Source organism: Bufo gargarizans, chromosome 1, assembly GCF_014858855.1.
Source record: "Bufo gargarizans isolate SCDJY-AF-19 chromosome 1, ASM1485885v1, whole genome shotgun sequence".
Taxonomy (NCBI): domain Eukaryota; kingdom Metazoa; phylum Chordata; class Amphibia; order Anura; family Bufonidae; genus Bufo; species Bufo gargarizans.
Window position 1 is genome coordinate 357217408 of NC_058080.1, and position 144179 is coordinate 357361586.

Sequence of the window (144179 nt, forward strand, 5' to 3'; positions counted from 1 at the left end):
GCCACGCCGCATTGAAGCAGTCATTTCTGCAAAAGGATTCCCAACCAAGTATTGAGTGCATAACTGAACATAATTATTTGAAGGTTGACTTTTTTTGTATTAAAAACACTTTTCTTTTATTGGTCGGATGAAATATGCTAATTTTTTTAGATAGGAAATTTGGGTTTTCATGAGCTGTATGCCAAAATCATCAATATTAAAACAATAAAAGGCTTGAACTACTTCAGTTGGTGTGTAATGAATCTAAAATATATGAAAGTCTAATGTTTATCAGTACATTACAGAAAATAATGAATTTTATCACAATATGCTAATTATTTGAGAAGGACCTGTATATGTGCAACATGGCGGGGCTCCCTATGGATGATGCACACGTGAGCATACTAGTGTTAAGGTGCCGAGGATAGTAGTACTCACGGTTTAGTTGTCCCTTGGGGCCGGCAGTGCAGTGGATGGGAAGACAGCACAAAATCCTCCGGAGCACTCTCGGTTGCATGGAACACCATCCAGGTGTTGGTTGATGTGCCCTTGATGGTAATTGGTATAAGGTGCTTTTGCGGCGGGGCCCCTGGTTCCTGATGCCAGCACCATAAGGTTAAAATGTTGAGAGTAGCAGTAATAAGAATGAGGAGTTGTTTGTTGTAAACCAGTTGAACATTTACTAAAGAATCAATAGTCTCTGGACAGTTGGTACAGTTCATCAATTGAAAGCGTTTTGCATAGCACAAATAATAATAAGTTCACTCGTAATCCCATTATCAGGCAGTTGCAGTTGTCAATGGAGAGATTCTTCTAATGCTGATAGGTGGCTATCCTAAGTTCACTTTTTACAGCATTCTGGCACTAAAGATGCTATTAACGATTTATTTAGGAGTTATCCTTTAAGGGCGTTCCCCTCACAGCAGGCAAACACATCTGCTTCACTATTTGACAGGAAACTCATCTAGAAAGGTTTTTCCACTATGACCCAGAAGGATTGTGTAGTGGATAGGGTTGGGCAATATACTGGTGTTAACGATATATCGTGGTATTAAACTGCAATATGGCGATATCACAGTTTCTTAATTACCGCCGTATATTAGTGACGTCATAGGAGCGATCGCACTTGCACTGACCGCTTCTAAAATGTTTGCGTCCGGCCGCCTGTGCACATTGCCTGATAGTTCTCACTGCAACCGCCCCCTCCTCGTTCCTACTTTACCTGGACTCCACCCACCGACCCGAGAACTGGGACTCATAGGCCACGCTACGGCCACCCTGAAGACCCAAACTTTTGCAGCCAATGAGAGAGGAGGAAAGACAACGGCATCCTCACAGGCCAGCTACGAGTCAGGCCTGTACCATTGTCCACAGCGGGGGAAAACACATGCGGACTAGGGTAATGAATAAACATGTCTCCTAGGTAATACCATCTCCTATCCTATCTTACCATCTATTGGCAGGCTCATTGGTTTTTGCAGCAGCCCCTGCATATAGCAGTGCCAGCTCTAGTGTTGAGAAATAGCACCCAAAACAAAAATATACCACTATACCATTTACTGCCCCCCATATACACATGAACGCACGACCCCTCCCCATATACAGTGTACAGCACCTGGCCTCCCTGTATACAGTGTACTTTGTACAGTGCACATAGATGGGAATGTACTAGACCCAAGGGGAATATACAGGTCATGAGTCCCACCAGTATAAGCTCCATACAGTATAACGCCTCCTTGTGGCCCCCATACAATATAACATCTACTTGTGGCCCCCATACAGTATAACTTCTCCTTGTGGCTGCCCCCATACAGTATAACGTCTCCTTGTGGCTGCCCCATACAGTATAACGTCTACTTGTGGCTGCCCCATACAGTATATCGTCTCCTCGAGGCCCCCATACAGTATAACGTCTCCTTGTGGCCCCCATACAGTATAACGTCTCCTTGAGGCTGCCCCCATACAGTATAACGTCTCCTTCTGGCGGCCCCCATACAGTATAATGTCTCCTTGCGGCGGCCCGCATACCGTATAAAGTCTCCTTGTAGCCCCCATACCGTATAACGTCTCCTTGTAGCCTCCATACCGTATAACGTCTTCTTGTGGCTGCCCTTATACAGTATAATGTCTCCTTGTGGCCCCCATACAATATAATGTCTCCTTGTGTTTTTTTCTTTTAAACGGGTATTTATCGCGATATATATCGTTATCGCTATAACTTTCCTAATATCGTTATTGTCTGAATATTTTGGATATCGCCCAACCCTGGTAGTGAATATGGACAATTATGGCCTTAATCATCCAGTTGTATTCAGGCACTCGGAAAGCTACTCCTGTTCACTTGTGCTAATGAGGTCCATAAACTAAGTTTAGCTGTTACCCTCGCTAGGCTCTCTGAATCTTGGTGTATGGACTTAATGTCTGGTGCTTGGTTTCTGTAGTTATCTTCTCCAGGCTTGATCAGAGCCCAGAGGAAAGGAACACAGCTACTGTACATGGTGATTTTAGCCAGCGCTCACTTTTAACTTGTCTCTTTAGTGACTGGCCCTTAATGACCAAAGCCTTTGATACTGTATGTCATTCTGACATATCAAAAGCTTATGTAAGGTGCAGTTACTCGTTAATGATTGTTTGTGTCGCAGTAAACACCAAAGGGTATTATAAATACCTTTGCAAGGCACTGTTCCACTGGACACATACACAACCCATATATATATATGTTAATGCATTAAAAGGGCTGGCCACTTTCTGGTTACTTTGGACCAATGTGTATGTAGGATGATCACATGGCACTTAATAATATAGCCTTTGTTGAAATTCTGTGCCGTTTTCTATATTTCATATGCCTCCTTGTTTGCCTAGTCTTTTGTGCTGTCCACACAGATGTCTTGTCCATAAAATGGCTGCCAATGGAGGGTTATGTGACCAGACAAATAATCTCCATGTAAAGCCTCGTCCATTCAGATACACTGGACATGTCATATACACTTGCACTCTTGAGAGTTTATTGCAGGTGTAGTGTGCTAGAATGGAGGAGGCTGAATGATGTGTCTGGTCACATGACCTTCCACCAGTGACTATCATATGGACAGGACCTCTATATGTAGACATCACCAAAGATTAGTCCAATACTGTGGTAGGTTATACTGTTTATTGTATTATGGTACTATCTTTTAGTATATAGCATACTGGTAGTGTGTAGAGTAATAGTATAAAAGGTAACACTGTACTACTTTTCTTCCTTGGTCACATCATGCAATGGCCCTCTGTTTGATTTGGATCCCATTTCATGAATAAGAATTCAAATCTTTTGATCTGAAATGCATAGACGCTGTCTGTCTAACGGTGTGTATCTGTATGGGCTTTTACTATGCTAAAAAACTGTCCTATTTTATGGGACAGACTTATCTCCTGTTTTGGATTTTGACGGTATCCTCTGAGCAGCTCTGTGTCTCCCTATATCAATTTCAAACAGGGGAGTGCTACACTCGATCGTTTTGGCATCCAGGTCATAGCACATTAGTAATGTCAAAGAAAGAAGATGTTTTGATAGTCATTGGACTGGGTTTATAAATTAAAATGACTTGGACAAGAAATTTACAGCATCAAATAAGTCATGGAGGTAAGATGTTGGTTGCTTTTGCATGACTGAAGCTATTAGGCGTGATTCTACTGCCTCGAGAAATGAACAGCATTGTAAGTGGCAGACGATAGATGTCGCACCCCTTCACATCTATTCAAGCTTTGATTTTCCAGTGTATCATAAAAAGCTTCTTTCTCACATCTTTTGAACCATCTGTTTGATGTGTATGCCAGCCTAATCTGAGATATACCTGATGGAAGGCTGTAGGCATACAGTTGGATGTCGCCCATAGTATCCCATTGTCAAAAAAATAGCATGAGGTATAGTATATATATTTTACTGCATGACTTTTTATGAAAAGGGCTTTATTGTCAAGCCAATTTAAGTTATGCTACATGTAATGAATGTGGCACAAATTGAGTTACGTTTACATGCATTATAATTAGACTCTATCAACTCACTATGTCTTAACAACATAGTAGCAAAAGAAGAGTGTAGAATAAAGAATAATTCACTTTCCATCAGGGGTTGGGTATTTTGATGAGAAGAATAGCATGTTCACAGCATTCTTCTAAGGCTACATGCACACAAACGTGCCGTTTTTTGCGGCCTGCAAACAGCGGATCCGCAAAAAACGAAAGCCGTCCGTGTGCTTTCCGCAATTGGCAGAACGGAACAGACGGCCCATTGTAGAAATGCCTATTCTTGTCTGCAAAACGGACAAGAATAGGACATACTATATTTTTTTTGCGGGGCCACTGAAAGGTGCAACGGATGCGAACAGCACACAGAGTGCTGTCCGTATCTTTTGAGGCCCCGCAAAAATGGCGTCTCGGATGCAGATCCGAAAAACGGTTGTGTGCATGAGGCCTAAGCAGGATCTTTCAACATTTGTTAGGTTCTGTTTAAAAACATCTATAATAGCTGTTGTGATGTCAGGCATCATTAGCTTATGTTTGTTATAACAGACCATGAGAGTAATGTGGACAGAGCCTAAAGGCTAATTAATTAAGGTAACTGAGTTACCCGAGGTAGCAGTTTTGTACACATGGGGTCCCTCTGCCACATGAACTACTCTTGTATGGTGTGATCATTCTTTATAACTACCTATCCTTTTTTGCTCATTATTTGATGCATACACTACCTGAAAATAAAAAAAATAAATGGAGATCTAAATGCAATTTAGCTGAGATTGACAAAGTATAAACAGTTAATGGTGCTTGGTCAATGATCAAATAACCAAGGTGTTGCACCCTTTATTTTGTGTTCTGGAGGAGGGTATGTATTGAGGCAGGGTCACAATAATACTGGGTATCATCTCCCCTTGCCGCGATACAGGCTGCCACTCTGGCATGGTAACAGTAAGGGCTGTTTCACACGAGCGGATGCCGTGCGTGGCATCCGCTCCGTGAATGACAGCCAAGACCCGATGCAGACTGCAGAGGCACGGAGCATTAACATGATTGATAATGCACTGTGCCTCTCTGTGACCTCTTTACTACGAAATCACAGTGACAACTTTATCTCACTGTGATTTCGTAGTGAAGAGATCACAGAGAGGCACGGAGCATTATCAATCATGTTACTGCTCCGTGTCTCTGCTGTCCGCATCGGGTCTTGGCTGTCAGTCACGGAGCGGTTGCCCTAATAAAGATACTTAATATTCTCATGTGGTATGTCATTCCAAGCTCTTTCAACTTGGACCCTTAGCTCAGCCAAGGTGGTTGTTGGCTCCTGTGCATGGAAGATCTGTTGCCCCATCCAGTCCCAGATATTCTGGCTGGCCAATGTTCCTTCTACGAATACCAGACGGGAATGGCCATAGTAGCTAATGACGCCCTACAACATGACACTTGTTGTCGATCCTGTGTGTTTATGCAGTCTGCATGCTAGCCGTAGGCTCTCTCCAACCCCCCCCTCTACAAAAACTAAAATGGCCATCAATGGCAATTAGGCTCAGCCACCCTGACAGTGACCCCTGTCATTGGGTAGTCCTGTTCGCAATTGCTTTTTGGTAACATACAAACCGGATTCCAAAAAAGTTGGGACATTAAACAAATTGTGAATAAAAACTGAATGCAATGATGTGGAGATGGCAAATGTCAATATTTTATTTGTAATAGAACGTAGATGACAGATCAAACGTTTAATAATAGACAATTCAGAGGAGCTCACCAGCAACCTACTGGAGCCCAGTCTTTCAGATACCAGCTGAAAACCAAAAAATACTGAAACACAATTAGACTGGCTCACAGTATTTTTGCATTTATTACACTTAATAAAAATCACAATTATTTACTGTTGTAATTGTAAAATAATAAAATTAATTGCCCACTAAATATAAAACATATCCTAGTAGTATATCAAAATAGCATAAATATATGGGTATCTTGGATGCGGAGCTCACGCATATACCCAACTAACAGGAGTACTCCAAAGGGATAATAGGACCACTTGATTATGCTGTGTGGTGTCGGTCAATAGCGCATTGAATCCATACTTTGACAATGTTCAGATAGTTATAAAATGACTTGCCAAATGTTCAAACGATATCTTCTTACCGATTGGTATGTTGAACATTTGGCAAGTCATTTTATAACTATCTGAACATTGTCAAAGTATGGATTCAATGCGCTATTGACCGACACCACACAGCATAATCAAGTGGTCCTATTATCCCTTTGGAGTACTCCTGTTAGTTGGGTATATGCGTGAGCTCCGCATCCAAGATACCCATATATTTATGCTATTTTGATATACTACTAGGATATGTTTTATATTTAGTGGGCAATTAATTTTATTAATTTTATTATTTTACAATTACAACAGTAAATAATTGTGATTTTTATTAAGTGTAATAAATGCAAAAATACTGTGAGCCAGTCTAATTGTGTTTCAGATCAAACGTTTAATCCGAGTAAATGTATCATTTTAAAGAAAAAATACGTTGATTCAAATTTTCACGGTGTCAACAAATCCCCCAAAAGTTGGGACAAGTAGCAATAAGAGGCTGGAGAAAGTAAATTTGAGCATAACGAAGAGCTGGAAGACCAATTAACACTAATTAGGTCAATTGGCAACATGATTGGGTATAAAAAGATCTTCTCAGAGTGGCAGTGTCTCTCAGAAGCCAAGATGGGTAGAGGATCACCAATTCCCACAATGTTGCGCAGAAAGATAGTGGAGCAATATCAGAAAGGTGTTACCCAGCGAAAAGTTGCAAAGACTTTGCATCTATCATCATCAACTGTGCATAACATCATCCGAAGATTCTGAGAATCTGGAACAATCTCTGTGCGTAAGGGTCAAGGCTGTAAAACCATACTGGATACCCGTGATCTCCGGGCCCTTAAACGACACTGCACCACAAACAGGAATGCTACTGTAAAGGAAATCACAGAATGGGCTCAGGAATACTTCCAGAAACCATTGTCAGTGAACACAATCCACCGTGCTATCCGCGGTTGCCAGCTGAAACTCTACAGTGCAAAGAAGAAGCCATTTCTAAGCAAGATCCACAAGCTCAGGCGTTTTCACTGGGCCAGGGATCATTTAAAATGAAGTGTGGCAAAATGGAAGACTGTTCTGTGGTCAGACAAGTCACGATTCGAAGTTCTTTTTGGAAATCTGGGACGCCATGTATCACGACTGGTGTACTGATCACATACGTGACGCAAAGAGAGGGAAAAGGGAAGGCCCTGTCCAAGGGAGAGGGAAAGGTGGTGACCCCTAACTCACCTTGATGCTGGCACCTGACTGCCCTGACGTCCCTAGACGGGTTTCTCACCCGTACACCGATCACGTGCCTAAACCCTAGCTTTCCCTAAGATTAGCCCTAGGTAGTGAATAGGGCGGTGGGAACACTAGTCCGCACCACTAACACTAAAGGAGAACACCAAGGAGAGGACAGACAATACAGACAAAACATATAATCCCAGGTGGGCAAAAACAGTGAACAACAAAAGCCCAACAGGGATCCGGAGTGTAACGCTCTGGAACAACAACCAGGAATCACAGCTACACAGCTCCAGTGGGTCAGAATAGAAGTCCAGGCAGGAAGCTCTATATCTGGCAACCAGAGAAGTGGGAGAGGAGAATATAAGGAGGTTGGGAGTGACGGACAAGAAACAGCTGAGGAGAAGAAGCTACGGATCCCTGAGTGAGACAAAATGGATTGTAAGGCAAACACAGAAAGCTATCCTTAAGAAGCAGCATGATCTTCAGACATGGAGCGCGCAGCCACCCACTGCGACTTCCTGACCCCGGGTATAACTGAGTCAGACGTGGCTCTTGACACCCTCGTGACACCATGTCATCCGGACCAAAGAGGACAAGGACAACCCAAGTTGTTATCAACACTCAGTTCAGAAGCCTGCATCTCTGATGGTATGGGGTTGCATGAGTGCGTGTGGCATGGGCAGCTTGCATGTCTGGAAAGGCACCATCAATGCAGAAAAATATATTCAGGTTCTAGAACAACATATGCTCCAATCCAGACGTCATCTCTTTCAGGGAAGACCCTGCATTTTTAAACAAGATAATGCCAGACCACATTCTGCATCAATCACAACATCATGGCTGCGTAGGAGAAGGATCCGGGTACTGAAATGGCCAGTCTGCAGTCCAGATCTTTCACCTAAAAAGAACATTTGGCGCATCATAAAGAGGAAGGTGCAACAAAGAAGGCCCAAGACGATTGAACAGTTAGAGGCCTGTATTAGACAAGAATGGGAGAGCATTCCTATTTCTAAACTTGAGAAACTGGTCTCTTCGGTCCCCAGACGTCTGTTGAGAGTTGTAAGAAGAAGGGGAGATGCCTCACAGTGGTGAAAATGGCCTTGTCCCAACTTTTTGGGGATTTGTTGACACCATGAAATTCTGATTCAACATATTTTTCCCTTTAAAATGGTAAATTTTCTCAGATTAAACTTTTGTTCCGTGATTTATGTTCTATTCTGAATAAAATATTAGAAGTTGGCACCTCCACATCATTGCATTCAGTTTTTATTCATGATTTGTATAGTGTCCCAACTTTTTTGGAATCCGGTTTGTACATAAAAAAATAAATGTTATTTGTCATGAAAAAAGACACAACAGCACTTTAATAAAAAATTCATAGACCTTTGACCAATACATGCAAGTACAATGAAAAAATATGTTTTGGTCATTAATGCCAAAAGTAACACGGGTAATAAGGAGTTAATAATACTTTACATGCTTATCCTTTATCTCCATGTATTAATAAAATGCAGCAGAATCTTCTAGATTGATAAGAGTTCTCATTCGTCATGATCAGAACTAACTAGTGGCAAAGATCGGAACACAATTACTAATATTATGATGCCTTTCAACGGTGTGCACAAAGTTACGTAAAACTGAGATAACTGTTAGGGCATTTAGCCCAGATAATGAAAGAAATCTGTATGTAGATAAGTTTGTATACATATATTACAACATGCGTGCAGTAGTAAATGCTTGCCTTATCATGGAAAACTATAAAAGAGCTTCTAGGCCTTTCTGAGGAGTCCATTTATGGAATATAGGCTGTTGATATTAATATCTTTAACCTCCCCGCACCCTGACTTTTAATAGTGAGTTGCGGTGAGCAGGTCACAGTACTGTTATGGAACTGTGCCTGTACCATTACAGGTAGGTCCTGGCTACATTATACATCTGACCCCCCCACAGTAATAGCTGTTATCTGAAGTAACTTTGATCCTAGACATTTAATCCCTCTGATGACACGGCAATAGCAGTTAGGCATATATGTAGTGTTATAGAGGGAGGGCGCTCCTTCTATAAGCCCATCAGGGCCCTGCGATGCGAGCGTGTGGTGCTGATGTGTTGCCTTACAATGGTTTCCAGTTATACCATAAACGCTGGTTAGAGTTAGGACCTAATAGGCTATCAGTATAACACTGAATGGCATAGTACACTGCAATAAAGACATATGGTGATGTATTAATGAAGCAATTGGAGGATCATAGGGTCATGTCCCTGAGTAGGACTAAAAAAGTAGTAAAAAATCTAAGAAAAAAAGTCTTCCCTTTTATTATACTGAAAAAAAGGGGGGGGGGGGAACCCTACAAATAATTGGTATAGCTGCAACACTAATGACCCATTCATGTTACTTATTCTGCACAGTGCAGAAAACAAAAACTTGCCAGTTAATCCCCCATGACACAAAAACTTTTTTTTTTTTAAACAAGCATTTTTATTATGAAAAAAAGTAAAATATTAAAGAGTTCAGCCAGTTTGTTACTAGGTGCACATGTGTAGATATTAATAAGTAATATTAGACTATTGGCACTGATGTCTGACAGTATAATATGAATAATTCATGTTTACACATAGGTCCGCTGACCTGCATGCTAAAGCTGTGCTCGGAACATGGCCACTGATAGAGAATTCTGTCCTTCTGTGAATTCCGTTCATTTTAAACTGGGACCTGACACGGAAACTATAGCATGCATAGTTCATCCCCGGTGTAGATGAATAGAGGGCGCTGATGGAATCTTCCATGGGTGGGCAGATTCCCAGCACAGTACTGTCATGCAGGTCAGTATAATATTCATATTAAATTATCAGAAATTAGTGACAATAGTTTAATAATAGTTTTTACTAACTGTTTGTATGTGCTGTACCCAGCACATGTGCAGCTAGTAATATAAACTGGCCAACCCCTTTACTTGAATAATGTGGATGCCCATGTTTTTTTGTCTACAGTTGTTGCATTTGTACGTTCTGGTTCAGATTTACTATTGTGACTCTGCGACAAAAAACTGTCTCAAAAGTTGCTCAAATTGGCGCAATTTGGAGGAGGCAGGATTTAGTGGAAGGGCGTGGAGCTTTGATGAAAGGGAAGGAGGGTAAGCCACTTTGCCACAATTCTGGCATAAAACTCTGTCTCAAAGTAAGCCAACCAATATTTGGTATAGAGTCAGAGAAAAGTGTCAAAGCTTTGCCATCTTTAAGAATAGTAAACCTGGGCCTCTGTCTCCTCTTTTTTTTCATGGTATTAGACCCCCCACCTAATTGTCACAGAAATTTTTAATTAGTAGGAAACTGCATATGGAGTAATACCTACTTGATTACCACATGGAAAGGTTAGCCTTTGTGATCTCTTCACATGGCGCAGTACTTCATAGCTGCTGTTGCCTTTGGTGTGGTGTGGCCCAGAGCCAAATGGGCATAGCCTGGGCTTGCAGGGATGCACCTAACCTTTCTGCTGCCTGAGGCGAAAATTTTAACTGCACCACCTGCTGCCAAATTCTCAACCCAACCTGTACCTAAGCCAGGTGGGGAGAAGTAAAAGTAAAACTGAGCTCCACCCAGAACTGTGGCTCATAAGGCATAATATTATAACCATGTGCAGCCAGTAACTCAACACGCTAATCTGTGTGGAACTTGTCTCCTTTGGGGCTTCCAAAGGAAATTATTTTCGAGGCTCAATATAATCGAATAGGTTTTGAATCAAATAAATAACCCTAGTGGCAAGTCACTGGCTACAAAAGCAGCCAAATGCTTCTGGATCTTTGGGGCCCATTATGGTATCAGCGCCTGGGCCCACTAGAGACTACGGACAACAGCCCCTGGTCAGGTTTTCTGGGGTAGAATTTCCAGTCCCGTGGTCTAATACTAGGGAAACAGTTGCCACAGTAAAGATTGCTGACAACCTTTCGTCTAAACATAGGAGGCCAGGGAGTTCATCAGCAGAAACACGGATGTGTTTTCGGACCTCCCTGGACGCACTTCTATCATCCGACATGACATTGTGACTGAGCCCCAGGCCAGAATGCGGTTGAAACCATGCCGAGTACCTGAGTCGCGGCGACAAGCCATCTCGGAAGAAGTGTAGCTCATGTTAAAGCTAGGTGTCATCGAAGAGTCAAAAAGTAATTAGGCCAGTCTGATAGTCTTAATACCAAAGTCAGACGGGACATAACATTCTATAACGACTTCCACAAAGTTAATGAGGTTTCCAAGTTTGACGCATATCCCATGCCCCGTGTGGATGAGCTTATTGAGAAGTTAGGCCAAGCCTGGTATTTTTCTGTGTTGACCTCCCCAAAGGGTACTGGCAGGTACCCTTCATGGAGGCTGCCAAGGAAAAAACAGCTTTCATCACACCGGAGGGGTTGTATCAGCACAAAGTATTACCCTTTGGTCTACATGGCGCTCCCACCACGTTTCAAAGGCTAATGGATATTGTACTCCGTCCACATCGTCGGTACGCTTAGGCGTACCGGGACGATCTCGTTATCCACAGCACCAACTGGGAAAGTCACCTACCTAAAGTACAGGCTGTAGTGGACTCCCTTAGGAAGGCTGGCTTGACCGCAAACCCCAAAAAGTGTGCAATAGAGTTATAGACCAAGTACCTGGGGTATGTAATTGGACACAGAGTTATCAAACCTCAGGTGAACAAAATTAAGGCAATTCGAAATTGGCCCGACCTATAACTACTCGGCAAGTAAAGTCGTTTCTGGGAATGGTGGGATACTATGAGGTTTGTCCCCCACTTTGCTACAATGGCTGCACCATTAACAGGCCTTTTGAAGGGACGCAAGTCAGTAACGGTCCACTGGAATGAGCAGGCAGAAAAGGCGTTCTCCGCTTTGAAGTCGGCCCTGTGTGGGTCTCCAGTTTTGGTGAAGCCTGACTTTAAAAGGGAGTTTATAGTACAGACCGATGCCTCCGAAGTAGGTCTCGGTGCTGTACGGTCTCAGGAAGTCAGCAGGGAGGAGGAGCCTCCCGTTTTCTTCCACAGCTGGAAGCTTACCCCAGCCGAGACCAGGTATAGTATAGTGGAGAGAGAGTGCCTGGCTATGAAGTGGGCACTCGAGTCTCTTCACTATTTGTTGGGGAGAACGTTTCGTCTGGTGACCGACCACTCCCCTCTCAAATGGATGAGCCAGGCCAAGGACAGAAATGCCCAGTTCACCTGGTGGTTTCTGTCTTTACAAAATTTAAAGTTTTCGGTGGAACACAGGGCAGGCCTGTTACTAGGAAACGCGGATGCCCTGTCCCGGGTACACTGTTTAATGTGTGTCCACTCACTCAGGGTTGAACAAAGGGGGAGGTATGTAGGAAGAAACAAGGGGCCATCATTGATGGTACGGTACGGTCGATACGTGTCACCGAGGTTCCTGACCTCGGTGAGGTAAGAGCCGTTTTTTTTTTCCTGAAGTGTCAGTATTGCAGATTACTGTCTGACACTTCAGCTGGTTAGTATGGCTGTAAAGCTGATCCGGGATGGCTCTTACTGGGAGTAGCCAAAGTGCTGGGTGGGTGGCTACTCGCCACGTTCTAGGCCGGGTCTTGGGAGGCTTATACAAAGCAGTCAGCACTGTCAGGTGTGGTAGATTATCCTCCATCTCACAGTGAAGCTGTGGATTCTCTGTGGTTTGGGATCTTAAGGTGTGTGCCGTGCAAAAGGGCTGAGAGCCGCATGCTGGAAATCAGGCCCCTAAGGCCTTCTGGGGACCGCTGATCAAAAACTGCTAACAAGGTGAATGTTTGTGTTCTGTGGACTTTCCATGGTGTGAACAAACACAAAGACTGCCATATGTTATTTTGTTTTGCCTTCTGTGTGAATAAACACTGAACTATTTAAGTTAAAGACTTTTGTCATTGCCTGTATACTGTGTCTGCTAACCTGTCTACTAGAGTTAATCCCCACAATATATATATATATATATATATATATATATATATATACAGGTGAAACTCGAAAAATTAGAATATTGTGCAAAGTTAATTTATTTCAGTAATGCAATTTAAAAGGTGAAACTAACATATGAGAGACTCATTACATCCAAAGCGAGTATGGCTTACAGCTTATGAAACCCCAAAGTCACAATTTTGAGGTACCTTTTGCTCAGTGGGTATAAATTAATTAGCTGACTAGAGTGTAACACTTTGAGCCTCGAATATTGAACCTTTTCACAAAATTTGAATTTTAAGCTGCAATAATGCAATTCCTTTTAATTTGCTTTACTGAAATAAATGGACTTTTGCACGATATTCAAATTTTCAGAGTTTCACCTGTGTGTGTGTGTGTGTGTGTGTGTGTGTATATATATATATATATATATACACTTGTTTTTTTTAATGAAGAAATGCAGTAAACCTTGTAATTTATTCATTTTAAATCGTTTTTTCTGAACTTATGACCATCCCTGTGTATGTACAGCTATCAGTGACTGACAGCTATGTATGCACACTTACACAGTGAATGCTGTCAATCACTGATAATACTTCCCTTGTGAACAATTCAAGTTAGAAAAAACAGAGGTTTCAAATGTATAAATTAAATGTTTTACTAAATCTTTACCCACAAACATATATATCAGTCTGCTTAGCTCATTTTGCTTTCTAATCTGCTGCCTGCGGATTGCATTGCATTTTGTTGTAATAGGTCATCTTTAAAACCTAAAAGAATGTTTGCCTTTGCTGCTAAATTTTACTTTGATTAAAAGATAGATCACCTCCAATAGATTTTATTTATCAACAATCCTTATTGTAGTAAGTGGTATTTCTGTTTCTGCTGTGTTGTCATGACTCAATGTGCATTGACATCAGTGTTTTAAATATCACAGTTGAAAGAGTTTCTATTGATTATTCTGAGGATATGACACTGTATCAACAAAGGACAGACACATGGGAAGTTACTTGTTACTAAGTTACCCTTATGTGGTATGATATAAGGTTATCTCAGAAATAGGTCTGCACACAAAAAGAATGGTATTTATTAGTAATCACCGAGCACCAAAGTATTCGGGTGTTCGGCCCGAACACATTGCTATATTCGTGTGCTCGGCCGAGCACCCGAGTATAATGGAAGTCAATGGGAGACAACCGGGCACCCCCTGCTCTGAAGAGGGGATGGTGCCTGGTCCATTGGAAAAGGTCAGAAAGTGACATGAACTTACCACCGAAATGGACCAGGAACACCATGGGGACAATGTCTGGATGCATCTTGGACTTCCAGGTCACTGCTGGGAACCATGTTGTCCGAGTTGTACGCCACTTTTACAGACTGACAAAAATAAGCACAAACCCCCCCCAAAAATCAATTTTACAGGAAAAATTGTTCAGAAACATTCTTTCCAGTATATTCAATTGTATATAAAGTGCAAGTGCTGCAAAAAATTACAAGCAAGCGGCACTCCGAAACAGCCTGTATATCACATGAAGGAGGGCCTCATTCGCATTGTGGTACAATTGTTCGGGTAGTGGGACACTCATAAAGCCTATGCACTAAGGGAAAGGGCTGCCAAAAGTTACAAGGAACCGGCACTTCAAAACACCCTTTGTTCCACATAAAGGAGGGCATCATACACACCCTTGAAAATTATGATTGATGGCCTGCTGGTGACTGTTAAAAACATTTGGAGCAAGGGCCTGCTGATCTGACCATCTAAAACCTTAGGGGTGAGGGCCTGCTGCCGCATTGGTGACTCTAGATAACCTCTGGGTGATTGCACGTCTCCGTGATGGCGACAATCCATTTGGATGTCTGCCCTATCAATTTTAGATGTTCTTTTCTGCGCCTACCATGGTGATCATGTGTAACGGGGAATCAAAGTTTGATGCCGGAGAGGGAGCCTGAGAAACGGCTAACACATCCAAGGAAGGCAAGCGGGTGTCGCTTAAATCACACACTCCCGACTTGTGGAGGTAGTGACGATAAATAAGAATACAGGACTCTTAAGATGCCCTGTTATTGGAATGAGTAATAAAAAATTACAGGGAGTGTCACTGCGGTATTTTGGATGAGGAAACATTATACAGGAGAGGTCCTGCTGACGCTTTGTTGACTCAAACTTCTGCCTGATCACACGTTACCGTGACGTCCACAATCCATTTGGATATCTTCCCTATCAACTTTCAATGTTCTTTTATGCGCTTAACATGGTGACCACCGGTAACGGGGAATCATTGTTTGATTTCAGAGAAGGAGCCTGTTAAATGGCTACGGCTACTACTTCAAAGCAAGGCAGCATGAGTTGCGGGCCTGCAAGTGAGCTGAGGTGGAACCGACAAACCCAACTTGATTTTGATGGCTGCATTAATCTGCAGATGACCGTCATACAGCTCTACAGATTTGTTTCCATCTGTATCTTTCTCAGCAATCTGTGGACTTAGTCTTTTATCCACACTCATTGTCATTGTGCCACTATGTGGCCTCCTCATGCAGCCATCTCCACCCCATGTCACCTTGCCACTCATTTTTATCACCATGCTGCTGCTGATGCAGCTTAAAAGGGCTTAAAATAATCACCAGGCCCACAATTTAATTAAGTTTTTACGCACAAAACCAAAGCAAAAAATCGATTTTATAGGAAAAATGTATTGAAAACATTCTTTCCTGTATATTTACTTGTATTTAAAGTGCAAGGTGCTGCCAAAAATTGCAAGGAAGAGGGACTCCGATACAACCTGTATATCACATAAAGGAGGGCCTCATTCACATTGAGTTGCGGGCCTGCTGTTGAGCGGACCCTCTAAAAAATTAGATGTGAGGGCCTGCTGATGAGCGGACCCTCTAAAAATTTTGTTTTGAAGGCCATATATGCGAGGGAATTATATGTGACGAATAAGCAATGCATGTTGATATGATGGATGAGGATGAGAAAAGGAAGGTTCAACCATATACTCTTGTTTGTAGTGGAAGGGGTGCATGGGAATACAGTCTATTAACTACATTAAAAACAACACATTTAAAGTGCCTTTATGTTCATCAGCATTCCTCTGGTGGAGTCGAGAAGTCATGGTCAATCCAGACCTTGTTCATTTTTATGAGTCAACCTGTCAGCATTTTCAGTTGACAGGCGGATACGCTTATGTTATAATGCCACCAGCAGCACTAAATACACACTCAGACAAATGCTGACGGCAGGGCAGGCCAGCACCTCCAAAGCGTAGAGCGCAAGTTCGTACCACGTGTCCAGCTTGGACACCCAGTAGTTGTAAGGCACTGAGGGATCATTGAGGCTGCTGACACGGTCTGCCATGTACTCCTTCTCCATCTTCCCAAAAATTTCTCTCCTTGTGGCAGTAGGCCGCACATCATGTGCTGGCAGAGTGTCATAAAACTGTCCCAGGCTTTGTAGAGTGTTGCCCTGCCTCTGTTGGAACTGCTGTGTGTTCCCCTTGTCTCCTCGGTTGACCAAGGAAGTACGGACTCTGCCGCCAGCATTGTCAGATGGAAAATTTTTGAGCAATTTTCCAACAAGGATCTTCTGGTATTGCACCATTTTGCTCGTCCTTTCCACCAGAGGAATGAAAGATGAGAAGTTCACCCTTCTCGACCCCCGCTACAAAGAGAACACCCAGTAATCCATGTTATCTAAAATGCGTATAACGCAAGGGTCACTGGAAAGGCAGCCTAACATGAAGTCAGCCATGTGTGCCAGAGTACCAACAGGCAATACGTCGATGTTGACATCAGGATGGCTCTCCATCTCCTCATCCTCCTCCTCTTCTGCCCATCTACACTGAACAGATGGAATAAAAGTTCCATGGGTATTACCCTTTGTAGCAGAGGCAACTGTCTCCAGCTCCTCCTCCTCTTCATGGTCCAATTCAAACTGAGAAGACTAACTGAGGGTGGGATGGCTATCACCCTGTGTAATGTCCTCCCCCATTTCCTCATCTACCACATTCAGACCGTCGTCCTTAATTGTGAGCAGCGATCGTTTGAGTAGACACAGCAGTGGGATGGTTACGCTGATAATAGCGTTATTGCCACTAACCATCTGTGTGGATTCATCAAAGGTTATTAAAACCTCACAGAGGTCTGACATCAATGCCCACTCCTTGCTTGTAAATAGTGGCAGTTGACTCGAAAGGTGACGACCATGTTGCAGCTGGTATTCCACAACTGCCCTCTGCTGCTCACGAAGCCTGGCCAACATGTGGAACGTAGAGTTCAAGCGCATGCTCACGTGGCACAACAGTCGGTGAGCTGGAAGCCGCAAGCACTGCTGCAGCGTTGACAGACCGGCTGAAGCTGTGGATGACCTGCGGAAATGAGCACACACGTGGCGCGCCTTCACTAGGTGGTCTGGCAAATTGGGGTAGGTTTTTATTAAACGCTGAACCACTAAGTTTAAGATGTGGGCTAGGCATGGCATATGTGTAAGGTTGCCGAGCTCCAAAGCCGCCACCAAGTTACAGCCATTGGCAGACACAACCATGCCTGGTTGTTGGTTGAGTGGCGAGAGTTGTCGGTCTGGTCCCTTATACCCTGCCACAGCTCTGCAGCGGTGTGCTGTTTGTCCTCTAAGCATATCAGCTTCAGTACGGCCTGTTGACGCTTACCCACAGCAGTGCCACACTGCTTCCAGCTAGCGACTGATGGCTTGCACCTTCGACAGGGGATTGGCCAGCAGTGCGTAACACAGGGGAAAAGAAGGCAGTGGTGTGACCCGCAGACCCAGATTGTGGACCTAGATGTTCGGCCCACTTCTTAGGGTGCTTAGATGCCATGTGGCGGATCATGCTAGTGGTGGTGAGGTTGCTAGTATTCACGCCCCAGCTCATTTTGGTATGGCACAGGTTGCAAACTACCACTCTTTTGTCGTCTGCACGTTTATCAAAAAAGCGCCATACTGCGGAACACCTACCCCTTGGCAAGGTAGAGTAGATTTACGCATCGGGGTACTCGGTGTAACAGTTGCGGATCTGTTTGGTGTGGGCTCCCTTTTGCAATCCCACTGCCTCATCCAGCCTTTTGCGGTGCTGCGGATCCCTCCCCCTCTGTACTGCTGTCCTCGCTCAGTTTTTCACCCTCCCATGTTGGGTCAGTGACCTCATCGTCAACCACCTCCTCTTCCACTTCCTCACTCTGCTCATCCTTCTGACTTGACCTAACCACTACCTCAGAGATTGACAACTGTGTCTCATCATCATCCACCTCGTGAACGAATGATTCACCATCACCTTCTGAGACCGTGAAGGCTCAAGAGGTTGGGAATCAGGTCACAATATCTCAGGTCCCTCTTCAAGCGTGCTGGGCGCGAGGGCCTAATGTAATAGTGGCGCTGGAAAGACCTCCTCAGAATATCCGAGTGTGGGATCACTCGTTTGGCAAGCCTCTCCATGGTGGGAGGAAGGATGATCAGAGTGAGAATTCGGTTGACCAGACTCTTGGCTACAGAGACTGGTGAAAGAGAGGGTGGTGCTTAAAGGGATTCTGTCACCTGATTTTAGCATTTTAAGCTATGTTGACTAAAGTACCTTATTTCCAGGACTCTTCTTTTTACTTATTTTCGTTTGGTAGTTTTGATATAAAAGCGATTTTAATGTTATGCTAATTAGGGTCCAAGGTGCCCTCCTGATCATCAAAACACCTCCCACAGCCCGGCAAACGCTTCCGCCCCCTCCCCACGTCATAATCTACCTTATAAATATGCCCCGTCCTCCTTCCTGTCTGCGGCCAGAAAACTCACGCAGGCGCAGTACCGCCTGCGGCCTGCACGATCATCAACCTCCTGAGGGCATCAGCCTCAAAAGTCTCGCCGAGCACAGTGATGTGACCTGAGCGCTGTTGCCCTCAGGACGTTGATGATCGCGCAGGCTGCAGGCGGTACTGCGCCTGCGCGAGTTTTCTGTCCGCAGACAGGAAGGAGGATGGGGCATATCTATAAGGTAGATTATGACGTGGGGAGGGGGCGGAAGCGTTTGCCGGGCTGTGGGAGGTGTTTTGATGATCAGGAGGGCACCTTGGACCCTAATTAGCATAACATTAAAATCGCTTTCATATCAAAACTACCAAACGAAAATAAGTAAAAAGAAGAGTCCTGGAAATAAGGTACTTTAGTCAACATAGCGATGGTGCCAGCTTAAAATGCTAAAAGCAGGTGACAGAATCCCTTTAACTGGCTGGAAGCATTTTCTTCAGCAATCCAACTGACCAACTGTTCGCACTGGTCCGACTTGGACAGTGTTGTCCTGTGCCGCCCAGCTAAGTTGGACATGAAGCTGGGTACAGTGAATTATATATTTTTTTCTGGTGCAATGGCAGCAGGCACAGTTTCATTGCGCCCAGGGCCACGGCCTCTGCGTGCACCATCTTCCCTTTCTCTTAGTGCCTGCCTTCTTTATATTAATGGTTTTGTCACTAGATTTTTTTTTACTGTATGCTAAAGACACAGTTTTCTGATGCAGAACAGCATATGTCATAGAACATCACAGAATATGGACACTATTTTAGGCCCAGATTATTGGAATCTGCAGTACAGACACTGTTTTCTGATGTAGTTTATATTTATATGTTTCACTATATCTGGGCCTGACAACCACACAAGGTGTTGAAGCACAGATCACGCAATTCACGGATTACTCCATTGACAGCAAAAATGTGGGCAGATTATGGGAGAAAAATTGTTTTCCCCATGTCACGACAGCACCACCAGAGAGATTAACTCCTCCCCTAGGGACAGGAAACCTAGAGTACAAAGGGAAGTACTTCCCTCATATACATCAGTGGTTTCCTGTGCGTAGGAAGCCTGGAGTGATCCATAGCCTGGTGGCTGTGTTTAGTATATGGCTGGGGGACCTGGGGGCAGGAAATCCCTGCAGCAGGTCCTAGTACTTGCCGCCCGCCTCCCGCCCCCTCCGCCGCTCCTTTCCACCGCCGTGGCCCGCTCGTGGTTCTGAGGGAGACCACGGCAGTTAAGGTAAGCTCAACTGTTTTCAGATGGGGCTCCAGTAAGAGACTGGAGGCTGGTCGAGTTAGGAGAGGGTCCGGAGCTCCGGCGGCCGTGGCCATCTGGAGGCAGGGTTGGAGTCACATAATGATGGCTGGGAGGAGAGGGGATGACGCCGGCATAGAATTATGACATCAGACTCCCGGAGCTCTCAGCGGCAGATATAAAAGTCCTTTTGCTGCAGTCGGCCTCCGTGTGTGAAGTGAACAGCCATTAGGTTTGATCTACTTCCAGGAGGGGGTGCTGTGTCTAAAATAAGTGCTTCCAGTGAGGATACGAGCTCCAAGAAGGTTCGCCGGAATCTTCTTCCAAGGTCCCATCATGAGACGAGGTTTCCGGAAAATCTAAAAGGTCTAGAAGTAAGGAGTGTGCCATGTGCGGAGTCAGTGTTGCTGCTGACTATAGCAAGCCTAGCTGTATCAGTTGTACTAATAAGGTTATGGCACAAGAAACTCCTTTACTGCTGCTGCAGTTGCAGGAGATGGTCAAAAATCAGGCGGAGGCCTCCTTAAGAGTTTACAGTCAGCGCCTGTAACATCTACACCTCAGCCGACGGTTCCTCCCCCTGTCGCAGTACCATCTGACGTTGAAGAAGACAGTTTAATTATGGTTCATTCAGACTCAGAAGAGGGGTCTGATGGGTCTAAGGATGATTTATCAGGAAGACCGTTATTTCAGTGTGAAGATACGGATCAGGTGGTCAAGGCAGTAAGATCAGCTATAGGGCTAGAAGAAGCTAGGGAACAGAGGTCTATTCAGGACATCATAATTGAAGGACTCGAGATAAAGAAAAGGAAAGTTTTTCCTATTTACCAGACTGTGTCCCAGCTTATTAAATCAGAATGGGAGAACCCAGACAGGAAGTTGTTTATCCCCAGGGTCATCAAAAGGAAATATCCCTTTGATGAGATAGAGACCAAAACTTGGGATCTTACGCCTAAAATTGATGTGGCTATAGCCAAAATTTCTAGAAAGGTTCCCTTGCCTTTTGAAGACTTGGGGACTCTTAAAGAGTCCATGGATAAGAAGGCGGAAGGGTTCCTTAAGAAAGCTTGGGAGACCGCTGGGGCAGCTCTTAAACCAAGCATAGCGGGTACCTCAGTGGCTAGGTCCATGATGTTGTGGATTGATCAGCTTTCAACAGACATCCAAAATAATGTGCCTGGGGATCAGCTGCTGGCCTCCCTCCCTGCAATTATCCCTCGTCTGGCAGATGCCTCATCTGATATCTTGATACTGTCAGCTAGGGCTGCGACCTTAATGAACTCTGCTAGGCGAGATCTCTGGGTTAAGAGCTGGTCAGGGGATCTCAGCTCCAAGAATATATTAAGCTCTATCCCATGTGAGGGTGAGTTCCTTTTTGGTTCCTACTTACTGATTTATTGGAGAAAGCAGGAGATAAAAAGAAAGCATTCCCTGTCCCGCAGTCCTCTAGACAGCATCGGTCCTTTTGTGCTAAGGGAAGAGGGGGGGCTCAGGCTAGAGGCAGAGGCCAAGTAGGAACCTTCAAGAAGCCCAGTTCCCAATGACGGGGTCTTGCGGGTGGGTGGCAGACTGAAAAAACTCTTTGCAGAGTGGCAGTTGATAGCAGGAAGTTTGTGGGTTCTAGAGACCATAAAAGAGGGTCTCCGCCTCGAGTACATCAGGTCAGTCTTCTCTGGAGTCTGAGGTTTTGTCCTTGATAAAAAAGGCGGTACTGGTTCCGGTTCCAGTAGAGGAAATAGGTCAAGGGTTTTATTCCACTCTTTTCCTTGTAAAAAAACCAAAATAGAACGTTCAGAGTCATTATAAACCTGAAATCTTTGAATCAGTTTCTTGTTTACCATCCGTTCAAAATGGAGTCCCTAAGGTCAGCAATAAATCTATTGACAAAGGACTGTTATATGGCGTCTCTAGACTTGAAACGCTTATTTCCATGTACCCATCCACAAAGACTTCCAAAAGTTCCTGAGGTTAGAAGTTCATATAAATTCCCATCTGATGCACCTACAATATTGTGCCCTGCCATTTGGCATTGCTGTCGCTCCAAGAGTCTTCACAAAGATCATAACTGAGATGGCGGCTCACATCAGGGAAGGAGACGGCATCTCTATCCTGTACAATTTTTTGCAGGTGGCAGAATCCAAGGAAAAGGTACAAAATTTCCTAGTTCATGCCCAGGGAATTGTAGAAAAGCTGGGTTGGGTAATCAACTGGGAAAAATCTTCTCCTCTCCCTACAAAACCAATTTTTTTGGGGAGAAATCTTAATAGATTCTGCGGCTCAGAAGTCCTTTCTTCCCAGGCAGAAAATTTTAAAGATTTTTTCTTTAATTCAGGAAGTTTCCTCTGCCCCCTTTATTACTATTAGAAAAGGGATGTCTCTGTTGGGTCTTTTTACCGCCGCTTTCCCTGCAGTTCCATGGGGTCAGTTGCATTCTAGGAGATTGCAATTAGAATTGTTAAATACCTGGGTTGGTACTCAGCTAGACCTGGATAGGGAAATGAGGTTGTCTAATAATGTAATCTCGTCCTTAGATTGGTGGTTACAGGAAGATAATGTATCCAGGGGTCTTGATTGGAGGCCCCAGTGTTCAATGGCAATAACTACAGATGCTAGCCCCTATGGTTGGGGAGCGCACATGGGCAGTTTAGATTGCCAGGGGTCCTGGGAACCAGAGGTTCGAGCTAGATCCTCAATTTACAAAGAAACCCTTGCAGTTTTTAGGGCCCTTCAGTCCTTAGTCCCTTCTATCCAGGGAAATAATATAAGGATTTTGTCCGATAATACCACTACAGTATCCCTGATCAACAGACAAGGAACTACCAGGTGTCCAAGTCTAATGTCGTTGTCTTTTCAGTTTTTCTTTACGGCAGAATCCCAGCTAAACTCAATATCAGCGACCCACTTGAAAGGAGATCTGAACTTCAGGGTGGACTATCTCAAAAGACATCTGATCCATCAAGGAGAGTGGCAGTTAAATCCAGAAGTATTCCGGAAGATCTCGGCCTTATGGGGCAGGCCTCAAGTGGATCTTTTCGCAACAAGGATAAACAGACATGTCAGCAATTTCTATTCCCTACCGCCAGCAGTGGACTCAAAGTTGGGATTGGGACCTAGCGTACGCCTTCCCCCACCGCTGGCATTTATTCCCAGGGTAATCAAGAAGATAAAGGCAGAGAGAGCAAGAGTCATCCTGGTGGCTTCCTTCTGGCCGTGGAGGGCTTGGTTCTCCTGTCTGAGGGTCATGTCTCTGGGGGATCCCTGGGTCCTTCCGAAGCTTCCCAATCTACTCATGCAGGGCCCAATATGTCATCCAGAGATAAGAAATCTCCATTTGACTGCTTGGCTTTTGAGAGGTTGACTTTAAGGGCTAAAGGGTTGTCTGATGCTGTTATCTCCACTAGGGTTGAGCGAACCCGAACTGTAAAGTTCGGGTTCGTACCGAACTTTAGGATTTTTGGACCCTGGACCCAAACCCGAACTTTTAAGTAAAAGTTCGGTTTCAGGTTCGGTGTTCGGCTATTTTGTGGCGCTTTTTGAAAGGCCGCAGAGCAGCCAATCAACAAGCGTTTGACTCTGTGCCCTTAGAAGCCATCACAGCCATGCCTGCTAATGGCATGGCTGTGATTGGCCAATGCAGCATATGACCCAGCCTCTATATAAGCTGGAGTCATGTAGCTCTGCATGTCACTCTGCTGTTACTAGTGTAGAGAGAGGATGCTGCTGCTGTGAGGGAGAGAATAGGAAAGAATATTTAATCAGAAATTCTTGTTAACTCAGCGATCTACCTAAATTTAGTTTTGTGGGTGCTGTGCACAATCTTTTTACTCTGCCCTGAGCCCAGTGACACAGAAAAATAACTTTTATCCATCTGTTAGGTGGGCGGCGGTGGCCATTTTATGCAAGCTCGGTGCACCAGAACAGCATATATGCTTTTGTGACATTCAAGTCCAAGCTTGAAATACTGCAATAATAATCTGGGTTTAAAAAAACACCCATTTTTTGCAAGACCCTACATCTGGAGCCTTTGCAGCATTTGTCAGTGTGAAATCCGATCTTGAAATACTGCAATAATTTTCTGGATTTAAAAAACACCCATTTTTGCCAATACCCTACATCTGGGGCCTATGCAGCATTTGTCAGCATGAAAAACAAGCTTGAAATACTCCATAACAGCACACTGGGTAAATGCAGTGGCAGCTGGGCCTGAGGCGGATAGCAGTTTAGCGCATGTCCTTCCACCACCGAGGCTTGCAGGGCGCTTCAGTTTGCACCTGGACATCCAGGTGTCCGCTCAACTGAACATTCAGGTGTCCGCTCAACTCTAATCTCTACCTTACAAGCCAGTAAGAAAGATGTTAAGTCTAAAATTTACTTTTGAATTTTGAAAAAAAAAAATTCTATGATAAATCTTGTATCCCTTGACCTAGACAGACCTAACATGGCGGACATCTTGGACTTTCTGCAGAATGGTCTGGAGAAGGGGTTGAAATGGGCCACATTCAAAGTTCATGTGTCAGATTGCTGATCTTCCCTGGATCATCAGATTCCTTAAGTCTGCCAAGAGACTGCATTTATTCGTACCAATGCGTTCTCCATCTTGGGACCTTTCAGTTGTTCTCCAGTCCTTATGTATAGTTCCCTTTGAGCCCTTATCTGATATACCCCTCAAAGTGTTGGCTCAGAAAACTGCCCTGTTAGTTGCAATAACATCAGCACGTAGGGTAGGGGAGTTAGCAGCCTTATCCGTTAGGGAGCGCTATTTCCAGTTTTTAGAGGATAGAATTATCCTTAAAGGGGTTGTCCGGGTTCAGAGCTAAACCCGAACATACCTCCATTTTCATCCCGGCAGACCCCCTGACTTGAGAATCGGAGCAGTTCATCCTTCGATGCTCTCCTTTGCTCTGCGCTAAATCGCACAGGGCAAAGGCCTTTTGTGGAGTTCCGGTGATGTACCAGGGCTCTCCATGGGGCTGCCAGGAACCCCGGTGACGTCACTGGCACTGATGGGCGGGATTTAGTGCTGCCCTAGCCAGTAAAATGGCTAGGGCAGCGTTAAAGCCTGCCCATTAGAGCTGGTGACGTCACTGAACACACTGCCGGGCGGAAGTTTCCGCCCGGCCGTGTGTTATTGAAAACAAAAGAGCCCTTGGTCTGTGCCCGCTGCTGCCTCTCTCTGCCACCATGTTCCATGCTCCCACCACTGAAGCAGTAAAGCTCTGTCCACTTCACACATGTTGAGGCCTCCTGCTTGTTTGGTCTGCCTTTTTCCACCTATAATGCTTGCACATGCCTCTTCTGGCTCTTAAAGGGCCAATGTACATGTGTCTCAGTCTGCCTTAGGGTATTTAAGGCACCTTCTCCTTTTTAGAAGGTGCCTGAGCAATAGGTTTTAGTTGTCTAGTGTTCTGCAAAGATGATCCATTGCCTAGTTTGCCTTCCCACGTTCTGAACTCTGCCTGTTTCCTGATTTGACCCTGAGCTGCCTGCCATCACCCTTGGACTTATAACTGGATTACATGAACTCTACCTGCCCTAACCTCAGCTTGTCACTGACTATGGTTTTGCCGGATCCCTTGACACTCAGCAACTGGTATTTATTGTTCTCCATGAGTCAGCAGTTACTGCAGCAGAGTCCAGATCCCTGTATAGGGGTTAAAGAATGAAGACCAGAGGGCTGCCAGAAAGTATCTCTATTTGTGGGGACTGGCAGAGGATGAATTGCATAGTTACAAAGATGAGTATACCGAGACATGGTGGGCATACACATTAGATAAAGTAGCTTCATAGTTGGACTGCTGTTAAACAAACAATCGTCTCATGAACAATTGTGCAGCCATACAAATTTTAGCTGCAACAATCAGTCAAGTGAAAGTCAAGTTAAAAGTCAAGATGAATCCTCTTTCAGTGGACATTCTTTCAAGAAATAATGTTCATGTATGAAAGATCTTTCTTTGAAAGAACTTTATCCTGACTACTTGTTGAAAACCTTAAACACTGACAACTTCTTTCCAGATTATGGTGGTGTGTCATCTGTTAAATTCCACCAAACAAAAAATCATTTTGGTTGAATTCATCCATTTTCATCAACTTTAGACTAATATGCATGGACACCATTACTTGTAGAAAATTTCAGATACGGTATTAGGAACTGAGTTTACTGGCCTTGATTGCTCTAGCCAACATTAATCACTACACATAATTTTCCGAATCTGCAGAAGAAGCACATTTATCAAAGAAGATATAGTGAGTTCCTACATACTCTCATTTAAGCAACACATACTGTTTTGATTTTTCCCAAGAGAGGGAAACAATATTTGTCAATGTCATAAAATGTTATCATGTTATCCCCATAGCCAAACATATTGAACCTATTTTCATGAAAGCTAATCAAATTAAAAGGTTATGATTAAATTGGTCTTCACTTTGAGCATTATGTCAATGTCTATTTTTTAACAAAAACCATAAAATCCTGCAGTTTTTGTATTGGGCACTAAGCCTAATAATAGGTCCCACCTCTTGGTCTATACAGATTACATTACTGCAGTTTCCTACTTACAGTACAGACCAAAAGTTTGGACACACCTTCTCATTTTCCTGACTATGAAAATTGTAGATTCACACTGAACGCATCAAAACTATGAATTAACACAAGTGGAATTATATACATAACAAAAAAGTTTGAAACAACTGAAAATATGTCATATTCTAGGTTCTTCAAAGTAGCCACCCTTTGCTTTGTTTACTGCTTTGCACACTCTTGGCATTCTCTTGATGAGCTTCAAGAGGTAGTCACCTGAAATGGTCTTCCAACAGTCTTGAAGGAGTTCCCAGAGATGCTTAGCACTTGTTGGCCCTTTTGCCTTCACTCTGCAGTCTAGCTCACCCCAAACCATCTCGATTGGTTTCAGGTCCGGTGACTGTGGAGGCCAGGTCATCTGGCGCAGCACCCCATCAGTCTCCTTTATGGTCAAATAGCCCTTACACAGCCTGGAGGTGTGTTTGGGGTCATTGTCCTGTTGAAAAATAAATGATGGCCCAACTAAACGCAAACCGGATGGAATAGCATGCCGCTGCAAGATACTGTGGTAGCCATGCTGGTTCAGTATGCCTTCCATTTTGAATAAATCCCCAACAGTGTCACTAGCAAAGCACCCCCACACTATCACTCCTCCTCCTCCATGCTTCACGGTGGGAACCAGGCATGTAAAGTCCATCCATTCACCTTTTTTGCATCGCACAAAGACACGGTGGTTGGAACCAAAGATCTCAAATTTGGACTCGTCAGACCAAAGCACAGATTTACACTGGTCTAATGCCCATTCCTTATGTTCTTTAGCCCAAACAAGTCTCTTCTGCTTGTTGCCTGTCCTTAGAAGTGGTTTCCTAGCAGATATTCTACCATGAAGGCCTGATTCACACAGTCTCCTCTTAACAGTTGTTCTAGAGATGTGTCTGCTGCTAGAACTCTGTGTGGCATTGACCTGGTCTCTAATCTGAGCTGCTGTTAACCTGCGATTTCTGAGGCTGGTGACTCGGATGAACTTATCCCCTGCAGCAGAGGTGACTCTTGGTCTTCCTTTCCTGGGGCGGTCCGCATGTGAGCAAGTTTCTTTGTAGCGCTTGATGGTTTTTGTGACTGCACTTGGGGACACTTTCAAAGTTTTCCCAATTTTTCGGACTGACTGACCTTCATTACTTAAAGTCAGCTTGTCCACATTGGCTGTAGACAGGTGGCTGCGTTTGTCTGTAATGACGCCCCCTGCCGTGCTGAATACACGTTCAGACAAAACGCTGGCCGCCGGGCAGGCCAGCACCTCCAAGGCATAAAAGGCTAGCTCTGGCCACGTGGACAATTTAGAGACCCAGAAGTTGAATGGGGCCGAACCATCAGTCAGTACGTGGAGGGGTGTGCACACGTACTGTTCCACCATGTTAGTGAAATATTGCCTCCTGCTAACACATTGTGTATCAGGTGGTGGTGCAGTTAGCTGTGGCCTGTTGACAAAACTTTTCCACATCTCTGCCATGCTAACCCTGCCCTCAGAGGAGCTGGCCGTGACACAGCTGCCTTGGCGACCTCTTGCTCCTCCTCTACCTTGGCCTTGGGCTTCCACTTGTTCCCCTGTGACATTTGGGAATGCTCTCAGTAGCGCGTCTACCAACGTGCGCTTGTACTCGCGCATCTTCCTTTCACGCTCCAGTGCAGGAAGTAAGGTGGGCACATTGTCTTTGTACCGTGGATCCAGCAGGGTGGCAACCCAGTAGTCCGCACACGTTAAAATGTGGGCAACTCTGCTGTCATTGCGCAGGCACTGCAGCATGTAGTGCTCATGTGTGCCAGGCTGCCCAGAGGTAAGGAAAAGCTGTCCTCTGTTGGAGGCGTATCGTCATCGTCCTGCGTTTTCCCCCCAGCCACGCACCAGTGATGGGCCCGAGCTGCGTTGGGTGCCACCCCGCTGTGACCATGCTTCATCCTCATCCTCCTCCACCTCCTCCTCATCCTCGTCCTCCTCATCCTCCAGTAGTGGGCCCTGGCTGGCCACATTTGTACCTGGCCTCTGCTGTTGCAAAAAACCTCCCTCTGAGTCACTTCGAAGAGACTGGCCTGAAAGTGCTAAAAATGACCCCTCTTCCTCCTCCTCCTCCTCCTCCTGGGCCACCTCCTCTATCATCATCGCCCTAAGTGTTTTCTCAAGGAGACATAGAAGTGGTATTGTAACGCTGATAACGGCGTCATCGCCACTGGCCATGTTGGTGGAGTACTCGAAACAGCGCAACAGGGCACACAGGTCTCGCATGGAGGCCCAGTCATTGGTGGTGAAGTGGTGCTGTTCCGCAGTGCGACTGACCCGTGTGTGCTGCAGCTAAAACTCCACTATGGCCTGCACAGTCTGTCCAGCATGTGCAAGGTGGAGTTCCACCTGGTGGGCACGTCGCATATGAGGCGGTGAGCGGGAAGGCCGAAGTTACGCTGTAGTGCAGACAGGCGAGCAGCGGCAGGATGTGAACGCCGGAAGCGCGAACAGACGGCCCGCACTTTATGCAGCAGCTCTGACATGTTGGAGTAGTTGTGAATGAACTTGCGCCAAGCAAGGGATGTGCGTCAAACCGGCTTGTCCCAGAGCTGCAACGAGATTTCGCCCATTATCGCACACCACCAGGCTGGGCTTGAGGCTCACCGGCAGCAACCACTCGTCGGTCTGTTGTTCTATACCCCGCCACAACTCCTGTGCAGTGTGGGGACTGTCCCGCAAACATATGAGTTTCAGAATGGCCTGCTGACCTTTACCCCGGGCTGTGCTGAAGTTGGTGGTGAAGGTGTGTGGCTGACTGGATGAGCAGGTGGAAAAAGAGGAGGAGGAAGCCGAGTAGGAGGAGGAGGCAACAGGAGGCAAAGAATGTTGCCCTGCGATCCTTGGCGGCGGAAGGACGTGCGCCAAACAGCTCTCCGCCTGGGGCCCAGCCGCCACTACATTTACCCAGTGTGCAGTTAGGGAGATATAGCGTCCCTGGCCGTGCTTACTGGTCCACGTATCTGTGGTTAGGTGGACCTTGACACAGATGGCATTGCGCAGTGCACACTTGATTTTATCGGATACTTGGTTGTGCAGGGAAGGCACGGCTCTCTTGGAGAAGTAGTGCCGGCTGGGAACAACATACTGTGGGACAGCAAGCGACATGAGCTGTTTGAAGCTGTCTGTGTCCACCAGCCTAAATGACAGCATTTCATAGGCCAGTAGTTTAGAAATGCTGGCATTCAGGGCCAGGGATTGAGGGTGGCTAGGTGGGAATTTACGCTTTCTCTCAAATGTTTGTGAGATGGAGAGCTGAACGCTGCCGTGTGACATGGTTGAGATGCTTGGTGACGGAGGTGGTGGTGTTGGTGGTACATCCCCTGTTTTCTGGGCGGCAGGTGCCAATGTTCCTCCAGAGGCGGAGGAAGAGGCCGAGGCGGCAGCAGCAGAAGAGGCCGAGGCGGCAGCAGCAGAAGAGGCCGAGGCGGCAGCGGCAGTAGAGGCCGAGGCGGCAGCAGCAGAAAAGGTAGCAGGGGGAACCTGAGTGACTTCCTTGTTTTTAAGGTGTTTACTCCACTGCAGTTCATGCTTTGCATGCAGGTGCCTGGTCATGCAGGTTGTGCTAAGGTTCAGAACGTTAATGCCTTGCTTCAGGCTCTGATGGCACAGCGTGCAAACCACTCGGGTCTTGTTGTCAGCACATTGTTTGAAGAAGTGCCATGCCAGGGAACTCCTTGAAGCTGCCTTTGGGGTGCTCGGTCCCAGATGGCGGCGGTCAGTAGCAGGCGGAGTCTCTTGGCGGCGGGTGTTCTGCTTTTGCCCACTGCTCCCTCTTTTGCTACGCTGTTGGCTCGGTCTCACCACTGCCTCTTCCTCCGAACTGTGAAAGTCAGTGGCACAACCTTCATTCCATGTGGGGTCTAGGACCTCATCGTCCCCTGCATAGTCTTCCACCCAGTCTTGATCCCTGACCTCCTGTTCAGTCTGCACACTGCAGAAAGACGCAGCAGTTGGCACCTGTGTTTCGTCATCATCAGAGACGTGCTGAGGTGGTATTCCCATGTCCTCATCATCAGGAAACATAAGTGGTTGTGCGTCAGTGCATTCTATGTCTTCCACCGCTGGGGAAGGGCTAGATGGATGCCCTTGGGAAACCCTGCCAGCGGAGTCTTCAAACAGCATAAGAGACTGCTGCATAACTTGAGGCTCAGACAGTTTCCCTGATATGCATGGGGGTGATGTGACAGACTGATGGGGTTGGTTTTCAGGCGCCATCTGTGCGCTTTCTGCAGAAGACTGGGTGGGAGATAATGTGAACGTGCTGGATCCACTGTCGGCCACCCAATTGACTAATGCCTGTACCTGCTCAGGCCTTACCATCCTTAGAACGGCATTGGGCCCCACCAAATATGGCTGTAAATTCTGGCGGCTACTGGGACCTGATGTAGTTGGTACACTAGGACGTGTGGATGTGGCAGAACGGCCACGTCCTCTCCCAGCACCAGAGGGTCCACTAACACCACCACGACCATGTCCGCGTCCTTTACTAGATGTTTTCCTCATTGTTATCGTTCACCACAACAACAAAAATATTATTTGGCCCAATGTAATTAATCCAAATTCAGGCCTTTTTTTACAGACACCTAACACTATCTGGCTATCTATTTAGGTACCGTATTACACTAATACAGGCACAGCAGTAACCACAGATTTAGCGGACTATGAATTTGAGGCCTAGTATTTAGGCGCTGGGTGACAGGTATACGTTTACGGAGAGAATTAGACTGGGATATGCACAGTAGTGTGTTTGTGTCAAGTAATTGAGAATGACCCTATCAGCACCTTGAATCTAATATTCCCTTTTAGGGATACATTTAAAGTAGGCCTGATACAGCAGAAACCACTAATTTAGAGAATTGCTAAATTGGGAATTGTATTTCAACCCAGAACAAAAACTGTGCTTTGATGGACACTAAATAACTTGCCCAGCCACAGCAATAACCACAGATTTAGCTGACTACAAATTTGAGGCCTATTATTTAGGCGCTGGGTGACAGGTATACGTTTACGGAGAGAATTAGTCTGGGATATGCACAGTAGCGTGTGTGTCAAGTAATTGAGAATGACCCTATCAGCACCTTGAATCTAATATTCCCTTTTAGGGATACATTTAAAGTAGGCCTGATACAGCAGAAACCACTAATTTAGAGAATTGCTAAATTGGGAATTGTATTTCAACCCAGAACAAAAACTGTGCTTTGATGGACACTAAATAACTTGCCCAGCCACAGCAATAACCACAGATTTAGCTGACTATAAATTTGAGGCCTATTATTTAGGCGCTGGGTGACAGGTATACGTTTACAGTCAGAATTAGAATGGGATATGGCCAAAAAATAACCACACTATTGATGGTTAAATGCACTTGGTGTGACAGCTTGACCCTGATGTAGGATATAGCCAAAAAACAACCACACTATTGAGGGTTAAATGCACTTGGTGACAGGCTGAGCTTGCCCCTGATGTAGTATATGGCCGAAAAATAACCACACTATTGATGGTTAAATGCACTTGGTGTGACAGCTTGACCGATGTAGGATATAGCCAATAAACAACCACACTATTGAGGGTTAAATGCACTTGGTGACAGCTTGACCCTGATGTAGGATATAGCCAAAAAATAACCACACTATTGATGATTAAATGCACTTGGTTTGACAGCTTGACCGATGTAAGATATAGCCAAAAAATAACCACACTATTGAGGGTTAAATGCACTTGGTGACAGGCTCAGCTTGCCCCTGATGTAGTATATGGCCAAAAAATAACCACACTATTGATGGTTAAATGCACTTGGTGTGACAGCTTGACCGATGTAAGATATAGCCAAAAAATAACCACACTATTGAGGGTTAAATGTACTTGGTGGCAGCTTGTGCTGGCGCACCACAAGACACAAAATGGCCGCCGATCACCCCAGAAAAAAGTGAATGAAAATCGCTCTGGGCAGCCTAAAAACAGTGAGCAATTGAATATCAGCAGTTCAATGATCCACAGCTGCAGATCGATCAATGAATGAAGTCTTTTGGAGGAGTTAATCATTGCCTAATCTCGCCCTAACGTCGCAGCTGCAACCTCTCCCTATACTGATCAGAGCAGAGTGACGGGCGGCGCTACGTGACTCCAGCTTAAATAGAGGCTGGGTCACATGCTGCACTGGCCAATCACAGCCATGCCAATAGTAGGCATGGCTGTGATGGCCTCTTGGGGCAAGTAGTATGACGCTTGTTGATTGGCTGCTTTGCAGCCTTTCAAAAAGCGCCAAGAAAGCGACGAACACCGAACCCGAACCCAGACTTTTACGAAAATGTTCGGGTTCGGGTCCGTGTCACGGACACTCCCAAAATTCGGTACGAACCCGAACTATAGAGTTCGTGTTCGCTCATCCCTAGTAGTCACCTGAAATGGTTTTCACTTCACAGGTGTGCCCTGTCAGGTTTTAATAAGTGCGATTTCTTGCCTTATAAATGGGGTTGGGACCATCAGTTGCGTTGTGGAGAAGTCAGGTGGATACACAGCTGATAGTCCTACTGAATGGACTGTTAGAATTTGTATTATGGCAAGAAAAAAGCAGCTAAGTAAAGAAAAACGACTGACCATCATTACTTTAAGAAATGAAGGTCAGTCAGTCCGAAAAATTGGGAAAACTTTGAAAGTGTCCCCAAGTGCAGTCACAAAAACCATCAAGCGCTGCAAAGAAACTGGCTCACATGGGGACCGCCCCAGGAAAGGAAGACTAAGAGTCACCTCTGCTGCGGAGGATAAGTTCATCCGAGTCACCAGCCTCAGAAATCACAGGTTAACAGCAGCTCAGATCAGAGACCAGGTCAATGCCACACAGAGGTCTAGCAGCAGACACATCTCTAGAACAACTGTTAAGCGGAGTCTGTGTGAATCAGGCCTTCATGGTAGAATATCTGCTAGGAAACCATAGCTAAGGACAGGGAACAAGCAGAAGAAACTTGTTTGGGCTAAAGAACACAAGGAATGGATGGACATTAGACCAGTGAAAATCTGTGCTTTGGTCTGATGAGTCCAAATTTTAGATCTTTGGTTCCAAGCACCGTGTCTTTGTGCGACACAGAAAAGGTGAACGGATGGACTCATACATGCCTGGTTCCCACCGTGAAGCATGGAGGAGGAGGTGTGATGGTGTTGGGGTGCTTTGCTGGTGACACTGTTGGGAATTTATTCAAAATTGAAGGCAAACTGAACCAGCATGGCTACCACAGCATCTTGCAGCGGCATGCTATTCCATCCGGTTTGTGTTTAGTTGGACCATCATTTATTTTTCAACAGGACAATGACCCCAAACACACCTCCAGGCTGTGTAAGGGTTATTTGACCATAAAGTAGATTGATGGGGTGCTGCGCCAGATGACCTGGCCTCCACAGTCACCGGACCTGAACCCAATCTAGATGGTTTGGGGTGAGCTGGACTGCAGAGTGAAGGCAAAAGGGCCAACAAGTGCTAAGCATCTCTGGGAACTCCTTCAAGACTGTTGGAAGACTATTTCAGGTGACTACCTCTTGAAGCTCATCAAGAGAATGCCAAGAGTGTGCAAAGCAGTAATCAAAGCAAAAGGTGGCTACTTTAAAGAACCTAGAATATGATATATTTTCAGTTGTTTCACACTTTTTTGTTATGTATATAATTCTACATGTGCTAATTCATTGTTTTGATGCCTTCAGTGTAAATTTACATGACTCTTTGAATGAGAAGGTGTGTCCAAACTTTTGGTCTGTACTGTAGATCTTCTGGTCTTTTGCGCCATACTTTGAAAAGGTTGTCTGAACTGCAGTCCATAATTGTTTCAATTGCTTAAAATTGCATGGATGTGTGATACAAGTCACGTGCTACGGAATTGCTGTATCAAAAGTGGAAAAATCGCATGTTTGTGTTACTTACCACTGTTTTCTGTCAGTGAATGAACTTTCGCATTGAACCTAAAATGGCTGCAGGAGGCCTTCTTGATTAATTTACTGTGCCATTGCTTTGAGTTATGCCCTGCTAGCGTCAGGAAAATCTATTGTGCCACCCACTTTATGCAAAGTGATTGATAATGTGCCTACCTCCAATGTTGTATTGCCCAAGAGCTGGCGTCTCCTCTATGCAAAGTGAACCTAGGGGGAGGGTCGCGTTCCAGAAGAGCGTGACGTATGTGCGCAAGCTGAACACTCCTAGAGACGCTGAACTGAGAGAAAAAGACAGCATGGCGGAATGGAGCCCTGAAACAGTGCCGGAGGAGAGCGTGAACCTCACGTCTGAGGCAGCGCTACGGAGCACGGAAGGAATGCCACTTGCTGCACCCCTCCTAGTTGTCAGGCTGGTCTCAACTGTGCCCCATGATGAAAAGGAGCTGCAGGCCTGCATCCAGGAGGTGTGGGAGCGCTACTGGAGGGAACGCAGAGTGGATCTGCCACCTAGGCCACCCATCTATTGCACAGGTCAGTCGCCTGTAACGGCGCCTAGAGATGGCCTTGCGGTTCACCCGACGGTCGTTTTGCGGCGAACTTTGCTCATTTGCAGTTCGCCGAATGGGCATACATATGGCAATGTCCGCCGGCGCCATATTATTTTGCATTGTGAAGAACTTTGACCCATGACACATCCATCAGGTGGTACAGGACAGTCAACTGAGACGTATCAGCACATGGACATACCCCCTACCCTATAAATAAACCCGATAGGGCCCCCTTTATATTCAGTCTTTTGCTAGTATAGGGAGAGGTTGCTATGTGGAGCAGGGACAGACTATTAGGGACACCAAACGCTAGCTAATAGGACCACAAAAGTACTTTTAAGGACTAGTGTATAGGTGTGCTATCGATAGGTGTGACTTGCTTAGTGGTGTGATATACTTATACTTTCTAATATAGAAAGTATATTATGGTGCATTTGTATTTTGCAGCACTTGTGTGCGTTTCTGCTGTGATACTGCAGCTATACAAAGTGACAAATGATATTGGAACTAATAATTTCAACTGGTGTTATATGCCAAAAAAACTGATTATGGCAGGGGTGTGATATACCAATAATATACCTTTCTATATAGTGCATTTAGATAGTGCAGCATTTGTTTGCGTTTTGCTGCGTTACCGCAGCGACACAGAGTGACAAACTCTATTGGAACAGATAATTTCTACTGGTGTGATATACCAGTTTCCCCCCAAAAATACTGATTGAGGCAGGAGTGTGATATACCTTCTTACGCAAAAACTACTCTTCTATAGGGACTTTTGTCGCAGGGTCATTTTGAAAATGACACTCAGAGGAGGAGGCAGGCCATTCCGCAGGGGTGGTAGGGGTCGGGCAGATGCACCAGGCCAGAGCCTAAGTGGGAAGTTGCAGAAGGTGTGTACGATTACGTCAAAGGACGCACCAGAGTTGGTTGAGTGGCTCACTCAGCCTTCCGCTTCTGCACCGTCCATATCCTCTTTATCTACACCCTCTTCGCTCTCTGCTGTGTGCACCCCCAAAGACACCACCACCATCACCACCATATCCCCTCCGCTCGAGTCATAGGAATTATTTTCCCATCTATTCTAAGACCTTACTGATGCGCAGCCATTCTTGGCATCGGATCAGGAAAAGGAGGTATCAACGGTCGCCACCCAGCAGTCTGACAACTCGGATCAGCCCAAGGAGGGTGGTCCCCGCTGTTCCTGCCTACTCCGAGATCTCTAATGTCAGTGGTGGTAAAGGTGACAATAATGACGTGTCGATGGACGTCGCGTGGGTCCCCACGAGTTCAGAGGGAGAGACGGAGCAGCAGATAGGGAGGAGAAGGAGGAGAAGCAGACAGAACTTAGTGAACAGGAGGCAAAAAGCAGACTGCTAATGTATCTGGAATGAGCCATCCACCATGCACGGTCACATCTGGCGCTCCCAGGACAACAATAGCTAACAATAGTGTTGCCATCTGCAGCCTGTGCTGTCGAAGCATAAGTCGCGGTAAGCCCGACACTCACCTAGGGACGAACGGCTTAAGAAGGCACCTGGCCTCCCATCACTGAGCCCAATGGAAGCAACACCATCAGAACCCACAAAGCCACACTACCGGTGCGCTACATCCTGCCTCTTCTCCTTCTCCTCTTTTCTCCCATTTGTCCTCCACTCCACCTTCCACCATGCCGTCGTCGCATTCATCTGGCAAATGGCCGGTTTCCGTGGCCCAAATGTTAGAGCGTAAAAACATGATGACGCCGGATAACCCTCTTGCCCAACGGCTGAACGCTGGCTTGTCGGATCTGCTAGACCGCCAACTACTGATATATAAACCGGTGGACTCGGAGGACTTTAGAAAATTTGTGGCCATTGGCACACCGCAATGGAAGGTCCCCGGAAGGAAATATTTCTCCCAGAAGGGCATCCCGGAGCTATATGGCCACATTCAGCGGCAAGTGAATGTATCTCTGGCACACAGTGTCGGTGCCAAGATACATATGACCAGACACATGGTCTAGCAAACATGGGAAGGGAAGGTACATAACTTTTACTGCCCACTGGGTGAACCTTCTGACTGCCGTCAAGCATGCAACCTGTGTACCTGTGTGGATTTGGTGTTACTGCCACGGATTGCATGCAGGCCTGCCTCTTCTCCTCCTCCTACTCCATCCTCTGTCTCCTCCTCGGCTGACTCCTCCTTTTCCACTGCTACCACTTCTTCCGCTGCGCCCCCCAACTCCCCAGAACCTATTTGATGTGCCAGGTGAGATGTTGCCATGCTGTGCTGCAGCTGTTGTGCCTGGAAGCCAAGAGCCACACCGGTTCTGCACTCCTTTCAGCTTTTTGGTCACAGGCCGATCAGTGGCTAACCCCGCTCAATTTGACAGTTGGTAAAGTGGTGTGCCAATCTGCTGAGCGCGCTGAAACAGGGCAAAATGACACAAGTGCCGCCTGAACTTAGTCGTGCAGCGATTTATTGTCAAAAACCCCGGGGTTCAGGACGTCTTGTGGCAGAACAGGAAAATCTGTGTCCATTTTAGAAGATCTTACAAGGCCATGGGTCGCCTTGCCCGTCAGACGTCTGATTTGTGACAGCCCGACGCACGTTGGAAGCCACCTTGCATATGCTTGGTAGGTTGCTCCAGCAGAAACGTGCCGTTAATGACTACCTATATGAACTTTGCGGCAGGACAGTTTCTGGGGAGCTTGTTTTTTTTTTCACTGCTCCAGTGGCTGCTCATGCGCGACACATGCAGACTTCTGCGGCCATTTGATGAGATCACCAGACTGGTCAGTCGCAGCCAGGGTGCCATCAGTGAAATCTTACCTTACGCCTTTTTTATGGAGCGTACATTGCGTTGTGTCAATGATCAAGCCTTCGAAGAGCAGGAGCAGGAAGATGAGGAAGTCGCAATGCTGGATGACTTCCCAGGGGAACTACTCCATCTGAGACAAGTCAACAGAAGTCTGAAGAGGAGTCAGAGGATGATGGTGCTGGGGCGGAGGAGGATCAAGAAGAGCATGCTTTAAACTTTTCGGGGATCCCTTGTCCGTGGCTGGAGGGAGAAGACCGAGGACGACATTATCCTGGACGATGAGCAGGAGCCAGGCAACTCCACCACTTCTAGTTTAGTGCAAATGGGGGCCATCATGCTCCAGTGTTTTAAAGAGGGACCCCCGTATAAAATGCATAAAGGGCAAGGACCAGTACTGGGTGGCAACGTGCTTAGACCCCCGGTACAAACACAAAATGGTGGACATGTTACCAGCATCACAGAGGGCTGTCAGAATGCAGCACTTTCAGGCCTTGCTTCGAGAAATGCTGCATTCTGCTTTTGCGGGTGCTGGCAGAGGAATTTCCACTCACAGAGAAACAGTTGCGGGTACCAATCCAACAGTGCCTGCAAGAAGAGGGCGGTTTGAAGATTTGTTGGTCACTTTGGATATGAGATCATTCTTGCAGCCAACCCATCAACAGCGACCTCCAGATCCAGCCTCAGGGAACGCCCAAACCGACAGGTGTCAGACTACATCGGGGTAACGGCCGATGTGGACGCTCTGAGAAGCGAGGAACCCCTGGACTACTGGGTGTGCAGGCTTGACCTGTGGCCAGAGCTGGCACAAATTGCCATGGAACTCTTGGTATGCCCTTTATCCAATGTCCTGTCCGAAACGAAGTTCAGAGCAGCAGGGGGGATTGTGACCAATAAGCGCACTCGCCTAGCTCAAGACAGTGTGGTCTACCTCACATTTCAAAAAATTAACGAGGCATGGATTAATTTACTGTGCCATTGCTTTGAGTTATGCCCTGCTAGCGTCAGGAAAATCTATTGTGCCACCCACTTTATGCAAAGTGATTGATAATGTGCCTACCTCCAATGTTGTATTGCCCAAGAGCTGGCGTCTCCTCTATGCAAAGTGAACCTAGGGGGAGGGTCGCGTTCCAGAAGAGCGTGACGTATGTGCGCAAGCTGAACACTCCTAGAGACGCTGAACTGAGAGAAAAAGACAGCATGGCGGAATGGAGCCCTGAAACAGTGCCGGAGGAGAGCGTGAACCTCACGTCTGAGGCAGCGCTACGGAGCACGGAAGGAATGCCACTTGCTGCACCCCTCCTAGTTGTCAGGCTGGTCTCAACTGTGCCCCATGATGAAAAGGAGCTGCAGGCCTGCATCCAGGAGGTGTGGGAGCGCTACTGGAGGGAACGCAGAGTGGATCTGCCACCTAGGCCACCCATCTATTGCACAGGTCAGTCGCCTGTAACGGCGCCTAGAGATGGCCTTGCGGTTCACCCGACGGTCGTTTTGCGGCGAACTTTGCTCATTTGCAGTTCGCCGAATGGGCATACATATGGCAATGTCCGCCGGCGCCATATTATTTTGCATTGTGAAGAACTTTGACCCATGACACATCCATCAGGTGGTACAGGACAGTCAACTGAGACGTATCAGCACATGGACATACCCCCTACCCTATAAATAAACCCGATAGGGCCCCCTTTATATTCAGTCTTTTGCTAGTATAGGGAGAGGTTGCTATGTGGAGCAGGGACAGACTATTAGGGACACCAAACGCTAGCTAATAGGACCACAAAAGTACTTTTAAGGACTAGTGTATAGGTGTGCTATCGATAGGTGTGACTTGCTTAGTGGTGTGATATACTTATACTTTCTAATATAGAAAGTATATTATGGTGCATTTGTATTTTGCAGCACTTGTGTGCGTTTCTGCTGTGATACTGCAGCTATACAAAGTGACAAATGATATTGGAACTAATAATTTCAACTGGTGTTATATGCCAAAAAAACTGATTATGGCAGGGGTGTGATATACCAATAATATACCTTTCTATATAGTGCATTTAGATAGTGCAGCATTTGTTTGCGTTTTGCTGCGTTACCGCAGCGACACAGAGTGACAAACTCTATTGGAACAGATAATTTCTACTGGTGTGATATACCAGTTTCCCCCCAAAAAATACTGATTGAGGCAGGAGTGTGATATACCTTCTTACGCAAAAACTACTCTTCTATAGGGACTTTTGTCGCAGGGTCATTTTGAAAATGACACTCAGAGGAGGAGGCAGGCCATTCCGCAGGGGTGGTAGGGGTCGGGCAGATGCACCAGGCCAGAGCCTAAGTGGGAAGTTGCAGAAGGTGTGTACGATTACGTCAAAGGACGCACCAGAGTTGGTTGAGTGGCTCACTCAGCCTTCCGCTTCTGCACCGTCCATATCCTCTTTATCTACACCCTCTTCGCTCTCTGCTGTGTGCACCCCCAAAGACACCACCACCATCACCACCATATCCCCTCCGCTCGAGTCATAGGAATTATTTTCCCATCTATTCTAAGACCTTACTGATGCGCAGCCATTCTTGGCATCGGATCAGGAAAAGGAGGTATCAACGGTCGCCACCCAGCAGTCTGACAACTCGGATCAGCCCAAAGAGGGTGGTCCCCGCTGTTCCTGCCTACTCCGAGATCTCTAATGTCAGTGGTGGTAAAGGTGACAATAATGACGTGTCGATGGACGTCGCGTGGGTCCCCACGAGTTCAGAGGGAGAGACGGAGCAGCAGATAGGGAGGAGAAGGAGGAGAAGCAGACAGAACTTAGTGAACAGGAGGCAAAAAGCAGACTGCTAATGTATCTGGAATGAGCCATCCACCATGCACGGTCACATCTGGCGCTCCCAGGACAACAATAGCTAACAATAGTGTTGCCATCTGCAGCCTGTGCTGTCGAAGCATAAGTCGCGGTAAGCCCGACACTCACCTAGGGACGAACGGCTTAAGAAGGCACCTGGCCTCCCATCACTGAGCCCAATGGAAGCAACACCATCAGAACCCACAAAGCCACACTACCGGTGCGCTACATCCTGCCTCTTCTCCTTCTCCTCTTTTCTCCCATTTGTCCTCCACTCCACCTTCCACCATGCCGTCGTCGCATTCATCTGGCAAATGGCCGGTTTCCGTGGCCCAAATGTTAGAGCGTAAAAACATGATGACGCCGGATAACCCTCTTGCCCAACGGCTGAACGCTGGCTTGTCGGATCTGCTAGACCGCCAACTACTGATATATAAACCGGTGGACTCGGAGGACTTTAGAAAATTTGTGGCCATTGGCACACCGCAATGGAAGGTCCCCGGAAGGAAATATTTCTCCCAGAAGGGCATCCCGGAGCTATATGGCCACATTCAGCGGCAAGTGAATGTATCTCTGGCACACAGTGTCGGTGCCAAGATACATATGACCAGACACATGGTCTAGCAAACATGGGAAGGGAAGGTACATAACTTTTACTGCCCACTGGGTGAACCTTCTGACTGCCGTCAAGCATGCAACCTGTGTACCTGTGTGGATTTGGTGTTACTGCCACGGATTGCATGCAGGCCTGCCTCTTCTCCTCCTCCTACTCCATCCTCTGTCTCCTCCTCGGCTGACTCCTCCTTTTCCACTGCTACCACTTCTTCCGCTGTGCCCCCCAACTCCCCAGAACCTATTTGATGTGCCAGGTGAGATGTTGCCATGCTGTGCTGCAGCTGTTGTGCCTGGAAGCCAAGAGCCACACCGGTTCTGCACTCCTTTCAGCTTTTTGGTCACAGGCCGATCAGTGGCTAACCCCGCTCAATTTGACAGTTGGTAAAGTGGTGTGCCAATCTGCTGAGCGCGCTGAAACAGGGCAAAATGACACAAGTGCCGCCTGAACTTAGTCGTGCAGCGATTTATTGTCAAAAACCCCGGGGTTCAGGACGTCTTGTGGCAGAACAGGAAAATCTGTGTCCATTTTAGAAGATCTTACAAGGCCATGGGTCGCCTTGCCCGTCAGACGTCTGATTTGTGACAGCCCGACGCACGTTGGAAGCCACCTTGCATATGCTTGGTAGGTTGCTCCAGCAGAAACGTGCCGTTAATGACTACCTATATGAACTTTGCGGCAGGACAGTTTCTGGGGAGCTTGTTTTTTTTTTCACTGCTCCAGTGGCTGCTCATGCGCGACACATGCAGACTTCTGCGGCCATTTGATGAGATCACCAGACTGGTCAGTCGCAGCCAGGGTGCCATCAGTGAAATCTTACCTTACGCCTTTTTTATGGAGCGTACATTGCGTTGTGTCAATGATCAAGCCTTCGAAGAGCAGGAGCAGGAAGATGAGGAAGTCGCAATGCTGGATGACTTCCCAGGGGAACTACTCCATCTGAGACAAGTCAACAGAAGTCTGAAGAGGAGTCAGAGGATGATGGTGCTGGGGCGGAGGAGGATCAAGAAGAGCATGCTTTAAACTTTTCGGGGATCCCTTGTCCGTGGCTGGAGGGAGAAGACCGAGGACGACATTATCCTGGACGATGAGCAGGAGCCAGGCAACTCCACCACTTCTAGTTTAGTGCAAATGGGGGCCTTCATGCTCCAGTGTTTTAAAGAGGGACCCCCGTATAAAATGCATAAAGGGCAAGGACCAGTACTGGGTGGCAACGTGCTTAGACCCCCGGTACAAACACAAAATGGTGGACATGTTACCAGCATCACAGAGGGCTGTCAGAATGCAGCACTTTCAGGCCTTGCTTCGAGAAATGCTGCATTCTGCTTTTGCGGGTGCTGGCAGAGGAATTTCCACTCACAGAGAAACAGTTGCGGGTACCAATCCAACAGTGCCTGCAAGAAGAGGGCGGTTTGAAGATTTGTTGGTCACTTTGGATATGAGATCATTCTTGCAGCCAACCCATCAACAGCGACCTCCAGATCCAGCCTCAGGGAACGCCCAAACCGACAGGTGTCAGACTACATCGGGGTAACGGCCGATGTGGACGCTCTGAGAAGCGAGGAACCCCTGGACTACTGGGTGTGCAGGCTTGACCTGTGGCCAGAGCTGGCACAAATTGCCATGGAACTCTTGGTATGCCCTTTATCCAATGTCCTGTCCGAAACGAAGTTCAGAGCAGCAGGGGGGATTGTGACCAATAAGCGCACTCGCCTAGCTCAAGACAGTGTGGTCTACCTCACATTTCAAAAAATTAACGAGGCATGGATCTCGGAGGAATTCATCTCATGTGACCACCACGTTTAAATTAATTTCCTCATGACAGCCCACAAATATCCGCCCTGTTTTAGGTTAATACAGCGGCATAAAACACCCTTTCTGTCCAGTGAATGCCTAATGTTTTGGACCTCGGAGGAATTTAACACCAGTGACGACCACGTGTTATCGAATTTCAACTATTATCATTAGTTTTTTTTTCAAGAGGGGGGATTTCGTTAGCCATGTTTTTAATCCAATTTAATATTCTCATTTATTTTACACATATGTATTTGACCTGTATTTGTACTGGCCTTTAGTAAAATTGATATCCATTGACCGTCTAATAGACCTCCAGCCACATAATCACTTGATCTTTTCTGTAAGCTGAATGCATCATTTTTGGGGCCTGTAATACACTGGCCTTCTGGAAAATTGATATCCAATAAAGTGTAATCTACCTCCAGCCACTGGTGGATCCAGGGAGGGGGGGGGGGGAACAGGGCAATTGCCCCACCCCCAAGCTGCTCAGAAGTGGGGGGCAGCAGCGGCAGGGCACAGGGAGATGAGCGCTTCCATTGTGGAAGCGCTCATCTCCATATTCATCTGTATCGCCGTCCTCAGGACAGCGATACAGATGCCTGTGCTGTGGGACAGGGGAGGGAAAGGCGTGTCCCTTCCTCTGATAGGCTGCCAGCCTAGTGCCTGCAGCCTATCAGAGGCCGGCGCAGGCGGCGAAATGACATCGCACCGCCTGAGCCGTACACATCGCATCGCTGCATCGCATCGCTGGCCTACATCGCATCGCTGACATGGAGGTAAGTATACGTGTTTTTTTTTTTTATATGTGTACAATAGTTTTACTGGCACATGGGGGGGGGCTCTTGTTACTGGCACATTGGGGGGGGCTCTTATTACTGGCATATAATTAGGGGGCATCTATGGGGGCACATTTTACTGGCACATGATTGGGGTCACTTATTACTGGCACGTTATTGGTGGTCACTATAGGGGCATCTACTGAGGCCACAAATAAGGGGTATTTTATATGGGGGCCTCTGTACAGTAGCATTTTATACTGGGACACATTATGGTGGGTATATGGGGAAGCAGAAAGAGGAGTACTATGTGGTCATCTACAGGGGGCACTAAGAAGGGGTATCTTATACTTTCAAATTATGGGGTCACTGAGGGCATCTACTGGGGCACTATATATGGGGCATTTTATACTGGTACATTATGGGGGGCACTAGGAGGAAGGGGGGAGAGGAGCACAATGGGGGCATTTACTGGGGGCACTGTATAGGGTTATTTTATACTGGCACATTATGGGGGCACTATGGGGACATTAGCTCACCTGGGGGCATTACAAGGGGGTATATTTTTCACTGTCACATTATAAGGATAATTATTGCTACTGGGGGGGCATTATGGTGGGCTTTATTACTCCCTCATGGTATGAACCCCCTAATAGCAGCACCAGCCTGTCCCTGCTCTGCTATCCCTCTGCCCCTTCTCCAACTCCTTATTATGAAATCTTTCTCATTAGGATAAAACTCAACATCAGCTCCGGCGAGCCCCCCAGCCAATGTGTTGAAGTGGAGTCCGAGATCCCCAAGGGCCAAGCCAAATAATTGTAAGTTTTCATGTCAAATATGTTTGTTATACACATATAGCATACACTGTGCCACACAATATACAGTATACCTCTACACTGTGTAGTCTGTTCTATAAGCACTATTGTTTCATGGCGGCGGACAGAAAATAATCTGGAAGTGCCCCTCCCGAGACCATGCTCTGGATCCTCCACTGCCTCCAGCCACACACTTACTTGTTCTTTTCTGTCCGCTGAATACATAATTTTTGGGGCCTGTAGTCCATGGCCTGCTGGAAAAATTGATATCCAATGACCGTGTAATCTACCTCAAGCCACATACTTACTTGTTCTTTTCTGTACGCTGAATGTATAATTTTTGGGGCCTGTAGTCCACTGGCCTGCCGTAAAATTGATATCCAATGACAGTGTAATCTACCTCCAGCCACATACTTACTTGTTCTTTTCTGTATGGTGAATGAATAATTGTTGGGGCCTAAGAGGAATTCAACACCAGTGACAACCAAGTGTTATCGAATTTCAACTATTATCATTAGGTTTTTTTTCAAGAGGGGGGATTTTGTTAGCCATGTTTATAATCCAATTTTATATTTTTAGTTCTTTTAAACATATTTTTTTTACCTGTATTTGTACTGGCCTGCAGTAAAATTGATACCCATTGACCGTGTAATATACCTCCGGCCACATAAACACTTGATCTTTTCTGTCCGGTGAATGCCTAATGTTTGTGGCCTGTAGTCCAGTGGCCTACAGTAAAAATTGTATACATTGACCGCATTTTGTACCTCAAGCCACATAATCAGAATTTCTTTTTTGTCAGGTGAATTCCTAATTTTTAATGCCCGCACTCCCGTGGCCTAAAATGAAAATTTTCTAGGCTCTGGCACATTTCAGAGAATTTCCCTTTTAAGACGCATAAAAATGTCCCCTGATTAAGATACATATTTTTTGTTTGCATTTTTGTCATTGATCCCCCTCTAGTATGTCACTGTCTATGTTGTGGGACTATTTGTGCACTTCTACTAAGTATTAGGTGGCTGCAAATATGAGCTGAAGGTTTTTCAGGTTTGCCTGCCATTAAAGTGAATGGGGCCCGCAAACTGTCCCGGCCAATGTTCATCCATCACTAACGGCGCCCGCTACTAGCAACCAAGCTGAAAGGTCCAGTCTGGACCAAACTACAGTGGAATGGCCAGCGACTTCCCATGCCGAGTTGTGGACTAAGCTGTTGGCTGAAATAAAAACTGTGCGTCTACCACACCATGGACTCACGCCTTCAAAAAGTACAAGGACATTGTAAACTCCTGGAGGAGCCAGTGGACAATTTCCCGGTGTCGGTAAGAAGGCTGGGCCAGGTCCTTTCATTTTGCAAGATACGTGGTTTCGGCTTTATTCGTGATGTAGAGACCATGGTCCATATGCAACCACCATAACACAGCCAAGGCCGCAAACAGAGTCCTGGGAACCTGCGGAGGACACTGAGTCTAATGAAGGATTAAAACCCTTTGTTGCCCCAAAGAGGCCAGACGCTAAATACATCCCCTGTTTATTATCAAGCCAGAACCAATATGCCATTGGCCTGGCAGGGACCAACATTCTGTGGCAACCTGAAATATCTACTAGAGATACTGAACCTTGCCCTATGAAGCAACCACAGCGTTCTAAGATCGTGCCAGAGCCAATATCCACAAGAGTTCCTACCTGGAACTGTGTACAGCTTCTGCGGCAGCTTAATGTACAGCAATGTCAGGAGACTCGTGTTCCTTTGTGACCTGGAAAGTCAAGTGAGCAATCCCATAGGGAAGTTACCCCTTCAACTGCACCAGGATCTGCAATTATGATTGTTCCAGCTACCAAGTCAATTGCTGAGACAACCGAAATTGGGACTCCGAAAGCCCTACACCAACAGATGTACCCAGCTCTCCAGACCCCTATGACTAAGTAGGCTGGTTGGCCAACTCCAACAACAATATTAAAATGGAGCAAGAGACATTGTTGTCAAAGGGACTCTAATATTTGTTATTGCGGTGGCAGTTTCTCCAAGCCACTATGGAGCCTTTTGCCCTTCCAGGGACTCTACTAAGGACTCTGCCTTTGTCAGAAAATCCCTGTTGCGCCTTTGTTTGCGCCCTTTTAATACCTTTTTATCCCCCTTCTCAGGTTGTCTGAGACTTAAACTTGCAACGTTCAAGAAATGTACCCAGAATGACTTTTCTGTGCCTTATCGTATGTAACGCACAGCCTCTTAAATCAGAGACTTTTGCACTTTAACCGTATTAGAGTACAAAATTATGTATATCCCAAATCAGGGATGGACTTTTTTTCATGTCATAGTCTGTGTTGCCCCAAATGTGAGATCACCGCCAATTTTGTTCCCGTCAAGTAAAGAAGAACACCTATTATCCCTTTTTGCTATCTTGTGCAATAATATGCAATATGTGTATGTGATAAATTGCCTAATTTGTGTTGTTGTGCATAACTCTTTATTATAGGAGGTTATCGAAGTGTCATAATAGTACTTTGCAATGAACATATGTATATTTGTGTATGGAGCGTATTTGGTGTATTTCAGGAGACGACGTAGAAATCCACAGCTTCAATCACTGCAAACATCGAGGATTACTTATCTTTTAGCAGTGGGGTATGCAGCGTCCCACATAAGTGTGTAAATAGGACACTTTAAACATCTGCCTAAGTATTTGCATTGTATGGTATTTCCTATTATCAGGCTGGCAATGTTATTTCACCCATTTGCCCCTAGGTGTCACAACCAGACAGCTGAGAAGCTCTGACAGAGGCCTTTCAGAACCTCCTCCTTGAGTTTCTGTGTTGTGGTATTCAGTTCCTCCTCTCGTTAGCCTCTCTCAGCTGTCATGTGTTGGACTAATTGCTTCCCTTTAAATTCCTCCCCAGAATGCTTTTCTGGGCGGCTTATACTTCTTCCTGGAGTGTGTGTGCATGCTGACCTTGTTCTCCTGTCTGCTACAAAGCTAAGTGTTGTACCTTTATCGTTTATTTTCTGTTTGCTGGATCCCAGGTGACCCTGACTCCCTCCGTATCTTGTGTAGGGAGCCGGTGGTCGTGTCCCCTCACTATTGTAGGGTGCTCAGGGCTTTATAGTCAAGGTTCGTGGATATGCAAACCTCCACCATTAGGATCTTTGCATAGGCTGAGCAGCCAGGGAAAGTGCCAGGTCTCCTGCAGGGGTCTCCCTTGGTTCCTTAGCTTTTGGATCCAGCGAGTCATTTATACATGTTGCTTTGCCTTGTTTCCTGTACACCGTCCGTGACAAGGTGGTGCTGGCACTGCACTATATATAGTTGGGTGTGTCTAGCTTAGAGCAGAATGTAGGAGAGAGACAGGCATCGTCCACCATGTAGTCTGCTATTTCTATCCCTTGGCCATGGCCAGGCTAAAGGGAGTAAGTACAGCTAACATTTATCTACAGCAGCCAAGCACAAGACAGTAAGTCTATGTCTAAATATGAAGCAAGCCTAGTGAGGGTTACAGCTGAATCTAGCTTATGGACCTCATCAGCACAAGTGCCTGAGAGCAACTTTCTAAGTGCCGGGACACGAATGGATAATTGATGCGCAGAATTGTCCTTATTCACTAGAAGCCTTCTGGGATATAGTGAAAACCTAAAAACCTGAATCCTTCAGGAGAGCATCCTACAAATAATGTAGCAGAAGACTGATGCCTGCCACGAGGGGAGCGCCTTTATTGGATAGCTCAAGATAAGTAGAAAACAGCATATTTAGCACCAGTGTGCTCTAGTTTGGACTTAGAATAAGTACAGAAGTCTTGCCTGTAAAGAGTCAACCCCAAAGAGAAAACTCCTCAACTGAAAATTGCCTAAACCTGATAAAAGGAATAATACTGAACCTATTTCTGAGTCATCACTCATACCATACAAATGAACTGTATCTGTACTGACTACCTGAAGACAATTGATTCAGTAAATGTTCAACTGTTTGATTGACACTGACTCCTCATCATTTCTACTACTGCTCTCAACATTTGCACCTTACAATGCAGGCGTCACAAACACAGGGGCCCAGCCACCAAAGCACCCTAAACACCACCACCATCATGGGCACATCAACTTCCATCTGGCTGGTGTTCCCTGCAACAGAGAGTGCCCCGGAGGATTTAGTCCTGTATTCCCATCCACTGCATTGCCAGCCCAGGGAGGCTCTACTAACCGTGAGTACAAATGAACTACTACCCCCATTGGCCCACCGTCACCTCAAATGTTTCCCCTGTGGTCTGGCACATTGCACCTGTACTTGCTGACAGTTACATATTTATCCTGTGACCGCCTAATGTACCTTCAGCCGCAGAATCCAAAGTTCTTTGCTGTCAAGTGAATGCCTATTGCCTAATTTGTGGGGCCTGTACTGGCCGACAGTTACATTTTTTTTCCTCTCTAGCCACATAATCACACCCTTGTCTCACTTCTCTGCTTCTCATTATGGTGGCGTATGAACCGCATTCACCATAAGGACAGGGCCATGTGACTGTGCCCCTCACCCGTACTGTGCCCCCTTATACCCTGCATTGTGCCCTCTTACCATACCCTTTGCAGTGCCCCTAGTCATTCCCTGTACTGTGCCCTCTTATACCCTTTTATCAGGTCACGGTATGGCAGTTTTATCCGGTCACTGTATGGCGGTGTTATCTGGTCACTGTACAGAGGCGTTATCTGGTCAATGTATGACGGTGGCATCCAATAACTGGATGGCCATAACTGTATCCCTTTCCCTGCCCACGCCTTCCTTATTTAGACCTTGCATGAGCGTGAAAAATATGCAGATTGCGGTGCTAAGGACCTTTGCACCACAATCTGTGTCAGAAATAAGCCTAACATAAACGTAGTTCTATATAATAAATGATCACCTAATTGTATTATTATTCATGGGTAGGGCTAATATCTTTATATTATATAGATTCTAGTGTATTATACTGTGCCCTGTATTTCCCAGTAGAAAATGGTCCTTGGGAAACACAGTCATCATCCCTGACCACCAGGACCAGGTAGCGCTCAGTCAGTACATGGCGGCTTCCCCTCTCCTCCACGCTGCTCCGCTTAGTCTGACACTAGGGCTGGGTTCACATCCTACTTTTTGCATCCATTTAATGCACCAAAAATGTATGCGTTAACAGATGCCTCAGACTGATGCTTTACAGTGGCGTCCGTTCACCATACAGTTCCATGCTAGAAAAAAGATTTACGTTAACGTGTGCATTTTTTTAATGGACTCTGCAGGATACTAAAACGTGGAGTGCTGCACATTTGTATACATCAAACCGATAGGAAATAAAAAATTTCTAGGCTCCAGCAGGGCACATTTTTGAGAGTTTCCCTTTAAGACGCATACAAATGGCCCCTGATTAAAATGCATATTTTTTGTGGGAATTTTTGCTAATGATTCCCCTCTGGTATATATCTGTCCATGTTGTGGGACTATTTGTGGACTTCTAGTAAGTGTTTGCTGGCTGCAAATATGACCTTAAGGTTTTTTAGATTCGCCTGCGATTAAAGTGAATGGGGCCTGCCGCGAACCTAGGGTTTGCAAGCACGCATTCGTGAATCATCTTGGACAATGTTTGTCCATCACTAAACATGAGTATTGCATAAAATAAGCACATAAAATGTCCTTCTGGGTACATTGCTTAGAACTTTTGTATTTAAAGTCCCAGACAACGTGAGAAGGGGTAAAAAGGTAAATGGCGCAAAAAAAAAGCAACAGGGATATATTAGTAACATAGTAACATATCCATATTATCCAGTTAATGTCCAGCAGGGTAGTCCTGGATAATGCTGTGGAGGGCCCAGTAGTCTCTGTAGTGACCTGAGTAACTGCCACTAGGGGGTGCAACAAGCACAAGTTCTACGTGGGCAGAAAACACATATACTTTTCTTAGAAGTGGCCATCCGGCCTACTTACAGATAAGTATCCTCCTCAGTATTGTCTTCCTCAAGTTGGATGGCGATAGGTATCATCCCCCACGGGAGATCATCAGATGGAGGCGATGGCTTGTAGGAACGCCGCCAATTCACCTAACTGAACACGAGTCACAGAGCTCCGGACATAGGACAGTCTCTCCGGTCTCCACTTGCGCTCAGGTTCGGTTCAGTTGCATCGGCTGTAGCGGAATTTGGCTCTTGCTTCGGCTAAGGAGGTTCAGGCACCAGCCCTTGGGGATCGTTGTCATGTTCTGGGCGGCCACGCCCAGCACCCATTTGCTGCTGCACAGCTAACTGGCGTTGCCCTTCCTGGTAATCCTGATAGTTCCGTTGGGCCTCTGTGACTTCCATATCTCCGGAGCATCGGCACAGATCTGACTGCCAGAGGAGACTTCTCTCGGCCTCGTTCTTGCCTCTGTCGGGCTGGGGAGTAGGGCAGTCAGCCATATTTTTGGGCACTGGTCCTTCAAAAATCTCTTAACAGTAGCGCACATCCTCCCTCTCAATTGGGCCCCCGCACACTCCTCCTTCCGGTCCGCCTCCAAGGTTCACTGGCAGAGAGTGGGCGAGACCAAGACCGAGAGGCATGATGCAAGTCTATGGTGGCGCAGCAGTAATTCTTCTCCCGCACTTTCAAAAGGGGTAGCACCCAATTTTTCCACCGAACAGGGCCTTCTGCACAGTGACGGCGCAGTACAATTAATAAAGAAGCTTCAGGCGGCCATTTTAGGTACATAAGAAAAGTCCATTCAGTGACAGCAATCCGAGCTATCGACACAAAAATCTTCAGTTTTCTCACTTTTGGCCATGCAAATTAATAATAAAGGTCTTGTATAATGTCCACATGTACTTTTTAATGCAAACAGGGTATTCAGTGGATTAAAGGCACTTAAAGTTTCTCTCATCGATATTTTCAATACACAGTGTCATCAATTTTTCTTTTGCTATGTAAGATGCAGGTTTATGCTAACACAGTTCTTTTAAAGGCAAAGAGGTGTTTTGAAAACCTGTTCATATACTGTTCGCACAAGGCGCAAGAGATTTTGAATCCTGATCATATCCTGTTCATATAAGGAGCAAGGGATTTTGCATCCTTTTCATGATGCCAATTTTTGCAGCAGACCAGACACCCTAGGGGTATAGTGTGAGTGTACTAGTGATGAGGTGCCGAGGATAGTAATACCCACAGTTTAGTTGTCCACTGGGCTGGCGTGCAGTGGATAGGAAGACAGCACTAAATACTCTGGGGAACTCTCTGTTGCAGGGAACACCAGCCAGTTGTTGGTTGAGGTGTCTTTGATGGTAATTAGGTAACGCTTAGGGTGCTTTGGCGGTTGGACCCCTGTGTTCGTGACGCCAGCACCATGAAGTTCAATGAGGAGATGAAATGGAATGAGGCAGTAGTTGAACCAAACAGGAACTTTACTTGTCAATTGTAGTCTTGCAGTAAATAGCAATTTATAGCAGTACTTTGTGTTACATGAAATTGTCAAAGATGATAAAGCTGCAAATCCCAATTAGCAGGCTTTGTGAGGTGTAGTATGTAGGTTTCAGCTGAACTTATGCAGGAGTGGTAATAATACTCTACTTGGTTCCTGAACTTGCTCAGGCTTTCTAGTCTTGCAATAATATAGATCCTCTGGTACTAATAGTATACAACCCAAGGGCGGTCTTCCTCATGGCAGGCATCAGTATTCTGCTCCATTCTTTGAAAAGGTTGTCTAAACTAAAGTCCATAAAGGAAGAATGATAACTCACAACTTTGTACTTAGTTGTCAGGCTGTATCTAGGTGCTTTTAGGCTTCTCCCAGTCACTTGGTGCTGTGGAGTCCATAAGCTGGGACTGCTCTAATCTCCACAAGTTCTGTTGCCGACCTATATAAATGATGTTATAGTGACTTCTAGTGTTGGAAGTGTGGAATGCATGGTAACAGCCTGTGATTAGTGATGGCCTTGTGGTTCCTCCGGCAGTCGGTTCGAGGTGAACTTTGCTCGTTCGCAATTCGCCGAACATATGGCAATATTCGCGTCTGCCATATTCTTTTACATTGTGAAGAACTTTGACCCATGACACATCCATTAGGTGGTACAGGACAGCCAATTAAAAAGTTTCAGCACATGGACATACCCCCTACCTTATAAATAGACCCGAACTGGCCGCCATTTTACATTCAGTCTTTTGTCAGTGTAGGGAAAGGTTGCTGTGTGGAGCGGGGACAGACTGTTAAGGACAAAAATGTTATCAAATAGGTCCACAAAAGTCCTTTTAAGGACTGCTATAGGTGTACTATTGATAGGTGTGCAGTACAGAGGGGTGTAATGCACTTATAATATACTTTCTAACATAGAAAGCATATTATAGCGGATTTGTATTGTGCAGCAGTGGTGAGCAGTTCTGCAGCGATACTGCAGCTACAGAGTGACAAAAAAAATTATTATAACTGGTGTGATATACCCCCCAAAAAACTGATAGAAGCGGGGTGTATACCAATATTATACTTTCTATATAGTGCATTTGGGTAGTGCAGCATTTGTTTGCTGTTTTGCTGTGTTACCTCTGCTACACACAGGGACAAACGGTATTAGAAAAAATAATTATAACTGGTGTGCGCATGCGCGTATGCAAAAATTATATTGCTGATATTTCTCATTTAAAAAAATAATTAATGGAGATGGCAAATTCGAATAATACATCTAGTATGTCATTGTCCATGTTATGGGACTATTTGTGCACTTCTAGTAATTATTTCTTGGCTGCAAATATGAGCTGAAGGTTTTTCTGGGTTGCCTGCCATTAAAATAAATGGGACCCGCCGTGAACTTGCGGTTCACGAACATTTGATCGCGATCGCGTTTGCGACCCGTCCCGGCAGATGTTCGTCCATCACTACCTGTGATAGGAATTTTGCAGCATTTAAAAAGGAAATTACAGTGATTTATGCAATATGGCAAGAAAGGGCATATAGCAATTTGGAGTGGCCCTTACACACATCCTTCTTCCAGCGGTATCTACTCATCCACATCCTCATCCCCCTTGGGACTTTGTTCGTGTGGGTCACCAGCAGCTACAGGGCAGCCAGCAAGATGCAGAAGCTATTTTTATTTCACCATCTCTTTTTATTTCAGCATGAGCATTTTCTCTAAGATAAATATCAGGGGGTGACTTCTTTGATGCTGCAGTTGTTCCTACTGACAAATCTGGTGGCCTATTCGAAGAGCCTGAGTACGTGACAGGAGTCTCTAATGAGCTCCCTTGGCCTGACCCAAAAAAAAAAAAAAAAAACCTGCTCCCTGTTTTAGTGGTCTGGTGCATGATGAAATCATTCACTGCTTTACACTGCTCTACCTTTTCTGCTGACTGAGGTGAAAACTGAAATAACCCCCCCCCACCAATGCCAAATTCTCAACCTAACCTCTTTCCTCCAGCCTTACTGTTAAAGGCATACTTGGAAAACATTACATAAAGTGCTACAAAACATACTGGTCAATATAGCGATACAGTTAAATATGCAGGGATTAACGCTTCCACAATAAAAACACTCATTGCCCAAGGCCTTTCTGCTGCCCTCCACTTGTCCCTATCTTGTGCTGCCTGAGGAAATTGCCTCACCTCGCCTCATTGGCGGTGCACCCTTGATCACAGATATTGCAAATGTAAATTCAATGATTTATAGGTGACATCTCCATGGATTTCAGTCGTTCACCTTCCTTTTCTTATTCAGAAGAATAAGAAGACACCAGTATTAATAAATGGCACTTGGTAGATAGGGGCTGTTACAGATTTTCATTAGGACCCAGGAGATTAGGTTACACCTCTGACTTGTTTCATTGGTTCTGCAGTCCATCTCAACACTCTATAGCAAAGAACCCCCCACTGCCACCCTGCAGCTTCCACCAATACTGTGTCTGCTGCTGCCCTGTGTGCCCACATTACTGTACCAACATTGAGACCCCCCACCGATCCTTTTCAAGTATCCAATGCCTTTGGCTGTGAAACAACCCCATATCATCAGGCTTCCTCCACAGAACTTAACAGTTCCTTCAATTTCTCAATCTGTTAGAACCCTTTTCCCTTGTTTCTTTCAGATCCATTTGCACCCAACAGAGCCCGGTCTATTGACTTTTGTCTCATCGCTCCTAATCATGCATTTCCAATCTTCTACTGTCCAGTGTTCGTACGTTTTTGCAAACTCGAGCCGTCACACCTTATGATGATATTTACGTTGAGGCTTCTTCACCATTCCAGACTTGTGTAATGCATGCCGCAAGATGCTTGCATGGACATCTGTGATCTCCCTATTACAAAAAATACGGGCAACCTCCACTGCCGTGTTTGTCGTGCTAGAACTGATAGACCTTGTGATGAGCTGAATTGTTGATACCGATATTTTGCCTGGATGTCCACCTCTTGGATTTAGAATGGATGTGTGGACTTCATTTCATATTCTTCAAACTGTCATGGCACTCTCACAATGCTGTTTGGCAATTTTCTTGGACCAGATACTTCTATCGATTCTCCAGACCTGAATCCCATTGAAAACTTATGGGATCAACTAAGTCTCCGTGTAGAGGTCTGCAACTCTGTAGCCCAGAACCTCAATGACCTGAGGGCTGCCCTTCAAGAAAGGTGTGATGTCATGCCTCAGCAGACAATAAGTCAACTTGTGAAAAGCATGACACGTTGTTGTCAAGCTGCAATTGATGCTCAAGGCCTCATGACAAGTTATTGAGACATTGACATTTTTTGTGGGGGTACACCCACCGCTGTTGGCTTTTGTTTCAATAAATTGTTTGAGATGAGGAAGTCACCATTGCATGCTTATACTTAAAGGGGTTGTCCGGGTTCAGAGCTGAACCCGGACATACTAATATTTTCACCTAGGCAGCCCCCCTGATGTTAGCATCGGAGCATCTCATGCTCCAATGCGCTCCATTGTCCTGCGCTACATTGCGCGTTTGTTTACAATAACACACTGCCCGGTGGAAGCTTCAGATGGGCGCGCTTTAGTGCTGCCCTAGCTGTTTTACTGGCTAGGGCAGCACTAAAGCCCGCCCATCAGTGATGGTGACATCACCGGGTTTCCTGGCAGCCCCATGGAGAGCCCGGTTCAGTTCGTCACCGGAACTCTTGAAAATGCCTTTGCCCTGCGCAATTTAGCGCAGGACAAAGGAGAGCATCGGAGCATGAACTGCTCCGATGCTCAAGTCAGGGGGACTTCCTGGGTTCAAAATGGAGGACAACCCCTTTAAATGCCCTACTTTCATGATATAATATTACTGTAGAGTGAACTTTTTAAGTTTTCCATAAATTTCACCCAAAAGCCAAATATCCCTAACTTTTTGTGAGTAGTGTAGCTAGTTATTCAATGCAGAGTAACAACGTGTTTCGGGAGTGACTCCCCTTCTTCAGGTATAGACTGCTTGTATTGTTGTACCTTTTCATAGGTAAATGCATTGATATCCAATTATTTTAGTCAAGATGAATGTTCATTGCCTTTAAGAGCCATGCTCGACTATAGTTACAATTTTGTATGTCTTGAGTAGGCCAAGGTAAGGTCACACAAAGGTTTCTACTTTTTAATGTTATTCTTCTAATGAATGTACCAGTCTGAGAAGAGGCCTCCTTGTCTACTTTTAAATTTATGACGGGAGATAAAGATAAGCTCTATGCAGCTGGTGATAATTACCTATACAATTAGGCATTTATGAATGAAGAAAAATATATAATGTATGTATTCATTTAATGAGCCTTAGTCCTTAGCATAAGACAATCAGTAGAACATATAATATATATTATATTATACTGTTATATGTTATGAAGACAACATGTATCCAGTATATTATATATATTTCTCATTAGGAGAATCTTTGTCTCTAAAAGAGTGTCTGTGAAGATGTGTGTTTTGTAACCATGAATCACATCTTTTAGTGTGACAAGAGGAGGTACTGATATCTCTGTGAGAAAACAAGGCCATTGAAGTTTTTTACGATACATAAATAAATAAACAGTGTGAGAAACATTCAGAGAGACGCCTAGAGGTCTGTCTCTAATTGCTACAAGTGTCAGAATTAATCCCTATAGCTTTTAATTAAAGCTTTTAAGGTCAAAATGTATAGAATACATTTTATTCAGACTTACATACGTTAACCCTTTATACTATGATGCAAATAGCTTACACAGCAGTGCCACCTAGGTATGAGTAGTTGACATTACAACAGTAGCAAAAGTGCATTCTGGGTAAGGTTATGATGTCATATTTCTTATCAATAGTCACACCCATCCGACAATGATTGGAAAGTTCCAAACTAGGAAGGTGTGTCTAACTGATAAGTTTGTGATCATAAACCATACACAGGGGGGAGAAAGGACACACAAACACACACAAGAAAGAGGAGAGGAGAAAGAGAGGAAAGAGAAGTTAAGCTCTTTAAAGGGGTCTATCAAGATGAAAGCCATGGTGAGATGCACTATGATGGACCACCCAGCTTTCCTAGGAGAAGAAGTGAGATTTCTACTAGGACTTGGTAAGAGACACAGAAAATGATATTTAATTTTATTAAGACTAATTTGATAGTGTGGGTGAAATTATACCATCTAGATTGGCGAATAAATAAATAAATTAATTGATCATCTCCATATTGAGATGTAGTCTTAGGATATTGTGAGACTTCATTCTACCTGCAGAAGAATCAAGACTCATAATCTAACAAAGCATTAAATGATTTGCATATATATATATGTGTTGATAGAATATTCTTCACCAAGCTAAATGATGGATTCCCACAGGAAAGACTTGTTTCAAGTCCTTCCCATTTAAGATATGGTCTAGGAAAGATCCTAGATCCCTGTTATTTGTCTTAATAGTCTTACCAAAGTTATATGTGTGAAAATAGTCCAGGATGGGGCGGAAGGATACAGTTATCTCTTCTAAGTTATATCCTTGAATGGATTTGCCCATTCTTGAAGTCATGTAATGTGTAGTTGGTTAGAAGGGGGCGGAATGTATTTAGCATTCCATATTGATGTCTAGGATTAGACATGCCCATCCTGATATCATGAGGTTTTCTCTGAACAGAAGTGATGTATATAACTTATGTATATATTTTGATATCCTAACCTAATAATAGCTTTGTTATAATGTGACAAGTTATTTCCACTCACATGTATTGTTAAGCTTGTAATGCTTTATATTAACGCCATATATATTCATTTGCATTTATCATTGTGTTTTATTTACTTATATATGTTTATAACCTTGTAACCAATAAATCTGCATATTTTTATAATACCTGTGTATTATTGTATAATGCAGAACTACATGTTTTATCATTAACGTCATCTCACGTCAAAAAGAACTTATTTATCTGAGGAAATTGTCGGCCTCAGATGTGAATTGTATCAATTAGGTTGTCTACAATTCACCAGGTCATGATTTTAAGAATTTATGACAAATTAAAAAAAATAAATAAATTTTATGGTTAATTTTTTTTATGACCATAATTAATAATTCTTAATTGAATTATTACAACCCGACAGTATACAACATAACATACCATATACAGACCTATATACACAAAAAAAAAGCCAAAACAAAGGTCAGGGGGTAAGGGGACTGACTTTTGTTTTGGCAAAAAAATAATTGTGTATTCAGAGAAAAAAAAGCAGACTGGTTTAAGAGCTCCATTTATACAAGCAGGCACATAACGCGAGTTTGTTTGGTCGTGTGTTTTATTTCAAGTGTGTTTATATTAAGTGTGTGACTTTAGATTACGTAAGGGAGTATCTGTGAGAGCTAAATTATTTGTGTGCATTGCTTTTGCTGCCAGGTTTATTGCAAAGCAGCTGAGAGTATACTGTGTTTTAAATATTTTTTAATTTTTTTCCTTCCTTGTCCAGGGTCTTTCAAAGGTGAGTAATTAGGGTGTGGGTATCTAATTAGGAGAAGTTAAAAATCCAAACTTGAGGGCAGCTCAGTCCTTTGAATCCAGAGAAAAAAGCAGACTGGTTAAAGAGCTCCTTTTATACAAGCATGCAAATAACGCGAGTTTGTGAGCGTTCGTGTGTTTGATTTCCAGTGTGTGTCTGTCATAGCCAGTCCTTTATTTCTGATATTTAAGGACTCTATACTGACAGGGAGTGTTCCACAGGATTGGTGTATAACAAATGTTGTGCCAATGTTCAAAGGGTCCAAAAACAGAGCACAGAAACTATAGGCCGTTAAGTTTAACATCTGTCATGGGTAAACTGTTTGAAGGTTTTCTAAGAGATGCTATATTGGAGCACCTCAATGAAAATAAGCAAATAACACCATATCAGCATGGCTTCGTGAGGGATCGGTCATGTCAGACTAATTTAATCAGTTTCTACGAGGAACTAAGTTCTAGACTTGACAGCGGCGATTCAATGGATGTCGTATATCTGGGCATCTCCAAAGCATTTGACACAGTACCGCATAAAAGGACAGACTGGGAGAAAATGTCTGTATGTGGGTGAGTAACTGGCTCAGTGATAGAAAACAGAGGGTGGTTATTAATGGTACACACTCAGATTGGGTCACTGTCACTAGCGGAGTACCTCAGGGCCCTATCCTCTTAAATATATTTATTAATGATCTTATAGAAGGCTTGCACAGTAAAATATATATTTTTGCAGATGACACTAAACTGTGTAAAGTAATTAACACAGAAGAGGACAGTATACTACTACAGAGGGATCTGGATAGATTGAAGGCTTGGACAGAGAAGTGGCAGATGAGGTTTAACACTGACAAATGTAAGGCACATGGGTAGGAATAATACAAGTCACCCGTTCATACTAAATGGTAAAACACTGGGTAACACTGACATAGAAAAGGACCTAGGAATTTTAGTGAACAGCAAGCTAAGCTGTAAAAACCAGTGTCAGGCAGCTGCTGCCAAGTCCAATAAGATAAGAACATAGTCCTACCACTTTACAAATCACTGGTCAAACCACACATGGAGTACTGTGTACAGTTCTGGGCTCCTGTGAACAAGGCAGACATAAGCAGAGCTGGAGAGGGTTCAGAGGAGGGCAACTAAAGTAATTAGGGCAATGAGGGAATAACAGTACCCTGAAAGATTATCAAAAATAGGGTTATTTACTTTAGAAAAAAAAACGACTGAGGGTAGATTCATTACCATGTAAAAAATATACACTACGTGCAGAATTATTAGGCAAATGAGTATTTTGACCACATCATCCTCTTTATGCATGTTGTCTTACTCCAAGCTGTATAGGCTCGAAAGCCTACTACCAATTAAGCATTTTAGGTGATGCGCATCTCTGTAATGAGAAGGGGTGTGGTCTAATGACATCAACACCCTATATCAGGTGTGCATAATTATTAGGCAACTTCCTTTCCTTTGGCAAAATGGGTCAAAAGAAGGACTTGACAGGCTCAGAAAAGTCAAAAATAGTGAGATATCTTGCAGAGGGATGCAGCACTCTTAAAATTGCAAAGCTTCTGAAGCGTGATCATCGAACAATCAAGCGTTTCATTCAAAATAGTCAACAGGGTCGCAAGAAGCGTGTGGAAAAACCAAGGCGCAAAATAACTGCCCATGAACTGAGAAAAGTCAAGCGTGCAGCTGCCAAGATGCCACTTGCCACCAGTTTGGCCATATTTCAGAGCTGCAACATCACTGGAGTGCCCAAAAGCACAAGGTGTGCAATACTCAGAGACATGGCCAAGGTAAGAAAGGCTGAAAGACGACCACCACTGAACAAGACACACAAGCTGAAACGTCAAGACTGGGCCAAGAAATATCTCAAGACTGATTTTTCTAAGGTTTTATGGACTGATGAAATGAGAGTGAGTCTTGATGGGCCAGATGGCTGGATTGGTAAAGGGCAGAGAGCTCCAGTCCGACTCAGACGCCAGCAAGGTGGAGGTGGAGTACGGGTTTGGGCTGGTATCATCAAAGATGAGCTTGTGGGGCCTTTTTGGGTTGAGGATGGAGTCAAGCTCAACTCCCAGTCCTACTGCCAGTTTCTGGAAGACACCTTCTTCAAGCAGTGGTACAGGAAGAAGTCTGCAAGGTAAGAAAAACATGATTTTCATGCAGGACAATGCTCCATCACACGCGTCCAAGTACTCCACAACGTGGCTGGCAAGAAAGGGTATAAAAGAAGAAAATCTAATGACATGGCCTCCTTGTTCACCTGATCTGAACCCCATTGAGAACCTGTGGTCCATCATCAAATGTGAGATTTACAAGGAGGGAAAACAGTACACCTCTCTGAACAGTGTCTGGGAGGCTGTGGTTGCTGCTGCACGCAATTTTGATGGTGAACAGATCAAAACACTGACAGAATCCATGGATGGCAGGCTTTTGAGTGTCCTTGCAAAGAAAGGTGGCTATATTGGTCACTGATTTGTTTTTGTTTTGTTTTTGAATGTCAGAAATGTATATTTGTGAATGTTGAGATGTTATATTGGTTTCACTGGTAAAAATAAATAATTGAAATGGGTATATATTTGTTTTTTGTTAAGTTGCCTAATAATTATGTACAGTAATAGTCACCTGCACACACAGATATCCCCCTAAAATAGCTAAAACTAAAAACAAACTAAAAACTACTTCCAAAAATATTCAGCTTTGATATTAATGAGTTTTTTGGGTTCATTGAGAACATGGTTGTTGTTCAATAATAAAATTAATCCTCAAAAATACAACTTGCCTAATAATTCTGCACTCCCTGTATATGGGGTCAGTACTGAGATCTCTCCCATCATCTATTTATGCCCAGGGCTGTGACTGTGACAAGGGGACATCCTCTGCACCTCGAGGAAAGAAGGTTTGTACACAAACATAGAAAATGATTCTTTACGGTAAGAATCTATGGAACTCTCTGCCTGAGGAGGTGGTGATAGTAAGTTCACTAAAAGAGTTTAAGCTGGGCCTGAATGTATTTCTGAAGTGTAATAATATTAGGCTATAGCTAGTAAACATGGGTCATTGATCCAGGGAGTTATTCTGATTGCCTGAATGGAGTCGAGAAAATTGGCTTCTACCTCACCCTTTTTTTTTCTTCCTTCCTCTGGATCAACTGGCAGGATAACAGGCCGTAGTGGATGGACAAATGTCTTTTTTCGGCCTTATATACTATGTTACTATATATGTCTGTATATGGTATGTTATGTTGTGTACAAGCAGTCCCCGAAACGCGTTTTATTACCTGCTAATAAATACTGAAGTCTTTTCAACAATACTTACAGAACAATCGGCTTGTTTTTGCACCGTGGGATGAAATTCTACTGATCTACTTACTTTCTTGGGGACCCCAGGCATCCCGTGCAAGAAGTACCTGTATCCGTGGCTGCATACCAAGCCTGGGGGTCTAAGATTACACCCTGATGAATCTACAATAGTGTTGTGTCTATGTTTAGCACAACCTAACAAGGTGAGCCTCCATTTGGCTACATTTTATTTTTATCCATACGTTTTTACCCTATGGTGTGCCTATTTTGTGTTTTTAAATAAACACCGCCTGCGGTTTTTTCTGGACATTACGGGAGCACATAAGGACAGGTGATCACCCAGCAATATGGAATACGTCCATAATCGCCTCGAACAGAGTGTGACTCGTCACACAATGTGTACAAGTTCAAGCTCAAACTACCACCAACACCGCATTAGAAGCGAATCCTACTTATGTAGTTATTGACGAAACATTACTCTCCTCGCTGTTTTTTTAACTTGAAAGGAATATGATCAGCGAGAGCCAACATCAGCTCGATGCCAAATTCCTTGAAATATATCTTGCAGAAAACCTCGTCCATAGTGGTCTATGGTATAAACATACGTTTGAAAATGACATAGACTTTTGTAAGGATTGGGACAACTATCTTCTTGATTGTGCTAAAGTTCTTATGTCTAGACTACTTACTAAAAGAAAAGCTATAGCTTTGAACTAAGGGACTAAAATCACAGATTGTTACAATAACATCCTTTCTCACAAGGAGCATCATTAATTTCTCAAACTTGACCGTATGATCACCACACGGGTTATATAACATGAGAAAGACATTTTGAATAAGAAGGCAGGCAAACTATCCAGAGACAGGACAGATTTTAATACCAATAATAAGTTCTGGCTCAAAGAATGTACCACTGCCGATTCTCCACCCATGGAGACATCAGCGAGACATCACACTCACACACCCAAACATCAATCCAACTCCAAGCTATTCTATTCTATACTCACCACACCTGCTACTAGCCATCCACCTATGACACCTGAAGTACAATTCTATAAAGCGCATGTGCCAAAATCAAGGTGGCTGGCACATTGCAGGAGCTTTAATAAGTGAGCCGGCCACCTAGAAGGAAGAAGTGTGGGGCAGGCAGCGGGTATGAAGCACTCAGGAGTGGGCGGCAGCAGTGAAACATTCAGCTGAATGCCGCCAGGCCGCACGTCTAACTGCATGTCCGTTCCACAGGAGGAGGAGAGACAAGAGCCATTTTCCTTCTCCTCTGCACTGCCGTCCTGCATGTTGCGCTGTTTGGTGGTAAGCGTGGCGGGAACTGCCGCCTCCACCAATAAGCTTACCCCCTCCCTCCTGTGCGGCCATGAGTGCCAGTGCCACAGACCACCAATAGAACTGCTGTGAGACCATCGCCCTGTTATATCCCCTGTCCCTGATAAGTGACAGCTCAGGGGCTGACCTAAAAAATGTACTGTGTGTAAAACAGGACTATAACCCCCCTCATCCTTAAGAATACACCCATGTACTTCAGTAAATAGATGCACTCTTATGTATGAGGAGGGTTATAGTTATTTTTATATCAACACAGGCCAATTACATTACTGTCTCTGGACAGTACTAATATTAAATGTGACTATAACCCCCCTTATCTTTAAGAATACACTAATGTACTGCAGTCACAACAGTGCATCATCCAAAGATCTCCCAAATATCCTCATAACAGTGTGTTATCCGTAGATCCCCCATAACAGTGTGAATTGTTATTGTTATTTTATTAAATATTTTAGCATACCTTTTGGTTCAAAATATTTTTTCCCCTATCTTCCTCCTCTAAAACCTAGGTGCAACTTATCATCAGGTGCGTCTTATAAAGTGAAGACAGGACAACACCACTTGTTAGTCGATTTCAATAAAAAAATGGCGGCGGTGCTTGCAGTGTCAGGCCCCGACCTAAGGGTCCCCTTGGTAACCAAAGAAGATATGAAAAACCGCAGCACTCCCAGTCTTGAATCCAATCTCGTGTTTATTAACACCGAAAAAGATAGCAACGTTTCGACACCAGTCTTTTTCAAGCTATAGATAATGTTACAGGTGAACACTAATACATACATATCCACCCTATTCAAACAGGATCGAGCACATGATCGCTGGAGATGCCGGCCTGCTGTGGAAACCAGGAAATGAGAGTCACGCATGCGCAGTAGCATGATGGCCACGCTGTTCACCTCACTCGTTTAGTCTGTTTGTTCCTTGGGCTCAGCTGCGATGTAAGTGCTAATTTATACTTGGATTCTTGTCACATATGTAGGTTTTTGGTGATCAGGTCACTGTGGATATCACTGGTGGAATTGTCTAAGGGGAGGGGTTACTTTTGGGCCCTTGGGACAGCCCCCCAACCAATCCTGTTTGAATAGGGTGTAAATATATGTATTAGTGTTCACTTGTAACATTATCTATAGCTTGAAAAAGACTTTGGTGTCGAAACGTTGCTATCTTTTTCGGTGTTAATAAACACAAGATTGGATTGGATAGAAGGATACTTATCATTTGTTGACTCTGGGGGTGACTGCTTTATATTTAAACATTCAGCATGACCTGGAAATAGAGTTCACTAAATGGACACTTTGATTCCAGAAAAACAGAAAAGGTTCATTTTGGAATGTATTAGATTCATTCTGACTCACAACATGTTCAGGTGTGAGGATTCCCTATATTTGCAGACCAAGAGTACCCCAATGGGCACGGGATTCATGCCAAGTTTTGCTAACTTATTTATGGGGGTGTTTGAGGAGACTTTCATCTATGGTTCTGGGTACTGGAAAAATAATATTATATTTTACCGTCTGTATATCGATGATTTGATTTTCATATGTAACGGTGATATCACCTCTATAGATTTGCATAAATTTGGACATATAGGAAAGACATGCAAATAGTGTTTTAGCTGAAAAACAAGGCAGATTCTGCTAATTTGCATCTTTCCCATATACCCAAGTTTATGCAAATGAGTTTACCTGACAAAACAGTATAGAAAGGTTATTGAGTAGGGATGAGCGAACTCGAACTGTATAGTTCGGGTTCGTACCGAATTTTGGGGTGTCCGTGACACGGACCCGAACCCGGACATTTTCGTAAAAGTCCGGGTTCGGGTTCGGTGTTCGTCGCTTTCTTCGCGCTTTTGTGACGCTTTCTTGGCGCTTTTTGAAAGGCTGCAAAGCAGCCAATCAACAAGCGTCATACTACTTGCCCCAAGAGGCCATCACAGCCATGCCTACTATTGGCATGGCTGTGATTGGCCAGAGCACCATGTGACCCAGCCTCTATTTAAGCTGGAGTCACATAGCGCCGCCCGTCACTCTGCTCTGATTAGCGTAGGGAGAGGTTGCGGCTGCGACAGTAGGGCGAGATTAGGCAGATTAACTCCTCCAAAGGACTTGATTAACTGATCGATCTGCAGCTGTGGATCATTGAGCTGCTGATCCTCAATTGCTCACTGTTTTTAGGCTGCACAGACCGTTTGTCAGTCTCATTTTTCTGGGGTGATCGGCGGCCATTTTGTGTCTTGTGGTGCGCCAGCACAAGCTGCGACCAAGTGCATTTAACCCTCAATGGTGTGGTTGTTTTTTGGCTAAAGCCTACATCAGGGTGAAGCTGTCACACCAAGTGCATTTAACCAGCAATAGTCTGTTCATTTTTTGGCCATATACAAAATCAGGGGCAAGCTGCGCCTGTCACCAAGTGCATTTAACCCTCAATGGTGTGGTTGTTTTTTGGCTAAAGCCTACATCAGGGTGAAGCTGTCACACCAAGTGCATTTAACCAGCAATAGTCTGTTCATTTTTTGGCCATATACAAAATCAGGGGCAAGCTGCGCCTGTCACCAAGTGCATTTAACCCTCAATGGTGTGGTTGTTTTTTGGCTAAAGCCTACATCAGGGTGAAGCTGTCACACCAAGTGCATTTAACCAGCAATAGTCTGTTCATTTTTTGGCCATATACAAAATCAGGGGCAAGCTGCGCCTGTCACCAAGTGCATTTAACCCTCAATGGTGTGGTTGTTTTTTGGCTAAAGCCTACATCAGGGTGAAGCTGTCACACCAAGTGCATTTAACCAGCAATAGTCTGTTCATTTTTTGGCCATATCCCAGTCTAATTCTGTCACTAAATCCATACCGGTCACCCAGCGCCTAAATACTAGGCCTCAAATTTATATCCAGCTAAATCTGTCCCTAGTGCTGTAGCTGGGCGAGTTATTTAGTGTCCGTTCAAGCACATTTCTTGTTCTGGGTTGAAATACAATTCCCAATTTAGCAATTTCATAATTTAGTGGTTCCTGCTATATCAGAGCTCTTTGAAATCTATCCCAAAAAGGGTATATAATATTGAAGGTGCACATAGGGTCATTCAGAGTAACTTCACACACACCCGCTACTGTGTATTTCCAAGTCTAATTCTGTCACTAAATCCATACCGGTGACCCAGCGCCTAAATACTAGGCCTCAAATTTAATTCCCTCTAAATCTCTCGTTACCCACCGCTGTACTGTTGTTGCTGGGCAAGATATTTAGTGTCCGTCAAAGCACATTTTTTGTTCTGGGTTGAAGTACAATTCCCAATTTAGCAATTTCATAATTTAGTGGTTTCTGCTATATCAGAGCTATTTGAAATCTATCCCAAAAAGGGTATATAATATTGAAGGTGCACATAGGGTCATTCAGAATAACTTCACACACACCCGCTACTGTGTATTTCCAAGTCTAATTCTGTCACTAAACCCATACCTGTCACCCAGCGCCTAAATACTAGGCCTCAAATTTAAATCCCTCTAAATCTCTCGTTACCGTTGTCCTGTTGTAGCTGGGAAAGTTATTTAGTGCCCGTCAAAGCACATTTTTTGTTCTGGGTTGAAGTACAATTCCCAATTTAGCAATTTCATAATTTAGTGGTTCCTGCTATATCAGAGCTATTTGAAATCTATCCCAAAAAGGGTATATAATATTGAAGGTGCACATAGGGTCATTCAGAATAACTTCACACACACCCGCTACTGTGTATTTCCAAGTCTAATTCTGTCACTAAATCCATACCGGTGACCCAGCGCCTAAATACTAGGCCTCAAATTTAATTCCCTCTAAATCTCTCGTTACCCACCGCTGTACTGTTGTTGCTGGGCAAGATATTTAGTGTCCGTCAAAGCACATTTTTTGTTCTGGGTTGAAGTACAATTCCCAATTTAGCAATTTCATAATTTAGTGGTTTCTGCTATATCAGAGCTATTTGAAATCTATCCCTAAAAGGGTATATAATATTGAAGGTGCACATAGGGTCATTCAGAATAACTTCACACACACCCGCTACTGTGTATTTCCAAGTCTAATTCTGTCACTAAACCCATACCTGTCACCCAGCGCCTAAATACTAGGCCTCAAATTTAAATCCCTCTAAATCTCTCGTTACCCACCGCTGTACTGTTGTTGCTGGGCAAGATATTTAGTGTCCGTCAAAGCACATTTTTTGTTCTGGGTTGAGGTACAATTCCCAATTTAGCAATTTCATAATTTAGTGGTTTCTGCTATATCAGAGCTATTTGAAATCTATCCCTAAAAGGGTATATAATATTCAAGGTGCACATTGGGTCATTCAGAATAACTTCACACACACGCTTCTGTGCATTTCCAAGTCTAATTCTGTCACTAAATCCATACCGGTGACCCAGCGCCTAAATACTAGGCCTCAAATTTAAATCCCTCTAAATCTCTCGTTACCCACCGCTGTACTGTTGTTGCTGGGCAAGATATTTAGTGTCCGTCAAAGCACATTTTTTGTTCTGGGTTGAAGTACAATTCCCAATTTAGCAATTTCATAATTTAGTGGTTTCTGCTATATCAGAGCTATTTGAAATCTATCCCAAAAAGGGTATATAATATTGAAGGTGCACATAGGGTCATTCAGAATAACTTCACACACACCCGCTACTGTGTATTTCCAAGTCTAATTCTGTCACTAAACCCATACCTGTCACCCAGCGCCTAAATACTAGGCCTCAAATTTAAATCCCTCTAAATCTCTCGTTACCCACCGCTGTACTGTTGTTGCTGGGCAAGATATTTAGTGTCCGTCAAAGCACATTTTTTGTTCTGGGTTGAAGTACAATTCCCAATTTAGCAATTTCATAATTTAGTGGTTTCTGCTATATCAGAGCTATTTGAAATCTATCCCTAAAAGGGTATATAATATTCAAGGTGCACATTGGGTCATTCAGAATAACTTCACACACACGCTTCTGTGCATTTCCAAGTCTAATTCTGTCACTAAATCCATACCGGTGACCCAGCGCCTAAATACTAGGCCTCAAATTTAAATCCCTCTAAATCTCTCGTTACCCACCGCTGTACTGTTGTTGCTGGGCAAGATATTTAGTGTCCGTCAAAGCACATTTTTTGTTCTGGGTTGAAGTACAATTCCCAATTTAGCAATTTCATAATTTAGTGGTTTCTGCTATATCAGAGCTATTTGAAATCTATCCCTAAAAGGGTATATAATATTCAAGGTGCACATTGGGTCATTCAGAATAACTTCACACACACCCGCTACTGTGTATTTCCAAGTCTAATTCTGTCACTAAACCCATACCTGTCACCCAGCGCCTAAATACTAGGCCTCAAATTTATATCCTGCTAAATCTCTCGTTAACGCTGTCCTGTTGTGGCTGGGAAAGTTATTTAGTGTCCGTCAAAGCACATTTTTTGTTCTGGGTTGAAATACAATTCCCAATTTAGCAATTTAAAAATTTAGTGGTTTCTGCTGTATCAGAGCTATTTGAAATCTATCCCTAAAAGGGTATATAATATTCAAGGTGCACATAGGGTCATTCAGAATAACTTCACACACCCGCTACTGTGCATTTCCAAGTCTAATTCTGTCACTAAACCCATACCTGTCACCCAGCGCCTAAATACTAGGCCTCAAATTCATATCCAGCTAAATCTGTCGTTAGTGCTGTAGCTGGGCGAGTTATTTAGTGTCCGTTCAAGCACATTTCTTGTTCTGGGTTGAAATACAATTCCCAATTTAGCAATTTCATAATTTAGTGGTTTCTGCTATATCAGAGCTATTTGAAATCTATCCCTAAAAGGGTATATAATATTGAAGGTGCACATAGGGTCATTCAGAATAACTTCACACACACGCTACTGTGCATTTCCAAGTCTAATTCTGTCACTAAATCCATACCGGTCACCCAGCGCCTAAATACTAGGCCTCAAACGCAGCCGCCTGTCTACAGCCAATGTGGACAAGCTGACGTTCATAAAAATGAACCAGGCATGGATCCCACAGGATCTGTCCGTCCCTTGTCCAGATTAGACATTAACTACCTCCCCTTAACCATATATTATTGGACTCCAGGGCACTTCCTCATTCAATCCTATTTTTATTTTCATTTTAACATTATATTGCGAGGCTACCCAAAGTTGAATGAACCTCTCCTCTGTCTGGGTGCCGGGGCCTAAATATATGCCAATGGACTGTTCCAATGTTGGGTGACGTGAAGCCTGATTCTCTGCTATAACATGCAGACTGATTCTCTGCTGACATGAAGCCAGATCCTCTGTTACGGGACCTCTCTCCTCTGCCTGTGTGCTGGGCCTAAATTTATGAAAATGGACTCTTACAGTGGTGGGTGACGTGAAGCCTGATTCTCTGCTATGATATGAAGACTGATTCTCTGCTGACATGAAGCCAGATTGTCTGTTACGGGACCTCTCTCCTCTGCCTGGGTGCTGGGCCTAAATATATGCCAATGGACTGTTGCAGTGGTGGCTGACGTGAAGCCTCATTCTCTGCTATGACATGCAGACTGATTCTCTGCTGACATGAAGCCAGATTGTCTGTTACGGGACCTCTCTCCTCTGCCTGGGTGCTGGGTAGTGTTGAGCGCGAATATTCGAAAAGCAAATTTTTTTCGCGAATATCGCAACTTCGCGATTTCGCGAATATTTTGAATATAGTGCTATATATTCGTAAAAACGAATATTTGTTTTTTGTTTTTTCCCCCCCCCACAAAATTACAGTACACATATAATTGATTGTTTCCCAAAGGTCCAACAGCTCAGATCTTACTCACATTGCCTAGAAAGTGATTGAGGCGCGAATCTTCGTAAGGCGATGTTATTAGCGCACATGCGAATATCGGCACGTCCCAGAACAGAGGCAAAGGGCTTTGCATTCATACATTAGTGAATTGAGTTGCGAATCTTCGTAAGGCGATTTTATTAGCGCACATGCGAATATCGGCACGTCCCAGAACAGAGGCAAAGGGCTTTGCATTCATACATTAGTGAATTGAGTTGCGAATCTTCGTAAGGCGATTTTATTAGCGCACATGCGAATATCGGCACGTCCCAGAACAGAGGCAAAGGGCTTTGCATTCATACATTAGTGAATTGAGTTGCGAATCTTCGTAAGGCGAGTTTATTAGCGCACATGCGAATATCGGCACGTCCCAGAACAGAGGCAAAGGGCTTTGCATTCATACATTAGTGAATTGAGTTGCGAATCTTCGTAAGGCGATTTTATTAGCGCACATGCGAATATCGGCACGTCCCAGAACAGAGGCAAAGGGCTTTGCATTCATACATTAGTGAATTGAGTTGCGAATCTTCGTAAGGCGAGTTTATTAGCGCACATGCGAATATCGGCACGTCCCAGAACAGAGGCAAAGGGCTTTGCATTCATACATTAGTGAATTGAGTTGCGAATCTTCGTAAGGCGATTTTATTAGCGCACATGCGAATATCTACACTTGTCCCAGAACAGAGGCAAAGGGCTTTGCATTCATACATTAGTGATTGAATTGAGCTGCGAATCTTCGTAAGGCGATTTTATTAACGCAAATGCAAATATCTACACTTGTCCCCAGAACAGAGAGGCAAAGGCCTGTGCATTCATATAGTATAGCACCATATTCGCGAATACGTAGAACTTCGTAAAATTCGATTTACGAATATTCGTATTTTTTATTTTACTTTCCACCTTACAGATTACATTGATCTGTACTCTGTCAACTACTGTCATCACCCCCCACTGTATCTCGATTGATTCCCAAAAGTCTCACATTCCCTAGAAAGTGATTGAGGTGCGAATCTTCGTAAGGCGATTTTATTAGCGCACATGCGAATATCTACACTTGTCCCAGAACAGAGGCAAAGGGCATTGCATTCATACATTAGTGATTGAATTGAGTTGCGAATCTTCGTAAGGCGATTTCATTAGCGCACATGTGAATTTTGCATAGCATATGTATTATGCGATAATTCGAATTATCGCATATGCGAAATAATAACGAATTTGAATAATCGCGAATATTTTAAGAATATTCTTTTGAATATTCACAAAATTTCGCGAATTCGAATATGGGACATGCCGCTCAACACTAGTGCTGGGCCTAAATTTATGACAATGGACTGTTGCAGTGGTGGCTGACGTGAAGCCTCATTCTCTGCTATGACATGCAGACTGATTCTCTCTCTGCTGACATGAAGCCAGATTCTCTGTTACGGGACCTCTCTCCTCTGCCTGTGTGTGTGCTGGGCCTAAATATATGCCAATGGACTGTTGCAGTGGTGGCTGACGTGAAGCCTCATTCTCTGCTATGACATGCAGACTAATTCTCTGCTGACATGAAGACAGATTCTCTGTTACGGGACCTCTCTCCTCTGCCTGGGTGCCGGGGCCTAAATATCTGAGAATGGACTGTTCCAGTGGTGGGTGACGGGAAGCCAGATTCTCTGCTATGGAACCTCTCTCCAATTGATTTTGGTTAATTTTTATTTATTTAATTTTTATTTTAATTCATTTCCCTATCCACATTTGTTTGCAGGGGATTTACCTACATGTTGCTGCCTTTTGCAGCCCTCTAGCTCTTTCCTGGGCTGTTTTACAGCCTTTTTAGTGCCGAAAAGTTCGGGTCCCCATTGACTTCAATGGGGTTCGGGTTCGGGACGAAGTTCGGATCGGGTTCGGATCCCGAACCCGAACATTTCCGGGATGTTCGGCCGAACTTCTCGAACCCGAACATCCAGGTGTTCGCTCAACTCTATTATTGAGTATAATGTTAGGACAATTAGAAAACGGAAAATTTTTATGCAGCCTTCCTAAGCAGTGAGAGAAGAGTTAGCTGGAATCCAAAAAATGTTTGTTTTACACCCTAATGATAATGATCTAGGTGCGCAGGTCACCGAAGCAATCCAACGCGAATCAAGCAACTTTGAGGCGTGCTGACTTTCTCCTTTTGGATTGAGAGCTGGTCTTGTATGTCTCATAATGCACAAGACTGCCATTGTAAGGTATGCTGACTGTACCTGTCTCATGGATAGGGTGTTTGCTTATACATAGCTGGCTTTTTGCATACAGCAGTTGTGTGATTGTTTGTTATAGGTTATGAAATTGCGCGTGCAATATGCATATATTACATTACCATTTTTTTTTCAATCACGAATTCTTGAATTTGCTAATTTATGGCGAATATTCAGCTAAAAATGTGCAAAATATTGCGAATTCAAATATTGCCTATGCCGCTCATCACTATATGTCTGTATATAGTATGTTATGTTGTGTACAAGCAGTCTATACCTAAAGAAGGGGAGTCACTCCCTGCAATGCATTGTATTACCTGCTAATAAATACTGAAATCTTTTCAACAATACTCATGGAACAATTGGCTGGTTTTTGCGCCGTGGGATGAAATTCTACTGCTCTACAGAAAGACTGTGGCATCTGAGGGGTTGCATGGATGAGATCGGAGATAGCAGTCAGCAGATGACGGCAGTGTAGTACTCCTGGGCCCCCTATATATATTACTTGGTAACCAATGATGTACATACTCATTCATTGGTTGTTAAGTGCCAATTACAAAGGCAATTAGCTTTAGTATAAAAAATAACTATTTTTTATCCCCCAAATATCAGAGAAACTCACAGGTAAAGACTGGTTCACCAATGACGCTCACTTTATCCTGCCCATATGGATGGTGCTCCAAAGGGAACTTGCTGTGTCAGCTCTACCATAATAGAGTTTTAATTCAAGATAATTCATCTGAACTCGTCAGAAAAACAATCATTTATAAAAATACTTTAAAAAAAACATCCAATCAGCAAAACATACGCTTATTATGCATTTCAGATGCAACTAGTCATCCTTAATCATGAGTAAGCGTCTTGACCAAGCCAACCAATATATGTGTGTGGGAGGATTAGACTAAATAACGGTCATCCAAATGAGCATTTGGCCAACAACTATCTAAGGTGTATAATCAACCTTAGCAACAGCCTCTAAAATCATCAGAAAAGAGTGATGATTTTTTTTATTACAGTATTTATATCTGGCATTGTAAGCTTACCTTTTGATCTTATCTATCCTAAAAAGTCTATCACCTCTAAAAAGCACCCAACATCACAAATGCCAAAGTAGATGTATACCAAAAGAAAGTATACCTAATTCTACATATCCACTTTATCATAATTTATTCTGACTAGAAAGGGCTCCGTATAGAGAAAGCCTTACTCAGGTTGCCATTAAAAGGTTTTCTAAGACCTTACAACTGATGACCTATCGCGGCTCTTCTGTGAACTGCTGCCTTCTCTGTGCTTACCAAGCATAGCGTCGTACATTGTATAGAAGCTGTGCTTGGTATCGCAGCTCAGCTCCAATCACTTCTATGGGGCTGCGCTGGCCACATGACCAATGAACGTTTCGTGACTGGCCTAGGAAAAGCCTTCTCAAACAACTGATCGGCAGGGGTCCCGGCTTTTGGACCCCTAACGATCAGATACTGATGACCTATCCTGAGGATAGATAATCAGAAGTAAAATCTCATAAAACCCTTTTAACTTGCCAAATTAGTATTAGCATTAATTCCTTCAATTTCTAACAGATTTTTCTTGAAATATAAGGTCAAAAACATATATCTTTTAAAAATACATGTGTTTATGTATACAGGGCATAATATGTAGAGAGCTTGTTTTTAGAAAACAAATAGCACTTTCAAGTCATCCCCTACGATAGAATATAGGCCACTTAGCCAGGCTTGATACCATTACAACCTACACAGAAAGGAACAGAGAATTAGTATTGGGAAGACAGAATTGTACAGAAACTCATTGCTTCCCTTTTTCAATTATTTTTAAATTGTATTCTGGAAACATCCAATGCATGAATACTACATCTCAGAACATTTGAATAATAAGAAAACAAAGTCCCACTGTGCTCGCTCTGGATTTCTTATTACTGGAACTGTTGATTAATTTATGCTGTTGTAATGCTGCCAGGAGCTCTCAATACCTCCCCACAGACTATTTTTATTTTCTTCTGTCACTTGAAGTCTTACATTGTACATCAACCTCGTGTCTGCTCATTAATCATAGCATTACCATTCTGTGCTCTTAAAGTACCTAGGAGAGGGGCTATAATAGAAATGTTCTTTCTCTCAATTGTTACATAATTTGAAGGACATGGGTGTGACTATTTTTCTTATTCAGTTATTATTAGGTGCTTCACAGCACGATTAATAAAGAAGACATCTTAAAGCAAGATTAGTCAATATCTGAAGAGCGATGCATTTGCTGTAAATATTGGACTGTTCTTAATTATTCCTAAATGTAATAAACAATTTTGGCAACACACTGTAAGGCCTCAAACAATGGCTGTGTGCTGCCATATGTTCCCCCTGTGCAGCATCATGTATTGACTAGAAGCTATTTTTCATGGAGGCAAATGGCACCCTTTAAACTTACCATAACTTAAAACCAATGCGGTATGCCAAACCTTGCAGGGGTATTATGTGTAAAGTTCTGGCTACTCATGGTTATGTCGTCCCTGGGCAGGTTCGCATGAAAGTGAAAAGGAGAATGACACAAGGATTCTCTGGGGCACACTCTGGTGTAAGGGACACTGGCCAGATGTTGGTTTGAGGTGCCCTCGGTGGTCTGCATTAATGTGCCAGCGACAAGGTTCCTTGTAGTCGTAACGCCAGTACCTTTTGTATGGAGGTACAACCATTTACTATAGTGTTAATAGAGGAACTGAGTCTGAGGCAAGCAGGATGGAACTTTACTGAAGATGACTTTTGATAATAACACATCCAATGCATTAACACAGTCTCAGTACAGAGATATCACTGCAGCAAGTCCTCTGCTGACCGGTGTAAGATGTCCCTCTCTAGATGTTAAGTAATAGGAAATTGTAGCCTTACTGATAGATCATTTCAAGAATGGTCCTGGTGATCCTGGTTCAGGCTTGTGAAGTCGCCAAAGACTAGTAAATCCTTCAAGGTGGAGTCCAAAGGTACTAAGGCACCAAGAAGATGTGTCCAATAACCCTTTGGGGGTCTCGTTTCTGTAATATTCTCTGAATAGATAAAGTACTTCAGCTCTGGGCTGAGATATGGCTGAGGGATGCGGCTAACAGGCTGCATACACTGCTAGGCTGTGCTCAACTGTAACTCTAGTCTCAACAGGAAGTTGTCTGGAAACTAGACTGAACTAGAATCTACTGGCTAGGCCTGAGCTGGACTATACAGGTCCTTCTCAAATAATTAGCATATTGTGATAAAGTTCATTATTTTCTGTAATGTACTGATAAACATTAGACTTTCATATATTTTAGATTCATTACACACCAACTGAAGTAGTTCAAGCCTTTTATTGTTTTAATATTGATGATTTTGGCATACAGCTCATGAAAACCCAAATTTCCTATCTAAAAAAATTAGCATATTTCATCTGACCAATAAAAGAAAAGTGTTTTTAATACAAAAAAAGTCAACCTTCAAATAATTATGTTCAGTTATGCACTCAATACTTGGTCGGGAATCCTTTTGCAGAAATGACTGCTTCAATGCCGCGTGGCATGGAGGCAATCAGCCTGTGGCACTGCTGAGGTGTTATGGAGGCCCAGGATGCTTCGATAGCGGCCTTAAGCTCATCCAGAGTGTTGGGTCTTGCGTCTCTCAACTTTCTCTTCCCAATATCCCACAGATTCTCTATGGGGTTCAGGTCAGGAGAGTTGGCAGGCCAATAGAGCACAGTGATACCATGGTCAGTAAACCATTTACCAGTGGTTTTGGCACTGTGAGCAGGTGCCAGGTCGTGCTGAAAAATGAAATCTTCATCTCCATAAAGCTTTTCAGCAGATGGAAGCATGAAGTGCTCCAAAATTTCCTGATAGCTAGCTGCATTGACCCTGCCCTTGATAAAACACAGTGGACCAACACCAGCAGCTGACATGGCACCCCAGACCATCACTGTCTGTGGGTACTTGACACTGGACTTCAGGCATTTTGGCATTTCCCTCTCCCCAGTCTTCCTCCAGACTCTGGCACCTTGATTTCCGAATGACATGCAAAATTTGCTTTCATCCGAAAAAAGTACTTTGGACCACTGAGCAACAGTCCAGTGCTGCTTCTCTGTAGCCCAGGTCAGGCGCTTCTGCCGCTGTTTCTGGTTCAAAAGTGGCTTGACCTGGGGAATGCGGCACCTGTAGCCCATTTCCTGCACACGCCTGTACACGGTGGCTCTGGATGTTTCTACTCCAGACTCAGTCCACTGCTTCCGCAGGTCCCCCAAGGTCTGGAATCGGTCCTTCTCCACAATCTTCCTCAGGGTCCGGTCACCTCTTCTCGTTGTGCAGCGTTTTCTGCCACACTATTTCCTTCCCACAGACTTCCCACTGAGGGGCCTTGATACAGCACTCTGGGAACAGCCTATTCGTTCAGAAATTTCTTTCTGTGTCTTACCCTCTTGCTTGAGGGTGTCAATGATGGCCTTCTGGACAGCAGTCAGGTCGGCAGTCTTACCCATGATTGTGGTTTTGAGTAATGAACCAGGCTGGGAGTTTTTAAAAGCCTCAGGAATCTTTTGCAGGTGTTTAGAGTTAATTAGTTGATTCAGATGATAAGGTTAATAGCTCGTTTAGAGAACCTTTTCATGATATGCTAATTTTTTTTGATAGGAATTTTGGGTTTTCATGAGCTGTATGCCAAAATCATCAATATTAAAACAATAAAAGGCTTGAACTACTTCAGTTGGTGTGTAATGAATCTAAAATATATGAAAGTCTAATGTTTATCAGTACATTACAGAAAATAATGAACTTTATCACAATATGCTAATTTTTTGAGAAGGACCTGTATATATGGGAGGTATTATCTCCCCCTGGTGGTAAGCTCAGTGTAAATGCATGTTAATACACCTGTTAGCAGGGATGATGCATAAGAAAATATTGCAGCTTAGCAACAGGCTATATAAAAGGCATATAAAGTACAATACGACAACTTTGCAGTACCCACGAGGGTAGTGGGACGCTGCACTAATAATAAACACACAACAACTTCTCCATTGGAATAAAATAGCTGCAATGCATTAGTAAGGTTAATTCCATACTAAATACATTAATAAATAATTAAAATCATCAAGCATCATAAATTAAAGAACCATCAGAAATCGTCACTTAATTACTGAAATACTCTCAGAAACACTGAGTGATACAGTCTCACTAATAAAGCAAAGCAACAGATAGAATGAAAATAAATGGGGAGGGAGTGCAGGGCGACGATCTGGTCTTCCCAAACTGGCCCACAAGCGCCGCCAAACCCCACAATTTAAAGGGCAAATGTTTTCCCGCCATATGCAGGACAACAAATCAGGGACAGGAATTCTCCCACAGCAACGGCGTCCTCCAATCAGAAATGGAGCTAAAAATGCTTGAGAAGAGCCTGGATAAACCAGCTGGAACCAGTCCATAACTTCTTCTTTGAGGTAAATCTGAAATAAAGAGTGGGAAAGGGGGAAAACAACAGAAATGTGTGTGTGTGTGTGGGGGGGGGAGAACCCTACCTATCTAAATTAATAGTGCCATTGCCCCCATGTGCCCCTCAAGCAAAACTCTCTGGGTGGCCTATACATTCTACACAACTAAACTGCCTTGATTTAAAAAAAAAATTATGTTGAGCCGGATTTACACAGATAAGATGTCTGACTGAATATCTGGAATAAATGTTAATATGAACGCTCGTGTAAAGATGACCCAGATAACCCAGCGAAAAGGCTCTTTCTTCATGTGAATTTATGTAAATAAAAGTGTTTACTGATAATTGTCTGCTCGGTTGGCACATTTTACTTTTTGATGATGCCTTTTGAGGTACATTTTCCAACACTGTAGATCTAAAGAATCAGAGCAGCACCCCATGAGGGACAACTAAAGTAGTTGAGACTGAGGGAGTGTTTCAGACTACCAGGGACTTTTTTTGATAATACAATGGTTATAATAATTACAGTGAACTAAATAGCCACATGATTTCAACTGAAAAACTATGCAAATATGTCCTTGCAAATATTTAATTGTGAATTACAAAGCCCTGCATATTACAGTTCAAGTATGTTGAGTGGCATCGTCAACATCTATTAAGGTCTTCTTACTAGGAGGTATGGTCACTTCATAAACTGTTACTTTAATTTTTCATTGTAAAACTTTGCTGTGTGTACTATAGATAGACTCTGGAGGCCAGTGCAACCTTAAGGGTATTTTCATGTGTCAGATCTGTTGCAGAAATTTGTGCAACTAAAAATATGTTACATCTGAATGGGGTTGGTTTTGTACATGTGCTGCAACACTTGTTGACCTGTATAATAAAGGACCACTCTGGTCAAAAAACTCTGGTCAAAAATGAAAAATCAGCCATCACTTGGTATTTTATTTCTTATTAATACATATTTTCCACATTGCAGCATCAATCAGCTGATATCTCAATGGCTCCAAGGCCAGAAATTGAGTCATTTGTATAGCAATTAAACCTCGGTATATAGATGTCAACTAAACCCCTCCCATGAAGGTTAAAATGTGAACTGGAGTTGGAAATGCACCGTGGAGCCCAAGAGTTATAAATCTGAGGTAATTTTCCATCTTTATTTAATTTTATCCAAACCTCATGATCACTGGTATACTGTTAATATACTGGTAGTCATCATTGCTGTCTGCATATATTTCTTATACTGACTGTGAAGCACTCAGGTGTTATGGCAGCAAAGGCTTCAGTGGAGACTATGTAAATCAAGATGAGTCAGAGAAAAATAGCACAGAGCACAATGTACCGTACCAATATCTAGACTGTACTGCAGCCGTTACACAGGGAGATCATATAGAACATCTAGACGTTTGATTGGCTGGTAGACAGACATCCTGATTGACTCAGTGTATGAGCTCTGTGATTAGCTGAGAGGCCATGCATTCTGCACGCGCACTGCCCAACCATGGTATCGGCTAGTATTGAGCAAAGCATTCGAAGTGGAATTCGGTCCAAAGTTTATGAAAACTTCGATCTCAATAAATCCGAATTTCCTCATGCTTCATGGTAATGAATTAGTTTTTCCTAAAATGGATTTCCCTAGCTGCATGTGTTACAAAGTAAAATTAGGAAGCCTAGGAACACAGGATCACCCATAATGCCATGCAGCCAGCTAATCCGCAGATAACCATCCCCTGTGATGTCACAACTCTATAAAACCCTCATCCCATGCGCCATTGTCTTTTGAGCTGAGCATAGGGAGAGACATGGCAAGCGCTTATGCGCTAAGGACAGTGTTGCTGATTAATACGATTTAATAGAAGAATATTGGAGAGGGAGAGTGCAAGGAGACTTATGCTGCGGCAGTTTTATTTATTTATTTATTCCAACATTTACTTATTCCTACATCAGCAGTAAACTAAGATATGTTTTTCAATACCAATAAGATGGAAGCTTTTATTATTCCAGTGCCAGCGTGTCAACCAATACTATCCAGTCTGTACCTCTTAGGGGGGCAGGCCCTCATCTTTTGCTGGCTTTATCTCTTCCAAATCATCCTTCAAAGTCTCCATGTCCTAGAAAAGTCAGCAACATGCAGAGAGGAGGAGCTGGATGTCCCTGATGACATATTCACATCAATATTAGATGATGCGGAAAAGGAGGAAAAGCAGATGGCAGAAGGGCTCCCACCTGTAGGGCAGGAGAGCGCTGGGGTTGGAGAAGTGGGTATGCCAAAGCTGATTAATATTTTGTGTTTACTGTCAAATAACCTGCAGGAGACTGCAAGCCAGAACAGCAATAATATACATATTCTCCCCCACCTAACCAGCCAAACCCCATACCATCAACAGCCCCTGTTTAAAGGTGCATTAAAGGTGCCGCGCAGCCATTAACAATGAACATTAACAATGAAGACCAACTATACAGTGCGGTCTTCATTATTGCATGACCAGGCCTCCACAGTCACCGGACCTGAACCCAATCAAGATGGTTTGGGGTGAGCTGGACCGCAGAGTGAATGCAAAAGGGCCAACAAGTGCTAAGCATCTCTGGGAACTCCTTCAAGACTGTTGGAAGACCATTTCAGGTGACTACCTCTTGAAGCTCATCAAGAGAATTCCAAGAGTGTGCAAAGCAGTAATCAAAGCAAAAGGTGGCTACTTTGAAGAACCTAGAATATGACATATTTTAAGTTGTTTCACACTTTTTTGTTATGTATATAATTCCACATGTGTTAATTCATAGTTTTGATGCCTTCAGTGTGAATCTACAATTTTCATAGTCATGAAAATATAGAAAACTCTTTGAATCAGAAGGTGTGTCCAAACTTTTTGTCTGTACTGTATATACCAACTCACCTAAAGAATTATTAGGAACACCATACTAATACGGTGTTGGACCCCCTTTTGCCTTCAGAACTGCCTTAATTCTACGTGGCATTGATTCAACAAGGTGCTGATAGCATTCTTTAGAAATGTTGGCCCATATTGATAGGATAGCATCTTGCAGTTGATGGAGATTTGAGGGATGCACATCCAGGGCACGAAGCTCCCGTTCCACCACATCCCAAAGATGCTCTATTGGGTTGAGATCTGGTGACTGTGGGGGCCATTTTAGTACAGTGAACTCATTGTCATGTTCAAGAAACCAATTTGAAATTATTCGAGCTTTGTGACATGGTGCATTATCCTGCTGGAAGTAGCCATCAGAGGATGGGTACATGGTGGTCATGAAGGGAAGGACATGGTCAGAAACAATGCTCAGGTAGCCCGTGGCATTTAAACGATGGCCAATTGGCACTAAGAGGCCTAAAGTGTGCCCAGAAAACATCCCCCACACCATTACACCACCACCACCAGCCTGCACAGTGGTAACAAGGCATGATGGATACATGTTCTCATTCTGTTTACGCCAAATTCAGACTCTACCATTTGAATGTCTCAACAGAAATCGAGACTCATCAGACCAGGCAACATTTTTCTAGTCTTCAACAGTCCAATTTTGGTGAGCTCGTGCAAATTGTAGCCTCTTTTTCCTATTTGTAGTGGAGATGAGTGGTACCCGGTGGGGTCTTTTGCTGTTGTAGCCCACCTTTCTTTCCCATTCTGACATTCAGTTTTGAGTTCAGGAGATTGTCTTGACTAGGACCACAACCCTACATGCATTGAAGCAACTGCCATGTGATTGGTTGACTAGATAATCGCATTAATGAGAAAATGAACAGGTGTTCCTAATAATTCTTTAGGTGAGTGTGTGTGTATATATATATATATATATTACAGATAGTTAGTGTAGGTTAGATAGTGATATAGTTTAGCTGTTAGATTCCAGTGCAGGGTGTTAGGTAGTGTTATAGGAATTACTGTACTGTGCATTTTCTCCAGTCTCAGGAAACTTTTAGCAGCTTGAAAAATTTAGCAAAATCAGCCACGCCTGTATTGTGTGTGCAATACATGCATATTACATTTACGATTTTCGCAATCAAGAAAATGAGTGGATATCACGAATTCTAGAATTTGCAAATATTAGGCAAAAAATTTGCGAAACGGCATGAAAAATGAATATTGCCTATGCTGCTTATCACTACTCCCCACCCCCACTCTCCAGCTTCTTCCAAATTACTACACCAGATTGATGCAACTTATTCATTATAGACTCACAATGTTTAACATCACAATGATAAGGTGCTGTCATGTCAGTATCCTGGAAAACCATTTACCGGTAGGATAAAATCCTAGTTTCCAGGATGTCCCTGCATGACAGCACCACTGGAAAACTACCAAATTAGACAGAACTTAGGGAGAGACCACTGCCTGTCGGATTTTTCATCCAAATGCCAGGTCTTTGCCTAAAACATCTAGCCTATAATGCCTGAAGAATGTGTGAAAACTTGACTATATAGCTGCCTTGCAGATCTGATCTAATGAGACCTCCGCTCTCTCTGCCAAGAAGTGGCCATGGCTCTGGTCGAATGGGCTCTCACAGTCAAAGGGAATACTACATCCTGAAGTCTGTATGCTTCCTTGATCGCCTTTTATCCACCTAGCCAAAGTCTGTTTCGAGGCCTTGTTGCCTCTGTTCCTTCCCCTGAACTGCAGAAAAAGTTTAGAAGAATTTCTCCAGGACTCTGTTCTCTGAAGATAAACCAGGATTATTCTTCTGACATCTAAACAATGGAACCACTCCTCCAGAACCTTTTTGGCGGAGGCACAACAAGAGGGAAGAATTATTTTCTGTTCTCTATGAAAAGGGGAAACCACTTTTTGTAAAAAATGGATCGTATAAGTACTATACGGTCATATTTCTGGTTCAGAAATGGAAAGGGCCTGGATCACTCCTATTCTACAGGCTGTGGTTATAGCAACCAGGAACGAGGCTTTGAAGGACAGAAATATTTCTGATATTTGCTCTACTGGTTCAAATGGTGAGTTACACAGAGCTTTTAGGACTAGGTTTAAATCCCAGACTGGAACAGATTGCCTCAGAGTAGGTCTCATCCGAGATACTGCTTTAACAAATCTTTTTATCCACTTATGCTCGGCCAATGGAGTATCTAAGAAACAGGATAAAGCCGAAATTTTAATTTTTAGGGTACTAGGTCTTAACCCCAAGTCAAAACCTTTCTGAAGAAAATCCAGAATCTGGCCAATTGAGGGGGAAGAGATTTCTGGATGATAGAGAGATAGCCAAGACATAAACTTCTTCCATATGTTTTTGTGAATGGTTGAAGTTACTGGTTTACAACTGTACTGTAAAGTAGATATTACCTTGTCTGAGAAACACTGTCTCTTTAACATCTGCCTCTCAGGATCCAGAATGTCAGCTTCAGTCTGTTGAGGTCTGGATGACTCAGTGGACCCTAAAGAAGGAGATCCTGTCTTATCGGCACCGATGTCCTTCAGCACTGGGAACTAACACCTCTTAGGCCATGCTGGGGCTATTAAGATTAGGGTTGTAGGACTAGATCTTAACTTCCTTAACACTGTCGGAATTAGTGGAAAGAGGGGAATGGATACCCCAGGTCCATATTCCATTTGGGAGAGCGGGTCTACCCCCAATGGTTTTGTCTCTAGAGAGAATAAATATTTAGTCTGCACATTCTTTCTTGACGCAAATAGGTCCACTTGTGGGATGCCCCACCTGAGACAAATCAGATGGAATATCTCCTTGTTGAGCATCCACTCCCCTCGATTGAACTTGTGTCAGTTTAAAAATTCCGCTGTCACGTTGCACGTCCCTTTTAAATGGATGGCGGATATGAACAGTACATTCTTCTCCGCCCATGTAAAGATCTGGTCTGCCAGACCCTGAAGAAGAGGACTCATTGTCCCCCCTTGACGCTTGAGATAACAGACAGCCATCATATTGTCTAAAATAATTCTTATGTGTTGGTTTTCCAGTAAATTCCCTGTTGCCTTCAGGGTTTCCAGGACCGCCTGTAGTTCTCTGAAATTTAAAGATCTTTGACTGTCTTGGATCGACCACATTCCCTGAAGAAAGGAGCCTTTTAAATGGGCCCCCCAACCTTCCTGACTGGCATACGTGGTTATCACAGAAGCTGGAGTCAAATTCCAGGGAACCCATTTCTGAAGGTTCCTTGGAACCAACCACTAAGATAGGGAGTTCTTTACTTTCTCTGGAAGACTGAATTAGAAATTTAGGGAATGGTGATCTCTGTCCCATGATGATAGAATTATCTCCTGTAACGGCCTTGAATGGAACTGTGCCCATGGAACTACTGGAATGCAGGACGTCATTAATCTGAGAATCTGCACGGAGTCTCTTAAGATGCATCTTCTTTTTGTCCTGAAGGAGGCTATCCTTTGTATTATCTTGTCCTGTTTTACTGAAGGTAGGTAGGATCGTTGCTCTTCTGAGTTTAGCAGTGTCCCCCGAAATATTTTCTTGGTATCTGGGTTAAGGTCTGATTTCTTGTAATTTAACATCCACCCCAACTCTTTTAGTAGAGAGAGGGTTTGTTGAAGATAAATCTTCAGAAGCTCTTCTTATCCTCCTATAAGAAGAAAATCATCCAAGTAGGGGACTATTAATATATGACTCAATGTCATCATTTATGCAATCACCTTTGTAAATATCCGAGGAGCAATGGATATTCCAAATGGAAGGCACTAAAATTGTTAATGGAAAACTCTTCCTTCTGCTCTTATTGAAAACCTTAAGTATTATTGGAATTGCTGATGGATGGGGATCTGATAGTATTGCATCGTTCAGATCTATGCTGCAGATGAGGAGTTGTAGATCTTATCGACTCCATCTTGAACCGGTGGTATACAATCCATCTGTTCAGGGCCTTCAAGTTTATTATCGTCCTGAATGAACCATCTGGCTTTTTTTTTTTAAACAGGAACAGCCTTGAATAATGCTCCTTGAACTCCTGGGGATAAGGGACCGGAATTATTGCTCCTAGATTACTCAGCTTCTGTACATCTGTTATCGGCTGATTCTGTAGAGTAATCCGCATCCACTTCTGCCAGAAGAACTGAAGTATTCCTCCTCTTGGGCTGGCATTACTCTTCCACCTTTTGGATAGCTCCATATCCCTGTCTTGCCTTTACCTCTGGGCGTTGTATTCTGAAATGGTCTGGAGGAACTCCAAAATGGCTGCAGCTTCTTTGTTTTTTCTTCTGGAAAACCCTTCTTCTTGTTCTCTGCCTTCTCCAGAATAGTATCCATAATAGGTCCAAATAGATAATATCCAGAAAAGGGAATTGCGCAAAGTTTATTTTTAGAAGCAATGTCCCCTGACCATGATTTTATCCACAGAACATGCCTTGCGGTGTTGGTCAATGTTTCATTCCTTGGTGAAAAGCGAATTATTTCTGCCGAAGCATCCACCATAACAGCTGTGGCCATTTTCAACAGCGGTAATGATCTTAGATTCTCATCTCTAGATGTCTTTAATTTTAAGATGATTTTCAATCTGGTCTAGCCAGAGGTTCATTGCCTTTGCTACAGAAGTGGCTGCAATATTTGTGTTTATTGCCACTGCCAAGGACTTCCACGCTTTCTTTAATAATCTTCCTATCCATTGACTCTCTCGTCGCTCATGGTTTTTTTGGCCACCTTGGCTACTTGTATATCCCCCTTAGGGATCTCTTCCCATAGTTTAGTTTCCTCCGGATTAAACAGGAGTATGTTTAGCACGGCAGGAGGGGGTTATCACAGGTAAAGTGTCTTCTCTGCGTCTTCCCATTCTTCCTTTATTAACTCTTTTTGATTTGAATTTACTGGAAAGAACCTCCTCATTTTTTCTCTCAGACCACCAAACATCTCATCTTGAATGGATCGGGCCTGTTCCTCTTCTTCCACAGCCATAGTTTGTCTTACAGCTGTTAAGAGAGTCTCCAAATCCTCATTTGAAAATATATCTTCTCGATTCCTCCCCAAGAGAATTGTCGATCTTCTTCCTCCACCTCTCCCTCTGAATAATAAAAGTCCTCTTCCTTGAAGTTTTAATCCATATGAATCCTGGTCTTTTTAGAGGGTGGTGCTTATGTGCTATCTCTTGCTCATCCTAAAGGGAGGCGAAAGAGAGTGAAAGGGATTTCTAAAAAAACACACATATATAAAAGGAACTAAAAAACTGCCAGGGAATGGTAACTTATGGAACACCGGACAAGGGGGTCTGTACTAGCCTCAAGCTTTCCAGATGCCTGAACCTCCAGAGTGGATACAAGTTGTCCACACTGATGCCGCCATTTAAATGGACTTACCCTATGGTCCGTCCCCTGTTGCTGCGCTGCTCCTCCTCTTCCTGGGGGACTCAATTCCCTAAGGAGGAGTTGACCCCCAATGCGAGGCCTCGCCGAACCAAGGCCTCCAGAATTGTACCGCCCCTTACTTCCGGCCACATGATCCTCCCGGCCTGCAGTGCGCGTGAACAGACGCATGCTCAGAGGAGAAGGTAGGAGCTGCAGGTCTGGCAAACAATCAGCATTCCAATTCATGCAAAAGGTGTTTGACAGAATTAAAGTCAAGTCTCTACGTAGACCAACTAGAGCAGGCATGCTCAACCTGCGGCCCTCCAGCTTTTGCAAAACTACAACTCCCAGCATGCCCGAACAGCCTACAGCTATCAGCCTATAGCACAGCATAGTGGGAGTTGTAGTTTTACAACAGCTGGAGGGCCGCAGGTTGAGCATGCCTGGACTAGAGGGAGCCTGAGGGGTGCAGGGTCTCCGTTCTCAAGATCAGTATCCCCTATTACAACGGGAATACCGTTTTAAGGAACATCTACTACTAGCAATTAGGAAAAATTATAAACACTTATGTTTTGTAGATGATTTGCTACAGTAATTTTGCTACAGTCATCATCCCACACGCCTCCCTCTCCTGCTGATTCTGTGGAAATGTCTACATTATAAATTTACATCTACCTGCCCAAAGTCAATCTTCTCAAATAAAATTTCCAGTTTTCCTGGCAACCCACAGCTAAATATAAGATGTGTGTTCTGATTGATTGTAGCATCTTATTTATGTGCCAAGGACATGTCGCTTTGTACCAGTCGCATGTCAGCATCACTCATGTTATGTATATTGTTTATGTCTAAGAAATTTTAAGGTTCTCAAGTCAGTAATTGTAGGTTTGCTCAATTCCAGTAAAACTTCTGAATATGCCAAGCACCATTGATTATTGTTGAGCTGTTTTTGTGTTTCTGTATTTACATTAAGTTAGAATAACAGCAATTTATGTTGCTATACAGATGTTCAGAATTATATTTTCTATTATGCTGATTTTGTTTTCTGGCACATTGATTGGTCATCTTTCTTAGTAGAGTTAAGCGGACACCTGGATGTTCAGGTTCGCTGCGTTTGGCCGAACTTTGCAAAAAAGTTCGAGTTCAGGACCCGAACTTGAACCCGAACCCCATTGAAGTCAATGGGGACCCGAATTTTGGAGCACTAAAATGGCTCAAAAAAGGTCATGGAAAGGGCTAGAGGGCTGCAAAAGGCGGCAAAATGTGTTTAAGAGCATGACAAGTGCGGATACAAATGTGGATAGGGAAATGACTTCAAATAACATAAAATACGTAAAAAAACGTATTTAGAAGAAGAGGTCCATATGGAGTAGGAGGTTGAGGGGGCGGTGGATATAATGGTGTAGGTGGAAGCGACGGTGGTGGTGGAGGAGGAGGAGGTAGCCAACAGTTTTTTTATTATTATTTTTTTTTTGTTTGCTTAAATTTGGGTAGACCCCAAAACATTGGGAAGCATAAAAAATAAAACAAAGAGAAAGTGTGCTGGAGTACAACAATGGCTGGGTATGCATGTCTGTGATGAGACCAATCTCGCCACATTGAATTGGAGAAGCCTGGTTGCCCGCCTGCTTCCTTTAGACGATGGACCCATGTTGAAACGCTTGGTTTTTCCCTGCAAACACTATGTGAAAGAATTTGGCTCCATGGCGGTTCTACTGTATTCGTGTAGTCTGAGTGCCATTCACCTAATAAAATGCACTCAGACCTCAGCTATCTGGGGATATGTTAAATGCATGTGTTTACTGTAATGGTTGTGACATTGTATATTTGAATAGTGATTTCTGTCCTGTTGTCCCCACGTGTACAATGGCGATTTCCCTTTGTCCTGAGAGATAATTGAATTACTCCTAATAATATGCACTCAGACCTGAGCTATCTGGGGATATGTTAAATGTCTATGTTTACTGTAATGGCTGTGATATTGTATATTTGAATAGTGATTTCTGTCCTGTTGTCCCCACGTGTACAATTGCGATGTCATTTTGTCCTGAGAGATAATAGAATTACTCCTCGGTTGTCTCCAGGGCAGAGAGGAGGAAACCAGGATGCATTGTGGGGATGTATTGTGTGTGTGTATCCTTAATTGCTGTATATCTGTCCTGTGTCACAGTCTTCCATATGGTCCCCCTAGGGGAGTGTCCACCAGATGGGGACCTGCATAAATACAGGCGGGTAGCCCTCAGTAAAGAGAGATGCTGATTTACCCTCAACACAGAGCTTGGTCTCGTTCTTGGGGGGATTTATTGTATGCTGTTCCAGTTGACTGCTAGAAGTGCAAACCTTTCATATGGTTTTTCCTATTCGGTTGTATGCAGCATTCATATGGTTTCCAGTTCGGGAGATTGGTGTCTTTAGTAGCTGCCTTTGCATCTGGAAAGGGAATACCTCTTAAACGGCTTTTACCCCCTTTTAGGCACGGGGTGCCGTTACAATTGGTGGCAAGCGGCGGGATCGTTCCCACAGCCAGAGGGACAGCTACAGGGACACCATTTTGTGGATTTACAAGTCGGGGGCAACGCATGTCCCAGTACAGCGACCCTAAGATCAACAGAATGGAAACAGCAGTGGAGTATGATGAGGGTGTCATGGATGACCGAGATGCAGTCCGCAAAGGCATCTGGTACCAGGCACTGGGTATTGTGGAGTATCTGCGGGATGAGAGACTCCCCACGGAAGACCAGCGGTTGCAGAAGCGAGTAGCCCTGCGGATGCCTTCCTGGGAGAGCAGTAGTGATGTCCCGAACTATTCGCCGGCGAATAGTTCCCGGCAAACATAGCTTGTTCGCGTTCGCTGCTGCGGGCGAACATATGCGATGTTCGGTCCACCCCCTATACATCATCATTGAGTAAATTTGACCCTCTACCTCACAGTCAGCAGACACATTCCAGCCAATTAGCAGCAGACCCTCCCTGCCAGACCCTCCCACCTCCAGGACAGCATCCATTTTAGATTTATTTGGAATCTGCATTCACAGAGAGAGGAGGGAGAGTGTATCTGCTGCTGATTCAATAGGGAAAGCGTTAGCTAGGGCATTGGTCTGTGTCCACAGACCCAGCTGCTGTAAGGACAGCATCCAGACAGCACCCCAAAAAGCCCTTTTCAGGGCTGGTACATCAGTCTGCTTTTTTTTTTCATATATATATATATTGCAGTTGCCTGGCTGCCCGTGTGTGAGAGGCTGCAGGCTCAGTCATAGACAGCACTGTGTGCACAGTGCACACCATTCATACAGGGTGTGACAGAAAATACCTTGCAGATAAAAAAAAATATATATTTAATATTTTTCTGTGATCTAATCACATTTGCAAGCCCGTGTGTGTCAGGCGCCCACACATACTGTATTGTGGCCACTGGCTAGTGGCTGGCTAGGCCTGCACTCATACCGTTACAGGATGTCATTCACCCAAATACCTTTCAGAAAAAAAAAATCTATTAAAAATTTAACTGTGATCTAATCACATTTGCAAGCCCGTGTGTGTCAGGCCCACACAGACTGTACTGTGCCCACTGCCCACCACTTATATAGAGTGGCACAGTACCTTGCACGCATAGTAACAATTATCTAATAAAAAATGACAGGCAGAGGCAGGCCACGCCGCAGGGGCCGTCGTGTTCGTGGTGCTGTGAATTCCACTGGCCCTGGAATAATGCCCAGTGTTCAGAGGCCACGTACCCTGAACCCAAAAAATTCTGAGAAAATAGTTGACTGGCTTACACAGGACACCCAATCTTCAACAGCTTCCGCTAAGAACCTTGACGCACCATCCTCCTCCAGCTCAGCTTTGGTCACCACTCTCCCGCCCGCCGCCACCACCGCCACTACCACCACAGCCACCACAGCCACTACACTTGATCCCTCAGAGGAGTTATTTACACATCAGTTGGATGAAATTAGTGATGCGCAACCATTATTGCCAGGGGATATAGATAACAGGGATATGTCTCAGTCAGGCAGCATTACACACATGGTCGTACAGTGTGATGATGATGTGATGATGATGTTGTACCCGCTGCTGCTTCCTTTGCTGAGGTGTCAGATACAAGTGAAGTGGTTGATGATGACGATGTGTCCGTGGATGCCACGTGGGTGCCTGCTCAAAGAGAAGAAAAAGAGGGGGAAAGTTCAGAAGGGGAGACAGAGAGAAGGAGGAGACGAGTTGGAAGCAGGGGGAGGTTGTCGCAAGGAGCTATTGGCACAGTCAGACAGCATGTATCGGCACCTGGGGTCAGCCAGACAGCACGCCAATCAACGCATGCTGTTGCCACCACCAGAATGCCGTCATTGCAAAGCTCAGCAGTGTGGCATTTTTTTTTGTGTGTCTGCCTCTGACAACAGCACTGCCATTTGCAACCTTTGCCAAAAGAAACTGAGTCGTGGAAAATCCAACACCCACCTAGGTACAACTGCTTTGCGAAGGCACATGATCGCACATCACAAACGCCTATGGGATCAACACATGATGACGAGTAGAAGCAGCACACAAGCTCAAAGCCACCATCCTTCTCCTGGTCCAGCATCTTCAGCCACGTCAACCACTGCTGTCCTCCTTGACCCCTCTCAACCACCCGCCACTCTGCCTCTCACCTTGAGCAGTTCCATCTCATCTGCCCACAGTCAGGTGTCTGTAAAGGAAATGTTTGAGCGTAAGAAGCCAATGTCAGAGTCACCCCCTTGCCCGGCGTCTGACAGCTGGCTTGATGGAACTCTTAGCCCGCGAGCTTTTACCATACCAGCTGGTGGAGTCCGAGGCCTTCAAAAAATTTGTCGCTATTGGGACACCACAGTGGAAGGTACCCGGACAAATTGTTTTTTCTAATAAGGCAATCCCAAACCTCTACTCGGTGATTGAAAAGGAAGTCATGGCATCTCTGGCATACAGTGTTGGGGCAAGGGTCCATCTGACCACTGATACCTGGTCTGCAAAGCACGGTCAGGGCAGATATATCACCTACAATGCGCATTGGGTCAACCTGCTGACGGCTGCCAAGCATGGAATGTGTGGCTCTGCAGCGGAGTTGGTGACACTGCCACGACTTGCAGGCAGGCCTACTGCCAACTCCTCTACTCCTCCTACTCCATCCTCTTCCATAACCTCCTCGGCTGAGTCCTCTTCTGCTGCAGCGTCTGGCTGCACATCAACTGAACCCCCCCAGCTCCTCAGGGGCTATTCCACATCCCGGATACAACAGTGTCACGCTGTCTTGGGGTTGACTTGCCTGAAAGCAGAGAGCCACACCGGACCAGCACTCCTGTCCGCCCTGAATGCACAGGTGGATCAGTGGCTGACCCCGCACCAACTGGAGATCGGCAAAGTGGTGTGTGACAATAGAAGCAATTTGTTGGCGGCATTGAATTTGGGCAAGTTGTCACATGTGCCGGCCATGGCACATGTGTTGAATCTCATCGTACAACGCTTTGTGTCTAAGTACCCAGGCTTACAGGACGTCCTCAAGCAGGCCAGGAAGGTGTGTGGCCATTTCAGGCGTTCCTATACAGCCATGGCGCACTTTGCAGACATTCAGCGCCGAAACAACATGCCAGTGAGGTGCTTGATTTGCGACAGCCCGACACGTTGGAATTCAACACTCCTAATGTTCGACTGCCTGCTCCAACAAGAAAAAGCCATCAATGAGTATTTGTATGACCGGGGTGCTAGGACAGCCTCTGCGGAGCTGTGAATTTTTTTGCCACGTTACTGGACGCTCATGCGCAATGCCTGTAGGCTCATGCGTCCTTTTGAGGAGGTGACAAACCTAGTCAGTCGCACCGAAGGCACCATTAGCGACCTCATCCCATTTGTTTTCTTCCTGGAGCGTGCCCTGCGAAGAGTGCTGGATCAGGCTGTAGATGAGCGTGAAGAGGAAGAGTTGTAGTCACCATCACCACCAGAAACAGCCTTGTCATCATCGCTTGCCGGACCTACGGCAACGCTGCAAGAGGAGTATGAGGAAGAGGAGTCAGAGGAGGAATGTGGCTTAGAGGCGGAGGAAGGCCAACCACAGCAGGCATCCCAGGGTGCTCGTTGTTGTCACCTATCTGGGACCCGTGGTCTTGTACGTGGCTGGGGGAAAGAACAGACCGTCAATGACATCAGTGAAGAGGAGGAACAGGAAATGAGTAGCTCGGCATCCAACCTTGTGCAAATGGGGTCTTTCATGCTGTCATGTCTGTTGAGGGACCCTCGTATAAAAAGGATGAAGGAGAACGACCTGTACTGGGTGGCCAAGCTACTAGACCCCCGGTATAAGCAGAAAGTGGCGGAAATGTTACCAAATTACCGGAAGTCAGAAAGGATGCAGCAGTTCAAAACCAAACTAAAAAATATGCTTTACACAGCTTATAAGGGGGATGTCACAGCACAACGGGAATCTAACTGGGGAAGAGGTCAAAGTAATCCTCCTCCTACCACGTCCACGGCGGCAAGGACAGGGCGCTTTACGGATGTGTTGTTGATGGAGGACATGCAGAGCTTTTTCAGTCCTACACATCGCCACAGCCCTTCGGGATCCAGCCTTAGAGAACGACTCGACCGACAGGTGGCAGACTACCTCGCCTTAACTGCAGATATCGACACTCTGAGGAGCGATGAACCCCTTGACTACTGGGTGTGCAGGCTTGACCTGTGGCCTGAGCTATCCCAGTTTGCGATAGAACTTCTGGCCTGCCCCACTTCAAGTGTCCTGTCAGAAAGGACCTTCAGTGCAGCAGGAGTCATTGTCACTGACAAAAGAAGTCGCCTCGGTCAAAAAAGTGTTGATTACCTCACCTTCATTAAGATGACTGAGGCATGGGTCCGGAAGGGACTGACAGTAGGGGATACGTTTAACTAACAAAAGGCCTGACATGCCTTGGCCTCAAAATGGTCCCCACGCTGCTGTATTTAATGTCTGCATACCGGATGACTTTTCGTGAATTCTCCGCCACCAACTAGGGTTCAAGCCGCAATGTTTTAGTCACCTTTCTGCCTTGAAAACATCAATTTTTCCGGCCGCTGCTACAACAGCGGCTGCAACAATAACATTGTTTTTCAGGCATGTGTACATGCCTAATTTTTCTGGCCTCTGGTGCTGCAGTGTGGCTGCAAAAACAAAACAAAAAAAGGCACATACAAGTGTTAATTCCCCTTTCGTGATCGTTACCTTGTTGTGGTGAAGGGGCTTGCGTATCACAATAAAGCGATCATCACCTCTGAGTGTGTTGGCAATGTTGCCACACCCCAGATAAGGCCGTTGCTTCATTATGATCAGACCAAAAGCGATCAGGATGGCTGGATGTTTTTTCATAGAAAAAACTTAAAAAAAAATATTTATCTTTTTTTAAGTTGTATGGGTGGGTTTTTAATACATAAAATAAAAAAATCATAATAAAGTCTCTTAATAGTTTATTAGAAATAATGCAGACAATTTAAAAAATCCCCAACAATTCCAATACAAATCAAGTACAAAGCTCAGAACTAAATTATTCCAGGATGTCGTAATGGTTCGTTAATTCGACAATGGTTAATCAATTCGACACACGTCGCCGGATAGGGGACGTAACAGGGATTAAACTGATAGGAATAGGACTAGTTAAGACACCACTCATATAGGGTGTCACAGCACATTGCTCCGTGCACTTGCAGTGCCCCAACTTGGGAGTAAGAGGACCGACCAAGCTGCTTTTTCCATCTCACGGTTCCTAAAATCAATTCAGTTTGGTGTATCAGAGTTTGGCCTTTCACAAAAGGCAATCCCACCCTGATATGGGACGTAACAGGGATTAAACTGATGAGAATAGTACTACTGAAAATACCACTCATATCGGGTGTGACAGTAAATTGCACGGCGCAGACGCAGTGACCGTTGCGTGGATTCAAACAAAGGGGAGGGAGCCAGCAATTTTTTTAACCATCTCCCCGTTCGAAAAATCTATTTAATAAATGGACCCCAGATTGGGGACATAACAGGGATTAAACTGATGAGAAGAGAGAACTACAGGAAATACCACTCATATCGGGTGGGACAGTAAATTGCACGGCACAGACGCAGTGACCATGGATTCAAACAAAGGGGAGGGAGCCAGCGTTTTTTTAACCATCTCCCCGTTTGAAAAATCAATTCAATTCACCTTTCCGGGACCCTTGGTGTTGTACGTGGCTGGGTGGAAGAAGAAACCTTCAATGACATCAATGGGGACATGGCTAGCTTGGTATCCAACCTTGTGCAAATGGGAAGTTTGCGGTTGGGCAAATGGACTGTTTGCGGTGGTTTGCGGTGCATTAAAAGGGGAGTTTGGTCTGTCAATGTCTGTGAAGCGGGCGTAATCCTTACACTACCTGATCGATACAACATCATACCTGATCGTATACACACACTGGATGTTTTAAACCACAAAATTGGATTGTTAGGTGATTTATGACCTTTATGGATTAAAATCCAACTCTGCGTCAACTATGTAATTTTCCATGGGAGTTTTGCCATGGATCCCCCTCCGGCATGCCACAGTCCAGGTGTTAGTCCCCTTGAAACAACTTTTCCATCACTATTGTGGCCAGAAAGAGTCCCTGTGGGTTTTAAAATTCGCCTGCCCATTGAAGTCAATGGCGGTTCGCGAACATTTACGAAAATTTGCGTTCGCTGATCGCGAACAGAAAATTTTATGTTCACGACATCTCTAGAGAGCAGCCCCGGGAGGAATGGGTAAAGAAATTGGAACACCTAGTATGGCAGGAGCTGTGGCTGGAAGATGCCTACCACGCGCTTTGGTGGTATGGGGCACAGTACCTACCCAGGACAGCTGAGCATGACAAGCCAGAGGGAGAGGAGTTTGATGGTCCTGGCTTGTTTATGGGAGACTTTTTCAGAGCTGGAGTTTGGGAGGCCTACACAAGCCCAGTTCCATGATCTCTTTGAATGGAAGGAGAGCAGGTATGACTGGGACGACACTCATAAGATTGAGCTTGACCTACTCCACCTGGTGACCTGGGAGATGGAGCTGGAATAGGGCTACCAGCAACTGTTCCACTCCAGTGAGAAGGCTCAGCAGGAGAGCAGAGTGACAGACCCAGAGCCAGACCCCTTCAGCTGGGAAGATATTGTGGATGTTTACTGGAAAGAACCCCAGGGGGCGGGTGGAGATGGGACCGAGGTCTCTCCACCGGTCCTGCAGGGAATTGGGAGCCCAGTCTCCATTCCCCAGCGGCAGGCTGAGTTACAGGGGGCAGAGACAGTCGGTCCTGTCCCCCAGCATCAGAGTGTCCTACAGGGAATAGAGAGCCCAACCTCCTTTCCCCAGCAACAGGACACTGTATTGGGAGCGTAGACAGTCGGTCTCCCTCCCCAGAGGCTGGAAGTATGTATGGGAGAGGAGTTTGCTACCCCCTCTTCCCAGCGGCAATGTGATTTATTGGGAATTGGGAGCCCAGTCTCCATTCCCCAGTGGCAGGCTGATTTACAGGGGGCAGAGACAGTCAGTCCTGTCCCCCAGCAGCAGAATGTTTTATTGGAAGAGGAGAGCTTTGTCCTCCCACCCCAGCGGCAGAGTGTCCTGCAAGGAATAGAGCTTAGTCTCCTTTCCCCAGCAGCAGGACATTGTATTGGGAGCGAAGATGGTCGGTCGCCCTCCCCAGCAGCTGGAAGTATGTATGGGAGAAGAGCTTGTTACCCTCTCTCCCCAGCGGCAGCTTAATGTACCAGGGGGAGACAGTAAGCCCACAACAGTGCAGATGGGACCGTGGTCTCTGCACTTACAGCACAGGGGGTAGGGACATTCGATACTGTCCCCCAGCAACAGGGATGTTTAGCCAAAGGGGAGACAGTCGGTCTCCCCCTCCAACAACCAGGCTCCAACCAGGCTTCTTCCATGGTAGTGCTGGCACCAGGGCAAAGTACCGCTGGTCTATGCCCACTCAGCAACCCACCAAGGCAGTCTACCAGTCCCCCACACAGCCGTGGTGAGGCACCTGGACATGGAAAAAGTTCTCCCTTGCTCAGGTGTAGTAACCATTTATTGTGGGTGGGCTGTACTGCTGTTTCTGTTTTGTGGGTGGGCTGCTGGACTAACAAGGGCACTGACTGGCAGGAAGTCAGAAACCCTGTTAGTCTGTTTGGAAAAGGGGAGAGATGTGAAAAGACCAATCTGGCCACATTGCATTGGAGAAGCCTGGTTGTCAGCCTGCTTCCTTTAGACTATGGACCCATGTTGAAATGCTTGATTTTCCCCTGCAAAGACTATGTGAAAGAATTTGGCTCCATGATGATTCTACTGTATTCGTGTAGTCTGAATGCCATTCACCTAATTAAATGCACTCAGACCTGAGCTATCTGGGGATATGTTAAATGTCTGTGTTTACTGTAATGGTTGTGACTTTGTATATTTGAATAGTGATTTATGTCCTGTTGTCCCTATGTGTACAATGGCGATTTCCCTTTGTCCTGAGAGATAATTGAATTACTCCTAATAATATACACTCAGACCTGAGCTATCTGGGGATATGTTAAATGTCTATGTTTACTCTAATGGTTGTGAAATTGTATATTTGAATAGTGATTTCTGTCCTGTTGTCCCCACGTGTACAATGGCGATGTCCCTTTGTCCTGAGAGATAATTGAATTACTCCTCGGTTGTCTCCGGGGCAGAGAGGAGGAAACCAGGATGCATTGTGGGGATGTATTGTGTCTGTGTATCCTTAATTGCTGTATATCTGTCCTGTGTCACAGTCTACCATCTGGTCCCCCTAGGGGAATGTCCACCAGATGGGGACCTGCATAAATACGGGCGGGTAGCCCTCAGTAAAGAGATGCTGATTTACCCTCAGCACAGAGCTTGGTCTCGTTCTTGGGGGGATTTATTGTATGCTGTTCCAGTTGACTGCTAGGAGTGTAAACCTTTCATATGGTTTTTCCTATTCGGCTGTATGCAGCATTCATATGGTTTCCAGTTCGGGAGATTGGTGTCTTTAGTAGCTGCCTTTGCATCTGGAAAGGGAATATCTCTTAAACGCTTTTACCCCCTTTTATGCACGGGGTGCCGTTACAATGTCTATTCTGCACAAGCTACGGACAAGTCCTGTGGGATCCCTGCCTGGTTCATTTTAATTAACGTGAGCTTGTCCACATTGGCTGTGGACAGGGGGCTGCGCTTGTCTGTGATAAAGCCCTCCTGCCGTGCTAAACAAACGTTCAGACAATACACTGGCTGCAGGGCAGGCCAGCACCTCCAAGGCGTAAAGGGCAAGCTCAGGCCATGTGCCCAATTTGGAGACCCAGAAGTTGAAGGGGGCAGACCCATCAGTCAGTACATGTAGGCGTGTGCACACATTCTGCTCCACCATGTCGCACGTCCCCGTGACGCCCACAATCCAATTGGATATTTTCTCTATCAACTTTCGATGTTCTTTTATGCACCTACCATGGTGATCACAGGTAAAGGTGAATCAGGGTTCCATGCTGGAGAGGGAGCCTGAGAAAGAGATGCCACATCCAAGGGAGGTGTAATGACCGGTGTCACGCACAGGGAGGAAAACAGGGAAAGCCCTGCCTAAGGGAGAGGGAACGGTGGTGACCCCTAACTCACCTTGCGGCTGGCACCTGACTGCCCTGACGTCCCTAGACGGGTTCCTCACCCGTGCGGCGATCACGTGCCTAAACCCTGGCTTTCCCTGAAATAAGCCCTAGATAGTGAACGGGCCGGTGGGATCGCTAGTTCTCACCACTGCACTAAGAGGGAAACACCAGGGAGAGGACAGACAAACACAGACAAACACAAACACCCAGGTGGACGACAACAACTGTCCACAAAGGTCCAACAGGGATCCGGAGGGTAGCGTTCTGAATCAACAGTCAGAGAACGCAGCAACACAGCTCCAGTGGGTCAGGATAGATGTCCAGGCAGGAAGCTCTATCTCTGGCAACCAGAGAAGTGTGAGAGAGGAATATAAGGAGGTTTGGGAGTGCTGGACAAGGAACAGCTGAGGAGAAGGAGCTACGGATCCCTGAGTGAGCCAAAAGGGTTTGCAAAGCAAACCCAGAAAGCTACCATAAGGAAAACAGCCCTATCTTAAATAGAGCGTGCAGCCAACCAGTCAGGCGTGGTTCTCGATACCCTCGTGACAGTACCCCCCTCTCTACGAGGGGCCTCCGGACACTCAGGACCAGGTCTCTCAGGATGAGAGGCATGAAAAACCCGAACTAACCTGTCGGCGTTTACCTCAGACGCAGGAACCCACATTCTTTCCTCGGGACCGTAACCTCTCCAATGCACCAGATATTGAAGAGAGCGGCGGACCTGACGAGAATTAACAATTTTGGATATCTGAAATTCTAGATTACCATCCACGACAACAGGAGGGGGTGGCAGCGGCGATGGTTCTAGAGGTGGAACATATTGCGATCAGTCAGCAAGCGGTAGCTGGTTCATTCCCTGCTCTGCATGAGGGTGAGTGACCGGTAGTCGATTCATGTGCCGTTAAAACACGTGGTGGCAGTATACCGGATTGTATCTATAAAGGGTTAACCGGAAGTTAACCAACCCTTGTCACGTGCGGTATCCGTCTGCGGACAGGTACGTTCGTGACATACTCCACTGCAGCTTGTGCTTTGCACTTAGATGCCTGGTCATGCAGGTTGTGCTCAGGTTTAGAACGTTTATGCCTCGCTTCAGGCTCTGATTGCACAGCGTGCAAACCACTCGTGTCTTGTCGTCAGCACATTGTCTGAAGAACTGCCACGCCAGGGAACTCCTTGGAGCTGGCTTTGGTGTGCTCTGTCCCTTGGTGCGGTGGGCAGTAGCAGGCGTACTGTCTAGGCAATGGCTGCTTCGCTTTTGCACCCTGCTCCCTCTTTTGCTGTGCTGGTGGCGCTGTGCGACCACCGCCTCTTCCTCCGAACTAGACAGGTCACTCGCATGACCTTGATTCCATGTGGGGTCGAGGACCTCATCATCCTCCACATCATCTTTCACCCAGTCTTCACCCCTGCCCTCCTTGTCGGTCTGCACACTGCAGAAAGCCACAGCAGTTAGCACCTGTGTTTCGTCATTATCCGAGATGTGCTGCGGTGGTCCTCCCATGTACTTATCCTGAAACACAAGTGGTTGGCCATCGGTGCACTTAATCTCTTCCACTTTTGGGGCAGGGCTATGTGGATGGCCCTGGGAAACCCTGCTAGCAGAGTCATCAAAAAGCAGAAGCGACTGCTGCATGACTTGGTGCTCAGACTGCTTGCCTGATTTGCAAGGGGGTGAGGTGAAAGACTGATGGCCATGGGCTGCAGGTGCCAACTCTGATCTTTCAGCAGGGGACTGGGTGGGAGACAATATGAAGGAACTGGAGGCACTGTCACCCACCCAATCTACTAGCGCCTGTACTTGTTCTGGCCTCACCATTCGTAGAGCGGCATTCAGGTCTACTAAATAACGCTGAAGGCTGTCGCTTACGTGCACCTGAGTATGGTGTTTCATTTGGGCGTGTAGCTGGCACAGATTGACCATGTTCTCTCCCTGCAACAGGAGCTCCACCAACACCAGCAGCACCAAGACCAGGGCCACGTTCCTTTTGACGCTCTCCTCATTTTTTGCGGTCACCCACCGAAGTAACAGATGTTTTTACTAAATTTAGTTCCCTGTCAGCAATGCAGAGCAGGGGTTTTTCAACTGCAAAAATGGGTTAATGTCACCAACCAATGGAACAGACTATTTTTAGAAATTTAGTTCCCTGTCAGCAATGCAGAGCAGGGGTTTTTAAACGACAAAAATGGGTTGATGTCACCCAACAATGTAACAGACAATTTTTTTCAAATTATTTCCCTGTCTGCTATGTCAGCCACAGAATGAACAGACAGATAAATTATCTTTCTGTGTCCGGGGTTTAAAAATTATGTATTGCATATGTGCCCTGGCTGGACAATTGTGTACCTGGCCTATGTTGGTGCAGGAACCGACCCTCAGAGCCACTTGTGAATGACTGGTCTGATAACCATGGAAATGTCACCCCACAATCCTACAGATGCATTTAGTGTATTTATTTGCCTGGCTGTCAGATATGCAGTGCAGGCCACAAAGGTACTTTATGGCAAAAAATGAGTGTTTTTTTCACCCACAATGTCCAAGTTGTATTAAAAAAAATATGATTTTTTTCACCCACAATTAAACAGATGGATTTAACAGATTTGTTTTCACGATCACAAATGCAGCGCACTTTTTATCAAAAAAAAATAATAATCATTTGTCCCCCTAGAATCTAACAGATGGATTTACTGAATTGATCACACTCACATATGCAGCACAGGGTTACTTTACAGATTTTTTTTTTTATATGTCACCCCTTGGGTTGCTGAACTCGGATTACATATATTATTTTCCCTTCCCCTGGCACATATGCAGTGCAGGTGCACTTAAAAAATGGGTATATGTTGCCCATTGAACTAAAAGAACAGGATAAAATTATTGTCCCTGACACATGTGCAGTACTGGTGCACTGAACTTGCACAAAATGTCCGCCGACTTCCACCTAACTAACAGACGGAAAAAAAATATTTTTCTGTGTCACTGGGCTCAGAGAAGGGTAGAAAAATGTTGCATTGCACCCTTAAAAAAATAATCACTGTAGATCGCTGAGTTAACAACAAGTTCTGATCACAGATTCTCTCCTATTCTCTCCCTCACAGCAGCAGCATCCTATCCCTACACTAGTAACAGCAGAGTGACGTGCTGCACTACGTAACTCCAGCTTATATAGAGGCTGGGTCACATGCTGCACTGGCCAATCACAGCCATGCCATTAGTAGGCATGGCTGTGATAGCTTCTAAGGGCACACGAGTTAAAGGCTTGTTGACTGGCTGCCCTGCAGCCTTTCAAAAAGCGCCATTAGATCGCCGAACACCGAACTCGACCCGAACTTTTACTGAAAAATGTTCTGGTTCGGGTCCGGGGTCAAAAAAATCATAAAGTTCGATACGAACCCGAACTTTACAGTTTGGGTTCGCACAACCCTATGTCTTAGTATTCCTGTCTGCATACTGTAATTACATAGGTTAAAAAAGACACAGGCCCATCAAGTTCAAGTTATAATTGTTAGATTAATTATAACCCTGAATGCCAATTGCTATTGCACATTATATCTAGTCTTACATCTAGTCCTTTTTTAAATGCTGACACAGTTCTGCCATGATTCCCTCTTGGGGTAGGTTATTCCATATTTTGACTTTTCAAGCTGTAAAGGATCATTTTACATACTGATTTCTAAATCTCATTATATCCACATGTAAAGAATGTCCCCATGTTCTTTGTAAAGTGCTCAGAATGCATAAATCTTGTGCCAGTTCTCTGTATTGACAACACATACCATATATTTATACATATTCATTTATAGGCAGAACAGGGGGTCAGTGGTTTAGCACTTGGGTCCCTGGTTGAACAGCTGCATAATGTTTGTATGTTCCCCTCTCTTTGAGTTGGTTTCCTCTGGTTACTCTGGTTTCCACCCTAACACCACCCTAACACCAAACTGAGAGGGAATCTACTGTAGACTGTGAGCCCCACGGGGGACAGTGAGTGATTACAACATCTGTAGTATGTCAGCACTATATAAGCAAGATAAATAAAATAGTATTGTACATGTAAAGAAGATCACCTCTAAAATGTATTTTTTCTGAACATGCCTAAATTACCCGCCTTCAAACCCAACCAGCTTACCTATGTCCTTTTTAACAAATTACAGCCCAAAATAGGATCTCATATTCAAGATGTGGTCTTACAAGGGATTTATACAGGGGTTATATTATATGGGGAATAGAAAAATCTGCTCTAGTCTTGAGTGCCACTAGGGGGCACTGTGGTAGGAACTATCTTTTCTGAAAGCTAAATAATAGCATCACCACGTATTCCTGTATTTAACTGCCGTTTTAGAAAATAAAAAGATAAGTTTAACTTATATCATATTAGAAATCGCATATCGTATACCAGTCACATAAGGCTCCCCGCACACATTGCAGATTATGTGTGTTTTTTTCCACACCAATCCTCATGTGGAAAAATGTAGCGTAATACAGTACCAGAAAAATCTCATGTACACTTTGCTTTCCTCTTCCATGAAGAAACTGACCTACCATGTGGATTTTGAAATCTGCAGCATGTCAATTGTTTGTGAGGATTTCACCCTTGTCAATTTGGCAAAATCAAATGAAATCCGCAACAAAATCTGCAAATAACACATTTGGATTTTGACACAGGTTTGGTGCGGAAATGCAAAGAAATTCACATGGAAATTCATGGGCAGGTGGCCTAAACCTGCTGAAAGTTATCAATAGCACATTATCTAATGGCATTATTCATTTTGCATAAGTGTGTGCATCCATTTCCTGGCCATCTATCTGTTTTTAATAGCCGTTTTAAAAAAGCCACTAAAAACAGATCAGTTTTATAGTTTTTTTTTAAAACTAGATCCAATTAATTAAATCCCAACCCCTGTAGTGCTGACAGCACACATAATGCCCCCCCCCCCCCAATTGTGCCCCTAGACAGTAAATGGCCTCCATAGTGCCCCTAGTATAAATAATGCTCCCCAATAATGTAATGCCCCTTTTATTGTCCACAGTATATACAAGATCCTTCTTGGTCCCCCCTACTATATAGAAAGCTCTTCTTAGTGTAACCGTTAAAAATGGATCCAAAACAGGCATTACAAATGGATAGGAAATGGATGTACACACTGATGCAAAATGGCCAATGAAAACTGTTGTGTGAATGTAGCCTCCGTTAGATCAAAGCTTTAGCCCACTATTAAAATCTATTATTTCTCCATATGCTGCTGCTATGAAAATTTGCTGCAATCTGCAATGGATGACATGGACAATTTTGATACACAGTTAATGTAACTTTTTTATAGATCTCTATATATCGGTCATGGGATGCAAGGCATGTTAAAAGCCTGCACAGGCATTTTTCTTCTAAAAGCCCTAGTATCCATAGCTGCATAACAAAGCATAAATAGTATTTACAGAGTCCTTGGGTTTTGTTGGTCACGTGTGCTGTAACATAAACTGTCATAAACTGTAGTTTAGCATGAGTATGAGATGCATTTTCACTTACAGACAGGTAAGTGCTAAGACACTGTGGGGGTCACTTATCAAACTGGTGTAAACTAGTACTGGCTTACTTGCCTATAGCAACCAATCAGATTCCTCCTTTCATTTTCAAAAGGAGCTGTCCAAAATGAAAGATGGAATCTGATTGGTTGCTATGGGCAACTAAGCCAGTTCCACTTTACACTAATGTGATAAATCTATGTGAGCAGAGAAGAACTAGTGTATCCTAGAAGGAAAGTCACATACCACTTTAAACGAATCTATATATACGCAATTCAAGAAAAATGGTCTCCTAACAAAACACGGGGGCTTCATTACTGCTGGTTTATACAACCATTAAACAATTATCTCATGAGTGCCTATACAATGCTGACCTCACTTTTCATCCCTTGTAAGAATGAAGGTAATTTTGGGCCGGTCCCCTCCCCTGTTTGCTAGCCATGTATCTACCTGTATGGTAAGTGCAAGCTTGTGCACAAACGTGCTTTACTTTTCTCATAAATATTGATTTTATATAGAAAAGTGCAGTAACTTGATATTTCACATATTGGGCAGACTGTAGCTCCAATCCACTCACACTGACAGTGAATAACCTCTGTCTATATTAAGTGAACATTCAGGGGGGACTATATCTTACTCTACCTTATGAAGAAGAGTCTTATAGGCTAGGTAATGCTCCTATGAATGAGCTCGATTTCCAAGAAGAAAGGATAGCTGAGCCTCTAATGTCACCAAATGTAAGATAGCTATCCAATAAGTCAGTGCCAAGCCTTCAGACATAACTTGGATTGTAGCTAAACCAGTACCTTATCTGCAGATATCTGTTACATGGTGATCGCCCCTCATCAGTGAAGAACAAATTGAACTGGCTTAACTGAGTGAGAGGGCTTTGTCAGTATTTAGAAGGTACTACTTCTCCTAATGGAGAGAGCCTACTAGGTGTAGGCCAGGCAATGCTCCTTTGGGAGAGAAAATGAATCTGAACCTCTAAAGCCAGTACATGTAAGATAGCTATGCAATAGGTCAATGTTCAACTTTTTAAACGGGCGTTAAGACATAACATATATTAAGTGAAGAAACAAGTACTTTGTAAAGTTCTTTATATTGTTCTTAATAGATTTACATATATTAATATGATGAGTTAAGAGAGTTTTGGTAATAACAAGCATCATTTTCCCAACCTTCTATCACTTTAGCTTCCTAGTTTAAACCCCACTCAGTCCCTTTCTTGCCCCTTTTGTGACTAAAACTGTAGATGTGACCTGGCAAGTTATTCATATGGACCAATATCAGACTTGGATTAAAAGTGTATCTGCTGTAATGCAGTTTGATTGTATTTGCTTTTGCAGCCTGCTTGGCACAGAATACTACTTACTACCAGTGACTGTCATGAAAAAATAGTCATGTTCTCCTTGTCACAATTATACAGTAATTTAGTAATTATATATTAGTTAGTTTTATACTGTCTACAGGTAATTTATAAAAATAATAAAAAGAAGATATCTGTGTATCCAAATGGTGCATACCCTGGCACTCAGTCCTGCCTGCCCCTCTAGTCACACCCCTGCCTTGTTACACGTCATGCATGTTATCAGTTTTTAAATTACACAACATCAGTAACAATAAAGTAACACATAACTTTATTCCAAAATCTTCTATGTGTGTATACAAAGAAAACCCCAAGGGGAGCTATACACCTCAACCATCAGAAACAAATGTGTCTCAAATTCCTAATGTCATTAGCTCCTCAGGTAAATACACATAAAACATAACCTTTAATGAAATCCTAAGAGTACAAAAGTTATCTTCTAAAGTAGTAATCCCTCTATAAGTCACGTGGACATAAAAACTTGAATAACTATAACAAAAAGGGTACATGGCAGCACTTCCCAAACTTGTGATAGATAATATAACCAGTTGGGTTCTACCACCTCTTTTGGTCATGTGGCAGTAACCCAGGTGTATGGATCTAGGATTATTGGGGGTCACAGCAGAGGAATTATTTCTTGTTTACCCTGTCAGGACTAGGTTTGTCCTAAAATTCCTTGCTACAGTCTACCTCCCTCCCAACTTTATCCAGTATAGGACTGCATAGATTAGGGTCACATTCTTAAAAATATCGCCCTGGTCTGGGGAAGTTACTCTGTGGCTAGGCATTACACCTGAGGACTTATTGATAGTAAGTATATTGGTGGATGTGATTGTATTGTTAGGTGGTAATACCTTGTCTTTTCCTAAGGTACTAATATTCAGTATGGAAAGTTAATGAAGGGAATTTATCATGTCAAGCCCTCTACCCTGGAATTGTAGCACCAAAAAGTCAATTTTACTGACATGTAGCTGACATGGCTTCCTGTGGCCTAAATTATACAGTAATTTATGCCAGACAATTGCATAAATTGCAGTTCCTAGCTGGCGTAGATTTGAGTTTGTGGCGCATGGAGGGCCTGAGATGCTCCTAATTTATACCTCCTAATAATTTAGGTGTGTCTAACTCCAGTGCACAGGGGGTTAAGACTGGCATTTGGAAATGCTCCGCAATATGTCTCTGCTGTGATTATGTCTAAGGCTGGGTTCACACCTGAGCATTTTACAGCGCGTTCCTACGCGCTGTAAAACGCTCAACAAGGAGAAACCAATGCTTCCCTATCGGCATGGTTCCCACCTGGACGTTTTACAGCGCGTACGATCGCGCTGTAAAACGCCCGACGCCCCAAGAAGTACATGAGCTTCTTTGGGGCGTCTTGCTGCGCGTTCCCATACATAGATTTTCGGGAACGCGCGACAATGGGCGTTCGCTTGTCTCTGTATGCGCGATTGCAAATGCCGGTACAATCGCGCATACAGAGCGCTCCTTTCAGAACGCTCAGGTCTGAACCCAGCGTAAAGGTACGGCCACACGGTCAACTTTCTGCATGGCGTTATGGAAGCCAAAACCAGGAGTGAATTAAAAAAACAGAACTCGTTTTATGATACACTCCTGATTTGGGCTTCCAAAAGCTCCTGCAGAAACCTGACTGTGTGGCCGTACCCTAATGGTGTAATTCAGTTGATTCAGTTCCTAAAGCATTAAGGCATCCATGGTGACTACATTGGCAAATGCACCTATGGAATTTGCAGTGTTTACTTCTATAAAGCTGCCAAGTGAACGTGTAACTGTGGGGGCGTGCAGTTCACAAAGCTATAAAGGAGAGAGACTGGGGAATTTCATTCATTCAGGCAGCTCACAAGCTGTGTGCTAAACCAGCCTCGCACTGTGAAACTGTGCTATATGCACACAATGCAGAGATCTCTGTGGAAGGTCAGGTGTGCCACTCTCTGCTTCACTCTCCTATCCATCACTGGGGTCCAGCTCAAGCCTTTGTATGAGCAGGAAAGAATGATTCAGCTCGAAGCAGTAAAGAAGAGCATTTTGGATCGTCTGGGCTTACACAAACCTCCTGTCATTGGGGAGAAACTGGACAGAGAGGAACTGAGCAAAATGCATTTGTTATACCAGGAGAAGTTAATGGAGCTCAGAGGAAACCTAACCAAAGATGAGACTTCAGAACGGAGAGTGCATATACTAACACCAAAACGTAAGTTAGCAATATTATGCATTTTGTATAATAATATAATAGATATCATTGTATATGTTTAAATAAAATGGCAGCTGTACGCCAGAAACATTGGAGCTCATAATGGAATTAATAAATGATGTCCTTTTCTGGGACACAGCACCAGTAATTCTGATGTTTTTTGTCATTTAAAAAGGCACATGGCATGATGGTGAGCCCAAAGAGTCACATATGTATGACAGGCTATACCTATCAGGTCATGGTCACCTCACACTCCAGGGGCATCTTCATGATCATGGTATGTCAGGTGACATTCTGAGGAATACGGTGCAAGGACAATGTCACTTTTAAAACTATGATTCACATACAAATAGATAGATGACTCTGTATATTTATGCACATACAGATGGAGCAGGGTTAACACACAAACTCTTAACTCAAATGACTGAACTCATCGCGCTATCTTGAGACAAAAGCCATTGAAAAGCAATTGAAGGTGTTTGCTTAACGCATTTAGTTTAGATAACACGTCTCATAAAGCGTGTGTGTTAACTCTACTACATCTGTACATTATAGCAGATATAACGTAGTAAACTCTCTTTAAGAACACAGCACCCTTATCCACACCAGAGTTCCTGTGACAGAATTTCAGTTTCTTTCTATAGTGTGACTACTGGTCATCTTCTTTTAAAGGACCACCCTCCTAGAAGAAGACTTTTCAGTGGGTAGTTATCCCAAAGAGGTTTCACTGTAATTACATTTAGTATATATAAGGTATCACTGGCCCGACAGTAGTGATTATAGATAGTCGTATAGTGAACAACTTGTCATTAGTGGTTGGTATCTCCATACATCTCATGGAAATCGCATGCAATGTTCAGATCAAGCTTTGCCTGTAAATCTATTGAAGTCACAAAAGTGGGCTCAAGCTTAATGGTGCCAGTCCATTCTTTGTTACCAACTGCACCCAAAATCACTCTAAAAATCCAACATATCAAAGGCTCTGATAATCAGCAAATTATTAAAACTGACATTTTTGCCTGTTTAATATCCCTAGTGTATCAACATGCACTGAAGGCCTTGTGTCTATGCCTGCAAGGAATTGTGAAAAATCTTTTAGCAAGCAAAAATTGAATGTCCTTGCAGAACAAATGTAGTTCTGTCCTTGCTGGGCAAATGAAAGCTACATCTCTGAAAAGCTATTGCTCAGTCAACACAGTGTAAGTGCCGCTTTTATAGTCTCCCTATATGATAATACATATGTGAAGGACAGAGGCTTATAGTGCTGTTGCAATTCATTTAGATTATTATTAGCATGTACTTTCACATAGTCATGAGTAAACGACAATACAGATAAAGAAATTATCTGAAGGTCACTGATGCATTTGCAGAGATATGTGTTGATATGTGTCTGTCCCACTACTCCACTCCCATTCTCCTCTGCACCTATAGAATACTTGTATTCATAGTGCTTGATACTTGGCACTACAGACATAAATTGCATTTTTTAGAACTTTTAGAATAAAAATAGTTAACATGTTATTTACTAGAAGTCTTCTGCCTTGACCTTCCAGTGCTAGTGGGGAATTTTAGCACATGTTTCTGAATAGCTTCTGCCTGATTGTACAAAGCACATGGCTGACAACTTACCATCACAAAGGTCATTGTAGACTATTATTGGGCATTAAAGGGAATGAGGAGGGGGGGTTTGGCAACCCCCATTCCCCACTTGGCCGGACCTGTAAGGGGAATCTTACTTGACTGCTTCTCCATGCTGGCTCCCCACTCCTTCTCCTGTGATGGTCCCCTGCCCCCTCTCTGTAAACATCCGGTTTGACGCTGCCTGCAGCCAATTACTGGCCATGGTGGTGACCAAATCCTCTTGCATCATGTGACCATTTTTCATGACGTAAAGAGAAATAGCCATTGCTGTGGCCAGTGATTGCCTGCAGGCAGTGTCAAACTGGATGTTTACAGCAAGGGAGCCCAGTGGAGCTTCGCAGGCTAGGCAAAAGTGGGGAGCCAGTGTCAAGAAGCAGGTAAACAAGCTTCCCTTTATAGGTCCTGCCAAGTAGGCGGGTTTTCCAACCGACCCCCTTCCTTCTTGAACAACCACTTTAAGTGTGAAATAGGTCTTACAGTGCTAGGAAAGATTGCAGGTTTAAAGAAACCCCATCAGCAGCTTTGTACTGAAGTTCCCTGGGCCCACAACAGAAAATAATTCTGAGGGCCCGCACTTTATATACAAGTCTACGTTTAAGTGATTTTCGTTTTTGCACTTGCTGGACTTATCATTAAAAATATTTAATAACTGGTTCAGAGGCAGAGATAGGTAGCAAATGGCCTCCAAGCAAGATAAATAAACAAATAGACATTAAGAAGCATTGTTGTTTCCTTGATAACATGGTAGTTGGCACCTTTTTGTACTGGGGCCCTGTACAATTGCACAGATTGCATATATGGTGTATCAACTTGAGATCTGGTTATTGGTTCCAAGGTTAGCATTAGCATCTACCAGTTTTAAGGGTCCATTATTGTATCAGAGCCTCAGCCCACTGGAAGATTTTGGGGTATTCTGGTGGGCCAGTGTGACCATGTCTATCAGATGTTTTCTTTTCTGAAAGCACTCTCCATCTTAGGCTCTTAGGCTCACGAGCACCATATTGTAGCATTGAGGAGAACTAGCAGCCCCCTTCTGCAGATTACAGGGAATAGAAGTGCTGGTGATGTGGGTAGTATGTGCAACCAGCAATTAGGTAATGCAGAAAATTACCACTCTGCTACTCGTATAAGCTTAGAGACCCATGGTTTTTACCCTTACTAGCGGCGAGGTAGGCTAGACAAATTGACAGTTCCCCACTCATTTAGACCCTACCTACCAAACTCTGAAAAATCAGGCAAAAGGTCAACAACTTAATTTAAGTTGACAAGGAATACAATTTCATGTTTTATGTGTTGGAAAGATTAATAACCATTCTTGATATAGACTCGTATTGACTTTTAGGCCATATCCATATATTACCTAGTCTAAAACTGAAAACTGTTTTTTAGTTATGTTGTATGCATTCTATAACAACTTCTGCTATATTCTTCGTTGCAGTAGAGCGTAGCTCAAAGAAATGTGATCTGCAGAAAAGCAGCAGTCATCGTTACAACCTGGTCTTCTCTAGGACTCAGAAATTCCATCACAGGCTAAACGTCATGAGAGCTGAGCTCAAGCTATGTAAACACATCTTGGCTGGATTGCGACCTGCAGCAGATAACTCAACTTCGAAGGCTATGGTGAACATTTATAAAGTTGTAGAATCAAGGTATGCCTATGGAGGGCAAGAGCATAAATTGCTTGATTCTAAACCAGTAGACAAAGACACATTGACATTAAATGTTAACTCTGCTGTACAACAGTGGTTGGCAAGTTCAGAGAAATGCCTCCGACTGGAGCTAGTAATCATGCCGAACACCCCTTTTTTGAGTGGTGGCAGCAAACAAATAGAAGCAAATGATGCACTGGTATTAGAAGTGGAGACTCAGGAAAAAACACACTTCAGAACAAGAAAAGGAAGATCTCTTGCTGCAGATGAGGACTGCAAAAAGAGTGAGAAAAAGTGCTGTCGTAAGTCCTTGTTGGTGTCTTTTGAACAGATTGGCTGGAGTGATTGGATTGTACATCCATCCACCTATGAAATGCGGTTTTGCGATGGATCTTGTCCACACAACTACAAGCCAGCAAGCATGCATGCTCAAATAAAATACAGAATGCATCACATTAATGGAGATACTCCAGCCCCTTGTTGTGTTCCTGGCAGCTATGATCCTATGGTACTCATGCATTACAATGCTGAGCGCAAATTGGTTTTTACAGTCTTTGAGGATATGATTGTTAGAAAGTGCCACTGTGCCTAAAGAGGAAATTAGTCAAGGCTTTTATTCTGACGGTGCAAATTATCCCATGCCATAGAGATTGTATCTTTGGAAATTGCATCCGATGCATCTAATTAAACACCTCATGTTTACATATCTTTTTAATCCACCGATAGCAGAGGAATGCTGAAGGCCAAAAACCTGTGCTACTATATGCAGTCGACACATGGGATCTGAGCATGTAATCTTTCTGGCTCATATTGACCATGGGTCTATCACTCAGAATTAAAATGGGTATTATATTTAAATTCTGCAGCGGCAATACCCTAGAAGGGCAATTCACAGATGTTATGTGCAAAAATGATAATTATTAGTTATCCTTGCTGTTTTTACAATTAATTAATTAACCTGACATGTCATTATCATGAAATACATGCAGGATGAATATAGAATATCAGACATGTTTTACAAAAGCTCATCAATATCTTAATCTAAGACTTGAATTTAAAAAAATATGCAATTTTTATATTTCAGATATATTAATATGAAACAAACAATTGCATACTATATTATATTTGTTGTTTACACTGGTAACACTAGAGAGGTAATCATAACCAAATAAGTATGTCCTTACTAACAGGGGTGTATATACAGGTGAGGAGGCGCCATAAAATGATTCCTGGTGCTGGTTAGCACTACTATACCAGTAACCACCTGGGACAGGAGTTTTTGGTGCTTGTTTGACCAAACTCAATTACATGATATTTGGGTTAATTCCCCACACCTTTCGTTCCAGATGTCTCATTGCCGCTGGCCTGATGTGCCTCTGTGGTTTGCATTCCCTTGGCCTAAAAAGTTCCAAGAATGGATATTGTTAAAATATTTTCATTGAAACCTTTAGAAATACTCCAATCTAAACATTGGTGGTTCTCCCTTCCCCCAGGGTAATATTTTATTTCCCTTCCCAACTCTTTTTCTTTGCACTACTAAGACTTTATTGCACTATTGCATGTATAATTTTTATTCCCACATTTTATTAGACAAATTAAAACTAATGCACTGATTTTAAATAGGAAATCAGAATGGCCTGCATAGTTACATGTGGCCTTTAAAGAAAATCCATTTGACCATTCATGTAAAATAGATTTCTAGATCAGGTATCAAAAATTATATTAATAATTGCCTAACAAAATAATGGCTATAAACAAATTTAATGAAGTGCATTTTTTTTTCCATTTTCGCAAACCTTCTGTACACAAATTCTGTTATACTTTTTCTTTTTTTGTTAAAAATAGAGCCTCTTGCATTCGTGGGTGTAACTGAAAATTCTGTGATTGGAGGCTTGTTGCAAAATGAGAAGAAATATGTATTTCCTAGGGATCACTTAAATAATAAGTCAGTGTGTGCTTTACAAGATAAACATGAGGAAAACTACTGCAGCTATGCAACAAGTGCAGGAACTGAACCTATTGTGTTTTTATAAAATCCCACCATTTTGTTCTGTTCTATTTACTGGTTTGCCCTGTGCCCTGCTGATTTAGTTATAATTTCACCCAACAGTTGGTCTGATTGATCCTTCCTGATGCATGTTCTTTTATGCAGCTTTGCTGAGCAGACAACCTTGAGCTTCTTATTATCTCCACATGTCATTCTTCCTGGGGAATTTACAGTAGGAAGAGGTAGAAATGCAAAATACAATAAATAAGTAAAGGAACCTGCATCCACAGCCTGCCGGATCCAGACAGTTAATAGAGGCTGGATATATCTTTATAGCTAATTTAAAGGGTTTCTGTCATGAGAAATAACGTTATGTAGCTGACTGACATTAGCAATGTACTAATGTCAGCAGTACATAACAGTGTGTTTGTTAACTGCCTGCCGCCGTTCTCTTAAAATAAAGACTTTAGAAATATGCTAATGAGCCTCTAGGTGCTATTAGGGCGTTGCTTCAGCACCTAGAGGCTTGGTCTACGCACCCTTTGGCACGCCCAGGTCCAGTTGATTGACTTGCGAGTTCTCCTCAGTGTCCCACGCCTGCGCTGTCCCTTTTAGTATTCATCACAGGCACAGTGAGTGAAGGATGCGCTCCTGCTGCCGGCTTCCTTCCTTCAGCGCAGGCGCAGTGTGGACTCTCATTGCATTCTTTGGTGGCCATTTGGCACCAGGAGAGGTGTGGAGTGGGCTCGGCATGCATGTTGGTACCTGCATTCCTTGGATATAATGGAGGCTATTTTGGCACCAAAGATGACAGAAATTACAGACGTGGACAAAATTGTTGGTACCCTTTGGTCAATGAAAGAAAAAGTCACAATGGTCACAGAAATAACTTTAATCTGACAAAAGTAATAATAAATTAAAATTCTATAAATGTTAACCAATGAAAGTCAGACATTGTTTTTCAACCATGCTTCAACAGAATTATGTAAAAAAATAAACTCATGAAACAGGCATGGACAAAAATGATGGTACCCCTAACTTAATATTTTGTTGCGCAACCTTTTGAGGCAATCACTGCAATCAAACGCTTCCTGTAACTGTCAATGAGACATCTGCACCTCTCAGCAGGTATTTTGGCCCACTCCTCATGAGCAAACTGCTCCAGTTGTGTCCGGTTTGAAGGGTGCCTTTTCCAGACTGCATGTTTCAGCTCCTTCCAAAGATGCTCAATAGGATTGAGGTCAGGGCTCATAGAAGGCCACTTTAGAATAGTCCAATTTTTTCCTCTTAGCCATTCTTGGGTGTTTTTAGCGGTGTGTTTTGGGTCATTGTCCTGTTGCAAGACCCATGACCTGCGACTGAGACCAAGCTTTCTGACACTGGCTAGTACATTTCTCTCTAGAATTCCTTGATAGTCTTGAGATTTCATTGTACCCTGCACAGATTCAAGACACCCTGTGCCAGACGCAGCAAAGCAGCCCCAGAACATAACAGAGCCTCCTCCATGTTTCACAGTAGGGACAGTGTTCTTTTCTTGATATGCTTCATTTTTTCGTCTGTGAACATACAGCTGATGTGCCTTGGCAAAAACTTCGATTTTTGTCTCATCTGTCCACAGGACATTCTCCCAGAAGCTTTGTGGCTTGTCAACATGTAGTTTGGCATATTCCAGTCTTGCTTTTTTATGATTCGTTTTCAACAATGGTGTCCTCCTTGGTCGTCTCCCATGTAGTCCACTTTGGCTCAAACAACGACGGATGGTGCGATCTGACACTGATGTTCCTTGAGCATGAAGTTCACCTTGAATCTCTTTAGAAGTCTTTCTAGGCTCTTTTGTTACCATTCGGATTATCCGTCTCTTAGATTTGTCATCAATTTTCCTCCTGCGGCCACGTCCAGGGAGGTTGGCTACAGTCCCATGGATCTTAAACTTATGAATAATATGTGCAACTGTACTCACAGGAACATCTAGTTGCTTGGAGATGGTCTTATAGCCTTTACCTTTAACATGCTTGTCTATAATTTTCTTTCTGATCTCTTGAGACAGCTCTTTCCTTTGCTTCCTCTGGTCCATGTCGAGTGTGGTACACACCATATCACCAAACAACACAGTGATTACCTGGAGCCATATATATAGGCCCAATGGCTGATTACAAGGTTGTAGACACCTGTGATGCTAATTAGTGGACACACCTTGAATTAACATGTCCCTTTGGTCACATTATGTTCTGTGTTTTCTAGGGGTACCATCATTTTTGTCCATGCCTGTTTCATGAGTTTATTTTTTTACATAATTCTGTTGAAGCATGGTTGAAAAACAATGTCTGACTTTCATTGGTTAACATTTATAGAATTTTAATTTATTATTACTTTTGTCAGATTAAAGTTATTTCTGTGACCATTGTGACTTTTTCTTTCATTGACCAAAGGGTACCAACAATTTTGTCCACGTCTGTATGTCAGTCAGCTACATAATGTTATTTCTCATGACAGAACCCCTTTAAGGTGTTTTATGCTAGCAGGAACTCCACCAGCTGATGGCTTCTACATACTGTATCTTCTAACTGTCCTGAGAGACAATGTTACATTTATGTCCTTCTAGCTTATTGCACTTTGCTGATGGCCAATCTTATCATGTATGACTACTGACATTTTTAAACTGACCATAGGTACTATTAACCTTATGTCTGGAGGCTGCTTTTTACCTACTTAGGGAAATTTCTCACATCGTGTTTCTTGGGGAAACAAAAGTTTTGTGGCAGTTTATGCAGTCTTTTGAGCCAAAGCCAGAAGAACAGTAGATTCAAAATGAAGAGATAATATGCAGGAAATACTTTTCCTTTCTGTTCCATCCAATTCTGGCATTAGCTCAAAACTGCATCAAAACCTGCAATTCTTTAAAAAAAAAAAAAAAAAAGAAAAAAAAAGCTATATATGAAACCCTATGTTTGGTGTCACACAGTTTTTGATGCAATTTTTTTACCCAAAGCAAGAAATGGATATGGCAAGAATGAGAAACATAAATCCCTCTTTAATATGTCTCAATTCCTTCCAACCCAGCATGACTTTGGCTCAAAAAGCTTCATCAAAAACTGCCAGAAATAGCTGTGTGACACCACCCTTCGGGTACCTGCACATGGGTGCAGGTTAATGTGCAGAAAGTCATCATGAATTTACGTACAGATTTCTGTGTGTATCTGTACCAAAATCCGCAACGTCTAACGGATTTTATACAGTTTTGCCCCAGATCTCATCCTTCATTGGAAAATGGTGAAATCTGCATCTAAAACCTCAAACATAATTGACATGCTGTGGATTGGTTCACTCTCATACACTTTGCTGGTACTGTACTGTGCTGCACGTGCAGGTGGCCTTATACAGGGTTCTTATACACATTTAATATGATTCTACCAATTTTTTCTTAGCTACCTCTAGTTTTTGTGGCATTTTAGCAGACTATATTTCTTACCACTAGGGTTTTCTTCATGGCATTTTCTCCCTATAAGGCCTCTTTCACACTACAGTATGTTGCATTCAGTGTTTTGCGTTCCGTTTTTCACGGATCCGTTGTTCCGTTTTTTGCTTCCGTTGTGGTTCCGTTTCCGTTCCGTTGTTCCGTTCCGTTTTTCCGTATGGCAAATACAGTATACAGTAATTTCATATTAAAAATTGGGCTGGGCATAACATTTTCAATTGATGGTTCCGCAAAAAACGGAACGGATACGGAAGACATACGGATGCATTTCCGTATGTGTTCCGTTTTTTTTGCGGCCCCATTGACTTGAATGGAGCCACGGACTGTGATTCTCGGCCAAATATAGGACATGTTCTATCTTTTCAACGGAACGGAAAAACGGAAATACGGAAACGGAATGCATACGGAACACATTCCGTTTTTTTGCGGAACCATTGAAAATGAATGGTTCCGTATACGGACCGTATACGGAACGCAAAAAACGGACCGTATACGGAACGCAAAATACTGTAGTGTGAAAGAGGCCTAAAGAAGGTGTCAAAATACCTGGAAAAATGCCAATAGCTCCAGCATGCTGCATTTTTTATAAGATGCAAGAAAGACGAAAAATGCCACCTAATGAACAACTGCCAAATGGCTAATAGTCAAAAAACGCTTGTGAGTCCTGTGAGTGCTGACATATTCCACAGTGGTTTAGAGACACGGTCATAATTTGCTGTCTCCAGTGGAGCTCACAATCTAAATTCCCTATCAGTATGCCTTCGGAGTGTGGAAGAAAAACCACATAAACACAGGGAAAACATGCAAACTCCATGCAGATGTTTTCCTTAGTCGGATTTGAACGCAGGACACCAGTGCTGCAAGGCATCAGTGCTAACCACTGACCACTGTGCATTTAAGCTTATTTTTGTTAAAAATTCTAAATATGGTTCCAGATAGCTGAAGGATTTATATTATGGCTGCAACAAAAACCCTACACTGTTCTTTGATGATCTGACGTCTGCAGAAAAGTGGGGGTTCAAGCGCTAAACTTAGGGATGCCTAACAAGAAATGACGTTACAGAGTACTTATTTATGAATGTGTTGTTGTTACTATTATATTATTGTTATTGTTGTTATTATTATTGTTAATATTATTTTAAGTGTAAATACATATTTATGAAATTTTATTTATTGATAATTTATTGTTTGTCAGAATTTTTACTGAATGTTGTTTGTATTTTTTAAATTATACAAAGTATATTTTTCCATATATTTAAAAATGAAGATTGTCTAAGTTTATTGTAAAAAAAGGCAAAAATAAAATATTTTTAGAATGAAACAGTTCCCTTGCATTGTATATGCTCAATCGGGCAGATTTTGAAAATGCATCACAGTTGTGGTGCAATTTGTGCAATGGCCAGAATACGGGTATTCAAAGTTCTGTATTTGTCATGACGCTAATTGCAGCGTGCGCAGGGTACTACCCCAGGGCCCTTCCAAAGTGTTATAACGCACATCCCAGATTAGGAATGCCAGAGTGGTGTAATGGACTATAATTAGGGATGAGCGAACTCGAACTGTATAGTTCGGGTTCGTACCGAATTTTGGGGTGTCCGTGACACGGACCCGAACCCGGACATTTTCGTAAAAGTCCGGGTTCGGGTTCAGTGTTCGTCGCTTTCTTGGCGCTTTTGTGACGCTTTCTTGGCGCTTTTTGAAAGGCTGCAAAGCAGCCAATCAACAAGCGTCATACTACTTGCCCCAAGAGGCCATCACAGCCATGCCTACTATTGGCATGGCTGTGATTGGCCAGAGCACCATGTGACCCAGCCTCTATTTAAGCTGGAGTCACACAGCGCCGCCCGTCACTCTGCTCTGATCAGCATAGGGAGAGGTTGCGGCTGCGACAGTAGGGCGAGATTAGGCAGATTAACTCCTCCAAAGGACTTGATTAACTGATCGATCTGCAGCTGTGGATCATTGAGCTGCTGATCCTCAATTGCTCACTGTTTTTAGGCTGCCCAGACCGTTTGTCAGTCACATTTTTCTGGGGTGATCGGCGGCCATTTTGTGTCTTGTGGTGCGCCAGCACAAGCTGCGACCAAGTGCATTTAACCCTCAATGGTGTGGTTGTTTTTTGGCTAAAGCCTACATCAGGGTGAAGCTGTCACACCAAGTGCATTTAACCAGCAATAGTCTGTTTATTTTTTGGCCATATACTACATCAGGGGCAAGCTGCGCCCGTCACCAAGTGCATTTAACCCTCAGTAGTGTGGTTGGTCAAGCTATCACACCAAGTGCATTTAACCAGCAATAGTCTGTTCATTTTTTGGCCATATACTAAATCAGGGGCAAGCTGCGCCCGTCACCAAGTGCATTTAACCAGCAATAGTCTGTTCATTTTTTGGCCATATACTACATCAGGGGCAAGCTGCGCCCGTCACCAAGTGCATTTAACCCTCAGTAGTGTGGTTGGTCAAGCTGTGACACCAAGTGCATTTAACCAGCAATAGTCTGTTCATTTTTTGGCCATATACTACATCAGGGGCAAGCTGCGCCCGTCACCAAGTGCATTTAACCCTCAGTAGTGTGGTTGGTCAAGCTATTACACCAAGTGCATTTAACCAGCAATAGTCTGTTCATTTTTTGGCCATATACTACATCAGGGGCAAGCTGCGCCCATCACCAAGTGCATTTAACCCTCAGTAGTGTGGTTGGTCAAGCTGTGACACCAAGTGCATTTAACCAGCAATAGTCTGTTCATTTTTTGGCCATATACTACATCAGGGGCAAGCTGCGCCCGTCACCAAGTGCATTTAACCCTCAGTAGTGTGGTTGGTCAAGCTATCACACCAAGTGCATTTAACCAGCAAAAGTCTGTTCATTTTTTGGCCATATACTACATCAGGGGCAAGCTGCGCCCGTCACCAAGTGCATTTAACCCTCAGTAGTGTGGTTGGTCAAGCTGTGACACCAAGTGCATTTAACCAGCAATAGTCTGTTCATTTTTTGGCCATATACTACATCAGGGGCAAGCTGCGCCCGTCACCAAGTGCATTTAACCCTCAGTAGTGTGGTTGGTCAAGCTGTGACACCAAGTGCATTTAACCAGCAATAGTCTGTTCATTTTTTGGCCATATACTACATCAGGGGCAAGCTGCGCCCGTCACCAAGTGCATTTAACCAGCAATAGTGTGGTTATTTTTTGGCCATATCCCAGTCTAATTCTGTCACTAAATCCATACGGGTCACCCAGCGCCTAAATACTAGGCCTCAAATTTATATCCCGCTAAATCTCTCGTTACCGCTGTCCTGTTGTGGCTGGGAAAGTTATTTAGTGTCCGTCAAAGCACATTTTTTGTTCTGGGTTGAAATACAATTCCCAATTTAGCAATTTAAAAATTTAGTGGTTTCTGCTGTATCAGAGCTATTTGAAATCTATCCCTAAAAGGGTAGATCATATTGAAGGTGCACATAGGGTCATTCAGAATAACTTCACACACCCGCTACTGTGCATTTTCAAGTCTAATTCTGTCACTAAACCCATACCTGTCACCCAGCGTCTAAATACTAGGCCTCAAATTTATATCCCGCTAAATCTCTCGTTACCGCTGTCCTGTTGTGGCTGGGAAAGTTATTTAGTGTCCGTCAAAGCACATTTTTTGTTCTGGGTTGAAATACAATTCCCAATTTAGCAATTTCATAATTTAGTGGTTTCTGCTATATCAGAGCTATTTGAAATCTATCCCTAAAAGGGTATATAATATTCAAGGTGCACATAGGGTCATTCAGAATAACTTCACACACACGCTACTGTGCATTTCCAAGTCTAATTCTGTCAGTAAATCCATACCGGTCACCCAGCGCCTAAATACTAGGCCTCAAATTTATATCCCGCTAAATCTGTCGTTACCGCTGTACTGTTCTGGCTGGGCAAGTTATTTAGTGTCCGTCAAAGCACATTTTTTGTTCTGGGTTGAAATACAATTCCCAATTTAGCAATTTAAAAATGTAGTGGTTTCTGCTATATCAGAGCTATTTGAAATCTATCCCTAAAAGGGTATATAATATTCAAGGTGCACATAGGGTCATTCAGAATAACTTCACACACACACGCTACTGTGCATATCCCAGTCTAATTCTGTCACTAAATCCATACCGGTCACCCAGCGCCTAAATACTAGGCCTCAAATTTATATCCCGCTAAATCTCTCGTTACCGCTGTCCTGTTGTGGCTGGAAAAGTTATTTAGTGTCCGTCAAAGCACATTTTTTGTTCTGGGTTGAAATACAATTCCCAATTTAGCAATTTAAAAATTTAGTGGTTTCTGCTATATCAGAGCTATTTGAAATCTATCCCTAAAAGGGTATATAATATTCAAGGTGCACATAGGGTCATTCAGAATAACTTCATACACACGCTACTGTGCATTTCCAAGTCCAATTCTGTTAGTAAATCCATACCGGTCACCCAGCGCCTAAATACTAGGCCTCAAATTTATATCCCGCTAAATCTCTCGTTACCGCTGTCCTGTTGTGGCTGGGAAAGTTATTTAGTGTCTGTCAAAGCACATTTTTTGTTCTGGGTTGAAATACAATTCCCAATTTAGCAATTTCATAATTTAGTGGTTTCTGCTATATCAGAGCTATTTGAAATCTATCCCTAAAAGGGTATATAATATTCAAGGTGCACATAGGGTCATTCAGAATAACTTCACACACACGCTACTGTGCATTTCCAAGTCTAATTCTGTCAGTAAATCCATACCGGTCACCCAGCGCCTAAATACTAGGCCTCAAATTTATATCCCGCTGAATTTGAATACAATACATTGGGCCAAATAATATTTTTGTTGTTGTGGTGAACCATAACAATGAGGAAAACATCTAGTAAGGGACGCGGACGTGGACATGGTCGTGGTGGTGTTAGTGGACCCTCTGGTGCTGGGAGAGGACGTGGCCGTTCTGCCACATCCATACGTCCTAGTGTACCAACTACCTCAGGTCCCAGTAGCCGCCAGAATTTACAGCGATATATGGTGGGGCCCAATGCCGTTCTAAGGATGGTAAGGCCTGAGCAGGTACAGGCATTAGTCAATTGGGTGGCCGACAGTGGATCCAGCACGTTCACATTATCTCCCACCCAGTCTTCTGCAGAAAGCGCACAGATGGCGCCTGAAAACCAACCCCATCAGTCTGTCACATCACCCCCATGCATACCAGGGAAACTGTCTCAGCCTTAAGTTATGCAGCAGTCTCTTATGCTGTTTGAAGACTCCGCTGGCAGGGTTTCCCAAGGGCATCCACCTAGCCCTTCCCCAGCGGTGAAAGACATAGAATGCACTGACGCACAACCACTTATGTTTCCTGATGATGAGGACATGGGAATACCACCTCAGCATGTCTCTGATGATGACGAAACACAGGTGCCAACTGCTGCGTCTTTCTGCAGTGTGCAGACTGAACAGGAGGTCAGGGATCAAGACTGGGTGGAAGACGATGCAGGGGACGATGAGGTCCTAGACCCCACATGGAATGAAGGTCGTGCCACTGACTTTCACAGTTCGGAGGAAGAGGCAGTGGTGAGACCGAGCCAACAGCGTAGCAAAAGAGGGAGCAGTGGGCAAAAGCAGAACACCCGCCGCCAAGAGACTCCGCCTGCTACTGACCGCCGCCATCTGGGACCGAGCACCCCAAAGGCAGCTTCAAGGAGTTCCCTGGCATGGCACTTCTTCAAACAATGTGCTGACGACAAGACCCGAGTGGTTTGCACGCTGTGCCATCAGAGCCTGAAGCGAGGCATTAACGTTCTGAACCTGAGCACAACCTGCATGACCAGGCACCTGCATGCAAAGCATGAACTGCAGTGGAGTAAACACCTTAAAACCAAGGAAGTCACTCAGGCTCCCCCTGCTACCTCTTCTGCTGCTGCCGCCTCGGCCTCTTCCTCCGCCTCTGGAGGAACGTTGGCACCTGCCGCCCAGCAAACAGGGGATGTACCACCAACACCACCACCACCACCTCCGTCACCAAGCGTCACAAACATTTGAGAGAAAGCGTAAATTCCCACCTAGCCACCCTCGATCCCTGGCCCTGAATGCCAGCATTTCTAAACTACTGGCCTATGAAATGCTGTCATTTAGGCTGGTGGACACAGACAGCTTCAAACAGCTCATGTCGCTTGCTGTCCCACAGTATGTTGTTCCCAGCCGCCACTACTTCTCCAAGAGAGCCGTGCCTTCCCTGCACAACCAAGTATCCGATAAAATCAAGTGTGCACTGCGCAACGCCATCTGTAGCAAGGTCCACCTAACCACAGATACGTGGACCAGTAAGCACGGCCAGGGACGCTATATCTCCCTAACTGCACACTGGGTAAATGTAGTGGCAGCTGGGCCCCAGGCGGAGAGCTGTTTGGCGCACGTCCTTCCGCCGCCAAGGATCGCAGGGCAACATTCTTTGCCTCCTGTTGCCACCTCCTCCTTCTCGGCTTCCTCCTCCTCTTCTTCCACCTGCTCATCCAGTCAGCCACACACCTTCACCACCAACTTCAGCACAGCCCGGGGTAAACGTCAGCAGGCCATTCTGAAACTCATATGTTTGGGGGACAGGCCCCACACCGCACAGGAGTTGTGGCGGGGTATAGAACAACAGACCGACGAGTGGTTGCTGCCGGTGAGCCTCAAGCCCGGCCTGGTGGTGTGTGATAATGGGCGAAATCTCGTTGCAGCTCTGGGACTAGCCAATTTGACGCACATCCCTTGCTTGGCGCATGTGCTGAATTTGGTGGTGCAGAAGTTCATACACAACTACCCCGACATGTCAGAGCTGCTGCATAAAGTGCGGGCCGTCTGTTCGCGCTTCCGGCGTTCACATCCTGCTGCTGCTGCCTGTCTGCGCTACAGCGTAACTTCGGCCTTCCCGCTCACCGCCTCATATGCGACGTGCCCACCAGGTGGAACTCCACCTTGCACATGCTGGACAGACTGTGCGAGCAGCAGCAGGCCATAGTGGAGTTTCAGCTGCAGCACGCACGGGTCAGTCGCACTACAGAACAGCACCACTTCACCACCAATGACTGGGCCTCCATGCGAGACCTGTGTGCCCTGTTGCGCTGTTTCGAGTACTCCACCAACATGGCCAGTGGCGATGACACCGTTATCAGCGTTACAATACCACTTCTATGTCTCCTTGAGAAAACACTTAGGGCGATGATGCAAGAGGAGGTGGCCCAGGAGGAGGAGGAGGAGGAAGAGGGGTCATTTTTAGCACTTTCAGGCCAGTCTCTTCGAAGTGACTCAGAGGGAGGTTTTTGGCAACAGCAGAGGCCAGGTACAAATGTGGCCAGACAGGGCCCACTACTGGAGGACGAGGAGGACGAGGATGAGGAGGAGGTGGAGGAGGATGAGGATGAAGCATGGTCACAGCGGGGTGGCACCCAACGCAGCTCGGGTCCATCACTGGTGCGTGGCTGGGGGGAAAGGCAGGACGATGACGATACGCCTCCCACAGAGGACAGCTTGTCCTTACCCCTGGGCAGCCTGGCACACATGAGCGACTACATGCTGCAGTGCCTGCGCAACGACAGCAGAGTTGCCCACATTTTAACCTGTGCGGACTACTGGGTTGCCACCCTGCTGGATCCACGCTACAAAGACAATGTGCCCACCTTACTTCCTGCACTGGAGCGTGATAGGAAGATGCGCGAGTACAAACGCACGTTGGTAGACGCGCTACTGAGAGCATTCCCAAATGTCACAGGGGAACAAGTGGAAGTCCAAGGCCAAGGCAGAGGAGGAGCAAGAGGTCGCCAAGACAGCTGTGTCAATGCCAGCTCCTTTGAGGGCAGGGTTAGCATGGCAGAGATGTGGAAAACTTTTGTCAACACGCCACAGCTAACTGCACCACCACCTGATACGCAACGTGTTAGCAGGAGGCAACATTTCACTAACATGGTGGAACAGTACATGTGCACACCCCTCCACGTACTGACTGATGGTTCGGCCCCATTCAACTTCTGGGTCTCTAAATTGTCCACGTGGCCAGAGCTAGCCTTTTATGCCTTGGAGGTGCTGGCCTGCCCGGCGGCCAGCGTTTTGTCTGAACGTGTATTCAGCACGGCAGGGGGCGTCATTACAGACAAACGCAGCCGCCTGTCTACAGCCAATGTGGACAAGCTGACGTTCATAAAAATGAACCAGGCATGGATCCCACAGGATCTGTCCGTCCCTTGTCCAGATTAGACATTAACTACCTCCCCTTAACCATATATTATTGGACTCCAGGGCACTTCCTCATTCAATCCTATTTTTATTTTCATTTTGCCATTATATTGCGAGGCTACCCAAAGTTGAATGAACCTCTCCTCTGTCTGGGTGCCGGGGCCTAAATATATGCCAATGGACTGTTCCAATGTTGGGTGACGTGAAGCCTGATTCTCTGCTATGACATGCAGACTGATTCTCTGCTGACATGAAGCCAGATTGTCTGTTACGGGACCTCTCTCCTCTGCCTGGGTGCTGGGCCTAAATTTATGACATTGGACTGTTGCAGTGGTGGGTGACGTGAAGCCTGATTCTCTGCTATGACATGCAGACTGATTCTCTGCTGACATGAAGCCAGATTGTCTGTTACGGGACCTCTCTCCTCTGCCTGTGTGCTGGGCCTAAATATATGCCAATGGACTGTTGCAGTGGTGGCTGACGTGAAGCCTCATTCTCTGCTATGACATGCAGACTAATTCTCTGCTGACATGAAGCCAGATTGTCTGTTACGGGACCTCTCTCCTCTGCCTGTGTGCTGGGCCTAAATATATGCCAATGGACTGTTGCAGTGGTGGCTGACGTGAAGCCTCATTCTCTGCTATGACATGCAGACTAATTCTCTGCTGACATGAAGCCAGATTGTCTGTTACGGGACCTCTCTCCTCTGCCTGTGTGCTGGGCCTAAATATATGCCAATGGACTGTTGCAGTGGTGGCTGACGTGAAGCCTCATTCTCTGCTATGACATGCAGACTAATTCTCTGCTGACATGAAGCCAGATTGTCTGTTACGGGACCTCTCTCCTCTGCCTGTGTGCTGGGCCTAAATATATGCCAATGGACTGTTGCAGTGGTGGCTGACGTGAAGCCTCATTCTCTGCTATGACATGCAAACTAATTCTCTGCTGACATGAAGCCAGATTGTCTGTTACGGGACCTCTCTCCTCTGCCTGTGTGCTGGGCCTAAATATATGCCAATGGACTGTTGCAGTGGTGGCTGACGTGAAGCCTCATTCTCTGCTATGACATGCAGACTAATTCTCTGCTGACATGAAGCCAGATTGTCTGTTACGGGACCTATCTCCTCTGCCTGTGTGCTGGGCCTAAATATATGCCAATGGACTGTTGCAGTGGTGGCTGACGTGAAGCCTCATTCTCTGCTATGACATGCAGACTGATTCTCTGCTGACATGAAGCCAGATTGTCTGTTACGGGACCTCTCTCCTCTGCCTGTGTGCTGGGCCTAAATATATGCCAATGGACTGTTGCAGTGGTGGCTGACGTGAAGCCTCATTCTCTGCTATGACATGCAGACTAATTCTCTGCTGACATGAAGCCAGATTGTCTGTTACGGGACCTCTCTCCTCTGCCTGTGTGCTGGGCCTAAATATATGCCAATGGACTGTTGCAGTGGTGGCTGACGTGAAGCCTCATTCTCTGCTATGACATGCAGACTAATTCTCTGCTGACATGAAGCCAGATTGTCTGTTACGGGACCTCTCTCCTCTGCCTGTGTGCTGGGCCTAAATATATGCCAATGGACTGTTGCAGTGGTGGCTGACGTGAAGCCTCATTCTCTGCTATGACATGCAGACTAATTCTCTGCTGACATGAAGCCAGATTGTCTGTTACGGGACCTCTCTCCTCTGCCTGGGTGCTGGGCCTAAATATATGCCAATGGACTGTTGCAGTGGTGGCTGACGTGAAGCCTGATTCTCTGCTATGACATGCAGACTGATTCTCTGCTGACATGAAGCCAGATTGTCTGTTACGGGACCTCTCTCCTCTGCCTGGGTGCCTGGGCCTAAATATATGACAATGGACTGTTGCAGTGGTGGCTGACGTGAAGCCTCATTCTCTGCTATGACATGCAGACTAATTCTCTGCTGACATGAAGCCAGATTCTCTGTTACGGGACCTCTCTCCTCTGCCTGGGTTCCGGGGCCTAAATATCTGAGAATGGACTGTTCCAGTGGTGGGTGACGGGAAGCCTCATTCTCTGCTATGACATGCAGACTAATTCTCTGCTGACATGAAGCCAGATTCTCTGTTACGGGACCTCTCTCCTCTGCCTGTGTGCTGGGCCTAAATATATGCCAATGGACTGTTGCAGTGGTGGCTGACGTGAAGCCTCATTCTCTGCTATGACATGCAGACTAATTCTCTGCTGACATGAAGCCAGATTGTCTGTTACGGGACCTATCTCCTCTGCCTGTGTGCTGGGCCTAAATATATGCCAATGGACTGTTGCAGTGGTGGCTGACGTGAAGCCTCATTCTCTGCTATGACATGCAGACTGATTCTCTGCTGACATGAAGCCAGATTGTCTGTTACGGGACCTCTCTCCTCTGCCTGTGTGCTGGGCCTAAATATATGCCAATGGACTGTTGCAGTGGTGGCTGACGTGAAGCCTCATTCTCTGCTATGACATGCAGACTAATTCTCTGCTGACATGAAGCCAGATTGTCTGTTACGGGACCTCTCTCCTCTGCCTGTGTGCTGGGCCTAAATATATGCCAATGGACTGTTGCAGTGGTGGCTGATGTGAAGCCTCATTCTCTGCTATGACATGCAGACTAATTCTCTGCTGACATGAAGCCAGATTGTCTGTTACGGGACCTCTCTCCTCTGCCTGTGTGCTGGGCCTAAATATATGCCAATGGACTGTTGCAGTGGTGGCTGACGTGAAGCCTCATTCTCTGCTATGACATGCAGACTAATTCTCTGCTGACATGAAGCCAGATTGTCTGTTACGGGACCTCTCTCCTCTGCCTGGGTGCTGGGCCTAAATATATGCCAATGGACTGTTGCAGTGGTGGCTGACGTGAAGCCTGATTCTCTGCTATGACATGCAGACTGATTCTCTGCTGACATGAAGCCAGATTGTCTGTTACGGGACCTCTCTCCTCTGCCTGGGTGCCTGGGCCTAAATATATGACAATGGACTGTTGCAGTGGTGGCTGACGTGAAGCCTGATTCTCTGCTATGACATGCAGACTAATTCTCTGCTGACATGAAGCCAGATTCTCTGTTACGGGACCTCTCTCCTCTGCCTGGGTTCCGGGGCCTAAATATCTGAGAATGGACTGTTCCAGTGGTGGGTGACGGGAAGCCTCATTCTCTGCTATGACATGCAGACTAATTCTCTGCTGACATGAAGCCAGATTCTCTGTTACGGGACCTCTCTCCTCTGCCTGGGTTCCGGGGCCTAAATATCTGAGAATGGACTGTTCCAGTGGTGGGTGACGGGAAGCCTGATTCTCTGCTATGACATGAAGACTGATTCTCTGCTGACATGAAGCCAGATTGTCTGTTACGGGACCTCTCTCCTCTGCCTGGGTGCTGGGCCTAAATTTATGAAAATGGACTCTTACAGTGGTGGGTGACGTGAAGCCTGATTCTCTGCTATGACATGAAGACTGATTCTCTGCTGACATGAAGCCAGATCCTCTGTTACGGGACCTCTCTCCTCTGCCTGGGTGCCGGGGCCTAAATATCTGAGAATGGACTGTTCCAGTGGTGGGTGACGGGAAGCCAGATTCTCTGCTATGGGACCTCTCTCCAATTGATTTTGGTTAATTTTTATTTATTTAATTTTTATTTTAATTCATTTCCCTATCCACATTTGTTTGCAGGGGATTTACCTACATGTTGCTGCCTTTTCCAGCCCTCTAGCCCTTTCCTGGGCTGTTTTACAGCCTTTTTAGTGCCGAAAAGTTCGGGTCCCCATTGACTTCAATGGGGTTCGGGTTCGGGACGAAGTTCGGATCGGGTTCGGATCCCGAACCCGAACATTTCCGGGAAGTTCGGCCGAACTTCTCGAACCCGAACATCCAGGTGTTCGCTCAACTCTAACTATAATGTCTCTGTAGGATAGTGATAATTGTGTTAATGAAGTCTCCTACCTGGGTACAGCTGGACTCCTGGCTCCTGGCTTACTCGCAATTAATTTGAGTGTAGTGATAGTAGAAGTAATGGAGGAATTTTGCAGCAGAAATAATGTCCAGACCTTTAGATGAAGTTCAAACGTTTCTTTACTGAGGATAACTTGTATCCAAGCAGTATACAGCTTTGGTCTCTGGTCCCAGCAGGTTTAAGCAATGATTGGCAGGAAATGAATATTTCTGCTTTTAAATCTGGAGCTTGCAGGATAAATCTGTAACTGTGACAGGAATTGATCTTCTGCACTTTTCTAAAACTTCTGCTGTATGGGGACAGACTAGCTGAGGAGGAATGGCTTCTCCTAGGTCTCTGGACTTATCTCTCAGATAGTTTATCGGCGGATGCTTTCTTCCTGTAAATCAGGAGATTGTCTGTGGTTTTCTGCTTCTTTCATCCAGGTGCTCAGACTGGGTACATGGGCAAGTCTCACTTGAGAATAGCCCTTGCGGTCTTCCCTATGCAAGGGGATCTCCTCACACACACACCCTACCCCAAGCAGGGGGTGGGTTACACTAACTCTAACTTCCCTCTCCATCCATGCTGCAGGATGTGGGAAAAGCCCACTTTGCTCACAGAGGGGGAGCTAAGCTGGAATAATCCATTCTACCCTAGATACACTAAACTGGGACTAGTTCATTTCCTTGCCAACGTGTTACTGCCACCTGCTGGTGAACCTGGAAAATTACAAGAACAATTGTGTTTAACATGGTTTTAGATGCACATTTGTGAAGACATAATATAAATTATATCAGATGACAATATAGAGGCTCTTAACAGATGGTAGCAGGGTAGAGGCATGTAATAACACAACTCTGGGTGTTACATTTGCATTTAAAAAAAACTGGCATACCTACTATGAACCACATTTAGGTTTTTTAGGCAGTTTGATTCAATTTCTAACTCTCATCTGACAAGGAAAGGGAGGAGTGGAGTGTCTTTGCCGGAAAGGGGGGCCATCAAGTAGCAAAAAATACTCAAAAAAAATATGGTTCATTTTGTTAGAGTAGTCTAAGCCAACAAATAGGTGGTGCAAAGTTAGAATAGACAATGCACTAGATTTATCATACAGGATCAGCCACTGTGATAAAAAGTTGTACAGTTTAAATAGTCACTAGTGTCACACAATTTCATTTAATAGAGAGTGATGCAACTCAAAAATTTCTAAATCCCTTAATTTAAAAAATCTGTCTACATCCACCTGAAAAAACAAACAAACAAACTGTGAAGTCATGGCCACCTAAGTTGCAGTTCACTGCCTCTTTTCAGGCAAGATCTATCAGAAGACGGCAGAGAAGAAGTGTCTGGGCTGGCTGAGATCATGAGTCTGATAAAACAAATCTATCTATCCTTATCTGTTCTTTGAGCTCCGGAGCTTAAAACAAACATAGTGGGAGGTAAGGGAAAGGATTTCATAGCAGTACAATGCTGGAAGAAAGGAGAAACCCCCCCTGCTTTTGAATGAAATGCATCTAGCTATGCAGCTGAAATAGGGAATATTATGGCTGAATAAAAAAATGTGAAGCCCAAACATATCTGCTTCTTCACAGTTACGATTGTACTTCAGCAAATGCCATTTATCATGAACACAAAGTTAATACAAGGCAATTTCTAATGTATTGTGATTGACCATATTGCTTCCTTTGCTGGCTAGATCACATTTTCAATCAAATTATTCACTACTCATTTCCATGGTTACAACCACGCTGCTTGCACACGAAAGAGCCAGCCTATGTGCGTTCCCACGATCCCAGCTGCCAGAGAGGCCTGTGATTTTTCCTATATTGTGCAAGCACAGCCACCACTGCTAGATTGCAGGGTGGCCATGTAAACAAGCAGTGTATATATAGTGTGATGGAAAAATGAATCAAGCCATCAAAGAAGCGATATGGACAATCATAGTACATTAGTGAGTGCCTTGTATTAACTTTCTCTACATTATAAATGCCATTTACTGAAGTGAGACAACCTCTTTAAGACTTTCTAGTGTAAAGGTCCTTTTACATGGGCAGAGAATGGGGCAATCACTGGGGATGAGCAAAAATACAAATGCTTGTTCCCAATAACTTCTTGTGTAAATATGCATAAGTGATTACTCTTCCCCATACAGAGTAGATGATTGCTTCAGCTGTAAATGCAGCTCAGTTGGGAGCATAACAGTTAATTACCGATTGATTATAGCCTATGCATCGACCCATGTAAAGGGGCCTTAAAGTGTAACTGCCATTCTATTTTTGTAATGTATAGAGGCAGTGACACTGACCATTTTTGTAATATACAAACCGGATTCCAAAAAAGTTGGGACACTATACAAATCGTGAATAAAAACTGAATGCAATGATGTGGAGGTGCCAACTTCTAATATTTTATTCAGAATAGAACATAAATCACGGAAAAAAAGTTTAAACTGAGAAAATGTACCATTTTAAGGGAAAAATATGTTGAATCAGAATTTCATGGTGTCAACAAATCCCCAAAAAGTTGGGACAAGGCCATTTTCACCACTGTGTGGCATCTCCCCTTCTTCTTACAACACTCAACAGATGTCTGCGGACCGAGGAGACCAGTTTCTCAAGTTTAGAAATAGGAATGCTCTCCCATTCTTGTCTAATACAGGCCTCTAACTGTTCAATCGTCTTGGGCCTTCTTTGTTGCACCTTCCTCTTTATGATGCGCCAAATGTTCTCTATAGGTGAAAGATCTGGACTGCAGACTGGCCATTTCTGTACCGGGATCCTTCGCCTACGCAGCCATGATGTTGTGATTGAGGCAGAATGTGGTCTGGCATTATCTTGTTGAAAAATGCAGGGTCTTCCCTAAAAGAGATGACGTCTGGATGGGAGCATATGTTGTTCTAGAACCTGAATATATTTTTCTGCATTGATGGTGCCTTTCCAGACATGCAAGCTGCCCATGCCACACGCACTCATGCAACCCCATACCATCAGAGATGCAGGCTTCTGAACTGAGCGTTGATAACAACTTGGGTTGTCCTTGTCCTCTTTGGTCCGGATGACATGGCGTCCCAGATTTCCAAAAAGAACTTTGAATCGTGACTCGTCTGACCACAGAACAGTCTTCCATTTTGCCACACTCCATTTTAAATGATCCCTGGCCCAGTGAAAACGCCTGAACTTGTGGATCTTGCTTAGAAATGGCTTCTTCTTTGCACTGTAGAGTTTCAGCTGGCAACGGCGGATGGCACGGTGGATTGTGTTCACTGACAATGGTTTCTGGAAGTATTCCTGAGCCCATTCTGTGATTTCCTTTACAGTAGCATTCCTGTTTGTGGTGCAGTGTCGTTTAAGGGCCCGGAGATCACGGGCATCCAGTATGGTTTTACGGCCTTGACCCTTACGCACAGAGATTGTTCCAGATTCTCTGAATCTTCGGATGATGTTATGCACAGTTGATGATGATAGATGCAAAGTCTTTGCAATTTTTCGCTGGGTAACACCTTTCTGATATTGCTCCACTATCTTTCTGCGCAACATTGTTGGAATTGGTGATCCTCTACCCATCTTGGCTTCTGAGAGACACTGCCACTCTGAGAAGCTCTTTTTATACCCAATCATGTTGCCAATTGACCTAATTAGTGTTAATTGGTCTTCCAGCTCTTTGTTATGCTCAAATTTACTTTTTCCAGCCTCTTATTGCTACTTGTCCCAACTTTTTTGGGATTTGTTGACACCGTGAAAATTTGAATCAACGTATTTTTCCTTTAACCACTTCAGCCCCGCTAGGTGAAACCCCCTTCATGACCAGAGCACTTTTTACACTTCGGCACTACACTACTTTCACCGTTTATCGCTCGGTCATGCAACTTACCACCCAAATGAATTTTACCTCCTTTTCTTCTCACTAATGGAGCTTTCATTTGGTGGTATTTTATTGCTGCTGACATTTTTACTTTTTTTGTTATTAATCAAAATGTAACGATTTTTTTGCAAAAAAATGACATTTTTCACTTTCAGCTGTAAAATTTTGCAAAAAAAACAACATCCATATATAAATTTTTCGCCAAATTTATTGTTCTACATGTCTTTGATAAAAAAAAAATGTTTGGGCAAAAAAAAAAAATGGTTTGGGTAAAAGTTATAGCATTTACAAACTATGGTACAAAAATGTGAATTTCCGCTTTTTGAAACAGCTCTGACTTTCTGAGCACCTGTCATGATTCCTGAGGTTCTACAATGCCCAGACAGTAGAAAACCCCCACAAATAACCCCATTTCGGAAAGTAGACACCCTAAGGTATTCGCTGATGGGCATAGTGAGTTCATAGAACTTTTTATTTTTTGTCACAAGTTAGCGGAAAATGATGATGATTTTTATTTTTATTTTTTTTCTTACAAAGTCTCATATTCCACTAACTTGCGACAAAAAATAAAAAATTCTAGGAACTCGCCATGCCCCTCACGGAATACCTTGGGGTGTCTTCTTTCCAAAATGGGGTCACTTGTGGCGTAGTTATACTGCCCTGGCAATTTAGGGGCCCAAATGTGTGAGAAGAACTTTGCAATCAAAATGTGTAAAAAATGACCGGTGAAATCCAAAAGGTGCACTTTGGAATATGTGCCCCTTTGCCCACCTTGGCAGCAAAAAAGTGTGACACATCTGGTATCGCCGTACTCAGGAGAAGTTGGGGAATGTGTTTTGGGGTGTCATTTTACATATACCCATGCTGGATGAGAGAAATATCTTGGCAAAAGACAACTTTTCCCATTTTTTTTATACAAAGTTGGCATTTGACCAAGATATTTTTCTCATCCAGCATGGGTATATGTAAAATGACACCCCAAAACACATTCCCCAACTTCTCCTGAGTACGGCGATACCAGATGTGTGACACTTTTTTGCTGCCAAGGTGGGCAAAGGGGCACATATTCCAAAGTGCACCTTTTGGATTTCACCGGTCATTTTTTACACATTTTGATTGCAAAGTTCTTCTCACACATTTGGGCCCCTAAATTGCCAGGGCAGTATAACTACCCCACAAGTGACCCCATTTTGGAAAGAAAACACCCCAAGGTATTCCGTGAGGGGCATGGCGAGTTCCTAGAATCTTTTATTTTTTGTCGCAAGTTAGTGGAATATGAGACTTTGTAAGGAAAAAAGAAAAAAAAAGAAAAATCATCATTTTCCGCTAACTTGTGACAAAAAATAAAAAATTCTAGGAACTCGCCATGCCCCTCACGGAATACCTTGGGGTGTCTTCTTTCCAAAATGGGGTCACTTGTGGCGTAGTTATACTGCCCTGGCAATTTAGGGGCCCAAATGTGTGAGAAGAACTTTGCAATCAAAATGTGTAAAAAATGACCGGTGAAATCCAAAAGGTGCACTTTGGAATATGTGCCCCTTTGCCCACCTTGGCAGCAAAAAAGTGTGACACATCTGGTATCGCCGTACTCAGGAGAAGTTGGGGAATGTGTTTTGGGGTGTCATTTTACATATACCCATGCTGGATGAGAGAAATATCTTGGCAAAAGACAACTTTTCCCATTTTTTTTATACAAAGTTGGCATTTGACCAAGATATTTTTCTCATCCAGCATGGGTATATGTAAAATGACACCCCAAAACACATTCCCCAACTTCTCCTGAGTACGGCGATACCAGATGTGTGACACTTTTTTGCTGCCAAGGTGGGCAAAGGGGCACATATTCCAAAGTGCACCTTTTGGATTTCACCGGTCATTTTTTACACATTTTGATTGCAAAGTTCTTCTCACACATTTGGGCCCCTAAATTGCCAGGGCAGTATAACTACCCCACAAGTGACCCCATTTTGGAAAGAAAACACCCCAAGGTATTCCGTGAGGGGCATGGCGAGTTCCTAGAATCTTTTATTTTTTGTCGCAAGTTAGTGGAATATGAGACTTTGTAAGGAAAAAAGAAAAAAAAAGAAAAATCATCATTTTCCGCTAACTTGTGACAAAAAATAAAAAATTCTAGGAACTCGCCGTGCCCCTCACGGAATACCTTGGGGTGTCTTCTTTCCAAAATGGGGTCACTTGTGGCGTAGTTATACTGCCCTGGCAATTTAGGGGCCCAAATGTGTAAGAAGTACCTTGCAATCAAAATCTGTAAAAAATGGCCTGTGAAATCCGAAAGGTGCACTTTGGAATATGTGCCCCTTTGCCCACCTTGGCTGCAAAAAAGTGTGACACATCTGGTATCGCCGTACTCAGGAGAAGTTGGGGAATGTGTTTTGGGGTGCCATTTTACATATAACCATGCTGGGTGAGAGAAATATCTTGGCAAATGACAACTTTTCCTATTCTTTTATACAAAGTTGGCATTTGACCAAGATATTTTTCTCACCCAGCATGGGTATATTTAAAAAGACACCCCAAAACACATTCCCCAACTTCTCCTGAGTACGGCGATACCAGATGTGTGACACTTTTTTGCAGCCTATATGCGCAAATGGGCCCAAATTCCTTTTAGGAGGGCATTTTTAGACATTTGGATCCCAGACTTCTTCTCACACTTTCGGGCCCCTAAAAAGCCAGGGCAGTATAAATACCCCACATGTGACCCCACTTTGGAAAGAAGACACCCCAAGGTATTCAATGAGGGGCCTGGCGAGTTCCTAGAAATTTTTTATTTTTTGCATAAGTTAGCGGAAATTGATTTTTTTGGTTTTTTTTCTCACAAAGTCTCACTTTCCGCTAACTTAGGACAAAAATTTCAATCTTTCATGGACTCAATATGCCCCTCAGCGAATACCTTGGGGTGTCTTCTTTCTGAAATGGGGTCACATGTGGGGTATTTATACTGCCCTGGCTTTTTAGGGGCCCTAAAGCGTGAGAAGAAGTCTGGAATATAAATGTCTAAAAATGTTTACGCATTTGGATTCCGTGAGGGGTATGGTGAGTTCATGGGAGATTTTATTTTTTGACACAAGTTAGTAGAATATGAGACTTAGTAAGAAAAAACAAAAACAAAAACAAACAAAAAATTTCCGCTAACTTGTGCCAAAAAAAATGTCTGAATGGAGCCTTACAGGGGGGGGTGATCAATGACAGGGGGGGTGATCAATGACAGGGGGGTGATCAATGACAGGGGGGGTGATCAATGACAGGGGGGTGATCAATGACAGGGGGGCAATCACCCATATAGACTCCCGGATCACCCCCCTGTCATTGATCACCCCCCTGTAAGGCTCCATTCAGACATCCGCATGATTTTTTACGAATCCATGGATACATGGATCGGATCCACAAAACACATGCGGACGTCTGAATGGAGCCTTACAGGGAGGTTATCAATGACAGGGGGTGATCAGGGTGATCAGGGTGATCACCCACCTGTCACTGATCACCCCCCCTGTAAGGCTCCATTCAGACATCCGCATGATTTTTTACGGATCCATGGATACATGGATCGGATCCACAAAACACATGCGAACGTCTGAATGGAGCCTTACAGGGAGGTTATCAATGACAGGGGGTGATCAGGGTGATCAGGGTGATCAGTGACAGGGGGGTGATCACCCCCCTGTAAGGCTCCATTCAGACATCCGCATGATTTTTTACGGATACATGGATACATGGATCGGATCCACAAAACACATGCGGACGTCTGAATGGAGCCTTACAGGGGGGTTATCAATGACAGGGGGTGATCAGGGTGATCACCCCCCTGTCACTGATCACCCCCCCTGTAAGGCTCCATTCAGACATCCGCATGATTTTTTACGGATCCATGGATACATGGATCGGATCCACAAAACACATGCGGACGTCTGAATGGAGCCTTACAGGGAGGTTATCAATGACAGGGGGTGATCAGGGTGATCACCCCCCTGTCACTGATCACCCCCCTGTAAGTGTATATGGGTGATCACCCGCCTGTCATTGATCACCCCCTGTAAGGCTCCATTCAGACGTCCGCATGTGTTTTGCGGATCCGATCCATGTATCCATGGATCCGTAAAAATCATGCGGACGTCTGAATGGAGCCTTACAGGGGGGTGATCAATGACAGGGGGTGATCAGGGAGTGTATATGGGTGATCACCCGCCTGTCATTGATCACCCCCCTGTAACGCTCCTTTCAGACGTCCGCATGATTTTTACGGATCCATGGATACATGGATCGGATCCACAAAACACATGCGGACGTCTGAATGGAGCCTTACAGGGGGGTGATCAATGACAGGGGGGTGATCAGGGAGTGTATATGGGTGATCACCCGCCTGTCATTGATCACCCCCTGTAACGCTCCATTCAGACGTCCGCATGTGTTTTGTAGATCCGATCCATGTATCCATGGATCCGTAAAAATCATGCGGACGTCCGAATGGAGCCTTACAGGGGGGTGATCAATGACAGGGGGTGATCAGGGAGTGTATATGGGTGATCACCCGCCTGTCATTGATCGGCCCCCTGTAAGGCTCCATTTAGACGTCCGTATGCGTTTTTCGGATCCGATCCATGTATCCGTGGATCCGTAAAAATCATACGGACGTCTGAACGGAGCCTGACAGGGGGGTGATCAATGACAGGGCGGTGATCAATGACAGGGGGGTGATCAGGGAGTTTATATGGGGTGATCATGGGTGATCAGGGGTTTATAAGGGGTTAATAAGTGACGGGGGGGGGGTGTAGTGTAGTGTAGTGTTTGGTGCGACTTCACTGACCTACCTGAGTCCTCTGGTGGTCGATCCTAACAAAAGGGACCACCAGAGGACCAGGTAGGAGGTATATTAGACGCTGTTATGAAAACAGCGTCTAATATACCTGTTAGGGGTTAAACAATTCGGATCTCCAGCCTGCCAGCGAGCGATCGCCACTGGCAGGCTGGAGATCCACTCGCTTACCTTCCGTTCCTGTGAGCGCGCGCGCCTGTGTGCGCGCGTTCACAGGAAATCTCGCGTCTCGCGAGATGACGCATATATGCGTGACTGTGCGCAGGGCTGCCACCTCCGGATTGCACATCTGCGTTAGGCGGTCCGGAGGTGGTTAAAATGATACATTTACTTGGATTAAACGTTTGATCTGTCATCTACGTTCTATTACAAATAAAATATTGACATTTGCCATCTCCACATCATTGCATTCAGTTTTTATTCACAATTTGTTTAGTGTCCCAACTTTTTGGGAATCCGGTTTATACTTTAATTGATGAAATTGTAGCTTTCTTTTAGAAAAACAGCTCTAAAGTGGCCCATTTTGAGCCTTAGCAACGCTCCTCTATGTTTTGTTTATATAACTGTGTAGACTTGCTCAAACACTGACTCTGTTGTGTAAACAGAAGACAGAGAAGCATTACTAAAGCTCCAAATGGGCAACTTTGTACATTTTTATTAGAAAAATAGCTCTAATTTCAGTAATTAAAGTATATTACAGAAATGGTCAGTATAACTGCCCCTATACATTACAAAAATAAAAATAGAATGGCAGTTACACTTTAAGTTTACATTATCCGACTATAAAGTTATGTTCACATAGAAAAGTATGTGGCAGAATTAACATGCCACTTTTTAAACTTTTTATTAAAGGGACAGTACTATCAATTTTCTAAATCACATATTAACAACCTATATGTGAAAAATGTATCCAATTATATTTACAAAAAATGGTGGATGGTTTCCTGGATGTCATTTTTGAAGTCGCTCTGTGTACTACTTTCTGTCCTAGATCTTTCCTTTTGCTTTTGGTTGGACCCTTAGCACAGCAAACAGTCTATCAACTTTTTCAGTCAGGCCATCAGTGCAACCACAGAGTCCACAGAAGTGACTCAATTATAGCAGCACTCATTACACTAATTAGTGCTCTACTGTGGGCATCTCTATGTAGACCTGTCAAGAGAATAAAAGGAATGTCAAACGGTTATTCTAATTCTACACCTATTATTATAACATAAAATAACAGCAGATAAGATTTTTCTGTCACAACAGAAGTAAACTCGCAATCAATTCCCTACCTATATACGTAGTTGTATTATTTGTGTTGACTGCCCTTTCTGATGGAAGTGTCTCTTTGAAGCAGCTATGTAAAATTACATGACCATGTGCACTACGGCATGTATTTTCCATTGAAATCAATGAGAAGCTAAAGCAGTTTGAATCTATTTTGAAAGCCTATTGTGCAGTGTAAATAACCCATTTTACGCAACCAAATACAATGTTTTTGAGGAAATGTGAGCATAGCCTTAGAAAGTGTTAATAAATTTGCCCAAGTGTGCTTCATGAATAAAGAATTACTAGAACAAAATAAGAAAATCAATCAACATAACAGCAATTACCGACTGTTACTATTATACTACATTAAACTTTTAAATGGTCACTAATTTTTTACACATATTTGAATAATTCAATAGTGCAAGCACCAATTTTTCAATGTCTTCTCAGTGAGAAATTTCTAGTTCTCCTGTCAACAGCTGTTTACCATCTCCCTCCACTATGATCTCTGTAGGAGGAATATATTACACATGTCAATGCAAGTCTATGAACGGGGGAGGGATGAACAGGAGGTGTGAGACACACACAGACAAAGAGAGACTGCACAACTACATATGTAGATAGGTTATAGCTCAGCAAAATGCTTCATTTACAACCATGCAGGTCAGTACTTCTCTGCAATATCCTCCATTATCCTGGGGCTACTTCTGAGAGACTCTGAGACAGCTAGGAAGGAGATTCTCCTTTACTTTCTATGTGTGTAGTTGATGTCAGCCAGTCTATAACCGCCATGTCTGTGAGAACTGCAAACAAGATATTCAGCAAGCACACAATACAACTACTAAAAAAAATGGCAGGTACAAGTGATATAATGGCCAAAGTGTTATTTCTTATGTACTCAAACTATAGATGTCACGGCCGTGTCTCTGTCCCGGAGTAGTTTGCCGTGACAAGTCTGCCGTGCATGCAGTTGCCTGGGGCAACGTGTTGTTTCTGTATGTGTGTGCACTGCTCCTGTTTCCTGGCCTCTCCCCAGTCTGTTGGTTATGGGGTTAAGGTGTGGATCTGGGTGTGGTCTCATGGCTCTACTTATCCTGTTGCTGTGAGTTTGAGGGCAGTTATATTCAGCCTTGGTTGGTGCTGGAACGTTGCTCCTTTACTGGATATTCCATCTGTCCAGTGTGAGGGCCACCTAGTTTGACATCAATGTCTTCTCAATGTTTCTATCTATTCTACCCTACCCTACCTTCCCTTGTATATGTTTGGTGTGGGTTATGTTCAGGGTCTGTTGTACGTCTAGTTGTTGTTACATGTCTGGACTGTCATTGATGTGTATTGTCCTGCATGGATGCTAGATGTTCCCCTTTCTGACTGTATCTTCGGTGAGAGGGATCCTGGGTTCCCTGGAGAGGGAACTACAAGTCAGTGAGCAGCTCTGCCTAGTGCCATCATGTATCCGGTTTGCTTGGGGTCCAGGTAGTTATTGGTGTTGGTGTTTCATCCTGTTGATGCGGCAGTTAAGTGCTTGTTGTTCTGGTGCATAGTTGTTTCATTGGGTTCTTAACTGCCGATCTAGTTGCTTTTCACTGGCTTCCCCTTTCTTTGCAGCTAGGCCAGTGGAGATTTCTAGTTCATCCTTCTGGTGTAGGAACTGGTCGTCTCTGGTCCTGACTCTATTCCAGGGATGTTTAGGGTTAGTAAGGATAGAAGTCAGGGTGAAGATTAGGGATGCTTTAGGAGGTGACCTACTCCCTTTTCCTTGGTGTTCAGGGCTAGTTTCTCTTCCTGTTTACTTATGGTTCAGTGTGGAGTTCCTCTCCCACACTGAATAGATTAATACAAAGTTTTTTGAAAGTTTAGTAATACTTCAGTAAAACATAGCACCTGCTTCATGGCAATCATTAAAAATGCTGGATTTACTTCCCTCTGACAGTGGAGCTCAGGAGTCTGTGTACTGTGAACTGAGAGATGTACTGGGATTTGAGGTTTGAGCCGGGCTGGAAGACTCAGGCCCCTCTAAAGGCGAACAGGCCGTCTATGGACTTGATGAGGCTGAACGGCTAATAGGGTGTGAATTAACACCCAGGAGAAAAGGTGACCTTTATTGTTTATGGACTTATCTTGTGTGTGAACAAACACCAAGCCACCTGCGTTTTGTGATACACCTTATCTGCATATTGTTTTATACTAATGTGTGAATAAACACTGCTGTTGTTCAAGAACTGTGTACTTTGCCTCTATACTGTATCCGCTAGTCCTAACTACCAGAGTGAATTCCCGCAATTAGTAGAGGATGCGAACAAGCGCAGTGAGGTGCACGTGAACGCCAATATACTTTTAGGTTTGCATTTTTGGGCACAGTTGTATGGTGTACATCAAACCAGGTGTATTTCAACCCATGCCCCACAACAAATTGGAGGCTGTTGTGAAGGCCCTCATGGAGGCTAATTTGCAGCAGCGAGAGACCAACCTGCACCAACGGGAGGCTAATAAGCAGCAGCAACAGACCAACCAGTTGCTGCTACAACACATAATGGCTTTGCAGACAGCAGAAGCAACCCCAAGCATCCACAATACCCAGAAAGCAGTTCTTGCAGTGATCCCTAAGATGATACCCACAGACGACATCAAAACCTTCCTGGCGACTTACGAGAAGGTGGCCACCAGGGAAAATCTGGCCCAAGACCAGTGGGCTGAGGTCGTCGCTCCTTTCCTGGCATCAGAGTTCCAGCTGGTGTATTTCGACTTGCCAGACGATCAAGCAGCCCACTATCCAAAGGTAAAGGGTGAGATTTTGGCAAGACTAAGGGTGAATGTGTTTGTCAAGGCCAGTGGGTACATCAGTGGGGGTTTAAGCCGGCTCAGCCTGCAAGACCCCAGTATTACGACTTACTCCACCTTTCGCAAAAGTGTCTGCAGCCTGATGTACCAAGTCCCATGGCAATTCTGGATAGACTGTTGGATGACATATTCTGGATGGCGCCTCCACCCCCTCTCCAGCACTGAATTGGCCAGGTATCTCCTGGAAATGCCCTGGGAATGCCCTGGAAATGGTGGATCTGGTGGAATGCTATGAGGCCACCAAGAATCTCAAGGGGGGTTCTTTTGGTAGGAGGGTGGGGTAACTACAAAACTCCCCACCCCAGGCCCACCGATATGAGCCAATGAAACACCCCCCGGGAGGTTTCCCCTATGGGCAGGACCCAGTTAATCTGCTTGTGGTGTCAGGAACCTGGCCACACCATGGCTGAGTGTCCTCATCGGGTTGAGCCCATGGACACTAATTTTAGTTACCGACAATTGCTATATGCTAGGAAACTGTGTGCCACAGGTACCCCAGAGGCTCTAGACCACTTGTGCCAGGTGGAAGAGTGAGACACTCAAGCGGAGGCGCTGCTGGACTCAAGGATCTTGGTGACCCTGGTAAGGGATACCCTGGTGCGGTCCGCTGAGTATACTGGCACGAAAGTTGGAGTGATGTGCATTCATGGAGACTTGAAAGACTACCCCACCACGCTGGTGTCTCTAACCACGGTGGCCGGCAAGTGGACCCACGAAGTGGCAGTCGCCACAAATCTTCACTATGAACTCATAATAGGGAGAGACTTTCCAGATTTCCCTGTCCTATTGCCGGTTGTGAGAGTTAAGGATACCCCTGAGACAGGAATAAGCCCAGGAGATTGGCCTTGTTCAGGGGGACGGCCAGAACCCTGGGAACTTGAGGCCGAAGGGCCAGCAGTAGGGGCGACCGCCACTTCAGTGGAAGAGAGGAAGACAACCCTGTGTAGGGTAATAGTGGGAGACATGGAGGAGTTGCCACCGGGTCCTGGGTTGCCAGACCTCAACATCTCCGGGGAGAATTTCGGTACAGCCCAATGCCAAGACCCAACCCTATCCCAGGCCTGGAAGAATGTGGTAATACTTGATTGTGTACCCCAACAACCTGGGGCCAAGTCGATGTTTCCCCGTTTTGTGGTACACCAGAATATGCTATATTGGTGTAACGTTCACGTACACACGCACACAGGGGGGAGGATAGTGACCACTGCGCTCCACCCTCACCCCTGGCCCTGCCTACTTGCCTCACGAGTCCTGATGACAGGGGAAAACTGGAAGGCAGTCCCTAACTTAGGATACGTGTGGGAAGGACAGACAAGACAAATAACGGATAGTGAACGGACCGGGTCAAAACCAAGAGGACAACGCAGTACAGAGAGATAAGCAAAGAATGGTCAGGAGAAGCCGAGGTCAAAATACCAGGAGGTATGCGCAGTACAGGAGGAGCAGGCAAAGGATAGTCAGGAACAGGATCAGGTAAATATACAGATATCCAACAAACACCTGGAACCTAAATTAACAGGCAACCTGTGGCCAGCAGGCTGCCTGCATTTATAGTGGGGAGTGAGGGTCATGTGACGTGGCCAGCGTCCCATGACCGACAGACCAACCAGTCGAGCACCGAGTGATCAGCTCAGCGCTCAAGGCAGACCTAGGAGCAGGGAGCCTCCCAGCTAGCAAAGCCGCCCAGGAACGAGGTCGAACACAGATCCTCGCTCCCAAAGTAAAGCAGCAGGTCTGCGGCTGATGGGACACCGAGTGTGCATTCGGCACCCCTTTACAGTAGCCCCCCTTTTACGAAGGGCCACCGGACCCAAGACTTCAGGCGATGGCCTTTCAGGGTGTTCTAAATGAAATTTTCGATCAAATCTAGGAGCATGAACCTCCCTGGCAGGTACCCAAGATCTCTCTTCAGGTCCATACCCCTTCCAGTGAATCAGGTACTGCAAGGAATTACGCACCTTCCTGACATCCACAATTTTAGACACCACATACTCGACAGCATCATCGATGGTACTACTAGTTCAAAATATTTTTTAAGTAGAAATTTATGGAACACATTATGAATGTGGAATCACTCGGGCAGCTCCAACCTAAATGATACCGGGTTAATCACCTCCGTGATCTTATATGGTCCAATAAAACGAGGAGAAAACTTTTTAGAATCTACCTTAAGAGAGAGATTCTTGGAGGACAACCATACCTTATCCCCAACCTGAAAATTCACCCCCCTTGAACGTCTCCTATCGGCCTTGAGTTTCTGAGAACTTTGAGCCTTTTCTAAGTTCGATTGAACCCGGGCCCAAACTGTGCACAGTTCAGAGGAGAGCCTATCTGCCTCAGGGTTAGAGGAGGAGACGGATGACCTAGAATGAAAATGGGGATGGAAACCATGGTTACAAAAGAAAGATGAAACCCCCGCAGAAGAATTGACACGGTTATTCAAAGCAAATTCAGCCAATGGAAGAAATTTAACCCATAATTGCTGGTCATCAGCAACATACAACCTCAAGAATTGTTCCACAGACTGATTAAGGCGTTCAGTCTAACCATTACTCTCAGGGTGGTAGGCAGAGAAAAAAGACAATGACATTTTTGACAGAAGGCCCTCCAAAATTTGGACACAAACTGCACACCCCTGTCAGAAACAATATGCTCTGGGATACCATGCAATCAAACAATTTCTTTCGCAAAAATAGACGCCATGGTTTTGGCATTCAGGAGTTTAGACAGGGGAATGAAATAGACCATCTTGCTAAAACTATCGACGACTACCCAAACCACAGTCTTACCCTCCGCCGGCGGTAGGTCAGTTATAAAGTCCATCGAGATATGGGACCAGGGTCTACTGGGAATGGGTAGGGGTCGTAGGTTACCAGCAGGGCGAGTCCTAGGTGTCTTAGACCTGGCACAAACCTTACAGGCTGACATGTAGGACTTGACATCCCTAGTTAGAGTGGGCCACCAATAAGATCTAGAAACCAGATTCTTAGTGCTCTCAACACCCGGATGTCCACAAAAGGCAGAATCGTGACACTCACCCAACAGCGGGAGACAAAATTGTATGGGAACAAATAACTTATCTGTTGGGGTGGATACCGGTGCCAGATGTTGTTCAGACCTAATGCGAGCCGAGATATCCTGGGTTAGAACTGCTATGAAGATTTTTGCTGGTAGGATGGATTCAGGTGGTACCTCAGTAGGTTGAAAATCATGGAAGCTCCGAGATAATGCATCCGCCTTCACATTTTTACTTCCCGGCCTAAACTAATGGAAAAATCTAAACGGGTAAAAAAATAGAGCCCATCTGGCTTGACGGGGATTCAACCTCTTAGCAGACTCGAGAAACATAAGGTTTTTATAGTCAGTGACAACAGTTACACGATGCCTTGCCCCTCCAGAAAGTTCCTCCACTCCTCAAATGCCCATTTAAAGCTCCCTATTCCCTATGTCCTAGTTTCTCTCCGTGGGAGAGAATTTCCTGGAGAAGAAGGCACACGGTCTCAGGTTAGTGAGGTTAGCAGGACCTTGTGAAAGGACTGCTCCTGCGCCGTCCTCGGACGCATCCACCTCCACAATAAAAGGTCTCTCCTGATCAGGCTGGATCAGAATGGAAGCGCTACT

At 44.4% G+C, this 144179-nt stretch overlaps 1 protein-coding gene across 1 annotated transcript; it reads left to right on the forward strand.

Annotated features, from left to right (window-relative positions):
• The first annotated feature begins 20886 nt into the window (after window positions 1–20886).
• LOC122927216 (growth/differentiation factor 8-like) lies at window positions 20887–111184 on the forward strand. Its single transcript, XM_044278868.1, has 5 exons — window positions 20887–21373; window positions 55388–55514; window positions 58785–58796; window positions 106518–106876; window positions 109956–111184. Exons 1-5 carry the CDS (start codon window positions 20887–20889, stop codon window positions 110756–110758), a joined length of 1788 nt encoding a protein of 595 aa, XP_044134803.1. The 3' UTR covers window positions 110759–111184.
• Window positions 111185–144179: the final 32995 nt, after the last annotated feature.

Bases quoted from the DNA above. Each gene is read 5' to 3' on its own strand.
- LOC122927216 (XM_044278868.1), top strand. From the start codon at position 20,887: ATGGTTCATTCAGACTCAGAAGAGGGGTCTGATGGGTCTAAGGATGAT. The intron at 21,374-55,387 runs GTACCTCAGTGG...TTCTTGGACCAG, and splicing joins TCTTAAACCAAGCATAGCGG to ATACTTCTATCGATTCTCCA. The intron at 106,877-109,955 runs GTAAGTTAGCAA...TCTTCGTTGCAG, and splicing joins GCATATACTAACACCAAAAC to TAGAGCGTAGCTCAAAGAAA.